Source organism: Homo sapiens, chromosome X (assembly GCF_000001405.40).
Source record: "Homo sapiens chromosome X, GRCh38.p14 Primary Assembly".
NCBI classification, from domain to species: Eukaryota; Metazoa; Chordata; class Mammalia; order Primates; family Hominidae; genus Homo; species Homo sapiens.
The window spans coordinates 103,872,691-104,016,869 of record NC_000023.11 but is presented as its reverse complement, the minus strand read 5'-3'; the positions used below and the strand labels follow the sequence as shown (position 1 = coordinate 104,016,869).

Genomic DNA, 144,179 nt, shown 5'->3' with positions numbered 1-144,179 from the left:
TGGGAGAACATTTTTGCAAACGATGCATCTGACAAAGGTCTAATATCCAGCATCTGTAAGGAACTTAACCACATTTACAAGAAATAAACCAACAACCCCATTAAAAAATGGGCAAAGGACATGAACAGACATTTCTCAAAGGAAGACCTACATAGGGCCAACAAGCAAATAAAAAAAAACGTCAACATCACTGATGTTAGAGAAATGCAAATCAAAACCACAATGAGATACTGTCTCATATCAGTCAGAATGGCTACTATGATGAAGTCCAAAAATAACACATGCTGGCAAGTTTGCAGAGAGAAAGGGACGCTTATGCACGGTCTTTGGGGGAGCGTAAATTATTTCAACCATTGTGGAAGACAGTGTGGCAATACCTGAAAGACCTGAGGTCTGAAATACAATTCGACCCAGCAATGCCATTACTGGGCATATACGCAAAGAAATAGAAATCGTTCTATTATACAGACGTGTGCATGCGTATGTTCATTGCAGCACTGTTCACGATAGCAAGGACATGAAATCAACCCAAATGCCCATCAATGATAGGCTGGATAAGGAAACTGTGGTACATATACACCGTGGAATACTATGCCTCTATAAAATAGAACGACACCATGTCCTTTGCAGGGACTTGGATGGAGCTGGAGGCCATTATCCTTAGCAAACTACTGTAAGAACAGTGATATGGTTTGGCTCTGTGTCCCCCACCCAAATCTCACCTTGAATTGTAATTTCCATACTCTCCCTGTGTCAAGGGTGGGACCACATGGAGGTGACTGAACTGTGGGGGTGCTTTCCCCCATGCTGTTCTCATGATAGTGAGTGAGTTCTCACAGGATCTGATGGTTTTAGAAGGGGCTTACCCCTTCGCTCTGCACTTCTTCTCCTTCCTGCCACCACGTGAAAAAGGACGTGCTTGCATTTCCTTCCACCATAATTGTAAGTTTTGTGAGGCCTCGCCAGCCCTGTGGAACTGTGAGTCAATTAAATCTCCCTCCTTTATAAATAACCCAGTCTCGGCTATTTCTTCATAGCAGCGTGAGAACAGACTAATACAAGCAGCAAACCAAATAGTGCATGTTCTCACTTGTAAGTAGGAGCTAAATGATGAGAACACATGGACACATAGAGAGGAACAACACACACTGGGGCCTATCGGAGGGTGGAGAGTGGGAGGAGGGACAGGATCAGGAAAAATAACTAATGGTTACTAGGCTTAATGCCTGGGTGATGAAATAATCGGCACAGAAAAGCCCCATGACACACGTTTACCTCTCTAAAATACCTGTACATTCTGTACATGTACCCCCGAACTTAAAATAAAATGGAAAACACCCTGATGCAATAAAGATTATGACTATATTAAAAATTAAGGAAACAGGCAGGGCGCAGTGGCTGATGCCTGTAATCCCAGCACTTTGGGAGGCTGAGGTGGATGGATCACTTTAGGCCAGGAGTTCAAGGCCAGCGTGGCCAACATGATAAAACCCCGTCTCCACTAAAAGTACAAAAATTAGCCGGGTGTGGTGGCGCATCCCTGTAGTCTTAGCTACTGGGGAGCCTGAGGCAGGAGAACCTCTTGAACCCAGCAGGTGGAGGTGGCAGTGAGCTGAGATCGCACCAATGCACTCCAGCCTGGGTGACAGATTGTTGTCTCAAAAAAAAGAAAAAAAAAGAATTAGAGAAACAAAATAAGGACTATATATTACAATTTTGCATCACGTAGATGATGGGAACATCCTGTGAGAGCAGCTCATGCCATAGTCACCACTGGCTCAGGCAATAAAGGCTTTCCAGCCCTTGAGGCACCACAAGCCATGGCTGAAAGTGTGGGGAGGTGACCCGGAAATGAACCAGTGAGAGCCTCCCTGGGAGGTTTAACCTTGCAGATTGTGAAGAAAAACGATGTGGCTCTTTCCCTGTTTTTTGTTTGCTTTTTTTTTTTTAAGAAAAATATCATGCTGACTTACTGATATGAATACAGAGATTGTTGTGGACAGGTCTCTTGTGCCTTGTACCAAACTACGAGAAGGATTGTCTTGCTAAACGTTTAAGTAGATTTATAAGATCATCATTTGTAAAGGGGACTGTTCAGAAATGGTGTACTAGAGTTCAGTCACAGAGCTTACCATATACGATCTTATCTAACAACAAAAATGAGCCTTTTTGTCCTTCTTAATCGTGAACCAATTTATTAGGAGTAGAATAAGTTGTTTGCTAAAGACATGACAGGAAATACACTTGAAAGCCTGACCTTTGAAATGACAGTTCATCGATGACCTTTATTTCTTCAGCATTTCTTAAGAATCTTTCTTGTTCAATTCCTGCAACTTAATGTTACTTAAATGCATTTAAGGAATGCCTTTGCGTATATTATCAGAGACTCTTGAAAGCTCTCTTTCTAACTTGAACATAATTTCCATTTCTGGAATCCCTTTCTCTCCCTCAGGGGCTTCCTAGGAGATTTAAGGCGATATTTTTTAACCCAATATCTCTTAAACTTATTAGCCATTTCCAGCTTTTGAGTTGTGATTTGTGGTTGTTGTTTTGCTTTCCTTTTTTTTTTTTTAATTATTTTTTTAAACCTGGTCGATGTCGAGTGTTGTCATATGTTTTTAATAAAAGTGCCTTTCTGTTTCTATTGTCTGCTTGGAGGCTGGGGTATGGCCATTTCTCATTCTCCTGATTCACGGAAGATGTTGATCAGTACTGAAGCCCGGAGCCAGACCGCTAGGTCCTTTGATGCCCAGGCGGCCATGTCAGGGAGTTCCTGCTCAAGCCAGGGTGGCTTAGCCCAGGATAACAGTAGCTTCTGAGATGGGTGACAATTGTTCCACACGTGGCCACAGTCATTCTTCCGGCATAATGGACTTGGGCTCAGGAGGTCTGTCTCTCCTCAGGGATCATGAGCTGAAATTGCTAAACTTTGGGAGTTTTCAGTGACACCCTTCAAAGTGCTCACAGTGTGGCATGGATCAGCTGAGAAGGGCGGATGCGCTTTTGCCCCGTGAGGCATCTATCTGTGTAACTTTCTCCGAGCTGGGCCACAAGGGGCGCTTAGGCCCGCAGACGCCCACTGTGATTGGTTGACGAGATGCCACGCAACGGGACCATCCAGTCACCTTCAACGCAGGTAGGTTTGCTGAGAGGCTCCCTGCGTGACACTTCATCCAATCAGACGTGAAGCTGGCCCGAGACGTGGAGCCATGCTGCGTACCGAAGTGCCCCGGCTTCCCCGGTCCACAACCGCCATTGTCTGGTCGTGCCATCTAATGGCCACTGCCTCCGCCATGGCTGGACCTTCCTCTGAGACGACCTCTGAGGAACAGCTGATCACCCAGGAGCCCAAAGAGGCCAACTCCACTACGTCCCAGAAGCAGAGCAAGCAGAGGAAGCGAGGGCGCCATGGGCCCCGCAGGTGCCACTCCAACTGCCGCGGGGACAGCTTCGCCACCTATTTCCGCCGGGTGCTGAAGCAGGTTCACCAGGGCCTCAGCCTTTCCCGGGAGGCCGTGAGTGTCATGGATTCTTTGGTTCATGACATATTGGACCGCATCGCCACCGAGGCTGGTCACCTGGCCCGCTCCACCAAGCGCCAGACCATCACTGCCTGGGAGACCCGGATGGCTGTGCGCCTGCTGCTGCCGGGGCAGATGGGCAAGCTCGCCGAGTCCGAAGGCACGAAGGCTGTCCTCAGGTACACCAGGAGCAAGTGCGCTCCCTCAGGAGCACCCGAGCACCACGGGAACCCAAAGGGTCTTTTCAGAGCCACTGAATGTGGCCTGAAAGACCAGTGGCTCGCCAAGGGGGACACCACCGGAGGCTGGGGTGGGTGGTGCCCTTCCGACTTGGGGGGCATGTGGCGTGTGGCATCCTGCAATGTTTCAAGCATTTTCCCCTCAGTACTAAACATTGTCAGCTCCAATATATCTGTAGTGCAGTTTGCTCCAAGGAAAAATAGTGGGTGTTTCCGTGATCGTGTTTCATTTCCTCAGTTTCGTAAACGGTCATTTTTGTTAGTTATGTTTCTAGGCTATCTATATGGTGATATTATTACTGCACTGATCTTTACCTTTTTCTGTCTCATTCTCCTGTGACTGGATGGTGGAATTTTCCAGAACTTCACTGTATGCCATACAGCAACAGAGAAAGTGAATACGCTGATACAAGAAGCAAGGTAACCCTCCTAAATGTTTTCAACACCGCTCCCATCACGAATCCATGTAAATAAGCAAATGAGGCCAAGTTACAGTGTACATACAGCTAAATAAAATTTTCAAGAATCCGTTCATTTTCCAGCTTCCTCGACTCTGAGATCACTATTGCAGTTCATTCTTTTTTTGCCATGACGATAATCTTTTCGTTTCTTTTTAAACAGAAACCTTCGTTACTTCCAGGTTTGTGTCAGTAGGCTTAGGGAGTGTCCACAGAAATGGCTCATGCCCTAGTGTTCAGTGGTGTAGCCAATGAGTGACTTGCAGTCTATGAGCAACAGTCATTGTCCCAGTGTGGGGGCAGTGAACCAGGCTGAACCCACAACAGCCTTGCACTGATATGCAGTCTGGTGTTTGGGGGGACAGGGTTGTGATTCTTTACCTGATGTTTTTGTTTTCAGTGTTTGTAATCATGGTCATTTAAGGATATGAATCCAGTGCTAGGAGTAGTATATGTTCCTTGCCCCTAGCATCAAGTTATGCAGAGGATGGTCAGCCTTTAGGAGAAGTCAGATAACGCTTATTTCCTCAAGAGATTTGCATATTAATATTCATGTTAATGTTAATATAGGTTAGCTTTCATTGTGCTTTCTTCTGGGTCCCAAGTCTTTGTATTTTTAGCACTTTTTCCTATGAGTGTATTGTTGAATTTCAGAGCAGCTGCTGACTTTCCCATTGCTTTTCTTTTCAGAGGATCTCCAGCCGCCCGAGTATGTGGACCAGAGAACATACTCTGGGATTGCGACCCATAGGAATTTATTGTATTGTGCCTTGAAGCTCAATATGTGGCCATTTTTGTCAAATGTTTCCCGTGAATTTTGAAACATCTCATAAACAACCTTTCTCCTTCATATGTAGAAACCAGTAAAGGGTGACACTCTCAGTCAAACCATGAAACAAAAGCTGGGAAAATGACAAAAATCAAAATTTTCTTGAGCCCATCAGAAGTGGGAAAGAACCACACCAGATGGCCCAACACATAGCCACATAGATTATTCCACCTTTGGCAGAGGACCGTTTGGTCAAGAGGGAAATGGGGGCATGGCAGGATAGTAGCCAGAGCTTCCCTGAGTAGTGCATTTGGGCAGCGTGGGCAGTTCACCTCCAGAGCTCCACTTGGGCTCCGTAGAGAAAGGATGTAGGGCCAAGAAGTCCCCTCATTGGGATTTGCTACTTTCTGTTTTTGCAGAATATTAGAAAAATGTCATGAAAATAGTTGAAGAGAAATGCTCACTGCACAAGGAGACCAAGAAAAACCCCCCACGAAATCAGCCACAACTAAATCGCTCTGGACGGTGCCGCCAGGTGACCCTACATGTCCGGAGCAACACTTTGAAAACCAAAGACGCTTGGCAGAACCCTGTTCCTTTCCAGAGACAGAGCTGTGTACCTTGTCTAAAACACCGCATCTCACTCAGTGACTTATTTCTCATTATGCTAATTGTTTTCGCTTTAAAGCGCCAGTCTTTCTGTCAAATGGGACATACAAATAAATTTCTAAAATTATCCTTGCATGTCTACTGGGTAATTTGACATGTCTTTTTCAGAAACCGTATCCATTGGGATATTTTACCCTGGAGTGTGTGTTTTCCATTTGTAAATTCAGAAATGAATGAGGAGCATTAGTAAAACAGCGTTAACAATGAACTCTGATTGGGCTGTGGGGAGTGAAGAGTGAGAGTTCAAGGGGACTGATGCCGGTGAGTTATAGGAAGAAAGAGAAAAAGGCTGCTTTGATGTGAAGATGGGCAGAGGAGCTCACACATCTGCTATAGCATTTCAGTGGGTGATTGAGGAGAAGGGGAACCTAGTGAGCAATCGTGATGTCAAGCTGTGGCTTACTGAAAACACAAAGTAAGGGAAATAGCTTTACGGCTTAAACAACAAATAAGAAGTATCAATGTATGGAAAGTAGGATGAATAGGACAAACATAGTCCAATCAATCTTTTCATCAGCATTCCCTGTACCATGGAGTTCATTCGTAAACATGAGCAAGGACCCAAAGACAGTACAGAGAAAATGATATAAAAAATTTTAAGGAACAATACCTATTCTAGGCTCCCTAGAAATGGAATCCCACTTGCTTAGATTTGTCTGATTCTGCTCTTCTTCAGACTAGAATCTTTTGTTTTTGGAGACCTTTATGCCTGGCCTCTGTTCATCATGGGGATGATGGAATGCTGTCCGATGGAGCAGCACAAGCTCCACTCAGATCCTTGTCAGCCAGTGAGGCACCTGCAGCCGAGGAGCCACAGCCCAATGTGTGATGAGGTTTCCCGGTCTGAACTAGGAAGAGTTACTTGTCCAGGGATGTTCAATGGGAGTTGAAGGGGAAACCTGTGATTACATGGGTGTGCTTCTTTGGTTCTTCGATGGGTTGTATGCTTTTAATGCTGCTGTTGGAGGTGTATTTTATTATATTAGTTTTCTAGGGCCGCTGCAAAAATATTCCAGAGACTGGCTGACTTAAACACTATGTATTTTTCATCCCACAGTTCTGGATACCTATTGTCACCTTTTTGTAAGGAGACCAATCCTGTTGGGTAGGGTCAACCCTCATAACTTCACTTTAACCACATGACCTGACTAGAGACTCTCTCCAAATAAGGTCACATTCTAAAACACTGGGGGCCAGGACTTCTACCTCTGAATTGTAGGGAGACACAACTCCATCCATACTAGTACACCTTCTGCATCCACTCCGCGGCACAAATTAATGTCCTCACATAGGAAATACATTCATTTCATCACAACATCCCCAAAGACTTAACGCCCTCCAACGTCAATTCTCTAATATCTCACCTGATAATCTATATCTGGAATGGGTGAGCCTCCAGGTATGACTCATGCTGAGGCGGGAATTCTCTCCACCACTGCACCTGTGAAGCTAGACACGTTGTCTGCTTCTGAAAGACAGTTGTGGGACTGGTGCCGGATAGGGCTTATCCTACCAAAAGCAGGAAATCTGAAAAACTACTGGAGTACGTGGGCTCTAAGCACTTTTGAAACCTAATGGGGGCAAATTCCGTTACATTCCAAGGATGGAAAAGATTCTGCCTGGGCTCAGTGCTCTGTCCTTCAGGCCCAATGGGGTAACAGCTTCACACCCTAAGCCCTGGGCAGCGGGGTGGGGGCTCTCCCCCCAGCCTGGGCTGCTGCAGCCCATCCCTCTGAAACCGAGGAGGTGGGACAAATGCCTGGAACTCAGGAGGTGACCTCCGTTTCTGGGACCAAGAGAGAGATGGCCCAGTCCCCTAGTACCGTGCCCCTGGTTCTTGGGGGCAGTGACGGCCATGCCAACCTCTGACCCAACTTTGGAGTCCTTCTTCCCTGTCTCGAAAATGAAGAAATGGTCACAGCTGGGTACCTCAGTCAGTCCCTTTCTTGCCGGTACAGTCCAGGAACTCTAACAGCCTCCTTTCATTTCGTCCCATCTTTGTCCCGTTCAGTCCAGTCTGGCAACATTTTTCTCGTATAAAATTCTCAAAAATTTGTTGGCTTCCCACGGAATTCACATGAGTCCAGGCCATCAGACAAGAAGTTGTCTACAGATCTTCCTTGAATACCCATATCTCCCATATCTCAATTCCTAACTTCTGCAGAGATGGTTGATTGGATCCGTGAGGCACATGCCTCTCCTCTTAGGCCAATGGTTTTCCAGGCACACCCTTGCACCTGTTTCCAGAGCAAGGTATCTGCATACTTTGAGTACCTTCTGAATCATCCAGTGCTGGCTTCCTTCTCCTCAGTGCTTCCTTGGCTAATTTCTCTCACTTCTCTCCCATTTACTGTAGGCATCTAGGAGTAACCAGATTAAATCTAAATACTTTTCTCAGTTTGTCAGTGTAGTGGCCAAGGTTCCCCCTGGTCTTCTTAAGTTTTGCTGAAAGCTCAAGTCACAAAACGCAGAGCCATAGGACATAAGGCATACCAACTTATTCGAAGTGTATCCCCAGAGGCTTTAGTGTTAATAGCCAAAGATACATGGGAAATTATCCATTTTTATGCCTGGGCTCAAAGGAGTATAAACAGCTGTGTAGAAATACGATGGGACAAAAAGGCTATGATCTAATGCTAACAGGTGGAGTGGGGGAACCCAGCAAGGCCTGTCTGTCTAGACTCTGCTTGGCCTATCTGAGCACACAGTCCTTCCTCCCGGATATGGGGCAGGACCCTCTCTGGAATGGGGGTCTGGTGACTCCAAACAACATAGGTTCGATCATTTCTTCATGGACAGTTTTTACATGAAAATGTGGAAAACATTACAATACCGTTTCTAGGTTTTGTGACTATCTTTAGAAAAAAGAGCTTCTGGTTTCTAGGACCCACCTTCCGGAAGAGGGATTCTGGTCTCTAAGTTTAGCCCCCGGGGCTGAATGGGACTGAGAGACCAGAGGACCAAGAATGTCAGAGAAAATCGTTTTCATCTGAGACTACTTCTGAAGCCCTCATTTTGGGATAGTGTGCCCTGAGCTCCAACACTAGAAATCAGCTACATGTGCAAGTTCATCACTTACAAATTCTACTTTCCTCAAAGACACTATGAAGACAATACAGCCCAAACCTTTGCCACTGTAAAACTAGGATGGCCTTTCCTCGTGCTTCCAATAACCTCTTCCTAGTCTCCGTCTGAAAACACACCACAGGCACCTTTAACACACATAGTTCTAGCAACATTTTGGTGATCATGATATATGTATTCTCTAAGTCAGAGATCCTTTCTCTACAGCAAAGAATTCTTTCTTAACCCTCGTTTCAATGTCATTTGGTGTTCATATCCCCCCCGCCGTTTCCTGAAGGCACTCTAGGCTTCTTGTGTCATGCCTGTCACAACGCTTCCAGCCTGTATGCATTACCTAGTTCCAAGGCCTCTTCCAATCTTCCGGATGTTCCTTATCACATCATCCCACTGCTTGGCAACAGAATCTCCAGTAGTTTGATAGGGCTATTCTGACAAAGTACCACAAACATGGCGGCATAAACAGCAGAAATTTATTGGTTACATTTAGGCAGGCTGGAAGTCCAAATCAAAGCGCCAGCTGGGTTGGTTCCTTCTGAGTAGTAAGAGGGAAGGATCTCTTCCAGGGATCTTTCCTTGACTTGTAAATGGTCCACTCTTGCGCATGCCACTTCACATTTTCTTCCCTGGATGCATGTCTCTGTGTCTGAATTTCCCCTTTTGGTATGCCGCAGAGCAAGTGCTCAACCCTTCCGACTCTCAACTAGGGCGAGCTCTGCGTTCCACGCATTCTTCCACTCCTGTTCTGCGACCTCTCCAGTTCCAAACAAGCTGCGTTGTACTAGGAATCCTCTCTAAATCATATTCGTCATCTGGTTATTCCTTATTTCTTCCTTCAGGAGCCCACTCTCTCTTGGGAGAGCTGCGGATCCTCGCTCAGCGTTGTGTGTCAGGGTTGCCAAAGACCTGATGTGTGAGGCTTCTTTGCCTTTTTCATAGGCAAGTGAGCACATAAGTTCTTGTCTAATAAATGTGGGGGCAGCTTTCAGAGTGAATGGGGCACTACGAATCATTGGGTGGGACAATAGGCAAAACCTGTACGTGTGGCCACCCCTCTGTGGAAAGATCTGGGGATAGAATAAGAACATCCATTGGGGTTTCGAACACAAAGTTTGGTGGGCAATGAGAGCGATTTACTTTTAATAGCATGTTTTTCATGATTTCTTCTCTTTGACATTCCTGTGCTTTTGTTTCCTGGAGACAACTGGTGTGGCTAGGCTGCATTAACATGGGAAAGAGACACAACACCATTAGAGCGTCTGTTTGGGTCTTAGGACTCATGTGAGCTAGTGGGACTGGACTCGACAGCAAGAGTCATTGAGAGCATGGGATTGGGGGTGAGAGGAGACCTGGGCTCAGACCCCAGCTGTGCCTCTTAGAGGCTGTACCGTGTTGGGCAAGTGGCTTGACCTCTCTGAGCCTCAGTTTCCTCCTCTGTGGAATAGGGCTCTAGAAGGTGGTTGTGAAGATCCAGGGTGATGATGCAGACGGGGTGCCAGATACATAGTCAGCAACCAATGAATGTCGGCTGTACCTGGTCCCAATTTCGAGATTCCTGCCCTCCGGAAATCACAGGTGGTGGGGGTGGGATCCAGTGCCAGACAGCTGTATGAGCACACCCTCCTGGCTACCTGGGACACATCTGTTTGCTTCGGGCTGACAGTGAGATAAGGGAGGATGATTTTTCCCCCCTGAGCCACATGTTAGTGAAGCAGTAGAGATAACGCTGCTCTGAGTCCTGACGGGAAGTTGCTGGGGAGCAACTTTAAAGTGCTCCTGGCTTCGGGCACTAACCACTCGGGGCTTTGTGGCAAGCTATTCCCCCTCACGGCCAAGGAACCTCGCTTCCCATACCACCTCCTTGCCCCTGCCCACCGTCTCACTATCTGAATCCTATTCACTTTTCAGGTCTTGGCTCAAATCCTGACTCCCCTATGAAGATGTCCTGACCCTCCCAGCCTAGAGAGACTGCTCCCTCCTTGAGTCACAGGATCTCCAACCGTGACATGGGCACACTGTTTGCAACATCCTCACAGACGGATTGTGATGAGGAAGGAAAGAGAGAGTCGATGTAGCGTGCTAGGTGCAGTGTCTGGTGCAGGCCTGTGGTGAGTTCCCTGACTCTTCTTCTTCCTCCCTTCTGAACCCACAGCATGCTGGCATGGCGGCCTTGATCACATGCTGCCTTCTCTTGATAGTCATTGGAGATCATGTCTGTGCTAGTTGTCCCCTCAGTTGCAATGTCACAGACCACGGGGGCCACATCTCATCCTTCCTCACCTTCCAGCATCCAGCACTACAATAAACGCCATCGTAACCATTTTTCATTGGGCACCTTAGGGTACAATGTGGCAGGCACTCGGCTATGTAGGTAATGCACATAAGTGTAGTCCTCACTCATTCCCCTCCTAGCTCTCTTCCAGGATGTGCAGGCACTGATTCTCCTTTGAGTTATACCAGACAGATTTGGTCAACCGCTACCAAGGTCGCATCATGAGTAAGTGGCCCTGACAGGCATCTAGTCCTATGCTAGATTAAGTTCTAGTGAATGCCTGTGAATGGGTGGTGGGCAGGAGGGAAAGATGTAGAGCCCAATATAGCAGTGCCTGCCTTGTACTTTTACCAGGCAGAGGCAGGCCTGCTTGAGAGAAAGCTGTAGGCAATAAAGACATAGGACTCAGTGGGTCCTCGAGCTCAGGTAAGGGGATATAGTCCCTCCAGGACAGGGGGAGAAATGGAGAGGGGATGGTTCAAGCTAAACCTCAAGGCAGCTGTCCCAGGGAATTCCACAGTGGCTCCAGGATCCCCCAAAATAGTAGCAGATGACCCACCCACTGGCCATCCTCAAGGTGAACTGTAGAACAAGCCCGGGTCAAGAAAGCCTCCTTGGAAAAGGTCTGTTAGCCTAGAAGATGTTGAATCCCTTGGGAGTCCACAATGGGCATTTCACTCCCACAGATCCTTGGGAGAGAACCAGGCCACAAGATCACCCGTGTGACCTATGATGCAATGAGGAGACAGGCTCCACTGTGCTTAAGTGTCCCTTACAAGTAGAAGCCAGAGGAGCTGCACTCAGTGCTATTTATTCACCCGATGCCTAAGGTCATTGGGGAAGGTCCCAGACAGCTTGTACCAGCACGCCTGATGCCTTGGAGGGGCTGGCTGGAGGCCTGAGCTCAACCGGGCCTCTGCACCTCTCCAAGGCCCCTCAGAGCATATCACTGTGGTGTCTCCAGCAGGAGAGGTGGACTTCTTAGGGGGCAGCTCAGAGCTCTCAGACAGCCAGACAGAGGCCACTCTAGTCCTCTGAAAGGTTACCTCTGGGACAGGCTAAAGTCCGCCATTCTCCATGTGTCAAAGCCATCAACGGGCCTGTCGGGAGCCCAGAGGGAGGGGCAAGCAGACGCAACCAATGTGCCAATACGAAGAGCATTCAGGAATGGGCAGCCTTTCTGAGATGCAGCCTATTCAGCACACGCTTCTTGAGATGCTGCTGGGTGGCACACACAGAGCATGTGCATAAGAAGTGGTCCTTTAACTCTCTGGGTCGAAGGGGTAGGCTCTCAAATGGTTTTACACTGGACCTATCACTAGCAGGGTGACATCTCCCATTTAGTGGATCCTCCTTCTCCATGCCATAGTGATTGATTGCCCTTAAGTGACATGAAGTTTCTAACCATTATAGACACTCTTTCTCCCTTCTGTGGCCCTGGCCATACATAAAAAGACACACAGAATAACAGTAAGAAGAATATGGGGAGTCAGTACTTCTTAATAGGAGGTTGACTAGAACCTGGTCTCAATATCTGATCCTCCAGATTTGGGGCCCCCAAGTGTTCCCAATTCCCTCATCAACCTCTTCTTTCATGGCTCTCCAGAATCTGACACTCCAATGACAATCCGTCCCTCTCTATGGAGCCTACAACAGCACACATCTCAGCACGCATCTCAGAGGACAGGTTTCAGGCCACCGGAGGAATTTAGGAGTGAGAACTGCAGGAGCGATCTTATCCCTCGCTGTTTGAACAAGCACTGTGGGCCAATGGCCATGGCCCAGGAGCCGCAGGGCCTTCATGGACTGAGCCAGTGGAGAGTGGGGCTTGGACCCCTCTGACTGGATGTTTCCATCATCCGAACGATGCGTTAGTTCCAAGTCATGAAGGTGGGTATTTCCAGAAATAAAACAATATAACCTGGAAAAGAACAGACAGAATCAGATACATTAGAAGTAGTTGGAGTAATAACTTCAGTTTCCAAGGAGCTTGGAGAGGTATTGATTCTTGAACTTTATGATGTACTTATGTCATCAAAAACAAATACATTTTGTGGATGGGTGATACTAAGATATTTATTTATTCTTTTTATATAGTTTATATATATATATATATGTTACATATATGTATTTTACATTATATATCTTTTTTAGTTTTTTCTTATGACTGGGTCTCACTTTGTCACCCGGGCTGCAGAGCAATGACGCCATCTCGGCTCAGTGTAGACTGGACAATCTGGGTTCAAGCGATTCTCCCACCTCAGCCCCATAAGAAGCTGAGACTGCAGGCATGTGTCACTGCGCCTGGCTAATTTGTGTGTGTGTGTGTGTGTGTGTGTGTGTGTGTGTGTGTGTGTGTGTGTGTATTTTTGTATTTTTGGTAGAGACGGGTTTCCCCATGTTGCCCTGGCTGATCTCGAATTCCTGAACTCAATTGATTCACCCTCCTTGGACTCCTGAAGCGGTAGGATTACAGGCACTGTGCCGGGCCCTAGATATTTAAATGATGTCCATAATATGGGTCCTGTTGTAAGAAACAACCTGGTTGGTTACGTCTGTCGTATTAATACATCTGTTTTCTAGGTTGACGGTTATACTTTGTCACAGAAGCAGTAAAACCATTTCCTTTTAGATTGTCCTTTCCGTAAACCTCACCATCAGATCACGAAGCCTCCCTAGGCGTCCTTTTTCCTCCTGCATCCGCTGAAGTCAACAATCAGATGTCCTCAACTCCCCTTGGATCTTCCACATCAAACCCCATTTCCCTCAACTCCTTCCTAAATTTCATTAGTGTCAGTCAGCTTTGAGCTTCCGGGCTTCAAGTCTACAGCCCGCTTCTGATGCATTTTTGAATGCTGTATGGACAAACACGGGCATTTTGAAGCAGTAGCAATGATTATGACAGAAATTAAGTGATTTGTAGAGAAATTATGGTTTTTTTTTCCCTCTGATGTGCAGAGTTCTGTTTTGGAAAGTGTGCACATGCCCGCAGAGATCCTTTGGTTTCCAATAGTTTAAGACAAATTCAAGGCACCACCCAGAGGGATTGACTTGCAGTTGAATTGTGGTAGTTTCTCCTGGTCTGTTTAGGAAAAAAAAAAGTTTTTCCAAGTCGTTTCATGATACTTGCTTAATTTCCCAGAATAAAAATAAGTAATGATTCTTCTGAGGTGGCTCTGTATCCTAAATCTTCACCCTCATGATATATGCAAATATATAATATATATAATAAAATTACTCAACATTCATGTAGACTTGTAAAAACATGGGGAGGGATCACCTTGTTTCCCTTCATCAGTCACCAGTGTTCTCTTAACATACTGGAAAAGGCAGGAGATATTCACACCTACAACTCATGATTCCTATGTCCTATGCGTTCTGTGTGTCCCCTTTTGCCCCTGCCCCACCAAATACATGAATTGGTCTCCTAACCTCTCATCTCTCTTCCACTTAAAGATTGTTTCTTTACCGGGGTACTCAAGTGAAATTACATTCATTAAGATGGTCTCTAACCCAAAAAGGCTATCCTGCATTGTGCCTATCTAAAGGGGAAATTCAGAAATGGAGACATACCTACAGGGAAGAAAATGTGAAGTGCCATAGGGAGAAGTGGGCCATCTACAAGCTAAGAAGAGATACCTGGAAGAGATCTTTCCCTCTTTCTACTCAAAAGGAACCAACCCAGCTGACACTTTCATTTGGACTTCCGTCTTCCATAACTGTGAACAATAAATTCCTGCTGTTTAAGCCACCAGGTGTTCGGTATATTTACAGGATAACAGACAAAACTAATAGGGATTCCATTGCCATGCAGTGGGGCGATTCAATAACCAACACCTGAAAGAGTGGAAGCGGCTTTGGAACTAGGTTAAGGATTGAGGATGGAAACGTTTTGATATGCATGACACAATGAACCTAGAGCGCCTTAAGGAGACAGCCTGGGGAAATACGGAGGCCAAATGCATTTCAAATGAGGGTTTAGAAAGAATTATTTGCTGTAGAGAAAGGATCTCTGACTTAGAGAATATATATGTTATGATCATTGATATGTTGCTAGAACTATGAGTGTTAAAGGTGCTTGTGGTGAGTTATCAGACAGAAACGCAGAAGATGTTATTGGAAGCTTGAGGAAAAGTGATCCTGGATTTACAGTGGCCAAGAATTGGCCTGTATTGTGTTCTCAATGTTTTTGAGGAAGGTAGAAACTGTAAGTGATGAACTTGCACATGCAGCTGACTTCTAGTGTTGGAGCTCAGAGCACCATACCCCAAAATGACGGCCTCAGAAGTAGTGTCAGATGTAACAGATTTTCTATGACTTTCTCAGTCCTCCTGTCTCTCAGTCCCATTCTGTCCCCAGAGCATACAGGCCAGAATCCCTCTTCACCAAGAAGCCCTTTTTTTCTAAAGATAGTCGCAAAACCTAAAAGTGGTATTCAATTTTTTTTCCAACTTTTCTTGTGTAAAACTGGCCATATGGAGATAATCTGACCTACCTTGTTTGACTGCAGGTCACAAGACGGCCATTACAGAGAGGATCCTGCCCCATACCCAGGAGAAAGACACGTGTGCTCAGAGAGGCCAAGCACAGTCTAGACAGACAGGCCCTGCCAGGTTTCCCCACTCAGCCTATTGGCATTAGATCATAGTCTTTTCGTCCCCTCATATTTCCACAGGGCTGCCTATACTTTGTTGAACCTGAGCATACAAACAGGCAATTTCCTCTGTATCTTTCTGACCTTATTCCAAAGGCTGCCATGTATATATGTTAAATTTGTATTCCTTTTCTCCTGTGAATCTGCCTTTCGCCAGTGGATTTCTCAGCAAACCTTCAGACAGTTTGGCATAGAGAGCAGGGTCACCAAAGCCAGTCTGCTCTTCTGGAACCTGCAGTTAAGGGAATGCAGGAAACTGGCAAACTGGCAAAGGGTGAGAATTTCTTACCAGTCAGGCTCCCAGGTTCTCTCTTGGTGCAACCCAGTTGGGCAGATGGTAGAAAACAAATCTCTCTGTTTGCCTTCTCTACAAGGTTTCATGCCTGGGAGGCAAAAATCTGTGTGTGACAAGTCTGGATATACTGACTCTTGTATACTTTACACCACTTTGTGGTATGAACATTCATATTGTTTGATCTCTTTCCTGCCAGAAATGGTGCATTCCTTTGTCTTTGTCTTTCTGTGTTGTTCATAGAGAGGGTTACAGGGAGAAAGTTCACTCTCATCTTGATCTGTGTTCTTGAGAGCTTGATTTGTGAGCAAGAGGAAACACTCTCTCTTGCTCTCCACCATGCAGGGGAAGTGATTTTTGAGTCACAGCAGGCGTCTGGTGTAGGAAATCTCTTCGCTGGGAAGTGGAGAGATTTTGTTTTGTTCCGAGTGTGCCAAGCTCTCAGCAGGGTTTGTCACAAGAAGTCCCGTCCAGAAGGGGCTTTGTCATCTCTAACTTTATTGCCTAGGGCAGGGATCACCAACCCATAATCCAGGGAATGGTATAGGGCCTTGGTCTGTTAGGAACCAGACCATACAGCAGGAGGTGAGCACCAGCAAGCAAGGGAAGCTTCATCTGTGTTTACAACCACTACCCACTGCTGGAATTACCGCCTGAGCTCTACCTCCTGTCAGATCAGCAGCAGTAGTGTCTCATAAAAGCATGAAGACTCTGGTGAACTGCACATAAGAGGGATCTTAGGTTGGGTGGCACACTCCTTATGGGAATCTAATGCCTGATGATATGTCACCCTTCCCCATCACCCCCAGGTGAGAACATCTAGTTGCAGTAAAACAAGCTCAGGCCTCCCACTGATTCTACATTATGATGAGTTGTATAATTACTTCATTATATATTACAATGTAATAATAATAGTAATAAAGTGCACAATAAATTTAATGGCCTTGAATCATCCCAAAACCATCCCCCAAATGCCCCAATGTCCATGGAAAAATTGTCTTCCATGAAACCGGTCCCTGGTGCCAGGAAGGCTGGGGACCACTGGTCTAGCTAGCAAGTGCTGGCAAACTGCCGTCTCAGGAGTCATTTGCTGTCATAGGCTATCTCTGAAAATGGGGAATCTTCGGGATTACTTCTTCTCTGAAGAGGCTACTGCATCCAGTCAGTATTGAAATTCAGTGCACTATTGAGAATCCTATTTGTCAATGGCCAAAAGATCGATCCTTTAAATTAGCCTCCTCAATTTTATTAAATTTTAGAGATTTCTTATTCTAACCAATTGATAGAAAGGTAAAGTCTATAAAAGGACACATAATGGTATGACCGCTATCCTTAAAACTTTCCTTGACAAAAAGAGAGCAAAAAGTCCAACCTAAAGAAAGTTAAACTCCTGTGTCTGCTCAAACTGCCCCTGTGAGCATAACAACAAAGGCGTCTCCACCTTGTGGTCTTTTAATTCAAATTCTGTGCTTTCACCTCGATGCCATGGTTTGCATTCCTGGACAGGAAACCAGCCCCTCTCGGTTTAATATTTGTGTGACTTTGGGGAAGTACCTATTTCATATTGATCTTTTTCCCTTCGTTGGATTGCTTTTGATTTCCTGTCTTTTTCCATCTGTGACAAGGGCACATGAGTCCCTTTGGTTATTGTGTGTAGATAGCTGAGAATCTAAGACCCTAGAAAATTTGATGAGACAAACATGTGGGCTGTATCCTGTTAATGCCTAGCAAAACTTCCTTTTCTCTTTGAGCTGTCTCTGGGGTTTGGGTCAGTTCTGGATCTTGTGAAACTAATTTCCCCTCTTTGGAGACACCTTCTGCATCATTGCTTAAGTCACAATCTTGGATAAACTTAACTGAAAAGATAACTTTATTTTACAGATAACAAAGCAAACAACAAAGGTCAAAAGCCAGAAATATCAGCTGTTTGCCCTGGTTAAAATCTAATGAGAAGAAATTTCAAAGGATTTTTAAAGAGCTCGATAGTGAAAAATCAACTCAATATATGTTAATACTTATGATACACACACATGTTGATTTGCTGGCGTGATGACTGAATAGGAACAGCTGCAGTCTGCAGCTCCCAGGAAGATCGACATAGAAGGCGGCAATTTCTGCATTTCCAACTGAGGTACCCTGTTCATATCATTGGGACTGGTTGGAAAGTGGGTGCAGCCCACAGAGGGCAAGCCGAAGCAGGGTGGGGCACCACCTCACCCGGGAAGTGCAAGGGGTTTGGGAATTTTCTCCCCTACCCAGGGGAAGCTGTGAGGGACTGAGCCTGAAGAACCATGGACTCTGGCCCAGATACCGTGCTTTTCCCACGGTTTTTGCAACCCACACACCAGGAATTTCCCCCGGTGCCTACCCCACCAGGGCCCTGGGTTTCAAACACAAAACTGGGCGGTCATTTGGGCAGACACCGAACTAGCTGCAGGAGTTTTTTGTTTGTCTGTTTGTTTGTTGTTTGTTGGTTTGTTTGTTTGCCATACCCCAGTGGCGCCTGGAACGTCAATGAGACAGAACAATTCACTCCTCTGGAAAGGGGTGCTGAAGCCAGGGAGCCAAGTGGTGTGGCTAAGCAGGTTCTACCCCTACGAAGCCCAGCAAACTAAGATCCACTGGCTTGAAATTCTCACTGCCAGCACAGCCACACCCTGAGATCGACCTGGGATGCTCAAGCTTGGTGGGTGGAGGGGTGTCCACTATTGCTGAGGCTTGAGTAGGCAGCTTCATCCTCACAGTGTAAACAAAGCCGCCAGGAAGTTTGAACTGGGCATAGCCCACTGCAGCTTAGCAAGCCACTGTGGCCAGACTGTCAGATTTCTACTCTCTGGGCAGGGCATATCTGCAAAAGTATTCCACAGACTGGCTGACTTCAACACTGCTTATTTTTTATCTCATAGTTCTGGATGCTAATTGTCACCTTTTTATGAGGAGACCAATCCTATTGGGTAGGGTCAACCCTCATAACTTCACTTTAACCAGATGACCTGTGTAGAGACTCTCTCCAAATAAGGTCACATTCTAAAACACTGGGGGCCAGGACTTCTACGTGTGCATTGTATGGAGACACAACTCCATTCATAATAGTATACCTTCGGCATCCACTCCCCTGCCCAAATTAATGTCCTCACATAAAAAATGCATTCATTTCATCACAACATTCCCAGAGTCTTAACCCACTCTGAAATCAACTCTCCAACATCTCATCTGAAAGTCTTCTATATCTGGAATGGGTGAGTCTCCAGGTATGACTCATGCTGAGGCAGAAATTCTCTCCACCACTGCACCTGTGAAGCTAGACAAGTTATCTGCTTCCGAAAGACAGTTGTGGGTCTGGTATGGGATACGGTTTATCATACCAAAAGCAGGAAATCCGAAAAACTACTGGAGTTCGTGGGTCCTAAGCACCTTTGAAACCTAGTGGGGCAAATTCTGTTAAATTCTATGGGTGGAAAAGATTCTACTTGGGCTCAATGCTTTGTCTTTCAGGCCCAAGGCAGTAACAGCTTCATACCCTAAGCCCCGGGCAGAGGGATGGGGGCTCTCCCCCAAGCCTGGGCTGCTGCAGCCCATCCCTCTGAAACCGAGGAGGTGGGACAAATGCCTGGAACTCAGAGATGACCTCCATTTCTGGGACCAAGAGAGAGATGGCCCAGTCCCCTAGTACCGTGCCCCCGGTTCTTGGGGGCAGTGACAGCCATGCCAACCTCAGAGCCAACTTTGGAGTCCTTCCCTTTCTTAAAAATGAAGAAATGGTCACAGCTGGGTACCTCAGTCAGTCCCACTCTTGTCTGTACAGTTCAGGAACTCTAACAAAAGCCTCCTTTCATTTCTTCCCATCTTTGCCCTGTTCAGTCCAGTCAGGCAACATTTTTTCTAGTATAAAATTCTCAAATACTTCTTGGCTTGCCCTGGAATTCACATGGGTCCGAGCCGTCAGACAAGAAGTTGTTTACAGATTGTTCTTGAATACCCATATCTCCCATATGTCAATTCCTAACTTCTGCAGAGATGGTTGATTGGATCCATGAGCCCCATGCCTCACATCTTTAGCTAATGGTTTTCTAGGCACACCCTTGCACCTGTTCCCAGAGCAAGGTATCTGCATCCTTTGAGTACCTTCTGAATCATCCAATCCTGGCTTTCTTTTCCTCAGTGCTTCCTTGGCTAATTTGTCTCTTTTCTCTCCCCTTTACTATAAGGATCTAGGAAAAACCAGATTAAATCCTAAGTACTTTTCTCAATTTGCCAGTGTAGCGGCCAAGGGTCACCCTGGCCTTCATAATTTCATTGAAAACTGAGCTCGCAAAAGGCAGATGATTAGGACATAAGGCATACCTAATTATTTAACGTGTATCCCCAGGAGCCTTTAGTGTTAATAGCGGAAGACACATGGGAAATTATCTATTTTTATGCCTAGGCTCAAAAGAGCATGGACAGCTGTGTATAGACATGATAGGGGAAAAAGGCTATGATCAAATGCTAATAGACTGAGTGAGGGAAAACTGGCAAGGACTGTCTGTTTAGACTCGGCTTGGCCTCTCTGAGTACAGTCCTTCCTCCTGGGTATGGGGCAGGACCCTCTCTGGAATGGGGGTCTCATGACCAACAGTCAAATGAGCTAGGTCAGATAATTTCTTTACCACCAGGGTTTTACATAGAAAGACTTGGGAGGTGGAGAATCAGATTAATGTTTTCAGTTTTTATGAACTGGCTGTGTGGGAAAGGGGCTCTGGTTTTGAAGACTTTCCTTGGGGATGAGGGATTCTGCTTTCTATGGCCAGCCTCAGGGGAGAATGGGAATGAGAGAAAGGAGGGCAGAAGAAGGTCAGAGAGAAACTTGTGCTTCTGAGGCTACTTCTGAGGCCTTCATTTTGGGCTACTGTTTTCTGAGCTGCAACAGAATTCCTCAGTATGAATCTTCCCCAAGGAGTAGTTTCACAGTGCAGAAACTGGGTTGTTGGATTGTCTTATACAAGGCTTGAACCAGTCTCTCAGGACTGAGAATAGGCCGGTCGAGTCAGACAGCTAACTGTTGTTTCTCATTTTAGGCAGTAAATTTTTAGAGGGGCTTCTACCAGAGTTAGTCCTATGTATGATTCAAGCAATCAGATATTTATCAGGAGACATTTCTATGGGAACAACAACAAACACAAGTTAATGGTTAGAACAGAGTATAAACTCAGCTTTCAAGTTTAGAGGGCAGTCAGTTGAGATTATTAGATGTTCTGCTTGAAGCATCTTTGGCTAAAGTGAGAGCAGATAGTGACGATTGGACAGATTGTTCTTGGTGTGGAGTTTGCATCAGGTGTTCCAGTGAACCTTTTCACGAGTCTGTACCTCAACAAGCCTGAAAGCTGTTCATATCAAACTTGCTATAGTCATTTCTCTCAAAGTGTATGTCAGATTTTCTAGTTTCAGCTTGCAGGGCCTTGGAGAAAAGCACTTTTAGTTTTAGGGATGCTTAAGTCAGTAAAAATGGGGGAAAAGTTTGAATCATTAGTGTGGAGACTTGTAGCCAGAAAAGAATTCAGGATTCATTCCAAATGGTAGGGAAAGAATCTGAACTGAAAAACAGTGCACATAGCCAGAATCTTGTAATAGGTATTTTATAGATTTTTTTTGAAACATAAATTTCTTCTCTCCAGTTTCCCATTTTTATTAAAGATGAATCACTGTAGGGCCAAATTGTTTGCAAAACAAATTTCACTCTTATTATACCTTGCCTGATTATTTGCGTAAACTGTAGCAAGAATAGTGATTGGTTGTATAGGCTCTTTTCAGTGGGCTTTGTGGAAATAATTTTTATAAGAAATTTTAGATTGGCCTTTTAGAAGCATCTCAAGTTTATAAGGGCAATCTGAGGATTTATCTGTATATGCAGATATCTGTATGAATTGTGAGAATTCCTCTCTTCTCAAAGTCCCCAAATTACCTGAGGTTCCTGGGCCTGTCAGAGAGTGACATTCTTGACTTACCACAGGAAAGGAATATTGTAAAGGAACTGCTAGCCAAAGTACCAGTCCAGTCTTTTTAAAGTACTTCTTATCAGCTCTATAAAGTCAACCTAAATTTTGCAAAGCAGTCTGGTCATATCGGAAAATATGCCTTTCTAGCAAAGCCTTGGTAAAATCAGAAGTGTTTCAAATTATGTCCTATTACTAAAGAGAACAAATTCTTACCCAACTTATGCAAATAACTGTATTGCCATGAGTTAAGAATACCCACAAATAGTTTCTCAATTTTGGAGGAATGAGGCAGAGAGAAATAGAAATTCTTCAGATTTGGCTAACAGAAGTATACTTTATCCAATGTTTTGTTAGCTATATATAGCTCAAAACAAAACAAAGAAATGTTTCTTGACTCTGGAATGGAAAACATAAAAGGAATCAGTAGTGTTTCAAAACAAAACAAAAAGGTCTTGAAAAAATCTTTAGTTTGGTGTCAGTTCAGTCCCACATAATTAACTGTTTGTTGTTCTGCTTGATGTTGGGTTAGCAACCCTCATGCCCACATTTGCTTTTCAATTGGAGCCCTGAAATGGTTTTTCCTACTCTAATAGTATGATCGCAAAAATTATGAAAAACCTTTATTTAAGAGTACTTGTGGCTGGGCATGCTGGCTCATGCTTGTAAACCCAGCACTTCGAGGGGCCAAGGCAGGCATATCACGAGGTCAGGAGTTTGAGACCAGTCGGACCATCATGGTGAAACCCTGTCTCCACTAAAAATACAAAAATTAGCTGGGCATGATGGTGTCCGCCTGCAATCCCAGCTACTCAGGAGGCTGAGGCAGGAGAATTGCTTGAACCTGGGAGGCGGAGGTTGCAGTGAGCCAAGATCACGCCACTGCACTGCAGCCTGGGCAACAGAGTGAGACTCTGTCTCAAAAAACAAACAACAAAGAAACAAAAAAAAACAAAAAAAAGTGCCTGCCAGCGTCCTTACCATGAATTTTTTAAAGAAGAAAATTTTGGACCATCACTGCTTATAAACTACTTTTTGAGAAAAATCAAAGTAAAACAAGAATTGTCAGTTCATGACAAACGTGTTTGAATAGCCATGGTGAAAGGCACAATTGACAAGGAGATTTGGTTATTTCTGTGGCATACAACAATTTAACATAATAATCATAATTATTATGAATAACATATCTCAAGACAGGCTAGAATTTTAGGAATCTCATACAATTTTGGGACCTGTATTCATAACACTGTTATACAGATATAACCCAAAGAAGTTTAAGCACAATTTCATATTTTTCAATGTTACCTGTGTGATGTTAATAGACCAAATAAGCCTAATATGTCTCTCTCAGACTTCCAGGGCCCATAATATCCAAAAAGCTGCTATGAGGTCAAAAGAGTGAATTCCAAATTTGAATGGATTTGGGGAAGTTTTTTTAATTTCAAAGGTTTCAAACTCTTGCTTACAACAGGAGCCCAGGTCACGGTAAAATAACGGTCATTTGTTTACGTAAAGTGATGAATTAAAGATTTTAAAAAGCAAAAACCTTTACTCTTTGATGGAGACGAGGCTTGGTTTCCCAAACAATCATCCAAACTGATAAGGATGGCACAAGGTCAACTGAATCTGTCTCTCTCTCTCCCTCCCTCTTCTGTTTTCTTGTGTTTATGCAAAAGGTAAACAAAAATCTTTTACTACCTATTCCCAAATTTTACCTTCACATTAGTGTATTCTTAACACCAAAGCTAATTTTCCTAGAATCTTTTAAATAAATACATTCAATTTTAGCTCGTTTGACAAGGAAAGATTTTTAATAAAGCTTTGTAAGTTTTTATTCTCTTTTTCACTTTTTCTTAGTTATTTCATTATATTTTTAAATTTAAAACAGTTCTTAATAGCTTTTAAACTAGGCAACAGTACATTTCTTCACAAAACCTACATTCGCATTTATTTTTATGACCTTTTGTAAATTCCAAAAACTCATGTTGCTTTTTAAATATGCCTTGTACATATCGTTTCTCTTATACCCAGAAGTTTTAATTGTGCATGTTTACTACAGTGTTAACTCTCAGTAGCCCTGATTATTATTGAATAACCCAGGAGGTAAGTAATTTTACATATGTATCAGATGTAGAGCCCAGGACAAAGGGCAATGCCTGGATTCAGGCCTCCCCATGGACCTCTAAAGGTTTAAATTTAAAGACATAAGTTCCCAGACAAGCAGGTATCAAAAGTATTACAGAAGTAACTGTTTAATGACCTTAAAACATCTGATAGAGACAGTATCTGACCAGCAGACTCAAACTGTCTAATTTAAGTTTCACAGACATTTTTCATTTAATTTAACAATACTTTTACAAGTATTTGAATTTACCATAGTTTATTGAGGTCTCGTGAACTTGAAAAGTATTTGGTCTAGTTATTTAATTTATGAGTACTCATTAATGTTTAAGTTCGTTTGGTACCAAGGGTAGCCAATATATAGACATATGCATAGACATATACATATATGTAGGCATAATATATAAAATTTACATGCACACGTGTGTGTATCTGAAAGCCGAAGAGGTCAAGGGGTATCATCTAAAAGAGAGCAGAGCTTTAGACTTCAGAGGAATCTGTCCACTTGCTGCTTTTGGGGTTCTGTGAGGAAACACCAAAGTTGTATCCCCCAAAAGGAGTGTCTGGAGCCTTATCTGTTTTCCTTAAGGGATCTCAGGCTGTTGCAAAGGAAAAAAAAAAAAAAAGGTTTTTGGTCCTCTCACGTGGCATCGGGATTGGCAAGAGAAAGGAGGGACAGACAGGAGTAAATGGAGAAATCGACAAAGGGAGCACATATGCTTAGCAGGGGTGCAAGAAGAGAGGAATTTAATTGGCTGAGAATTTTTTACAGAGAACAGAGGCTTTAAAACTCTGTCTCTCTGTCTCTGTCTCTGTCTCTGTCTCTCTCTCTCTCTCTCTCTCTCTCTCTCTCTCTGTGTGTGTGTGTTTGTGTGTATCTTTTTTTTTTTACACTTCAAGTTCTGGGGTACTTGTGCAGAACTTGCAGTTTTGTTACACAGGGATACACGTGCCATGGTGGTTTGCTGGACCCATCAGCCTGTCACCTACATTAGGTATTTCTCCTAATGCTATCCCTCCCCTAGCCCCCCAACCCCCAACAGGCCCTGGTGTGTGACGTTCCCCTCTCTGTGTCCATGTGTTCTCATTGTTCAGCTCCCACTTATGAGTGAGAACTTGCAGCGTTTCATTTTCTCGTCCTGTGTTAGTTTGTGGAGAATGATGGTTTCCAGCTTCTTCCATGTCCCTACAAAGGACATGAACACATCCTTTTTTATGGCTGCATAGTATTCCATGGAGTATATGTGCCACATTTTCTTTATCCAGTCTATCACTGATGGACGTTTGGGTTGGTTCCAAGTCTTTGCTATTGTGAATAGTGCCGCTATACACATATGTGTACATGTGTCTTTACAGTAGAATGATTTATAATCTTTTGGGTATATATCCAGTAATGGGATTGTTGGGTCAAATGGTATTTCTAGTTCTACATCGTTGAAGAATTGCCACAGTGTCTTCCACAATGGTTGTACTAATTTACACTCCCACCAACAGTGTAAAAGCGTTCCTATTTCTCAACATCCTCTCCAGCATCTGTGGTTTCCTGACTTTTTACTGATCGCCATTCTAACTAGCATGAGATGGTATCTCACTGTGGATTTGATACGCATTTCTGTAATGACAAGTGATGATGAGCATTTTTGCATGTTTGTTGGCTGCATAAATGTCTTCTTTTGAGAAGTGTCTGTTCATATCCTGTGCCCACTTTTTGATGGGGTTGTTTGTTTTTTTCTTGTAAATTCGTTTAAGTTCTTTGTAGATTCTGGATATTAGCCATTTGTCAGATGGATAGATTGCAAACATTTTCCCCCATTCTGTAGGTTTCCTGTTCACTCTGATGGTAGTTTCTTTTGCTGTGCAGAAACTCTTTTTGTATAAGATGTAAGTCAGGGACCCAGTTTAAGTGTTCTGCATATGGCTAGCCAGTTTTCCCAACACTATTTATTAAATAGGGAATCTTTTCCCCATCGTTTGTTTGTGTCAGGTTTGTCAAAGATCAGATGGTTGTAGATGTATGGTGTTATTTCTGAGGCCTCTGTTCTGTTTCATTGGTCTATGTATCTGTTTTGGTACCAGTACCATGCTGTTTGGTTACCATAGCCTTGTAGTATAGGCATGATGCCTCCAGCTTTGTTCTTTTTGCTTAGAATTGTCTTGGCTATATGGGCTCTTTTTTGGTTCCATATGAACATTAAAGTAGTTTTTTCCAATTCTGTGAAGAAAGTCAATGGTAGCTTGATGTGGACAGCATTGAATCTATAAATTACTTTGGGCAGTATGGCAATTTTCACGATATTGATTCTTCCTATCCATGAGCATGGAGTGTTTTTCCATTTGTTTGTGTCCTCTCTTATTTCCTTCAGCAGTGGTTTGTAGTTCTCCTTGAAGAGGTCCTCCACATCCCTTGTAAGTTGGATTCCTAGATATTTTATTCTCTTTGAAGCAATTGTGAATGGGAGTTCACTCATGATTTGGCTCTCTGTTTGTCTGTTATTGGTGTATAGGAATGCTTGTGATTTTTGCACATTGATTTTGTATCCTGAGACTTTGCTGAAGTTGCTTATTAGCTTAAGGAGATTTGGGGCTGAGACGATGGGGTTTTCTAAATATATAATCATGTCATCTGTAAACAGAAACAATTTGACTTCCTCTCTTCCTAATTGAATGCCCTTTATTTCCTTCTCTTGCCTGATTTCCCTGACCAGAACTTCCATTACTATGTTGAATAGGAGTGGTGAGAGAGAGCATCCTTGTCTTGTGCCGGTTTTCAGAGGGAAGGCTTCCAGTTTTTATCCATTCAGTATGATATTGGCTGTGGGTTTGACATAACTAGCTCTTATTATTTTCAGATACATTCCATCAATACCTACTTTATTGAGAGTTTTTAGCCTGATGGGGGGTTGAATTTTGTTGAAGGCCTTTTATGCATCTACTGAGATAATCATGTGTTTTTTATCATTGGTTCTGTTTATGTGATGGATTACGTTTATTGATTTGTGTATGTTACACCAGCCTTGCATCCCAGGTATGAAGCTGACTTGATTGTGATAAATAAGCTTTTTGATGTGCTGCTGGATTCGGTTTGTCAGTATTTTATTGAGGATTTTCGCATCGATGTTCATCAGGGATATTGGTCTGAAATTTTCCATTTTTTTTTGTTGTGTCTCTGCCAGGTTTTGGTATCAGGATGATGCTGGCCTCATAAAAATGAGTTAGGGAGGAGTCCCTCTTTTTCTATTGTTGGGATAGTTTCAGAAGGAATGGTACAAGCTCCTCTTTGTACCTCTGGTAGAATTCGGCTGTGAATCCATCTGGTCCTGGACTTCTTTAGGTTGGTAGGCTATTAATTACTGCCTCAATTTCAGAACTTATTATTGGTTTATTCAAGGATTTGAGTTCTTCCTGGTTTAGACTTGGGAGGGTATAAGTGTCCAGGAATTTATCCATTTCTTCTAGATTTTCTAATTTACCTGCATAGAAGTGTTTATAGTATTCTCTGATGGTAGTTTGTATTTCTGTGAAATCAGTGGTGATATCCCCTAATGAATGTAATTTAACTTGAGTATCCCAGTAAAGAAACCATCTTTAAGTAGAATAGAGATGAGAGGTTAGGAGTCGGATTCACGTATTTGGTGTGGCAGAGGCAGCGGGGGGCACAACTGAACAAATAGAACAAAGGAATCCTGAGTTGTAGATGTGGATATCTCCAGCCTCCTCCAGTATGTTAAGAGAACAATGGTGACTGATGAAGGGAAATAAGGTGATCCCTACGCATGTTTTTAAAAGTCCACTTGAATTTTGAGTAATTTTATTGTATATATTATATATATGCATATACAATATATATATATGCATATACAATATATATATATATATATTTGTCCTTCTCCAGCTCAAAAGGGAGAGAAGATACTCTGTGATTTCAATCCTCAGAAATGTATGACTATTTGCTTTAAAGTCCTAGATTTGGGTAATTTTGTTAAGTGTTTCATTTGCACTTTTATAATAACTTGTAAACCCCACCATTCAGTAGCATGTACAAACTTTTAAGGGACTTCACTGTCAGAGAAACCATGCGACTAACGTTGGATAGTCCTCAAAAATGAACGCCTTTCTGTAGTCCATCAGAAGGAGCTTAGCACCCTCCAGGAGAGACAAAACACAAAGGTGCTTTAACTTTGGTAGACTCCTGTGATGTCAGGTAAATGAATGGGGGTAAGGGAGGATACTAGGGGAAGCATCCCTGAGTAGCCCAGGCATGAAGGGCGCAATGTTTGATCAAGGAGTGGGAATACATGTCTATATTTTTAAGACCTAAATCACAAGAATTCTGGTGGGACAGGATACCTTCAGGACTCTCCTTGGGATCATGAGGGTGAAGATTTAGGATACAGAGCCACCTCAGAAGAATCATTACTTATTTTTATTCTGGGAAATTAAGCAAGTATCATGAAACGACTTGGAAAAACTTTTTTTTTTCCTAAGCAGACCAGGAGAAACTACCACAATTCAACTGCAAGTCAATCCCTCTGGGTGGTGCCTTGAATTTGTCTTAAACTATTGGAAACCAAAGGATCTCTGCGGGCATGTGCACACTTTCCAAAACAGAACTCTGCACATCAGAGGGAAAAAAAAACCATAATTTCTCTACAAATCACTTAATTTCTGTCATACTCATTGCTACTGCTTCAAAATGCCAGTATTTGTCCATACAGCATTCAAAAATGCATCAGAAGCGGGCTGTAGACTTGAAGCCCGGAAGCTCAAAGCTGACTGACACTAATGAAATTTAGGAAGGAGTTGAGGGAAATGGGGTTTGATGTGGAAGATCCAAGGGGAGTTGAGGACATCTGATTGTTGACTTCAGCGGATGCAGGAGGAAAAAGGACGCCTAGGGAGGCTTCGTGATCTGATGGTGAGGTTTACGGAAAGGACAATCTAAAAGGAAATGGTTTTACTGCTTCTGTGACAAAGTATAACTGTCAACCTAGAAAACAGATGTATTAATACGACAGACGTAACCAACCAGGTTGTTTCTTACAACAGGACCCATATTATGGACATCATTTAAATATCTAGGGCCCGGCACAGTGCCTGTAATCCTACCACTTCAGGAGTCCAAGGCGGGTGAATCAATTGAGTTCAGGAATTCGAGATCAGCCAGGGCAACATGGGGAAACCCATCTCTACCAAAAATACAAAAATACACACACACACACACACACACACACACAAATTAGCCAGGCGCAGTGACACATGCCTGCAGTCTCAGCTTCTTATGGGGCTGAGGTAGGAGAATCGCTTGAACCCAGATTGTCCAGTCTACACTGAGCCGAGATGGCGTCATTGCTCTGCAGCCCGGGTGACAAAGTGAGACCCAGTCATAAGAAAAAACTAAAAAAGATATATAATGTAAAATACATATATGTAACATATATATATATATATATAAACTATATAAAAAGAATAAATAAATATCTTAGTATCACCCATCCACAAAATGTATGTGTTTTTGATGACACAAGTACATCATAAAGTTCAAGAATCAATACCTCTCCAAGCTCCCTAGAAACTGAAGTTATTACTCCAACTACTTCTAATGTATCTGATTCTGTCTGTTCTTTTCCAGGTTATATTGTTTTATTTCTGGAAATACCCACCTTCATGACTTGGAACTAACGCATCGTTGGGATGATGGAAACGTCCAATCAGAGGGGTCCAAGCCCCACTTTCCACTGGCTCAGTCCATGGCCATTGGCCCACAGTGCTTGTTCAAACAGTGTGGGATAAGGTCGCTCCTGTAGTCACTCCCTAAATTCCTCCGGTGGCCTGAAACCTGTCCTCTCTAGAACGCTGAGGTGTGTGCTGTCGTAGGCTCCATAGAGAGGGATGGATTGTCATTGGAGTGCCACATTTTAGGGGAGCCCTGAAAGAGGAGGTTGATGAGGGAATTTGGAACACTCGGGGGCCCCTAATCTGGAGGCTCAGATATTGAGACCAGGTTCTAGTCAAGCTACTATTAACAAGTACTGATTTCCCATATTCTCCTTAATGTTGTTCTGTGTGTCTGTTTATGTATGGCCAGGGCCCCAGAAGGGAGAAAGAGCATCTATAATGGTTAGAAACTCCATGCCACTTAAGGGCAATCACTGCGGCATGGAGAAGGAGGATCCACTAAATGGGAGAGGTCACCCTATAGTGATAGGTCCAACCTAAAACCATTAGAGAGCCTACCGCTTTGACCCAGAGAGTAAAGCACCTCTTCTTTTATGCACATGCTCCATGTGTACCACCCAGCAGCATCTCAAGAATTGTATGCTGAATAGGCCGCATCTCAGAAAGACTGCTCATTCCTGAATGCTCTTCCCGTTGGCCCATTGGTCGCATCTGTTTGCCCCTCCCTCTGGGCTCCCGACAAGCCTGTGATGGCTTTGACACATGGAGAATGGTGGACGTTAGCCTGTCCCAGAGGTAACCTTTCAGAGGACTAGAATGGCCTCTGCCTGGCTGTCTGAGAGCTCTGAGCTGCCACGAAAGAAGCCCACCTCTCCTGCTGGAGACACCACAGTGATATGCTCTGAGGGGCCTTGGAGAGGTGCAGAGGCCCAGCTGAGCTCAGCCCTCCAGCCAGCCCCTCCAAGGCATCAAGTATGCCAGTACAAGGTGTCTGGGACCTTCCCCAATGACCTTAGGCATAGGGTGAATAAATAGCACTGAGTGCGGCTCCTCTGGCTTCTATTTGCAAGGGACACTTAAGCACAGTGGAGCCTGTCTCCTCATTGCATCATAGGTCACATGGGTGATCTTGTGGCCTGGTTCTCACTCACGGATCTGTAGGAGTGAAATGCCCATCGTGGGCTCCCAAGGGATTCAACATCTTCTAGGCTAACAAATGTCTTCCAAGGAGGCTCGCTTGACCCGGGCTTGTTCTACAGTTCATCTCGAGGATGGCCTGTGGGTAGGTCATCAGCTACTATTTTGGGGGATACTGGAGCCACTGTGGAATTCCCTGGGACAGTTGCCTTGAGGTTTAGCGTGACTCATCCCCTCTCCATTTCTCCCCCTGTCCTGGAGCGACTATATCCCCTTTCCTAAGCTCGAGGACCCGCTGAATCCTATGTCTTTATTGCGTACAGCTTTCTCTCAAGCAGGCCTGCCTCTGCCGGGTAAAAGCACGGGGCAGGCAGTCGTACTCTGGGCTCTACATCTGTCCCTCCTGCCAACCACCCTTTCGCAGGCATTCATTAGAAACTTAATCTAGCATAGTACTTGATGCCTGTCAGGGCTACTTACTCATGATGCGACCTTGGTAGCGGTTGACACAATCTGTCTGATATAACTCAAAGGAGAATCAATGCCTGCACATCCTGGAAGAGAGCTAGGAGGGGAATGAGTGAGGACTACACTTGTGTGCATTACCTACACAGCCGAGTGCCTGCCACATGGTACCCTAAGATGCCCAATGAAAAATGGTTACGATGGTGTTTATTGTAGTGCTGGATGCTGGAAGGTGAGGAAGGATGAGATGTGGCCCCATGGTCTGTGACATTGCAACTGAGGGGACAACTAGCACAGGAATGATCCCCAAGGATTATCTAGAGAAGGCAGCAGGTGATCAAGGCCGCCATGCCTGCATGCTGGGGGTCAGAGGGGAGGAAGAGGAAGAGGCAGGGAACTCACCACAGGCCTGCACCAGACACCGCATCTAGCATGCTACATGGACTCTCTCTTTCCTTCCTCATCACAATCCGTCTGTGGGGATGTGGCAAATAGTATGGCCATGTCACAGTTGGAGATCCTGAGATTCAAGGAGGGAGTAGTGGCTCTAGGCTGGGAGGGTCAGGACATCTTCACAGGGGAGTCAGGATTTGAGCCAAGACCTGAAAAGTGAATAGGATTCAGATAGGGAGACGGTGGGTGGAGGAAAGGAGGTGGTATGGGAAGCCAGGTTCCTTGGCCGTGAGGGGGAATAGCTTGCCACAAAGCCCCGAGTGGGTAGTGCCCCAAGCCAGGAGCACTGTAAAGTTGCTCCCCAGCAACTTCCCGTCAGGACTCAGAGCAGAATTATCTCCACCGCTTCACTAACATGTGGCTCAGGAGGGAAAAGTCATTGTCCCTTATCTCACTGTCAGCCCGAAGCAAACAGATGGGGCCCAGGTAGCCAGGAGAGCGTGTTCATACAGCTGTCTGGCACTGGATCCCACCCCCACCACCTGTGATTGCCCGAGGACACGAATCTCGGTATTGGAACCACGTACAGCCGACATTCATTGGTTGCAGACTATGTATCTGGCACCCCATCTGCATCATCACCCTGGATCTTGACAACCACCTTCTAGATCTGTATTCCACAGAGGAGGAAACTGAGATTCAGAGAAGTCAAGCCACTTGCGCAAGGCAATACAGCCAGTAAGAGGCACAGCTGAGGTCTGAACCCAGATCTCCTCTGACTCCCAAACCCGTGCCCTCAATCACTCTTGCAGTCGAGTCTGGTCCCACTAGCTCACATGAGTCCTAAGACCCAAACAGACGTTCTCACGATGTTGTGTCATTTTCCCATGTTAATGCAGCCTAGCCACACTAGTTGCCTCCAGGAAATAAAGTCACCAGAACTTCAAAGAGAAGACAAAAAAAAAGCTATTAAAAGTAAATTGGTCTCATTACCCAAGAACTTTAGTGTTTCAAACCCCAAAGGATGCCCTTATTCTATCCCCAGATCTTTCCCCTAGAAGGGTGGCCACGCGTCCTGATTTTGCCTGTTGTCCCAGCCCGATGATTCATAGTGCTGCATTTACTCTGAAAGCTGCCCCCATATGTATTCAACAAGAAATTATGTGCTCACCTTACCTATGAAAAGGCAAAGAAGCCTCACACATCAGGTCTTTGGGAACCCTGGTGCACCATGCTGAACGAGGATCTGCAGCTTTCTCAAGAGAAAGTGGGCTCCTGGAGGAAGAAATAAGGAATAAACAGATGAGGAGTATGATTTAGAGAGGATTCGTAGTACCACCGAGCTTTTTTGGAACTGGAGTGGTCGCAGAACAGGAGTGGAAGAATGCGTGGAATGCAGAGCTCGCCCTAGTTGAGAGTGGGCGGGGTTGAGCACCTGCTCCGTGGCAGGTGAGAGGCGGGGAGCATGTCGACAGACACCCACTGTGATTGCCAAGCAACAGGACCATCGAGTTGCCTCTGAGGCCGGGAGGATTGCTGGTAGGCTCCCTGCTTGGCACTTCATTCAGTCAGATGTGGAGTTGGTGGCCTGTGACGTAACCATGTGGTGACTATAAAAGGCCCTCCCGCCTGTGGTCAACCATCATTGTCTGTTCCTCACATCCACTGGCAGTTGCCTCTGAGATGGTTAAGCCTTCCTCTGAGACGACCTCTGACAAAGGCCTGAGCACGAAGGAGCGGAAAGCGGCCGATGCCACTATGGCCCACAAGCAGCAGCAGAAGACAAGCAGCTGATATTTCTGGGTTTTGACCTTTTCTTGTTTGTTTTGTTTTCTGTAAAGTAAAGGTATCGTTCCAGTAAGTTTCACCAAGATTATGACACAACCAAGGATGCCTGAGGTGTCTTCAAAGGGGCGGAAAGTAGATTTCACAAGGTCCAGAATTGCCCCAAACCCCAGACGGCTCAAAGAGAAAAGAAAGTTTTGCTAGCCTTTCACAGGATACAACCCACATATTTGTCCTACCAAATTTTCTAGGATCTTAGATTCTCAGCTATCTCCACAAGAAGGCCAAAGGGCCTCATGTGCCCGCATCGCAGGTGAAGGAAGACAGGAAATCAAAAGCAATCCAAGGAAGGGAAAAGGGTCAATAAGAAATAGATACTCCCCAAAAGTCACACCAATATCCAACCAAGAAGGGCGGGTTTCCTGACTAGCAATGCAACCCACGGCGTTGAGGCGAAAGTGCAGAATTTGGACTCGAAGGTCACAAGGTGGAGTGGCCTTTGTTGTTATTCCCACATGGGGCAGTTTGAGCAGACACAGGAGGTTATCTTTGTTTTGGTCTGATTTTTGCTCTTCACTTTTGTCAAGCCAAGTTTTAAGGCTAGCTGCCACACCATGATGTATCTTTTTATATATTTAACATTTTTATCAATCGGTTAGAATGACAAATCTCTAAAATCCTTTTAACATAATTTAGTGGGTTAATTTAGAGGATCAATCTATTGGCCATTGACAATTAGACTTCTCAATAGTGTACTGAAGTTCAATAGCGACTGGATGCCATACCCTCTTCAGAGAAGAAGTAATTCCAAAGATTGCCCCTATTCCCAGACATAGGCTAAGATAAGAAATGATTCGTGGGATTGCAGTTTGCCAACATGAGATAGCTAGACCAGCGGTCCCCAACCTTTCTGGCACCAATAACCGGTTTCAGGGAAGACAATTTTTCCACAGAACGTCATTGAGGGGATGGTTTTGGGATGACTCAAGTGCATTACACTTATTGTGCACTTTATCTCTATTATTATTATTATATTGTAATGTGTAATGAAATAATATTACGACTCACCATAATGTAGAATCAGTGGGAGCCCTGAACTTGTTTTCCTGCAACTAGATGTTCCCATATGGGGGTGATGGGGACAGTGACAGATCGTCGTTCATTAGGTTCCCATAAGGAGTGTGCAAGCTAAGATCCCTCTATCTCCAATGTAACTATTAGACTCCTGACCCCTCATCTCTCTCCTACTTGCAGGTAGGACCTTTACTGGGGTACTCAAGTTAAATTACATTCATTAGGGTGCGCTCTATCCAAAATGACTAGTATGCATTTTGCATACCAAAAGGGGAAATTCAGACACAGAGACATGTGTTCAGGGAAGAAAATGTGAAGTGGCATGGCGAGAACTGGGCCACCTACAAGCCAAGGAAAGATCCCTGGAAGAGATCCTTCCCTCTTACTACTCAGAAGTAACCAACCCAGCTGACGCTTTGATTTGGACTTCCAGCCTGCCGAACCACGACAATAAATTTCTGCTGTTTATCCCACCAGGTTTGTGGTACTTTGTCAGAATGACCCTAGCAAACTACTAGAGGTTCTGTTGCCAAGCAGTGGGATGATGTGATAAGGAACATCCGAAAGACTGGAAGAGGCCTTGGAAGTAAGTAATGCATACAGGCCAGAAGTGTTTTGATATGCACGACACAAGAAGCCTAGAGTGCCTTTAGGAAATGGCGGGGGAAAATATGAACACCAAATGACATTGAAACGAGGGTTAAGAAAGAGTTCTTTGCTGTAGAGAAAGGATCTCTGACTTAGAGAATACATATATCATGACCACCGAAATGTTGCTAGAACTATGTGTATTAAAGGTGCTTCTGGTGTGTTTTCAGATGGAGACTAGGAAGAGGTTATTGGAAGCATGAGGAAAGGCCATCCTAGTTTTACAGTGGCAAAGGCTTGGGCTGTATTGTGTTCCTAGTGTCTTTGAGGAAAGTAGAAATTGTAAGTGATGAACATGCACATGTAGCTGATTTCTATTGTTGGAGCTCAGGGCACAATACCCCAAAATGAGGGCTTCAGAAGTAGTCTCAGATGAAAAAGATTTTCTCTGACATTCTTGGTCCTCCTGTCTGTCAGTCCCATTCTACCCCAGGGGCTAAACATAAAGACCAGAATCCCTCTTCCCGAAGGTGGGTCCAAGAAATCAGAAGCTCTTTTTTCTAAAGGTAGTCACAAAACCTAGAAATGTATTGTAACATTTTCCACATTTTCATGTAAAAACTGTCTGTGAAAAAATCATCTAACCTATCTCGTTTGAAAGGAAGTCACAAGATCGCCATTCCAGAGAGGGTCCTGCCCCGTATCCGGGAGGAAGTACTGTGTGCTCAGACAGGCCAAGCGGAGTCTAGACACACAGGCCTTGTCGGGTTTCCCCCACTCTGTCTATTGGCATTAGATCATAGCCTTTTTGTCCCATCATATTTCTACACGGCTGTCTGTATTCCTTTGAGCCAAGGCATAAAAACAGATAATTTCCCATGTGTCTTTGGCTATTAACACTAAAGGCTCCCGGGGATACACGTTGTATAAGTTGGTATGCCTTATGTCCTATGGATCTGCCTTTTGTGACTTCAGTTTTCAGCGAAACTTAAGAGGAGCAGGGGGAACCTTGGTCACTACACTGGCAAACTGAGAAAAGTTTTTAGGATTTAATCTGGTTTCTCCTAGATCTGTATATTAAATGGGAGAGAAGAGAGAGAAATTAGCCAAGGAAGCACTAAGGAAAAGGAAGCCAGCATTGGATGGTTCAGAAGGTACTCAAAGTATGCAGACACCTTGCTCTGGAAATAGGTGCAAGGGTGTGCCCGGAAAACCATTAGCCTAAGAGGAGAGACATGTGGCTCAGATCCAATCAACCATCTCTGCAGAAGTTAGGAATTGAGATAAGGGAGATATGGGTATTCAAGAAAGATCTTTAGACAACTTCTTGCCTGATGGCCTGGACTCATGTGAATTCCATGGGAAGCCAAAAAATTTTTGAGAATTTTATACCAAAAAAATGTTGCCGGAATGGACTGAACCAGAAAAAGATGGGATGAAATGCAAGGAGGCTGTTAGAGTTCCTGGACTGTACCGGCAAGAAAGGGACTGACTGAGGTACCCAGCTGTGACCGTTTCTTCATTTTTGAGACAGTGAAGAAGGACTAGAAAGTTGGGTCAGAGGTTGGCATGGCCGTCACTGCCTCCAAGAACCAGGGGCACATTACTAGGGGACTGGGCCATCTCTCTCTTCGTCCCAGAAACAGAGGTCACCTCCCAAGTTCCAGGCATTTGTCCCACTTCCTCGGTTTCAGAGGGATGGGCTGCAGCAGCCCAGGCTGGGGGGAGATCCCCCACCCCGCTGCCCAGGGCTTAGGGTGTAAAGCTGTTACCCCACTGGGCCTGAAGGACAGAGCATTGAGGCCAAGTAGAATCTTTTCCATCCTTAGAATCTAATGGAATTTGCCCCCACTAGGTTTCAAAGGTGCTTAAGGTCCACGAACTCCAGTAGTTTTTCAGATTTCCTACTTTTGGTATGATAAGCCCTATCTGGTACCAGTCCCACACTGTCTTTCAGAAACAGATAACTCGTCTAGCTTCGCAGGTGCAGTGGTGGAGAGAATTCCCACCTCAGCATGAGTCACACCTGGAGACTCACCCATTCCAGACATAGAAGATTATCAGGTGAGATACTGGAGAACTGATTTTGGAGTGAGTTAAGACTTTGGGGATGTTGTGATGAAATGAATATATTTTCTATGTGTGGACGTTAATTTGTGCCGCGGAATGGATGCAGAATATGTACTAGTATGTATGGAGTTCTGTCTCCCTAAAAGTCACAGGTAGAAGTCCTGGCCCCTAGTGTTTTAGAATGTGACCTTATTCGGAGAGAGTCTCTACACAGGCCATCTGGTTAAGGTGAAGTTGTGAGGTTTGACCCTACCCAACAGGATTGGTCTCCTTACCAAAAGGTGAAAATTGGTATCCAGAACTGTGAGATTAAAAATAAATAGTGTTTAAGTTAGCCAGTCCCTGGAATGTTTTTGAAGCGGCCCTCGAAAACTAATAGAATACACCTCCATCAACAGCATTAAAATCATACAACCCATCGAGGAATCAAAGAAGTACACCCCTCTAATCACAGGTTTCCCCTTCAACTCCCATTGAACATCCCTGGACAACTAACTCTTCCTAGTTCAGACCGGGAGACCTGATCACACTTTGGGCTGTGGCCCCTCGGCTGCAGTTGCCTCACTGGCTGACATGGATCCGAGTGGAGCTTGTGCTGCGCCATCGGACAGCATTCCATGATCCCCATGACACGTAGAGGCCAGTCATGAAGATTTTCAAAAACAAAAGATTCTATCCTGAAGAAGAGCAGAATCAGATAAATCTAAACAAGTGAGATTTCATTACGAGGGAGCCTAGAATAGGTATTGTTCCTTAAACTTTTTGATGTAGTTTTCTCTGTGCTGCGTTCGGGTCCTTGCTTATGTTTTCAAATGGACTCCAGCTTACAGGGAAAGCTGATAAAATGTTTGACTGGACTATGTTTATCCCACTCATGCTATTTTCCCTACATTGATACTTCTTATTTGTTGTTTAGGTAGCAAAGCTCTTTCCCTTAGTTTGTGTTTCCTATAAGTCGCAACATGACATCATGATTGCTCGCTACGTTTCCCTTCTGCTCAATCACTCACTGAAATGCTATATCAAATGTGCGAGCTTCCTCTTCCGATCTTCGCATCAATCCACCCCCTTCCTCTTTCTTCCTATAATTCACCAACATCAGTCCCCTTGCCACCTCATTCTTCACTCCCCACAAACAAATCAGATTTCATTGTTAACCCTGTTTTACTAATCCTCCTCTTTGATTTCTGAATTTACAAAGGGAAAACACATATTCCAGGGTAAAATATCCCAATGGATCTGGTTTCTCAAAAGGACTTGTCTAATTACACACATATGCAAGGGTAACTTCAGAAATTTATTCGTATGTCTTAATTCACAGAAACATTGGCACTTTACAGCAAAACAATTAGCATAATGAGAAATAAGTCACTGAGTGAGATGTGGTGTTTTGGAACAGGTATACAGCTCTGTCTCTAGAAAGGAACAGGGTTCTGCCAAGTGTCTTTGGTTTGGCAAGGGTTGTTCTGGACTTGTAGGAACATGTGGCGGCACCATCCAGAGGGATTTACTTGCAGCTGATTTTGTGGGAGTTTTTCTTGGTCTCCTTGTGCAGTAAGTACAGCTTCAACTATTTTCATAACATTTCTCTTCAACTATTTTCATAATATTTTTCTAATATTCTGGAAAAACAGAAAGTAACAAATCCCAGTGAGTGGACTTCTTGGTTCTATATCATTTCTCTATGGATCCCAAGTGGAGCTCTGGAGGTGACCTTCCCCTCTTCCCATCTGCACTACTCAGGGAAGCTCTGGCTACTATCCTGCCCCGAACCCTTTTCCCTCTTGACCAAGGGGTCCTCTTTAAATGGTGAAATAATCTATGTGGCTATGTGTTGGGTCCCTCTGGGGTGGTTCTTTCCCACTTCTGACGGGCTCAAGAAAATTTTGATTTTTGTCATTTATCCAGCTTTTGCTTCGTGGTTTGACTGAGAGTGCCATCCTTTACTGGTTTCTACATATGAAGGAGAAGGGTTGTTTATGAGATGTTTCAAAATTTACGGGAAACATTTAACAAAAATGGCCACATATTGAGCTTCAAGGCACAACATAATAAATTCCTGTGGGTTGCAATCCCAGAGTATGTCCTCTTGTCCACATACTCGGGCGACTGGAAATCAATGGAAAAGGAAAGCAATGGGTAAGTCAGCACCTGCTCTGAAATTCAGCAATACACTTATAGAAAAAAAAAATTCTAAAAATACCAAGACTTGGGACCCAGAAGAGAGCACAATGAAAGGTAGCCTGTATTAATATTAACGTGAATATTAATATGCCAATCTTTTGAGGAAATAAGCGTTATCTGACTTCTTCTAATGGCTGACAATGCTCTGTATAACTTGATGTTAGGGTCAAGGAACGTATATTAATCTTAGCTTTGGATTCATATCCCTAAAAGACCATGATTACAAACACTGCAAACAAAAACATCAGGTAAAGAATCACATCGCCATGCCTTTAACCACCACGTGGAATATCACAGGAAGGCTGTTGTGGGTTCAGCTTCGGTCACTCGTCCCACATTGGGACAATGAGTGTTGCTCATAGACTTCAGGTCACTCATTGGCTGCACCACTGTACACTAGGGCATGAGCTGTTTCCGTGGACACTCTGTAATTCTACTGACACACATCTGGAAGGAAGGAAGGTTTCTGTTCAAAAAGAAACGAAATGATTATTGTCAGTGCAAAAAGAGAATGAATTGCAATAGTGATCTCAGAGTCAGGGAAGCTGGAAAACGAATGGATTCTTGAAAATTTATTTAGCTATATGTACACTGTAACTGTGCCTCGTTTGCTTATTTACATGGATTCATGGGGAGAAAGATGCTGAACACTTTTAGCAGGGTTACCTTGCTTCTTATATCAGCGTATTCACTTTCTCTCTTGCCATATCGCACATAATGAAGTTCTGGAAAATTCCACCATCCAGTTGTAGGAGAATGAGAGTGAAAAGGGTAAACATCAGTACATTGATAATATCACCACAAAGATAACCTAGAAAGATAACTGATAAAAACGGCCATTTAGGAAACTGAGGACATGAAACACGATTACGGAAACACCCCCTACTTTTCCTTGGAGCATATTGCACTACAGATGTATTGGAGTTGACAGTGTTTTGCACTGTGGGAAAAATGCTTGAAAAACCGCAGAAGGCCACACGCCACATGCTCCCCAAGCCAGAACGGTGCCACCCACCCCAATCTCCAGTGGGGTCCCCTCCTTGGCAGGCCACTGGTCTTTAGGGCCACGTGTGGTGGTTCTGAACAGAGCATTTGGCTTTCCCGGGTGCTCGGGCGCTCCTGAGATAGCTCACTTGCTTTTGGTGTACCTGAGGGTGGCATTCGTGCCCTGAGACTCAGCGAGCTTGCCCATCTTCCCCGGCAGCAGCAGGCACACGGCCATCCGAATGTCCCGGGAGGTGATGGTCACGCACTTGGAGTAGTGGGCCAGGTGACCAGCCTCGGTGGCGATGCGGTCCAGTATGTCACGAACCATAGAATCCATGACACTCACGGCCTCCTGGGAAAGGCTGAGGGCCTGGTGAACCTGCTTCAGCACCCGGGGGAAATAGGCGGCAAAGCTGTCCCCGAAGATATCTCCACCGCTGTTGGCATGGCGCCTACGGGAGCCTCGAAGCCCTCACTTCTTCTGCTTCTGGGCCGTCATGGAGTTGGCCTCTTTGGGCTCCTGGATGCTCTGGTCTTCCTCAGAGGTTGTCTTAGAGAAAGCCTCAGCCATGGTGGAGGCAGTGGCCACTGGATGGCAAGAACAGACAATGACGGTTGTGGACAGGGGAAGGGTGGGGGGGAATTTAGTGTGGCCACATGGCTCTATGTCACAGTCCAACTCGACATCTGATTGCATGAAGTGTCACCCAGGGAGCCTGTCAGCCATCCTCCCTGCATTGAAGGTGACTGGATGATCCTGTTGCTTGGTATCATGTCAACCAATCACAGTGGGCACCTGCCGGCCTAAGTGGCCCCAGTTGCCTCCCTCAGACAAAAGTACACAGATAGATACCCCACAGGGCAAAACCACATCAACCCTCCCCAGCTGATCCATGCCACACCGTGAGCACTTTGAAGGGTGTCACGGAAAACTCCCAAAGTTTAGCAATTTCAGCTCATGCTCCTTGAAGAGGGCTTGACCTCCTGAGCCCAAGTCCATTATGCCAGAGGAATGACAGTGGCCACGTGTGGACCACTTCTCACCCATCTCAGAATCTTCTGTTATCAAGGGCTAAGCCACCCCGGCTTGAGCAGGAACACCCTGACATGGCTGCCGAAGGGTCCTGGGCATTAAAGGGACCTGGCTGTTCGGCTCCTGTCCTCAGTTATGATCGACACCTTCAGTGAATGTGGATAAGGAACGATGGCCAAACCACAGTCTCCAAGCACACAACACAAACAGAAATTGAGATGCTTGTAAAAATATTACAAATCCTTAAACATGTGCGAAATTTAAAATTGTTTTCTTAACAGTATTTTGATCCCCAAAATACTCTGAATGTTAGTGTTGGTGAATAAGTGATGTTGGGTGAAAAAATGTTACCCCAATTCTCTAAGAAACCTCCTTATGGAGAAAAATTGAATCCATGAAATTGGAAATATTTTGAAGTTAAAAAATACCCTTCAAGAATCTATGATAATACATTCAGAAACATTTATTAAATATATGAATGTAAAACATAAATCCCAGAAACTGAACCAAACAAGGATTTAGCGATTAAGAAGAATTAAAGAAATAGCAATCACCAAGAAGGTACCATCCCAAATTCCAATGCTGTTTCCTGTCAGACTTTTAAGATCAGGTCATTTATTGCTAGTAAGATGGTTCCAGGTTTAAAGAGAGAAAACTTTTTCTTTTTTTGAGACAGAGTCTCGCTCTGTCGCCCAGGCTGGAGTGCAGTGGTGCGATCTCAGCTCACTGCAACCTCTGCCTCCTGGGTTCAAGTGATTTCCCTGCCTCAGCTTCCCGAGTAGCTGGGACTAGAAGCGCGCACCACCACGCCCGGCTAGTTTTCATATTTTTTTTTTTGTAGAGATGTGGTTTCATCATGTTTCCCCAGACTGGTGTAGAACTCCTGGACTCAAGCGATCCTCCTGCCTCGGCCTCCCAAGGAGCTGGGATTACAGGCATGAGCTACTGCGCCCAGCCGACAAAACTTATTTCAAGAAAATATAATATGATGTTGATACCCATTGAAGGAAGCATACTAAATATATATATATATATATATACATATATATATATGTATATGTATATATATGAGCAGCTCATTTATAAATGTGGTTACAAAACTCATACCTGAAATACTAGTAATTAAATTACATTACACACACCCACCCACACACACACACACACACGCACACACAGGGAAACAGTTTACTGCTATAAATAAAAATTCAGAAGGATCGAACTGGGACAAACATTACTAATGGAACAAGCAGACCTCATACAATCTTTTTTCAACATTACCTCTGTTATAGAATTCATTTAAACACATAACAAAAACCCACAGTGCAGAAATAGCTGAGTCAAATAAATCAATGAACCCTTTTTAAGCTTCCTAGAAACTGAAATAACTGCTCTAAGTCATTCACATTTGTCTAATTATATTATTTCCCAGTCTACAATCTTTTTTAATGCAAAGCTTAACCCCTATGAGTATGCATCACTTATGATAGAAGTATCCAATGAGAGCATCCAAACCCCACTCTCCACTGGCTAAACTAATGAAGTATCTCCAGTCCTGGGCCTCAGCCATTGGCTCAAAATGTGAGCAGGTGAACTGTCCTGAATCAATAAGTCTCCTCCTAGCTGTTCAGCCTTGTAAATTGAAGAGAAAATTAGTTTGAGGTTTTTGTCTACTTTTTATTTCTTTGTTTGATTTTTCGTTTTATTGTAATCGTGGTGATTTCAGGATATGAATCCACAGCTGTAAGCATGTCTTCTACCTCTCGCATCATATTGTGAAGAAAAATTCTTTGTAAAGGAATTTGGAGGAAAGAGGCTATTCCTGTGTACAGTTTGCAAACCAGGGAGGTGCAGACTTCAGTGTAAAACAAAAGTGCAGTTCCAGAGAACAAAGAGAGGATATGGCTTTTATAGAGAAAGTTCCTATCGAGGTTCCCAGTACAGTCAATTTATGCAAATAAACAATTCAAACTTAGTTCTGATTGGTTGACTCAGTTGAGCTCTGGTTGGTCAATACAGCTGAGCCCTTATTGGCAGCGACAGGTGAGCTCTGGTTGGTTGCTTCAGGTGAGCTCTGAAAGTTCCAAAGTTAGATAGAGGTGTGGGTTTTCGGGGAATTTGTAGTACACGTGTTAGCTCTAGTCAACACGTGGCAGCTTGGCTCTATTTTAAATTTAAGCTCAGTTAGCCACTGGGATCCATCTTGAAAGATTGGCTCTTTTAGGTTCTCATTTGTTCACAAGTTTAAGAAAATGACAGTGACCAATTAAGAAAACTAGGTGCCGGGCGTGGTGGCTCACGCCTGTAATCCCAGCACTTTGGGAGGCCGAGGTGGGCGGATCAGGAGGTCAAGAGATCGAGACCATCCTGGCCAACATGGCGAAACCCCATCTTTACTAAAAATACCAAATTTAGCCTGGCTTGGTGATGTGCCTGAGGTCCCAGCTACTCGGGAGGCTGAGGCAGGAGAACTGCTTGAACTCGGGAAGCGAAGTTTGCAGTGAGCCGAAATCGTGTCGCTGCACTCCAGCCTGGCGACAGAGCGAGACTCCTTCTAAAAAAAAAAAAAAGAAAGAAAAAGTAGGATGACTCTTCCTTTTTTTTTTTTTTCAATTTGATTGTTGTGGGGCTTTTTCACTTTCAACCACATGTGTCTGACAAAATTAACCCACTATGGTAATATGAGACAATAAAAACATTTACTTCAGTACAATGCCTTCTCCAAAATGTGATTGGTCCTAATTCTTGACGGAATATAATACTCTTCTTATTTCATCATAGACTGACACTCTGGAATAGGGGGGAATGAGTGTGGACATGAGTGGGGGCACAGAAAAAGCTTTAAAGGGTGACTATTTACTTTTTTTCCTTATCCCAGACATTTTCCCTAGCATAGTGACCATATGTCCTGATTTCGCCTGTTGTCCCTTAGTAATTCTTAATAGCATCCCTTTCACTCTGAAATATGTCCAAATTTACGACTCTGTACTTCCCAGGGTAACTAGATCATGCAGGAAGTTGTGAGTGTAGTAGCTCTCAGATCTTTGTTAAATGAACAGATAAATGAATGAACCTACATTAGATAAGAGACTGGCCCCTGACAACGTATGAGACCATTGCTGAATTCTGTGGCTAGTCCACACGACCCTTCTGGACCTCTTGGACACAGACCCCTTTCCTGTACTGCACTTTAAAAAAAATTCTTTCTCTACAAAGCTGTCTGAGTCCCAGTGTTAAACCCATGTGAATGTCAGATTGTGTTTCCTCCATGGTTTGCTTATCAGCTTTACTCCTCCTAATAGCCCTTTGTGGTGTACATATTTTAGCCTCAATTTTTTGCAGACAAAACACAGAGTAACTAAGTAATGTGTCCAATGATCACACAGCTGATAAATGGAAGAGCAGGGATTCAAATCCACGTCAGTCTGAGTCCAGAACCCAAGCACTTGAACGTTGTCCTCTGCCATCCTATCTCATATTGTAGTGATGGCACCTTCAAGGCATGGATACCTTAGGTAGACAGGATGAGGTGAGCCTCACCTTTAGAGCAAGTCTTTTCATAGCTTGATTTTTCCTTGAGGGCAATGTGATCAGTTCAGAGGTATAAAAGCAAAAGCATCAAGTTAGGTTTCATGCAAAGGTATACAAGGAACCTGATTTTCTCCTGAAACCACGGGAGTTTTTTCAAGCAGCAGTTAGGAAATTTAACCATTCCCGTGCTCAATTCTGTGTTTCAATACATGTCTAAACCACATGCGTAGCCATTCCACGTTGCATAATTGTGTCCAATACAGACGGACTCCAACTTAGGATGGTTCGACTTAAAATTATTTGACTTTACGATAGGTTTAACCGGACTGAACTCCATTGTAAGTTGAGGAGCATATGTTTATTCTGCTGCAAATTGGTGAGAGAAAGGGTGGGAATCAGGGAGTGAGAAATGTTTTCAGGTTAGGATTATACAGTCATTACTTGATAACCCACATTTAGCCCTGTGATGGCCAATTTTATGCCTTGTCTTGTCTTTCCAACCAGGGGGAGATTTTTTTCCCAAATAAACAAGGATAGAGATTTAGGTAACCCGACTTGGTTGGGTTACAGTATCTAGATATGTGGTCAAATTTTATTCTGAATGTTTCTGTGAAGGTGTGTTTGGGATTAACATTTAAATCAATGGACCTGAGTACAACAGACTGCCCTCCATAATGGCCTGAATAGAACAAAAAGACTGACTTCCCCCAAGCAAGAGTAAATTCTGCAGCAAACAGCCTTCACACTTGAACTGCAATATCGGCTCTCCCGTGGGTCTTCAGCCTCATGGTCTTTAGACTTAAACTGTAATCTCAGCTTTTACCTGGGACTCCAGGCTGCCAGCCCATCCTGCAGATTTTGGACTTGCCAGCCTCCATAATCACATGAATCAATTTCTTAAAATAAATCTATCTGTCTATCTATCTAGATAGATAGATAGATGATAGATAGATAGATAGATAGATAGATAGATAGATAGATAGATAGATATCCTATTGGTTTTATAACTCTGGAAATCCCTAATACAAGCTTTCTGCACCAAAACTTTGCTGCAGAGATCTCAGTGTTGTTTCCACACATAAAGTATCCAGTTATATATCAGACATTTTCATTATTCCATTAATCAATATCTTTGCCTTTAATTAGTGACCACACAGTTATGTCAGTAGTTTTTCCTGGCTCTTTAGAGATGTTTCTTCACCATTTGATATGACTGGGGACAACAACATATTCAGTTCAATGGTAAAGTTGAGGACTTAATTGCAATTATTATTACTGAAAATAACAATCCCTAGAACATAGGTAGATTCCACATGGCACCTATTAACCAGAAGATTGAATTAACTTACCCTACTTCTGACCTTGCCAGTTAATTGCACTCCCTTTCATTACCACCCATATAACCGACACTCATTTTGGTTGGTGTCAATTAAACTAGGCATTGCTATAGTAATAAAAAGAGTCACCACGGACTGAGTGGCGACTATTCCAGGCATTGTTCTAAGTGCTTTACAGGGAACACTTTAATTGCCTTTCACAAGATCTCTGTGAAGTAGTGTTATTTCCTCCGTTTTGTGGATGAAGAAACTGAACCACAAAAGATTGTCACTTGCCCAAGATCAAACAGGTAGAAGATTACCAAGGCAAGAATCAAACATATTTCTACACATTTAAGCTTCTGCCCAGAAAAGAAAATATCATCAGAGTGAACAGGCAACCTACAGAATGGGAGAAAATTTTTGCAATCTTTCCATCTGACAAAGGGCTAATATCCAGAATCTACAAGAAACTTAAACAAATTTACAAGAAAAAAATACAAAATCAAAAAGTGGGCAAAGGATATGAACAGACACTTCTCAAAAGAAGACATTTATGTGGCCAACAAACATATGAAAATAAAAGCTCATCATGACTGCTCATTAGAGAAATGCAAATCAAAACCACAATGTGATACCATCTCACGCCTGTTAGAATGGTGATCACTAAAAGTCTGGAAACAACAGATGCTGGAGAGGATGCAGAGAAATAGGAACACATTTACACTGTTGGTTGGAGTGTAAATTAATTCGACCATTGTGGAAGACAGTGTGGCCATTCCTCAACGATATAGAACCAGAAATACCATTTGACCCAGCAATCCCATTACTGGATATATACCTAAAGGATTATAAATCATTCTACTGTAAAGACACATGCATACGTATGTTTATTGCAGCATTATTTACAATAGCAAAGACTTGGATCCAATGCAAATGCCCATCAATGATAGACTGGATAAAGATAATGTGCCACATATACACCATGGAATACTATGCAGCCATATAAAAAGAATGAGTTCATGTCCTTTGCAGGGACATGGATGAAGCTGAAAACCATTATCTTCAGCAAACTAACACAGGAACAAAAAACCGAATGCCACATGTTCTCATTCATAAGTGGGAACTGAACAATGAGAACACGTGGACACAGGGAGGGGAACATCACCCACCTGGGCCTGTCAGGGGTTAGGGGCAAAGGGGAGGGAGAGCATTACAATAAATACTGAATGCATGCAGAGCTTAAAACCTAGATGATGGGTTGATATGTGCAGCAAACCACCATAGCACATGAATACCTGTATAACACACCTGCATGTTCAGCACATGTATCCCAGAACTTAATGTAAATTTAAAAAAAAAATTTAAAAAGACTCCAAAGGCAAGGCATTCTCATTAGGTATGAACATGCATTGGTTAAATTCTAGGAGTGTTTATAAAACTCACTGGCCTGCAGAGTTTCATGGGAATTGTAAGTCGTAATACTAAATGAGACTTTTTTTATTCTTTGCAGAGATGAATTAGGCATGAAATTTTATTTGGCTGATTTTTCTCTTTTAACTTTCAGTATATTTTTTCTTTCTGATATTTCATTTTCTGTTCTTAGTAATTAAAGTCATCTCTGCCTATGTACACTGACAGAATAAAAGTGTAAAGCCACTGACCAGTGATTTTCAAGGGATGTTAATGCATAAAAGAAGACAATCATTTAACTCCAGCCTTTTCCTTTCCCTATAAATACAACTGCTATAACAAAGCCCTGGTACTGCCAGTTTTGCAGATAATAGATGGATTCAGGGACATAAATCTCAATCCTTGCTTATTTGGAAAAAAAAAATATATACCCCTGATTCAAAAAACAAGTAAAGCTAGTGACTAAAAGAGTAGCCCAACATTAAATACTTGAGAAACGTGGGGCAAAACTACTGCAGATGAGCAACTGCAGTTTTTCCCATCTCATTCCTGTATGAGTATTCACTTAGTAATTACATGTCTTTCACCTCCCGCCATGCACTTCTAATCTGCTCCCACTCAGTTTAACACTTACACTACCCAGGGTACAAATCAAGACTTTAATGAAAAGGATGGCTACCAGATGCAACTAACTAGGAGTTATTGTTCAATCCTAGGTCACCTGACAACATTCATGCTTTCCTTTGAGCTGCATTAATGTACAAATGAAGAGGTTGCTGAATCTATCATAGATGAATAGCATCTTTATCAAATTTGCAAATGACAACACAGAAAGGGGAGCAACTGTGTTGGATGATTGAACCAGGATTCACAGACCCGGTAATGAGCAAATCTGAGCATATCTGCAACCAGGATGGTTTCCCATCTGTGTAACTTGGGTCTGAAGGATCTGAGAAGTGTCAGTTGCAGAAGACTTGGAGGTAGAGGGACAGGACACAACAGCTGACTTCAAATTCTGGAGGATGGATTAACTACTGTCTCTAGGCCTCCAGCACATAATCCCAGGACTATTGAATAGAAGCTACAGGGAGGCACGTTTGGGCACAATGTAAGAAGCATATCACTGCAAGGAGCTGAGTGACTTTACTGGACAATTGCCTCAGGCAGGAGATAAGGTACTGGTGACTAACATGGTTACTTCCAAGGCTCAAATCCTCTGGCTACACACTAAGCCCCGTGACTGTGTCACCTCATTGGCACTTGATTGAAGTTGACCTACCTACTGTTTTGCTTTTGAAACTTTAAGCTGCAGCAGAGAAAACAGCTTTCACTTCATGTAATCCCACTGATTATTTAAGAATGTGAGCCCTTAGAAAGGGTGAGGTAAGGCAGGGCATGGTGGCTCACGCCTATAATCCCAGCACTTCGGGAGGCTGAGGAGGGCAGATCACGAGCTCAGGAGTTCGAGACCAGCCCGGCCAGCATAGTGAAACTCCATCTCTACTAAAAATACAAAAATTAGCCAGGCATGGTGGCACACACCTGTAGTCCCAGCTACTCGGGAGGCTGAGGCAAGAGAATAGCTTGAACCCGGGAAGCAGAGGTTATGGTAAGCCGAGATTGCAGCACTGCACTCCAGCCTGGGCAACAGAATGAGACTCCATCTCAAGAAAGAAAAGAAAGAAAAGAAAGAAAGAAAGAGAAAGAAAGAAAGAAAGAAAGAAAGAAAGAAAGAAAGAAAGAAAGAAAGAGAAAGGAGGAGGTAAGTTAATACTTGAGGTTGAAAATAGGTATGAATGGTATAATCCGTCTTTGTAGGAAGATATGTACATTAATAGATCACAAGTCTGGATGGCTAATACTTCTAATTGGTGGGATTATAGGTTATTTGTTTTTATACACATGATTAAAGTAGGCTTAGCATGGTAGCTCATGCCTGTAATCCCAGCACTTTGGGAGGCTGAGGCAGACAGATTGCTTGAGCCCAAGAGTTCAAGACCAGCCTGGACAACATAGCGAGACCTGATCTCTACTAATAATCAAAAATATTAGCTGGCTGTGGTGGCACGTGCCTGTAGTCCCAGGTGCTAGGGAGGCTGAGGTGGGAGGATTGCTTGAGCACAGGAGGTCAAGGCTGCAGTGAGCCATGATTGTACCACTGCACTCCAGCGTGGGCAACAGAGCAAGACCCTGTCTCATAAAAATAAAATAATAATTTTTAAAAAGAGATAAAAGTATTGTTTAAAGGCAGGAATTAAAATGCATGCAATTATACATATTCCTTACTGTATTAGCTCAGGCTGCTGTAACAAAATACTGTAGACTGAATGACTTAAACAACATAAATTTACTTGCTCACAGTTCTAGATTCAAGAAATCTCAAGTCGACGTCCAGCAGGGTCAGATTCTGGTGGGGGCTCTCTTCCTGGCTTGTAGACAGGCACCTTCTTGCTGTGTCCTCGCATGTTAGAGACTGGTCTCTCTCTCCTTATAAGGCCACAGTCCTATTAGATTAGGCCCTGACTGTTATCACTTCATAACGTAAATTACTTCTGAAACAACCTATCTCCAGATACAATCATGCTAGGGATTAGGGCTTCAGCATATTAATCAGGAGGTCACAGGTGACAAAATTCAGACCATAACATTTATGCTCACCATGAACACCAGAAATGTTTAGTTCATAAAACAGCAAATTCTGTTCAGTAGAAAAACCGTACCAGAAGTTCAGTGCTACAGGTCATTAGAAGATGTGATGTGCTTAATATGGTGTTTGGTAGCAAGTGCCTCCTGCCCCTTTCTCCATCCAACTTCAGTCTTGGATGTTAACTCCCACTAAGCTGAAAAAGACTTTCAGAAGGCAAGAGAACCCAGCTTGAATTCCAACCCTTATTCAAATTGAGCAGATTACTTCAGACCCTGTGTTTTCATTTCCTCATTCTGAGATAAGGAGGTTAGTCCACATGACCTTCTCTCCCAAGGTTCTCTAACTCTGTGATTCCAACTATAAAGAAAAAGCACCTACCATCCCCAAGTCAGGAACCACTGGACTTGGACAGAATTTAGTATTTTCCCCCAGGACTAATCTGCTAAAAGTTTTCCTTCAACCATTTTGTTTGAGTGTAAAAGGTACCTTTGTGTACTTTTCATTCCTTAGAATACCACCAGAATGAACCACAGAGTCAGACAACAACGATTATATTTATTATTTTATTGCTACATTGGAAGTGAAAATAAACTGTAAGAAGCTGCCAAAGGATGCAACTTCATGAAGATTATGAAACTATTGAGGCACCCATTGTAGAAAGTTAAAATTGGCTTATCCTGCATGAGGTGCAAGGACTACCTACACAAAGGTCATCCATGGCAAGGTTATTGACAGCATCTGCCATTTGGAATTTACATACCAATGGGAAGTTTAAAAAGGAACTTAAGGAAACATTCACTACCCCTGACCTCTTAACCAGGGAATATAGGTGAGAAGAAATCAGAAGATGTCTGAAATCTCTACAAACACACAGGTTTACAAAAAAACAAGCCTAAAACCAAGACTGTCAGGCAATGCTGAAATCTGCTCTTTGGAGGAGATCCCCATTTTATGATGTTTGAACACACTCTTTCTCCTGCTGGATAGCTGGGGAAAAAGAAACCAAAAATTACAAAAGTATTTTCCTAAGACTAAGTTCAGCTTCTTCCAAAAGAGCTCTTTGTAAGTCATTGAAGGCTGCCATACATGCTTTAAATTTAGAATGCCAAGGCATTAAACACAAAACTCAGAGTGGGGTGTGTGCCTGCATGTGTGCACACATTAAGTACCTGAACTACCAATTAGAAACTACATCAACTGTAGGGTTTGTTTTTCCAAATGCTGTTGTCATTTTTTCAGATTATTCAAGACTGAGGAGTAAGTGAAGTACTTTCTTCAGATTTGTCTATCACTATACAGTTAGAAAATTATACACTTTCAGATAATTTTAACTAATATTGCAACTCTCAAATAAAACTGACATAACAAAAGGTGCCCCTTGGCTTTTGTGAATATGCTTAGAGTTTCTCCAGCAGGCTATAACTCCAGAGGGCAGAACCAATCAATCCCTTGAATCTGAGAGCTTTAAGCATACTAAGATCTAAATTTGTTCTCACTTTATCTTTTCATCAGATATAGAAGGTCAAAACTGCAGAGTCTACAGGGTTCGTTAGGGATAATATTATGGACTCAAATTTTTAAATGTAGAAAAATGCCAAATACCCAAAAGTAGACAAAAACTAAGTGTTTTTTAGTGCTACATCCAATATTCCAAGATTGGTTTTAATGTGGTTTTTAATAATTTTCCAACAAAAAACTAGTTTTTTATTCCCCCATCACTACTGGGCCCATCATGTGAGAACCAGAAGAAAACTATTTGATAGTTTTAACTGTTGCATTAAATACCATGGTACTCTAATTATTGCTTACTTTGTGTAAAAAAAATTACTAGAAGATAGGTTTATTTACTGAACCTATTAACTTCCTCTATTGTTTGTTTCCAGTAGAACCCCACATGACTTACTTTCCTTTGAGGGAAGAGTATTTTTTTCTTCAGTATTAGTTTTCTTCAGTTTTGACCTGTCAAACTTCTCCACTTCCGACAAGTCTGGTTTATCACTCATCTTGACTAGAAGAAAGCCTGAAAAGAAAAAACTTTTTTCTTTTTTTGAAACAGCGTCTTGCTCTGTCGCCCAGGCTGGAGTGCAGTGGCGCAATCCCGGCTCACTGCAACCTCCGCCTCCTGGGTTCAAGCAATTCCTCTGCCTCAGCATCTCAAGAAACTGGGATTACAGGCACACGCCACTATGCCCGGCTAATTTTTGTATTTTCAGTAGAGACGGGGGTCTTACCATGTTGGCCAGGCTGGTCTGGAACTCCTGGCCTCAAGTGATCTGCCCGCCTCGGCCTCCCAAAGTGCTGGGATTGCAGGCGTGAGCCACCGCGCCAGGACAGAAAAAAACATTTTTAAGAAAACTTACCTGGCAGAACTATCTTCGGACTAAGGGATCACAAGCAAAAATTTTCACATTTCCTATCAATGTATATTCTACCTGCTCATTTTCAACAGAAAAACAGCAACAGATATTAGAAAAGTTATATTTTTGTTAGAATAATTTCAACTCCACATCATTTGCCGTTTCTGATAGGCAGTAAATGTCATTGGATCATAACGCACCAGAAACCAAGATGCTCTAGAAACACAGAGCCATTTGTCTGACTCTTAAAATCACAGCAAGGATAAAATGGAGGTGATAGAAGCACAAGACCAGACAGGGATAGAAGAAAAAATAAAGACTGGTTTTAACCAGGTAATTATTTTGAAACAGAACATAGCACCATTTGAGCATCTTCACTTTCTATTTACTTTTGGTTTTGCCATTTTTCTTGGGAGATGGGGAGCAGCACACAAAAAAAGAATGAGATAAGTTGTATTAATTTCTATCTATTTTAAATCCCCAAAGACGACAGTACATTAAGGCACTACAATACACGTCTCATAATAGCTCCTTGTGGCACTGGTTTGTAAACGCTGTAAGAAGGGACAGCTAACTAGGATCAGACCCAGGACTTCAGCAGAACGGAATAAACCAAATAGAAGTGGGTCTTCTTTCACGTTTTCACTGCAGAGAGGGAGGAGATGAGGCTCAGACGTGCGTAGCTGTGGACCTGACGAAATGCCTGGTGCCCTGTGAAAGTCTCGAGTTTGTTCAGAAGAGACAATAGGATATACCAGGTAGAGCTTTCATGAGCAAGCCCGGCCCCACCCTGGTGGAGTAAGACACTTCGTCTAGTCCCTGGCGTAGAATGCAGAGGCCCCCAAGCAGTCAGAAGTGTCGAACATGCCTCCATTCTGTCGAGGTTACCCTAAGACCCTCCTCTGCCAAGCGATCAGACGCCAAGCTCGGAGCTGGGAAATTGGAACTAACCAATAAATAATAGCAGGGCCGGGCGCATAGGCCAGTCTGTCAGGAGCAGTTTGCATACTTTTTCAAATAACTATTAGCGTTGTTAGACGCCCAGTCTAACGGCCACGGGAGGGAAAGGAACCAGGGCCCAGCCCCACAAGGCCCATTCCGGGCGGCCCCCAAACTCTTCATCCTCGAAGCCTCTGACCTGCAGCTACCGCGGACTGGCCGCTTTAAGGGTCCCCTACCCCTCCAACCACCGCCTCCCACCCCGACTCCCCGGGGCCTTCTTTCCAGGGACCGGCCCCCGGGAGGGCTCGGCATCGCTCGCAGAAGGCGGCGCCCCAGAAAGACAAAGGCTCGGACTCGCCGGGCCTGGCGGCGGCGCAGACACCAAGCACCAGCCCCAACCCCAGCCCCTCTGGCTCCCGAAGGCGCGGCATCCCCCGCCTCGCGACCCCCACGCCTTCCCGTCCCCATGGTCCTCTGGCTCCTGCGAGGCCGCAGGTACTCACCTGAAGGCTTGAAGACTCGTGAAAGGCCGTACGCGGGGCTGAGACCCAGGCTGGCTCCGCACCAGGTTAGCCTTCCCGCCCAGAGCCCTGCAGTGCTAAGCCTTCTAGCAGGCGCCGCCCCAGCCCTCTCTGATTGGCCGAGGGTTTCCGGACTCGCCTCCTTCCCCTCCTCCGCTTGAGCCTCCAGAGCCTGCGCCCACCATCTCTTCTAAGATCAGGAGCTTGGTGACTTCAGAGCAGACCTCGCCCTCCCCAGGCCCCACCTCCCAGGCCTCTCCCACTGCTTTAGTCCTGAGGGTCCACATTCCCTTCATCCGAAGTACACTCACTCTTGCTCTTTCCGGGCTACCTTGTAGCAATTTGAGGCTCCGTCATCAGTTTCTGCTACGTTTCAAAGATCCAGGAGAAGCTTAGTGTTGTGTCAAGACGCCGATGGACCCATCACAGAAGTTTAATCCAACCTACATCCCAGAGTCTCCACAAATGCTCACCGAAGAAAATTCCCGGGACGATTCAGGGGCCTCTCAAATCTGCTCCGAGACGTTGATAAAGAACCTTAGTAACTTGACTATCAACACTAGTAGCGAATCTGTTTCCCCTCTATCGGAAGCTTTACTCCGTCGAGAGTCTGTAGGAGCAGAAGTCCTCAGGGAAATCGAAGATGAGTGGCTTTACAGCAGGAGAGGAGTAAGAACATTGCTGTCTGTGCAGAGAGAAAAGATGGCAAGATCGAGATACATGTTACTCGGCAGAGTTCGTATGCATGAAAGAAGACCAACAAACGAGGAGCCTAAGGGAGTTAAGAAGGAATCAAGACCATTCAAATGTCCCTGCAGTTTCTGCGTGTCTAACGGATGGGATCCTTCTGAGAATGCTAGAATAGAGAATCAAGACACCAAGCCACTTCAGCCATAAATCTTATTCTTGCACCTTTTTTTCTTGCTGGTAATTTTATATAGCAGGTTGAGAAAGCTAATCTATGCTAGAACAGACTATACACCAATAATTTTGATAATGAGTTCTAGGATGTATTTTTCTTCTTGTATCTTTTTCTTCCTACTATGATACTAGTAATTCATAAGGGATCTGTGTAATCTGAATGTATTTGAATAACTTTAGCTCTACTGTTTGATTTGACCCAAAGAATCCAAGACGATATAAGTATTCCCATGTGTCTTAGAAGCCCAAAGTCAGTGAGATGAAACCCAACATCAAGAAATTGAAGCAAAGTTACTTGTGGATAAAGAAAGCATTAGGTAGTTTGGCTATAGCATAATTAGATTTTCTGGCTTTCAAAAATTTGAACTGCAATCACAGCAAACTTTGTTATTTTTACAGTTTTCAGTACAAAAAGGTGTTTATATAGAAACAATAAAGTTGACATTTGAGTACCTTTAAAAAAAAAAAACAAAGTACACTCACTCTTTCACAATAACAGAAGCCTCTGCAATAAGCAGACACATTTTGCCCAGTGAGCTTAGAACATCTGTAACACAGAGGTCCAAGCTGAATGACCGGTATATAGGCTCTCTAGGCTTTTTATAGCCATTGGGGCCTAAGGACAACCTAACAGTAGGTTGGAAGTGGGGCTCGGTGTTGTCTGCTCTAATCCTTGGCCACGTCGTGGAGTACGAGTGCTCATGGTGAGGGTGGGTAGTTCAGGGCCATTCACCCCTACAACTGGACATTTCTGTGACAGTAGTGCTCTCCTGTGAAATGTAAAAGTCACATTTGCAGCTTTCTCGGCCACAGAACACGATAGCAGTCAGTTTATAATCACAGAACAACTGAGGCTATTGCTATTCACCTTTATATCCCCAATCCCTAGCACTTTGGCCCACAAGACACATTGGTTGTGGAGATGTATGTGGATTGAAGTAATAAATCCGTGATAGGGAGGAATTTTTGGACACTAGCACCACCCAGTGTCTGTTGGAAGAGAAAATTGAGGATCCGGTAGTTACTTAAAAGGACTAAACGTTCAAGATCATTTTCTGGATACTCACCCAGAACCTTAGCGCTTTAAGGTAAGATGGAGGTAGAACTATGTCTTTTACTTGCACCCCATGTATGGTGGTATAGATCTATATAGATCAGAAATCATTCTTTCCACAAGGATTTCTCAAGCCTTCCCCACCTCACTTCATTCCCTTTTCTTTGCTCTTGTAGCACTTTCTGTTAATTTGAGAATTGTGTATGTTTGTTGGAGAAACTTTCAAAACAGAAAAGCATACTCATTCAACAAATAATATTAATTGAGTACCTACAATGTCCCTGGCATTAAATATAATAAACACCAGTGTTTCCACTACTCAGATTTCAATGTTGTTAACATTAGGTATATTTACTTTGTCTTTCTTTTAAGGAATGAAAACTTTACCGAAAAAATAATTGAGGTTTCCTTGACCTTCCCTCCACTTCCATTCACCTTCCCACTTCCCTAGGGGTAGTCCTATCCTGAATGTGATGTGTAGCTTCCAGCGTATTTTTTTTTAAGTTCGGGGGTACATGTGCAGGTTTGTTACATAGGTAAACTGTGTCATGGGTATTTTCTACAGATTATTTCATCACCCAGATATTGAGCCTAACACCCATTAGATATTTTTCCTGATCCTCTCCATCCACCCACCCTCCACCCCCTGAGAGGTCCCAATGTGTGTTGTTCCTCTCTGTATCCATGTGTTCTCATCATTTAGCCCCCACTTACAAGTGAGAACATGCAGTATTTGGTTTTCTGTCCCTGCATTAGTTTGCTAAGGATAATGGCCTCCAGCTCCATCCATGTCCCTGCAAAGGACATGACCTTTTTCTTTTTTATGGCTGCATATTATTCCATGCTGCATATATATACCATATTTTCTTTTATCCAGTCTATAATTGATGGGCATTTAGGTTGATTCCATGTCTTTACTATTGTGAATAGTGTTGCAATGAACATACCTGTGCATGTGTCTTTATAATTGAACAATTTCTATTCCTTCGGGTATATACCCAGTAATGGGATTGCTGAGTCAAATGGTATTTCTGTCTTTAGGGCTTTGAGGAATCGCCACACTGTCTTCCACAATGGCTGAACTAATTTATACTTCCACCAACAGTGTACAAGCATACTTTTTCTCCACACCCTTGACAGCATCTGTTATTTTTTGACATTTTAATAATAGCCATTCTGTCTGACGTGAGATGGTATCTCCTTATCATTTTGATTTGCATTTCTCTAATGATCAGTGATGTTGAGCTTTTTTTATATGATTATTGGCTACATGTATGTCTTCTATTGAAAAGTGTCTGTTAACATCCTTTGTCCACTTTTTAATGGGGTTTGTTTTTCTTTTATACATTTATTTAAGTTCCTTATAGATGCTGGATACTAGACTTTTCTCAGATGCATGGTTTGCAAAACTTTTCTCCTATTCCGTAGGTTGTCTGTCTACTCTACCAAGTTTCTTTTGTTGTGCAGAAGCTTTTGTTGCAATTGCTTTTGGCATCTTTTTCATGAAATATTTGCTCGTACCTGAATGGTATTGCCTAGGTTGTCTTCCAAGGTTTTATAGTTTTGGGTTTTACATTTAAGTCTTCAATCTATCTTGAGTTAATTTTTCTATATGATGTAAGGAAAGAGTCAAGATTTAACCTTCTGCATATGGCTAGCCAGTTATGCCAGCATAATTTGTTGAACAGGGATCCTTTCCTCCATTGCTTGTTTTTGTCACGTTTGTCAAAGATCATATAATTGTAGATATATGTTCTTATTTCTGGCTTCTCTAGTCTGCTCTATTGGTCTATGTCCCTGTTTTTGTATCAGTACCATGAGGTTTTGGTTACTGTAGCCCTGTAGCATGGTTTGCCTCCAACTTTGTTCATTCTGCTTAGGATTGCCTTGGCTATTTTTTGGTTCCATGTGAATTCTAAAATATTTTTTCTAGTTCTGTGAGGAATGTCAGTGTTAGTTTAATAGGCATAGCATTGAATCTATTAATATAATTTGCTTTGGGCAGTATGATCATTTTAATGATATTGATGCTTCCTAGCCATGAGCGTGGAACGGTTGTGTTATCTCTGATTTATTTGAGCAGTTCTCCTTTTTTATTTGTAGTTCTTTTTTTTTTCTTTCACTTCCCTAGTTAGCTGTATTCCTAGATACTTTATTCTTTGTGTGCAATTGTGAATGGGAGTTCATTCCTGATTTGGCTCTTGGCTTGACTGTTGTTGGTGTATAGGAATGCTAGTGATTTTTGCACATTGATTTTGTATCCCGAGACTTTGCAAAAGTTGCTTATCAGCTTAAGAAGCTTTTGGGCTGAGACGATGGCCTTTTCTAGATATGGGAGCATGTTATCTGCAAATAGGAATAGGTTGACTTCCTCTCTTCCTATTTGGATGCCCTTTATTTCTTTCTCTTGCCTGATTGCCCTGGCTAGAACTTACAATACTATACTGAATAGGAGTAGTGAGAGAGGTCATCCTTGTCTTGTTGCCTGTTTTCAAGGGGAGTGCTTCCAGCTTTTGCCCATTCAGTATGATCCTGGCTGTGGGTTTGTCATATATGGGTCTTATTATTTTGAGGTATGTTCCTTCAACACCTAGTTTATTGAGAATTTTTAACATGAATGGATGTCGAATTTTATTGAAAGCCTTTTCTGCATCTATTGAGATAATCATGTGGTTTTGTCTTGAGTTCTGTTTATGTGATTAATCAAATTTATTGATCTGCATATGTTGAACCAACCTTGCATCCCAGGTATAAAGCCTACTTTATTGTCTTGCATAAGCCTTTTGATGTGCTGTTGGACTCAGTTTGCCAGTATTTTGTTGAGGATTTTTGCATCGATGTTCATCAAGGATATTGGCCTGAAGATTTTGTTGTTGTTGTTGTTGTTGTTGTATCTCTGCCAGATTTTGGTGTCAGGATGATGCTGGCCTCATAGAATGAGTTAGGGCAGAGTACCTCCTCCTCAATTTTTGGAATAGTTTCAGTAAGAATGGTACCAACTCTTCTTTGTACATCTGATAGAATTCAGCTGTGAATCCCCTGGTCCTGGGCTTTTTTCGGTTGCTAGGCTATTACTGCCTGCATTTCAGAGCTCACTATTGGTCCGTTCAGGAATTCAATTTCTTCCTGGTTCAGTCCTAGGAGTGTGTATGTGTCAGGAATGTATCCATTTCTTCTAGGGTTTCTAGTTTATGTGCATACAGTTGTTCATAATATTCTCTGATAGTTTTTTGTATTTCCGTGGGGGGTCAGTGGTAATATCCCCCTTGCCGTTTCTGGTTGTATTTATTTGAATCTTCTCTCTTTTCTTCTTCATTAGTCTGGCTGGTGGTCTATTGATTTTATTAATTTTTTTCAAAAAATCAGCTCCTGGATTCAGTGATCTTTTGAATGGTTTTTCGTGTCTCTATCTCCTTCAGTTCAGCTCTGATTTTGGTTATTTCTTGTCTTCTTCTAGCTTTGGGATTTGTTTGCTCTTGATTCTCTAGTTCTTTTGGTTGTGATGTTAGGTTGTTAACTCAAGATCTTTCTAATTTTTTGATGTGGGCATTTAGTGCTATAAATTTCTCCCTTAACGCTACTTTAGCTGTGTCTCAGAAATTCTGGTATGTTATATCTTTGTTTTAATTAGTTTCAAAGAACTTCTTGATTTCTGCCTCAATTTCATTATTTAACCTAAAATCTTTCAGGAGAGTCTTTCATGGAACTGTAATACAATTACCATTTCCATGTAATTGTATCGTTTTGAGTGAATTTCTTAGTCTTGATTTCTAAGTTGATTGCACTGTGGTCCAAGAGACTGTTTATTATTTCAGTTGTTCTGCATTTGCTGAGGAGTGTTTTACTTCCAATTGTGTGATCAATTTTAGAGTATGTGCCATGTGATGATGAGAAGAATGTATATTCTTTTGTTTGCAGTAGAGAGTTCTGTAGATGTCTATCAGGTCCATTTGATCCAATGCAGAGTTCAGGTCCTAAATATCTTTGTTAATTTTCTGCTTCGATGATCTGTCTAATACTGTCAGTAAGTCTCCTACTATTATTGTGTGGAAGTCTACGTGTCTTTGAAGGCCTCTAAGAGCTTGCTTTGTGAATCTGGGTGCTCCTGTGTTGGGTGCATATACGTTTAGGATAGTTAGATCTTCTTGTTGAATTGAACCCTTTACCATTAAGTAATGTCCTTCTTTGTCTTTTATTATCTCTGTTGGTTTAAAGTCTGTTTTGTCAGAAACTAGGATTGCATCACCTGCTTTTTTCTGTCTTCCATTTGCTTGGTAGATTTTTCTCCATCCCCTTATGTTGAGTCTATGTCTGTCATTGCATGTGTGATGGGTGTCTTGAAGATAGCATACCAATGGGTCTTGGTTCTTTATCTGGCTTGCCACTCTGTGTCTTTTAATTGGGGCACTTAGCCCATTTACATTTAAGGTTAGTATTGATTTGTGTGGATTTGATCCTGTCATCATGATGTTAGCTGGTTATTTTGTAGGCTTGGTTATGTGATTGCTTTATAGTGTCACTGGTCTGTGTACTTTAATGTGCTGTTGTAGTGGCTAGTAACAGTCTTTCATTTCCATATTTAGGGCTTCCTTCAGGAGCTCTTGTAAGGCAGATCTGGTGGTAACAAATTCCCTCAGCATTTGCTTGTCTGAAAGGGATCTTATTTTTCCTTTGCTTATGAAGCTTAGTTTGGCTGGATGTGAAATTCTGTGTTGGAATTTCTTTTCTTTAAGAATGTTGAATATTGGCCCCTAATCTCTTCTGGCTTCTAGGGTTTCTGCTGAGACCTTTGCTGTTAGTCTGATGGGCTTCACTTTGCAGGTGACCTGGCCTTTCTCTCCAGCTGCCTTTAACATTTTTTCTTTCATTTTGACTATAGAGAAGCTGAAGATTATGTGTGTTAGGGATGAACTTCTCGTGGAGTATCTTACTGGGGTGGTCTGCACTTGCTGAATTTGAATGTTGGCCTCTGTAGTTAGGTTGGGGAATTTCTCATGGAGTACATCCTGAAATATGTTTTCCAATTTGATTCCATTCTTCCCATCTCTTTCAGGTACACCAAGCAGTCGTAGATTCAGTCTCTTTACATAATCCCATATTTCTTGGAGGTTTTTGTTCATTCGTTTTCATTCTTTTTTTCTATATTCTTATCTGCTCGTCTTACTTCAGAAAGGCAGTCCTCAAGCTCTGAGATTCTTTCTTCTGCTTGGTCTATTCTGCAATTAATACTTGTGATTGCATTATGAAATTCTTGTAGTGTGTTTTGCAGCTCTATCAGGTCAGTTACATTCTTCTCTATACTGGCTATTTTGTCTGTCAGCTCCTATGATATTTTATCATGATTTCTAACTTCCTTGCATTGGGTTACAATGTACCCCTGTAGCTCAGTGAACTTCTTTCCTATACATCTGTCATTTCAGCCATCTTAGCCTCAGCCTGGTTCCAAACCCTTGCTGGACAGGTGATGCAGTCATTTGGAAGAAAGAAGGTACTCTGGTTTTTTGAGTTTTCAGCATTCTTGCACTGATTCTTTCTCATCTTTGTGGGCTTACCTACCTTCAACTTTTGAGGTTGCTGACCTTTGGATGTTTTTTTTCTTTTATCCTATTTGATGACCTTGGGGGTTTGATTGTGGTATAAGGTGGATTCATCCATCTGGCTTCGTTTCTGGAAGATACTAGGGGGCCAATGTTCAGCTCCCAACCCCTGGACTGCATGCTGTATCTCTGGGGGACTTGTATTGGGCCCCAACTTTGTTCTCTGGCTCCTTGATGTTTGGAGTCTACTGTACTGGGGGGATCAAGGTGCAGCAGCTACAGCCAAGTGCTAGTGGATGCAGAGGTGCCTGCCTCCCTGTGGGCATTCACCACTGCAGCAGAGGCAAAGCAGCTGTGGGGAGCAGGGAGCAGGGGGCCACTGCTGGAGACTGTGTAGGCTGTTACTTCGGAGGTAATGTTGGCTTGGGGCAGAGTTCTGGCTGGCTCAGATCTGGGTGCCTTCTCTGTGCCCCACAAGCAGGAGTGATCACTCACGGTATGGGCAGATCCCCTGTTCACTGTTCGCTGGTGAGGCAAGACTTGCTGGCTCTGTGGCCACCAAGGCTCCATCTCCAACAGTAATCGGCAGGGGTTGGGGGCCTATTGCACTCCCACATGCTGGCAGGGCAAGTAAAGCAAAACCCACCCATGTAGACAGGTGCCCGCAGAGTGATGTGGGGAGTTGCTGTGGGCTTGAGGGAAGCTATATTATGGGGAGTTAACATGCAGGCTGGTGCACGGCCATAGGATCCGCCTCACTGGAGCTCTCCACAAGTCAGTCATGATCCACCAGCACAGAAGCTATGGTGTGGGCCCCAGAGCACGCAAGACTGCCCTGTAAGCAGGTGTGGCCAGGCTGGGGCCCTGGGAGAGGACAGCAGACCAAGGAGTGCTCAGGTCTGACCAGCCCCGTCTGATGTGCAAGACTGCCCTGCAGTGATCAGGTCTGATAGTTCCCATAGTGCTAAAGTCTCTTATGGGGCATGTTGAGCTTAAAGGGGTGGCCATGCCTGGCCATGCTCTACTACAGATACTCCTGCAACAAAACCTCTAGGCTCCACATCAGCTATCTTGCCAATTCACCACTTTGCTTGTCTCCTGGGGGCTCCACACCAGAGAAATGTGAGTCAGCAATAGCTCAGTACAGTTAGCCCAGGATAGAGTTTTTGTGCTGTAAGCCCAATCCAGGGGTTTCCTGTGTGGTGACAAGCAATGGAGGGTGTGTCGGACCCCTCAGAGACAAACTGGCATCTTCTCCTTGGGTTGGCTGTAGTTTGTTGGAGGTGTGGAGAAGGCACTTAGGGTCTCTGCTTCTTTGTTAGCCCGAAGTTAGCAAGGACGGCTCCACTGCAGAAGCAAAGATGGTGGCCTGCCCTTTCTCTGGGACATCTGTCCCAGGGAATTTTCAAATCTCTGTCAGCCAGAGATCACCAACAGGGGTGGCTGGAGGCCCCGGTTGGGAGGTCCCTCCCAGTAAGGAAGAATAGGATCAGGACCCACTTAGAGAAGCAGTCTGGCCATGTTTTGGTAGAGCAGCTGTGCTGTGCTGGGGGATCCCTTCTGCCCCGAGTTGGTTTGGACTTTCCAAATCCCAAAGGCTGGAAGGGCTAAGTCACCCAAACAGTAAACATGGCGGCCCGCCCCTCCCCCTTGGAGCTCTGTCCCAAGTAGGTGCAGCACTGCTACTGGTGGCTAGCTGTAATTCCAGGCCAGTAGGTCTTATCCTGTGAGGTGTTGTGGAAGTGGGGCCCACAGACCATGGCTGCTTGGCCCACTGGATTCAGTCTCTTTCCTGGGGTAGGTACAGGGGTCTAACATCCTGCTTTGCTGGAGTTGCAGCTACTTTTGCTAGGATGCCCGGATAGCCAGAGTTTCTAAAGTTCCTGGTTCTCCATGCATGTCCGCTCTCCTGCCGGCACTCCACATAGCTCTGTGTGTGAGACTGAAGGCCCTGATGGAGTGGGCTCATGACGGGATCTCCTGACCTGTGGGTTGCAAAAATCCATGGAAGAAGCATGGGTTCCCAGGACCACACATTCACTCACCACTTCTTTCGGTGGGGAGCTTCCGTTGGCTTTGTGTTGCACCTGGGTGTGCCGTCGTCCTGCCTTGCTTTTCTCCATTCTCCATGGGTCAAGTTATTTCCTTGATTAATCTCAATGCGAGAACCTGGATGCTTCCATTGAAAGTGCTATATTTACTCTCCCCTTCCATTCCACTCCATGACAGCCGTGCACACTAGCTGCTTCTAGTTGGCCATCTTGGCCCTCTGGCCTGTTTTTCTGTCATTACAGATTAATGTGACTTCTGAGCACAGCGAAGGAGCAAAATGAAGCCTTGTTTGAACCAGTGATCCAAGTCTAAGACCACACCCCCCACATCCCTTGGGGTTGACAAGAAGCTCCAGATACCCACCTCTCCATAGACCAAACCTCAAAATTCTCCCACACTGATCTCCTTTGAATCTATTAGAACTCGACTAATGATAACATTTATCTCCATTTGTGCCAGTCACCACAAGTATCCTAAGATACCTCTCAACTGCTACATTCTAACCTCCATAAGGTTGTGTCCACGTCCCCTCTTTAGGTCAGTATCTCACCCCTCCGCTACTAATAAAACACAATGCACCCTTGCTAATCCTCCATAGTCTAAGCTTCTTCTCTGAATGCCCCCTTCCCTTAGGACTCTGGATCCCCTGAAGCCCACTCACAAGGAGCAGATGATTTTTCTCTCCTACCACCACTGTACCACAGATCCTAAAAGTTGTGTAAGTGACTTTACTGCTCCTCATTGCTGCCTTTAGATAGCAATCCCTCTCCCACCTCCCTAAAAACTTCCAGCTTTTGACAGCTAGTGTCACCAACCAGCTCTTATTGCTGTTGTCAGAAATATTCTCCCCTCATTTCTCAGGCATTTTGTCTCTGAGAACATGGTCATTCTCAATGGTAGTTGTCCTGTCTTAATTGTTAGTGAGTTCAATATCGATCATTCTAAAGCTAGGCATGGTGGCACTCACCATAGTCCTACCTACTCAGAAGACTAAGTTGGGAAGGTTACCCAGGAGTTTGAGTCAGCCTGGGCAACCTAGCAAAACCCCCATCTCAAAACAAAATCATTCTGATAATCTGACAAACTAGCCCCTTCTGTTCCTTGAACATTTCTCCTCCATGACATTGTCCTCAACTCCACTTCAGTTACTCACTCATGTACTCACTCATGTAGCCATACCTTAGCTCTTGTCACTGTAATTTTGGGGACCCCTCTGTGATCTCAATTTCAAACATCCCTCTTTCTGACCATACGCTCCTCTCTTTTCAGCCCACTCACTTTGGACCCTATTTTCTTTCAACCTCACCAGAATCTCCAATCCATTGATCTTACCAGATTTTTACTATCTCTTCTTCCCTTTATTGTCCTCTCTCTTCTCCTTTCTTAGCTCAGATGTCATGCTCAGTCTTTACAACCACTCGTCTACATATACCCTCCACTATCCTGCCCCTCTCGCACTTTGTGTTGCTTGGCAAAAGCACGACCCCTGGCTAAATCCAGCTACATCCCCATGAGCCTGCACCCATACAGCTAAAGCTGGCTAGGGGAAAATTCACAACCACATGACTAATCTTAATTTAACTTCATGACCATGAACTCCAACCAGACTTTAATGCTGCTGGGCAATCATGCTACAGGTCTCCTGTCCCTTAACTTTCTGACTTTTCCAAGTTATTATTTTGCAACTTCTTTCTCCTCAAACTCCTAATACTGCCTCCATATCCTAACTAATTCTTCCACTGCTTCCTGTTTCACTAGAAAATTGAAGCCATCAGAAGAGAACTTCTACAGACTCCTACCACCACATCATTTCACCTATCTGCACCCGCATCCATACACATGGTCTTCCTGTTGATATCATATATGATTATTGTGGGCTGAATTGTGTCCCTCCAAAATTCATATGTTGGAGTCCTAACACCCAGTACCTCATAATGTGACATAATTACCTCTTAAGTCAAAGCGAGGTCATTAAGATGGGTCCTAACCCAATACTACTGGTGCCTTTATAAGAAGAGATAAGGACACAGATAATACAGACTGAGGGCTGGCCATGTGAAGACACAGGGAGAAGATGGCCATCTGCAAGCTAAGGAGAGAAGCCTCGGAAGAAACCAGCCCTGTGAGACAATAAATGTCTGTTGTTTAAGCCACTCAGTGTGTGGTATTTTGTTATAGCAATCTTAGCAAATTAATATAATGATATTTCCAGACTGCACTCTAAAGCCAGCCACTCTCCTTTCCCACTAGATATCTTCTTCTCCCATCAACTGAATGATATCACTACCTTCTTTCTCTCCCCCAACTCCAGCATTATCAATGTTGTGCTCTCTATTGGGTCATTTCAATCAGGATTCGATTATACTGTTATTTCTCATCTTTATTATATAACACACACAAATATTCATCATATGTACACTGTATACATATATATAAAAACAGGCCAATTTTTTGTGGAATTTGAAGCATTGATTACAAAATTGGAAAAAGCATATATAGTAAATTGTTTTATATATATATATATATATTTTTCTCTTGGCTCCACTTTCCCACCTGCCATGACCCAATTTCTTTGCTCCCCTTTGATGCAAATCTCTTTTACAGATACATATGAAATATGTTTCTATACACAATATAAGGCTTCGTTGGAACCAGTGTTCCTGTCTAAGACTACATTCCCTTAGGCCTTCTACCTACATTAGTTTGGGGCCAAGAGGGAGCCCCAGATGATCATCCTTTCCTATCTCCCACTAGCTCTGCCTGTTCTGTTCCTCACTCACTCTGCCCCAGCTGTAGCCTCCCTGCTGTTCCTCAAACAAGCCATACTCACTATTGTCTTAGAGCCTTTGGAATGTCTGTTTCATCTATCAGGAAAGTTCTTCCTCCAGATACCTATTTTGACTACTCTCTCATCCCTTTGTAATAGTGGTCTCTATTCAATGTCCTCAATTTTCCTCCTCCCATTCTCTCTTGGACACATTCTAATCAGGGTCCACCTGATTTGTGGGTCCACCTCCACAAATCAGTTGAAATTGCTCCTGTCATGGTTATGGTCATGAGTGACTTCACATTGTTCAATACAATGATCAATTCTAAGTTCTCACCTTACTTAACCTATCAGCAGCATTGGGCACGGCTAATGAGTCACTCCTCTTTGGTTCACTTTCTTCCCTTGGCTCCCAGGACACCACACTCTCTCATCTCACTGACTGCTTCTTCTCAGTTTCCTTTACTGGCCCCTCTTCTTCCAAACCTCTTAAAATGAGAATGCCCCAGGGCTCCATCCCTGTCCTTTGCATTTCTATGTATACTCCCTTGGTGATCTCTTCCAGTCCAATAGCTAATACAAAATATTTCTAGGTTAACTTCCAACTTCATGTCTGCAGGCCAGATCTTCATCCTAAACTCCTGTCTGATATATACAACTGCCTACTCAGCACTTCCACTCAGATGTCTATTGGGCATTTCAAACTCAAAATGTCATAGGCAGAACTCCTGATCTGTTCTTTAAAACCTATTGCTCCTACTGCCTTCCTCACTTCAATTGATGGCAACTCCAGCTGTACATTGGCTTGAGTCAAAAACCTTAACATCACCTTCAATTTCTTTCTTTCTCTCCAATCCATCAGGAAATCGTTTTGGCTCTACTTCAAAATGCATCCAAAATCCAACCACTTCTCACCATCTCCATTGGTACACGTAAGGTTGAATCCACCATCATCTCTCATCTGGATAACTACAACAGCTTTCTAACATGCCTCTCTGCTTCCACTCTCATTCGCCTACAGTGGTACATTCTCAACACAAAAATTAAAGAGATCATTTTAAAATATAAATCAAATCATGACATTTCTCTGCTCAAAATCCTGCAAAGACACCGTATTCCACTTGGAGTCAGAGTCAAAGTCCCTGCAGAAGCCTGACATTTTCTGGTTCTCCATTGTATCTCTGATCTCTGATCTGCTCTCCTCATTCTGCCACAGCTGTGGCCTTCTTGCTATTCTACAAACAGCCCGGGCTCACTCTTGCCATAGGACCATAGCAATGTCTGTTCCTCCAGGAAGGAGGGCTCTTTTCCAATAGAGCTACTCGTTTAAATTCTCTCACATTTTCAAGGCTCAAATCTCACTGTATCAATGAGTCCTACCTGAACCATCCTACTTAATGCTGCAAACTGCCCACCCTGTTTTCTCTATCCCCTTAACATCCTCTGCTTTTGCTTCATCGCCATCTAACACACTATATAATTTATTTACTTATGCTAATTATCTTATTTCAGTCTTCCCACATGGAAATGTAATGTCTACAAGGGAAGGGATCTCTGCTTTGTTCACTGATCCCAAGTACCTAGAATTGTGCCTACAATAAAGATTTGTTAAATGAATCATTTTCTGGTGATTTTTTGCATTATGACAAGTTAGATCACATCTGTGTGTAATCTTCTACAACTTCTTCTTTTACACAACATTGTGAATTTTCACCCAACATTATGAATTTCTAAACATTTTACCTATGCTTATACTGTAACTGATAGAGGTGCATTTAAATGATGTATAATATTCTGTTATATGAATATTCCATAGCTCACTAATGCATTTCCATCCTCATAGACATTTAAGTTGCTTCCATTTTTTCTATTACAAGCAATGCGGCAGTTCATGTTCTTGCAATAGCCTCCTCTTAGTCTATAAACATGTCTCCTGGAATTGAAATTACTAGATGACATAGTACATGCATCTTCAACCTGACTACACACTGCCAAATAAGTTTCCACAGTAATTGCATCAATTTACATTCATACCAGCAGTGTATGAGTCCCATTTTCCCACATTCTTGCCAATATTTAGTATTTTCAGACGTGTTTAGCCAATCTAATGGGTGAAAGTGAGTATCTCCCTAGTGTTTGAATCTGTATGTCCCAGATTATTTCATGAGGATGAACATCTTTTTTTAAATTGACTTTAAGTTCTGGGATACATGTGCAGAACATGCAGGTTTGTTACATAGGTATACATGTGCCATGGTGGTTTGCTTCACCCATCAACCCGTCATCTACATTAGGTATTTCTCCTAATGCTATCCCTCCCCTTGCCCCCCGCTCCCCGACAGGCTCCAGTGTGTGATGTTCCCCTCCCTGTCCCCAAATGTTCTCATTGTTCAACTCTCACTTATGGGTGAGAACATGCGGTGTTTGGTTTTCTGTTCCTGTATTAGTTTGCTGAGAATGATGGCTTCCAGCTTCATCCATGTCCCTGCAAAGGACATGAACGAGGATAAGCATTTTTTTATAGGTTTCCTGGTTATACACATTTCCTTTTCTGTGAAGTACCTTTTCAGGTCATTTACCTATTCATCCTTTAAGTTGTTTGTTTTTCAAATATTGCTTCTTAGGGGTTCTTTGCATATGTTGTATCTAATTATTGGTCAGCAATATATTTTGCAAAAAGTTTCTCTAAATCTGTTGCTGGTCTTCTTTTTTGCATACATATTATGTTCATTTACAGCAAATGTAACTGAATTAAACCTGTTTGAGGAAACACATGACTTTTAGTATGCGTGCAACTCTACTGGTGAGAGCCATATATAAGAAGGTATCCTGTTAGGCAGATTTTCAAAATGTTTTATTTTAGTACAATATACATACATACATATCTTAGGTGTATATCTTGATAAATGTTCACAAAGTAAAGACACCCATATAACCAGCTCTCAGATCAAGACACAGTACATTATCAACCTCTCCCCTCCCTGCCATAAGCTTCTTTTGTGCTCCTTTCCAGTCACTATGCCCAAGGATGATAACCACTCTCCTGATTATTAGTTTTGCCTCTTTTCTGCTTTAAATAAGTGGGATCTTTCAGTATATACTCCTCTGTGTCTGGATTCTTTTGCTCAACATTAGGTTTGTGAGATTCATCCATGTTGTCGTGAATTTGTAGTTAATTCTCCTTTATGTGCTACATTTTAATGTATGAATATACTACAATTTATTTATTCATTCTACTGCTTGTGGGCTCTTGGTTTTTTTTTTCAGTGTGGGGCTATTACAAATAATGCTTTTCATAATGTCCTTAGTGAATATACATATGCACTTTTCTTGGGTATATACCAAGAAGTGGAGTTGCTGGTCATAGGGAATGCATAGGTTCAGCTTCAGTAGATAGAGCCAACTAGTTTTCCAAAAAGCCTGTACCAATCTTTGCTCGTCTTTTCTCACTAAGGTTACTTCTCACGTCTTTTATTATACAATGTTTGTCGAATCAAATATATCAATCTTTTCCTTTAAAACTTGTGTTTTTGGATTTTGTTTAGGAAATTATCTACTCTGAGGACATGATTTTTTATTAGTTTTAAGATTTTGGTTGTGTACTTTGGTCTTTTATATATCTGGATTTTATTTTGTATAAGGCATGGATCTAGATTTTTCTCCGAGAAGGGAAACAACTGTCCAATCACATTTATTAAATTATTCATCCATTTTTCACTCCTATGTAATGTCACTTCTTTCATATAACAATTTACTGTATGTACTATATGTGCCTTTTCCAGTTTTGTAATCAGTGTTTCAAATTCCACAAAAAATTGGCCTGTTAATATTTTGATTGGAATAATATTGGATTTATGGACTAATTTGAGAAGAATTACCAATTTGCTGACTTAAAGTTTCCACACATACAAATGGAATATTGTTGGGAAAGACAACCCATCATGGTCCCTAAGCATTTATGCGTACTCTTGCTGAGTATGCCAAAAAGGTAAGGCACTGATGACTCTTCACCTTGGCCATTCTCAGGACCATGTTTTCAGTGAGAAACCCTGAAGGATGGGAAAACATCACAAACAGCAGGTTTATTTCCATGTTCTATAAAAGCAGTGGATCCTCCAAATGTATTGTTTCTTTCCTGTAATGCAACCCACTGTGCAGCCATCCATCATTGGTCCTTTGCATTGCCCTTGTGGGATTTGGGGGGCATTGGGAACGAACACAAGCCAACAGGAAGTTCTAGCTACTGCTTTTTCTGAGTAATAAAGTCCTTTGCCTCTCACCCAAGATTCTCATGTCTTCTGACAGAATACATGAAACTGTGTGTGTCAGGCTAATTTGTAAGTTTGTAAATAGGGTCAAATTCTAGACCTTTTGTAGTTCTTGACAAGAATATTCCTCCACTTTCTGATTTTTATAAAATTTCCTTTAGTACAATCTCATACTTTTCTGTATAATGGTTTATACATCTGTTAGCTATCTTCCTAGCTGCCTTATAGATTTTGGGAAAATCATGAATGGGTTATTTTTCCTATTGCATTTTCTAATTGATCGCTGAATTCCTCGTGCTTTATACATGTCACTAGTATAGCTTCTCATATGGAATAATGTACTGTTTCCCTTGATAGAATGTTGGCTTCTCTTGAGAGCAGAAACCATGCCTTATTTATGTCTATATTCTCCCAAGGAAACATTTAATTCAACTAATATTTATTGAGCATTGTTATGATTTGAATATGGTTTGTGCCCACCAAAACTCATATTGAGACTTGGTCCCCAGTGTAACAGTGTTGAGAGGGGGTGGAATATTTAACAGGCTTCTGGGTCATTAAGGATTCACTCTCATGAAGGGATTAAAGCAGTCTGGTGGGAGTGAGTCAGTTCTTACTCTTTGTGGGACTGAATTGGTTATGCAAGTGCAAGTTGTTGTAAAGTGAGGTTGCATCTCGTGTTTGGTGTTTTACTCTCTTTGCAGGGACCTGGTTCCCCTTCCATTTCTCTGCCATGTTTTGCCACAGTACAAGGCCCTCATCAGAAGCTACCAGATGCAGCTGCCCAATCTTAAACTTCCCAGCCTGCAGAACCATGAGCTAAATAAACCTCTTTTCTTTGTAAATTGCCCAGTTTCAGGTATTCACTTATAGCAACACAAAATGGACGAAGACAAGCATCTACTATGCATCAGTTGTGAAATAAAAAGAGGTATACAATTGTAAATAAAGTGCCTGCTCTCAAGGAATTTACAAAATGTGAAGAAAACAGATACAGCCACAAAATATTTCTGTTAAGAAAGTCATATTGGCCGGGCTCAGTGGCTCACGCCTGTAATCCCATCACTCTGGGAGGCCGAGGCTGGTGGATCTCCTGAGGCCAGGAGTTCGAGACCAGCCTGGGCAACATGGTGAAACCTCGTTTTTACTAAAAATACAAAAGCCAGCGGGGCATGGTGGTGCATGCCTGTAGTCCCAGCTACTCAGAAGCTGAGGCAGGAGAATCGCTTGAACCCAGGGGAGGTGAGATCACACCACTGCGCTCCAGCCTGGGTAACAGAGAGAGGCTCCGTCTCAAAAAAACATAAAAGAAAGAAAGTAATATTATGTATTATAACAAAGGTATGAACAAAGTGCTGTGGGAGAAGGGGAAATTCATTGTGACTTGGAAGATTCTGGAAGTCTTCAAACAATAAGTACTGTTTGAGTTGCGCCTCATACGGTGATCTAGACTGGTGCAGATGGAGAGCTAGGGAAGGGAGGTAACTTCTCATACCATGCTTGGCATTCAGAGCCTTCTACAATATTGTCCCAAACTATCTTCCCAAACCCAGCTACTATGTCCTCCAGGAAATAAAAGTTAGTCTTTCATGCCAAATTCATCCATCAGTCGTATTCTAAACCCAAAATGTTTGAGTTCCCACCTTGTTGTTTTGCACTATAGCACAATGACTAAGAACAAAGAATCTGGAGCCACAGGAATTTTATTTTTGTCCAGATTCTACAACTTACTGGCTATGAAGTCTTGGGCAAATAAAGCTACAAATGGTGCTTATCTCATAGGATTGTTTGATCAATCAGGTAATTCTTGTAAAACTTTGGCATAGTACCTGGTACAGAGTACAATACTATGAATGGTACCTCTATTTTATCCATCCCTCTGATCTTAAGTCAATTGAAACATACTTATTGTATATCCACTATGTGCAATAGATTTTATTAAGTATCATGAATAAGAACACAAAGATGAATAACACCCTATTTCTGCCCAGTGATGTCAGGTAGAGGATAAAAAATACATACATACATAATCACAAGTCAAGGCAAATTAAAAGACCTGGATTCTTCTAGCTCTTGCCCTCGATAACATGAAGAAGTCGGATCACATGATCAACAAGACCACTTCTAAATCTAATATTATAATTCTGAGACATCTATGATTTTAAATGTTACATCAAGGTTGATAAGTACCAGGGGAAAGTGGAAAAGAGGGAAGCCTAATTCTATCTGAGAGAGTCCAAGAAGCCTGCATAGAGGAAATGACATTTGAATTGGGCCTTTAAAAATGGATAGCATTTGTTGAAGGAAGAAATGGGGGCAATGGAATTCCAGGAAGAGGAGAAAAGAAGAACAAAGAGAAATGTAGGGCACATTTGGGAAACATCCAGTAGTCTTGTGTAGTTGGGACATCGAGATTCATAATATTTAAGTAGAGGAAAAAGAGGTGAAAAAGGTAGGCTGGTGTCAGATTATGGAGGACCTTGAATGTCACGCCAAGTGGTTTGGATTTTATCTTGTAAGCTATTAACATTGGAAGGTGACAAGAAGAGCCAATAAAAAGAGTTGTGGCAGTTCTTCAGGTATAAAATCAGGAAAGACTGAACTAAGGCTGTGGGTCTAATAATTGAAAAGAAAGGACAGAAGTCTGTCATTTTTTCATATACTACTTTGTGTATATTCTTGAATGATTTTTAATCGAACATGTTTGGAGGGCAGGGCCAATTCATCCATTCATTCTACAAATATCTATTGAGCACTTACTATGTGCATGACAATCTGGGCACTGGAAATAGAGTAATGAGTGAGAGAGTCACGTTCCCTATATGATAGTATCCTTTGTGTTGAAAGTACCAGAAAATGATGATACCATTGGAAGTGGAAAGACTAGGGACAGATTGGTAAGGAGAATAAATAGTTTAATCTTTGACATATTAAGTTTGGAATGCCTATATGTCAGTGAAAACATCAAGTAGGCAGTTGGATACAGGTGTCTTGAGCTTTCATGTACTCTATCTCAGAGTTGTCCCATTTGTACTCCATCTCCATTATCATAATAAATTTTTTAAGGTTTGCTGTTTACTTTCTGAAAACCTAATGAATTAGTAGCATCTTTATAGATAATAACATAGTATATTATATTAATCAACATATGTTATACTGAATATGTCAACATGAGGCATCAACACATATAAACTGATTTCTTAAGAGATATATGTTTTTCTTTTAAAATAGGACATTATATGTAAGAAACTCATTATAATCCCATTTATGATAATCTGCTTTACTATTAGTAATTGTTTAAAAATTAAGCAACAAATAAAAATCCCAAAAAAAGATATGTTGAACACTATGAAGAATATTATGAAACTTGGAGAAATGTTAAAATTAGAATTTCAACCATTATTTTTGTTTACACTAAAACTCAACAGTTAAGTTTTGCTGAAATTAAAATCTCAACAGTAATTTTGTGAAAAGAAAATTTCAGCATCTATTTCTGTGCATATTGATAAGAATAGTTAAGAAACTCTTGAGGAATAAGAATGAGGTGGGAAGACTTCCCCTATCAGATATCAAGACATTTATTAGTATTACTGTTACAGGTAATAAGGCAATGCTGTATTGGCACATGATTAGATAAATAAACTGGTAGAATAGAACAGACAGGTCAGAAATCTTCCCAAAAATATATGAACACTTGATATTTGACAGAGTTGGCATTGTAACTGAATGGGAGAAGAAAAGGCTTTTCAGCAAATGATATTGGGGCAATTGGATATTCATAAAGAAAACATTGGACCTCTATTCTCATATTCTACATGAAAATCAATTCCAAGTATATTAAAAACATAGATGTGAAAGTCAAAACCATAAAAATTTTAAATGTTATTATAGTATAAAGGAATATCTTCATGATATTGGGGTATAGAACGATTTCATTGAAAAGACACAAAAAGCACTTACCATAAAAAAGGATTGATAACTTCGGTATCTATCTTATAATTAGAATTTATGTTTATCAAAAGAAATCATTAAAATGGAAAAATAAGTGACAAAGTGGGGAGAGATATATGGAACACATATAAAGGAGAAAGAACTAAAATTAAAACAGCTTCTACAAATTAATTTGAAAAAGTTACACAACTCAACAGGAAAAAATGGCAAATGTCTTGAATAAATGCTTCACAAAAGAGGAAATACTAACGTTCAATAGGCATGTGAAAAGATGCTCAACATTATTAGTAATCAGGAAAATCAAATTATAAGATGCCATTTACACCCATTAGATAGGCAAAAATTAAGAAGTCTGATAATACCAAGTGTTGGCCAGCAGGTGGAGAAATGGGAACTGTTAAACCTGGCTAGTAAGGGTGTGAACTGGTACATGCCATTAGGAAAAGTTAGGCATCATCCAATTAAATTGAAGGTGCTCATATTCCATAAACCAGAAATTCTACATAAATCCCCTAGAGATATCTGTGTTTATGTACATTACCAAGAAAAATCATGGTAGCACTGTTTTGTAACAGTCAAAAATTGGATTTCATCTCACCCCAGTTAAAATGACCATTATCAAAAAGACAAAAAAATGACAGATGATGGCAAGGATGTGGAGAAAGGGGAACACTCATACACTGTTAGTGAGAATGTAAGTTGGTACAGACATTATGGAAAACGGTATGGGTGTTCTTCAAAAAACTAAAAATAGCACTGTCATTATGATTCAGCAATCTTGCTGCTGTGTATGTTTCCAAAAAAAAAATGTTTTAAACCGTATATTGAAGAGATGTCTGCACTCCTATGTTTATTGCAGCACTATTCACAAGATCCAAGTTATGGAATCAACCTAAGTGTCCATCAATCAATAAATGGATAAAGAAAATGTTGTATATGTACACATTTTAATAGCATTGAGCTATAACAAAGGAATGCGAGACTCCTGGGCAAGATGGCTGAATAGGAACAGCTCCAGTGTGCAGCTCTCAGCAAGACCAATGCAGAAGGTGGGTGATTTCTGCATTTCCAACTGAGGTGCCAGGTTCATCTCATTGGGACTGGTTAGACAGTGGGTGCAGCCCACGGAGGGCGAGCAGAAGCAGGGTGGGGTGTCGCCTCACCCAGGAAGCTCAAGGGGTGGGGGAACTACCTCCCCTAGCCAAGGGAAGCCGTGAAGGACTGTGCCATGAGGGACTGTGCTATCTGGCCCAGATACTAAGCTTTTCCCAAGGTCTTTGCAACCCAAAGACCAGGAAATTCCTTCAGGTGCCTACACCACACGGGCCCTGGGTTTCAAGCACAAATCTGGGCGGCTGTTTGGGCAGACACCAAGCTAGCCGTAGGAGTTTTGGGTTTTTGTTGCTGTTGTTGTTGTTGTTGCTGTTGTTGTTGTTGTTGTTGTTTTTCATACCCCAGTGAAGCCTGGAACACCAGTGAGACAGAACCATTCATTCTTCTGGAAAGGGGACTGAAGCCAGGGGGCCAAGTGGTCTTGCTCAGCGGATCCCAGCCTCATGGAGCCCAGCAAGCTAACATCCACTGGCTTGAAGTTCTTGCTGCCAGCACGAAAGTCTGAAGTTGACCTGAGATGCTCGATCTTGGTGGGGGGAGAGGGGATCTGCCATTACTGAGGCTTGAGTAGACGGGTTTTCCCCTCACAGTGTAAACAAAGCCTCTGGGAAGTTCTAACTGGGCGGAGCCCACTGCAGTGCCACAAAGCCACTGTAGCCAGATTGCCTCTCTAGATTCCTCCTCTCTGGGCAGGGCATCTCTGAAAGAAAGGCAGCAGCCCCAGTCAGGGACTTATAGATAAAACCCCCATCTCCTTGGGACAGAGCACCTGGGAGAAGGGGCGGCTGTGGGCGCAGTTTCAGCAGACTTTAACATTCCTGCCTGCTGGATCTGAAGAGAGCAGTGGATCTCCCAGCACAGTGCTCTAGCTCTGCTAAGGGACAGATTGCCTCCTCATGTGGGTCCCTGACACTCGTGCCTCCTGACATGGAGACACCTCCCAGCAGGGGTCGACAGACACCTCATACAGGACAGCTCCAGCTGGCATCTGGCTGGTGCCCCTCTGGGACAAAGCTTCCAGAGGAAGGAGCAGGAAGCAATCTTTGTGGTTCTACAGCCTCCACTAGTGATACCCAGATGAACGGGGTCTGGAGTGGACCCCCAGCAAACTGCAGCAGACCTGTAGAAGAGTGGCCTGATAGAAGGAAAACCAACAAACAGAAAGCAATACCATCAACAGCAACAAAAAGGACGAACACGCAAAAACTCAATTCGAAGGTCACCAACAGCAAAGACGAAAGGTAGATAAACCCACGAAGATGAGGAAAAAACAACGCAAAAAGGCTAAAAAGTCCAAAAACCAGAATGCCTCTTCTCCTCCAAAGGATTACAACTTCTCCCCAGCAAGGGAACAAAACTGGATGGAGAATGAGTTTGACGAATTGACAGAAGTAGGCTTCAGAAGGTCGGTAATAACAGATTCCTCCAAGCTAAAGGAGCATGTTCTAACCCAATCCAAGGAAGCTAAGAACCTTGATAAAAGGTTGAGGAATTGCCAACTAGAATAAACCACTTTAGAGAAGAGCATAAATGACCTGATGGAGCTTAAAAACACAGCATGAGAACTTCATGAATTATATACAAGTATCAATAGTCAAATCGATCAAGCGGAAGAAAGGATATCAGAGATTGAAGATCAGCTTAATGAAATGAAGCATGAAGATGAGATTAGAGAAAAAAGAATGAAAGGAACAAAAAAAAGCCTCCAAGAAATATGGGACTATGTGAAAAGAACAAACCTATGTTTGATCGGTGGACCTGAAAGTGATGGGGAGAGTGGAACCAAGTTGGAAAACACACTTCACGATAATATCCAGGAGAACTTCCCCAACATAGCAAGATAGGCCAACATTCAAATTCAGGAAATAGAAAGAACACCACAAAGATACTCCTCGAGAAGAACAATCCCAAGACACATAATTGTCAGATTCACCAAGGTTGAAATGAAGGAAAAAATGTTAAGGGAAGCCAGAGAGAAAGGTCAAGTTACCCACAAAGGGAAGCCCATTAGACTAACAACAAATCTCTCAGCATAAACCCTTCAAGCCAGAAGAGAGTGAGGGCCAATATTCAACATTCTTAAAGAAAATAATTTTCAAACCAGAATTTCATATCCAGCCAAATTAAGCTTCATAAGCAAAGGAGAAATAAAATCCTTTATAGACAAGCAAATGCTAAGGAATTTTGTCACCATCAGGCCTGCCTTACAACACCTCCTGAAGGAAGAACTAAATACAGAAAGAAAAAACTGGTACCAGCCACTGCAAAAACAAACCAAAATGTAAAGACCATCGACACTATGAGAAACTGCATTAAGTAATGGGCAGAATAACCAGCTAGCATCCTAATGACAGGATCAAATTCACACATAACAATATTAACCTTAAATGTAAATGGGCTAAATGCCCCAATTAAAAGGCATAGACTGGCAAATTGGATAAAGAGCCAAGACCCATCAGTGCGCTGTATTCAGGAGACCCATCTCACATGCAAAGACACACATAGGCTCAAAATAAAGGGATGGATGAAGATCAAGCAAATGGAAAGCAAAAATAAGCAGGGGTTGCAATCCTAGTCTCTGATAAAACAGACTTTAAACCAACAAAGATCAAAAAAGACAAAGAAGGGAATTACATAATGGTAAAGGGATCAATGCAACAAGAAGGGCTAACTATCTTAAATATATATGCAACGAATACAGGAGCACCCGGTAAAACAAGTTCTTAGAGACCTACAAAGACACTTAGACTCCCACACAATAATAGTGGGAGACTTTAACAACCCACTTTCAATATTAGACAGATCAACGAGACAGAAAATTAACAAGAATGTTCAAAACTTGAACTCAGTTCTGGACCTAGTGGACCTAATAGACATCTACAGAATTCCACCCAAATCAACAGAATACACATTCTTCTCAGCACCACATAGCACTTATTCTAAAATTGACCACATAATTGGAAGTAAAACACTCCTCAGCAAATGCAAAAGAACAGAAATCATAAACCGTCTCTCAGACCACAGTGCAATCAAATTAGAACTCAAGAATAAGAAACTCACTCAAAACCGCACAACTACATGGAAACTGAACAACCTGCTCCTGAATGACTACTGGGTAAATAATGAAATTAAGGCAGACATAAATAAGTTCTTTGAAACCAATGAGAACAAAGACAAAACGTACCAGAATCTCTAGGACACAGCTAAAGCAATGCGTAGAGGGAACTTTATAGCACTAAATGCCCACAGGAGACAGCAGGAAAGATCTAAAATCGACACCCTAACATCATAATTAAAAGAACTAGAGAAGCAAGAGCAAACAAATTCAAAAGCTAGCAGAAGACAAGAAATAACTAAGATCAGAGCAGAACTGAAGGAGATAGAGACACAAAAAAACCCTTCAAAAAATCAATGAATCCAGGAGCTGATTTTTTGAAAAGATTAATAAAATAGATAGACCTCTAGCCAGACTAATAAAGAAGAGAAGAGAGAAGAATCAAATAGACACAATAAAAAATGGCAAAGGGGAGATCACCACTGATCCCACAGAAATACAAACTACCATCAGAGAATACTATAAATACCTCTATGCAAATAAACTAGAAAATCTATAAGAAATGGATAAATTCCTGGACACATACACCCTCCCAAGTCTAAACCAGGAAGAACTCGAATCCCTGAATAGACCAATAACAAGTTCTGAAATTGAGGCAGTAATTAATAGCCTACCAACCTAAAAGCCCAGGACCAGATGGATTCACAGCCGAATTCTACCAGAGGTACAAAGAGGAGCTTATACCATTCCTTCTGAAACTATTCCAAACAATAGAAACAGATGGACTCCTCCCTAACTCATTTTATGAGGCCAGCATCATCCTGATACAAAAACCTGTCAGAGACACAACAAAAAAAGAAAATTTCAGGCCAATATCCCTAGTGAACATCAATGTGAAAATCCTCAATAAAATACTGGCAAACCGAATCCAGCAACACATCAAAAAGCTTATCCACTACAATCAAGTCAGCTTCATCCCTGGGATGCAAGGCTGGTTCAACACACGCAAATCAATAAACGTAAACAGAACCATCACATAAACAGAACCATCACATAAACAGAACCAATGACAAAAACCATATGATTATGTCAATAGATGCAGAAAAGGCCTTTGATAAAATTCAACACCCATTAATGCTAAAAACACTCAATAAACAAGGAATTGATGGAACATATCTCAAGATAATAAGAGCTATTTATGACAAACCCACAGTCAATATCATACTGAATGGGCAAAAGCTGGAAGTGTTCCCTTTGAAAACCGGCTCAAGACAAGGATGCCCTCTCTCACCACTCCTATTCAACACAGTATTGGAAGTTCTGGCCAGGACAATCAGGCAAGAGAAACCAATAAAGCGTATTCAAATAGGAAGAGAGGAAGTCAAATTCTCTCTGTTTGCAGATGACATGATGGTATATTTAGAAACCCCATGGTCTCAGCCCATAAACTCCTTAAGCTGATAAGCAACTTCAGCAAAGTCTCAGGATACAAAATCAATGTGCAAAAATCATAAGCATTCCTACACACAAATAATAGACAGAGAGCCAAATCATGAGCAAACTCCCATTCACAATTGCTACAAAGATAATAAAATACCTAGGAATACAACTTACAAGGGATGTGAAGGACCTCTTCAAGGAGAACTACAAACCACTGCTCAAGGAAATAAGAGAGGACACAAACAAATGGAAAAACATTCCATGCTCATGGATAGGAAGAGTCAATATCATGAAAATGGCCATACTGCCCAAAGTAGTTTATAGGTTCAATGCTATTCCCTTCAAGCTACCATTGACTTTCTTCACAGAATTAGAAAACAACTACTTTAAATTTCATATGGAAGCTGGGCGCGGTGACTCATGCCTGTAATCCCAGCACTTTGGGAGGCCGAGGCAGGTGGATTACCTGAGGTGGGGAGTTCGAGACCAGCCTGACCAATATGGAGAAACCCCATCTCTACTAAAAATACAAAATTAGCTGGGCAAGGTGGTGCATGCCTGTAATCCCAGCTTCTTGGGACGCTGAGGCAGGAGAATAACTTGAACCTGGGAGGCAGAGGTCGTGGTGAGCTGAGATCACGCCATTGCAGTCCAGCCTGGGCAACAAGAGTGAAACTCCATCTCAAAAAAAAAAAAAAAAAAAACAACTCCTATGTAACCAAAAAAGAGCCCGCATTGCCAAGACAATCCTAAGCAAAAAGAACAAAGCTGAAGGCATGCTATCTGACTTCAAAATATACTACGAGGCCACAGTAACCAAAACAGCATGGTACTGGTACCAAAACAGATATATAGACCAATGGAACAGAGCAGAGGCCTCAGAAATAACACCACACACCTACAACCATCTGATCTTTGACAAATCTGACAAAAGCAATGGGGAAAGGATTCCCTATTTAATAAATGGTGTTGGGAAAACAAGCTAGCCATATGCAGAAAACTGAAACTGGACCCTTTCCTTACACCTTATACAAAAATTAACTCGAATTGGATTAAAGATTTAAACGTAAGACCTAAAACCATAAAAACCCTAGAAGAAAACCTAGGCAATACCACTCAGGACATAGGCATGGGCAATGACTTCATGACTAAAATGCAAAAAGCAATTAAAACAAAAGCCAAAATTGACAAATGGGATCTAACTAACTAAAGAGCTTCCGCACAGCAAAAGAAACTCTCATCCAAGAGAACAGGCAACCTACAGAATGGGGGGAAATTTTTGACATCTATCCATTTGACAAAGGGCTAATATCCAGAATCTACAAGGAACTTAAACAAATGTATAAGAAAAAAACAAAAACCCCATCAAAAAGTGGGCACAGGATATGAACAGACACTTTTCAAAAGAAGACATTTATGCGGCCAACAAACACACACACAAAAAAGCTCATCATCGTTGGTCATTAGAGAAATGCAAATCAAAACCACAATGAGACACCATCTCACGCCAGTTAGAGTGGCGAACATTAAAAAGTCAAGAAACAACAGATGCTGGACAGGATGTGGAGAAATAGGAATGCTTTTACACTGTTGGTGGGTGTATAAATTAGTTCAACCATTGTGGAAGAAAGTATGGTGATTCCTCAAGGATCTAGAACTAGAAATACCATTTGACTCAGCAATCTCATTACTGGGTATATACCCAAAGGATTATACATCATTCTACTTCAAAGACACATGCACACGTATGTTTACTGCAGCACTATTCACAATAGCAAAGACTCGGAACCAACCCAAATACCCATCAATGACAGACTGGATAAAGAAAATGTGGCATATATACACCATGGAATAATATGCAGCCATAAAAAAGAATGAGTTAATGTCTTTTGCAGGGACATGGATGAAGCTGGAAACCATCATTCTCAGCAAACTAATACAGGAACAGAAAACCAAACACTGCACGCTCTCACTCATAAGTGGGAGTTGAACAATGAGAACATATGGGCACAGGGAGGGGAACATCACACACTGGGGCCTGTCTGGGAGCGGGGGGCAAGGGGAGGGATAGCATTAGGAGAAATACCTAATGTAGATGACGGATTGATGTGTGCAGCAAACCACTATGGCACATGTACACCTACGTTACAAACCTGCAGGTTCTGCACATGTATCCCAGAACTTAAAGTACAATAATAAAAAAAAAAAACTAATGCAATCCTGTCATTTCTGGCAACATAGATGTGCTCAGAGGACATTATGTGAAGTGAAATGTGAAGTGAAATAATCCAGGCACAGAAAGGCAAATATCACATGTCCTCACTCATATGGGAGAGCTAAAAAAGTTGATCTCAAGGTGGTGGAGAGTAGAACTGTGGTTAACAGAGGCTGGGAAGGGTCCTGCAGAGGGGCGAATGAAGAGAGATTGGTTAATGGGTGCAAAAATAGAGTTAGAGAGAAGGAATAAGTTCTGCGTTCAATAGCACAACAGAGTGACCATAGTATTCAATTTATTGTGTATTTCAAAATAGCTAGAAGAGATTTGGAATGTTTCCCACACAAAGAAATGATAAATTTGAGCTGACGGATATCCCAATTACCTTGATTTGACCATTACATATTGTACGCATGTATCAAAATATCAAATGTACCCCAGAAACATATACAATTATTATGCATCAATAAAACGAATGAATTGTAAAAAAAAAAAAAAGAGAGAAAAAGAAAGAAAAGAAAACCCTGCAAACAACCAGAATGACCCTCAAACTTATCATGAATAAATTATGGTACAATGGTAAACTGTACAACAATAAAAATGGATCAACTACAGCTATCTGCAATATCGATGAGTATCACAAGCAATGTGGAGTGAAACAAGATAGTCACAATTCCAAGTTTATAAAGTATATAATGTTCAAACATCTGTAAAACAAAACTGTTGGTTAGGGATGCTTATAAGGAAGAAAACCTATAAACAAAAGCAAAGAAATGATTATCACAAAAGTCAGCATGGGGGCTAACCCTAAGATGGAAGAAGGGATATCATCATTGGCGGGGGGAGAGGAGTAGGTTATTAAAGGGCTCTATTTCTTGCCCGGGCTAGTTATTACATGGGTGATAGCTTTAAAAATGTTCTTTAAACTGGCAATTCTCGTCTGAGCGTATCTCTTTTCTTAAAGAAATAGAAAGCAAGGTCACTAGTTGGAAATGATGAGGGAGGGTATATTAAAAGATTTGAGGGAAGAAAGATGATATGAAAGAACCAGAGACATTGGAGAGTGAACAGACTAGAGAAATACAGTATTTTTATCCTATTATTTTATGAAAGCTTTTTATAGTTTCTGATTTATTATGCTTTTTCTCTCATATGCAACATTATTTTATATATAACTTTAATGTACTACACTATATGTCATTATCCCAGTAAAATTATAATGCTATTTAATGTTTAAAAATAAGTTGTAAAAGCAAAATTGTCTAAATAAACCATATAATGATTTGTCATAAAACATTAGTTATTTATTATTTCAACTTGAGCTCTAGAAAAGCTGATGTAGCTTATATTTAGACAAAAATATATATCATGCATATATTGTGTTTTGTGATGGCTTTTTATTCTTTTTCTTTTGACTTTTTATACCAAGTAGCTTTAGTGTTAAATTGTATATTTTATGTCTTTAAACAGATGTAGGTATTTATTACCTCCTTATTTTATTGATCTCAACTCCTAAAAGTCATTTTTTATATCAGAAAATATGCCCACATAAACATCACAAAACTAAATATTAATATTGACATTTGAAATTACTTGAAAACTACTACACCCTTAAATTTTGCTCAGAAGATTTAAGTGGAAAAAGTTGACAAGTCTGTATAATTTTACAGTATTGCCTAGGATTTTATATGAACCAATTTGTAAAACTCAATTATTTAAATTATAACATGCTTCAGTTGTAAATCCACGTTTATATTATAATTGAATAGCTTCAAGCTTTAAACATACATAAAGTTTTTATAAAGGCAAATATAGTAAATTTAAGCAATTATTAGCAACTTAGCTTTAAAATATGCTCTGAGGGGAAAACACACAAACTTTTTCCTTTGCTTTCACATCACGGCAATCAACAAAGAATATTTCCATGTTCAAATGTGTGGGGTTTTCCCACACACTAAGTGAGCAATCAGTTCTGCAGCAAACACCAGCTGGGTGTACTCCAATTCAATTCTGACACAAATCTACCTGGAGATAGCGTCATATCCCACAAGCTGAGGACTAGGTCTCACAAGACTGTTCCCAGGCCCTTCAGACACCAGTCGCAAATCCAGTCCTCCAGAACTTCTGACAGATGGGCTTCAAGTTTCGGTTCACATGACCCCCTCTTTGGGTTTGATTAATTTGTCAGAAAGGCTCACAGAACTCAGGGAAATACCTAACGTTGACCAGTTTATTATAAAGGATATTGCAAAGGATAGAGATGAAGAGATGCATAGGGTGAGGTACTGGGGAAGGGGCTCAGAGCTTCCATGCCCTCCTTGGGTCACCACCCTCCAGGAACCTCCATATATTCAGCTATCTGGAAGCTAACCAAACCCAGTTCCTTGGGGATTTTATGGAAGCTCCATTACATAGGTATGATTGATTAAATCATTGGCCACTGGTGATCGACTTAACCTTCCACCCCTCTCCCCTCCCTGGAGGTCGGGAATGAGGCTGTTAAGTCCCAACCCTCTAATGGCGCCTTGGTCTCTCTGGTGACTAGTTCCCATCCTGAAGCAACCAGAGGCTGCCAGCCATCAGTCAATTATTAGCATACAAAAAGATATCACTTTGGAAATTCTAAGGATTTTAAGAGTTGCATGCCAGGAAACAGGATCGAAGAGCAAATATATATTTCACAGTATCACATATACCATGTGACTTTTCATTTTATAATATTCTGCAATAACGGTTCCATTGTCATAGAGATAAAACACAGTCTTTTTTAAAAGAATTTGGATTTGCAAACATTGAATCGAGGAATACTGAAAATTGATGTATGCAATTCACAGTTCAGGGAAAAAATATCCTGTGTGTGTATAGACAGAGTGCACACTTAAATAATAAAGCAAATGGGGAGAAACATTAATAATAGGGGAATTAGGGTAAAGGGGACATGGGTGTTCTTTAAGCTTTATTTATGCTTGCAACATTTTTAAATGTTTGAAATTATTTTTAAATAAGAAGTTAAAATGAAGAAAGGGACATGGATGTACAGAGTGACATAAGTGGAAATCACCAGTGTAATTAGGAGATAAATGCATCTTTTTCCTTTCCTTATGCAGACTCTGTGTTCATACTTCCTTGAATCCACAAGTTGAGTACTGTTCCAACACATCCCGATTTGCAGATGTGGAAGCTCATTTTCAACTCTCCTGGACTAGCCATTTTCTGCCAACCTTGGTGACAAATGCTGTCTGACATCATACCTCCAACAACTGTGTCTTTAATTTCTGTGGCATTCAGTGAGAAGTTCTCACTGCTAGAACTACAACCTGGTAAGACAAATACAGGACAAATTTGGTTCAGTAAGGAGATGCAAGTGGAGGGCATTACTGAGATATCTGTAGGGGGAAACTATAACACATGTCATCTTGGAAATCCTCAAAATCCCAGAGTTGAAACAAATGGGACTGTTATATATTGTGAATCTGTTTGTGAAATTTCAGTTCCTGAACTGGTGCTAATAGCAAATATGCCATCAGTAACACAAACCCATCAAATGTTCCAGTTGAAAGTAATTTATTATTATTATTATTATTATTATTATTATTATTATTATTATCAACAGCATCATTATCATTAGCACAAAACTAAATCCACTATTAAAAGAAAATAAAAACACAGCTCCAAGGCATGTGTCTTACTGACAGTGAGTCAATAACTTTATCTTCATGTGCAAGGGACAGCAACCGGAGGCTATACCACATCAGAGCTTGATAATCAATTCAGTAATTCGACCAATGTTATTGAGCACCTAGGCACAATGGAAGATTTTAAAATGCATACAAGAATCCCTGCTTTCAATAAGTTTTACGGTCTAGTGGGAGGTATTGAAGAATACAAGAACACAGGGTCACATGAGATTAGTGACATAACAGAATCAGTACCATCTATGAAGTGCTGTTAGAAAGGGGCATCACAGAGACTAATGTCACATTCACTTGGGGGAAATCAAGAGGCTCCAAAGAGAAGGTGACCTCTGAGCTGGGCTTCGAGGAGCTGGAAGGATTTTGGTAGACTGGCATGTGAAGAAGGAGCACTGCAGGTGGAAAGAATAGTGTGGGCCAAAGTATGGCCATGGGAAAGTTCATGGAATGTTTGGGGAGAGAACAAGGTTCATTATGGCTAGTGTTTGGGGTTTATGTAAGTGGAGTGAAAATATGTTGAAAGTTATATAAGGAGCATATTTTGAATGGCTCTGAATGACAGGCTAAGATTTCTGATCTTTATGTCATACTAACTACATTTACCACATCAACAAAATATGCAATTATTAGGGATAGCATTAGGAGATATACCTAATGCTAAATGACGAGTTAATTGGTGCAGCACACCAGCATGGCACATGTATACATATGTAACTAACCTGCACATTGTGCACATGTACCCTAAAACTTAAAGTATAATAATAATAAAATAAAATAAAATAAAATAATTTTTAAAAATATGCAATTATCTGTGAAGAGATATGGTCACTTCACTTCCAGGTTTCTTGGGGAAACTCAAATCGTTTCTGGGCAATGTTATCACCTTGCTCTCAGAAATGTCCTAACAGATAACACCAAGCAGACTATAGCAAATGTTTCTATTTTGCATGTAATTAAATCTCTTCTTTCAAAGTTTTATCATTTCCATCCATGGGTCACACTTCTTCCCATTCCCATCTCCAGCCCCACTAGTTCTTGTGGCACCTGACGAGTTCATGCAAGCCTAATTTAGGATTTCCAGCCACAGCTGCTACCCTGAAAGTAGGACCCACAGCCTTGAGAAGTGAGAGGTGGTGGTAGAGGCAGTGAACAATATCATGAAAATGTAGCCATCTGAGAAGTTTTATGGAATTCCCATCCTAAGAGTCAAGCACAGTTCTTTGAAATTGGAGTTCCACTCAGTTTGGTCTGGAGGACACCTAGAGGGGTCCCAGAGCTCAGAGTGCCTAAGTAAGGTTATCTTTTTAAGTTTCTGTTTATTGCCAAGGAATTCCTTAAAGGAATGACACTTAATCTGGGTTACACGTTATTTAAAGGCCTCCTGGCTCTGAGGCTACTGAAGCTGTGGAGAGACTGGGGCGAACGTTTCTTTTTGACTAAGGAATACTTTTGGGCTTTGTCCTTGCTCAACAGGTTGGTAGTTGGGAACTTCTCCCATGCAATGAGTTTACAGATGCTAAAAGATGGCTGTATTAGGCAACCGAGCCAAAGAAGTAAGCTATATAGAACCAACCAGGGAAGATTCAGAATAACAAAGGTGGCATGGCCACACTTTCTGCAGCTAGTCAGTCTTCAGCTCTTTCCTGGAGTGTGACTTCCTCTGCAGGAAGTCATGGATTGCCGTAGTGAGGCCCCATGTCACACTGGACCTTAGGATGACCAGGGAGCCTCCACGGTAGATCAGGAGAAGCTTTTGGCCCCAAGTGTTCCACACATCCTGGGCAGAGGCCCACAGGCTTGGCATGTTCTGCCATCCAATATGGGACTGCATATTAGCAGCCAGCACAATCGGAGGATACAGAACTAGGCAGGTGATTGTTTCATTGACACTACCAGACACCAAGGCAGGAACCCAATGGGCCAGGCCTTGCTCTGCCAGGCCATCCTGCATGGGGTCCTGGAAAGAAAAATATAGAGTGCTCCCCAGGCTGTTCCTGGCCAGGACAGGCCAGAAACCATGGTAGTAGCCCCGTGACAGCCGCCCCCAAAGCCCATAAGAATTGAATTCCTCAAGAATGCTGAAGGTGCTGGGTAAGCGAGCTTGCTTGCAACCATCCTGGAGCACATTTTGCACCCTTTCAAAGGGGCTGAGTGCCACAGCCTCCACCAGGCCAGACATGATCCCTGCAGCCCAGTGGCGTCCCAGGGTGTGTGGCCCAACAGGAGAGAGAAAGCACAGCAGGCTATCATAAGTCCCAAACAGAAGAGTCCCTTGCAACATCTTGGAGAGAAGAGGAGGGTAGATTCCCCGGTAGAAGTATTGAGGACCTTCGTGCCAAAGTGTCTCACAGCCTCTGACACTGCCATGGCATGGATCTGTTGCCGAAACACAACCTTATAGATAGGAAAGGTCAGAAAAGTAGACATAGAGTTGGAAACAGCCCCAAGGGCATAGGCCTGGGAGTGCCAGCTTTTCTTTCCTGGAGCCTCTGCTTGTGTTCTGTGCTGAAGCTCCTTCCTGGGAGAGTGGTTCTGCTCCCCCATGCTGAAGACAACTGGGTGCAGGTGGAAGAAACTGGCAAGGGTGGAAAAAAAGAGATTAGAGCGACCAATTAATTCCGTTGGCAAGCATTCTCATTGCTTAATTGGAAATGAACCCTAAGAAACTCAGGTCGACAGAAACAAGCAACTCTTTGAGCCAGTTTCTGATATATAAGCACACCCTTAAGAAATTCAGAATTCATTAACCTTAAATTAAAAGAAAGGCAATCGGTTTTTCTGGACAGAGCCACCACTACAGTATTTTGCTGACACAGCAAATATTCCAATATTCAAAGAAGGATTACTTGAAGAACATGAAATAGAGGAGGGGAAGACTCCAAAACTTAATGCATCAACTTTCACGACATAAAACTGTGCATTCTATAAACTACTAGAATAATAAGTTGCTATTCTGTTTCAAAAAAAAAAAAAAAAAACCTGGCACTATCTTGCAGAGGCAGAAAGGCATTTAACAGTTGAAGTGCAACGCTTTCTCTAAAAGTTGGTATTAAATTTGGGTAAGGGGAATCTCCCCTCACTTTTCTCTCCATAGATTCCTGCCCAAGTTGTAGCTGTTTCATGGCTATGCCCAGTCCCCCTCCAGCAAGTGGGGAAGGGAAAGAGCAGCTACTCCTGGAAGTTCAGTGCCTAAAGGATGAGCACCTGGCAATTTCCAAACCTAACCCTGTAGACCTGTAGCTATATAATAGAGCAGGGTTTCTTAAATTCAGTGCTATTGACATTTTGGGCAGGATAATTTTTTATTCTTGGTCCCTGTCCTGTGCATTGGAGGATATTCAGAGGCTTCCTGGCTTCGGCTGAGTGCGTGCTGGTAGCACCTGTGGTGACATACCCAGTATGATGACCCAAAAATATCTTGAGACCTTGCCAAACGTCCCCAGGGAGGCAAAACTGTTCCCAGCTCAGCACCACTGTACTAGATAGAATAGGCAGTGCAAGGACTCCAAACTATTGCTCCTTACCCCAGAAAGGCCAGGAAGCAGATGGCTAGTATGAGAAGCAACTTGGAAGCCAGGACATATGAAGGAACTTTGGGATCGAAAAAAAATGAATGCTCAGAGCAGATCTGAGGGAGTTTGCCGGGGAGGAAAGAGGGGGTCCCTGGAATGACGAGACAGGGGGTGCAGCAGCCAGAGCTGGAACCTCAGGGAAAGAGCACAGAGCTGTGTGGGTGTGGGGCAGGAAGACAGGGGAGAGGGGGAGGGACATGATGGCCAGGCTGGAGGGCTTCCATCTACACTGACAGGGACAGGAAGCCTGGCAGGAACAGCAGACCCACAGGTTTCCCACCGAACCCTGGGCTATGTGATGGGGGGCATGAAGGTTGGGACTCTAATTAAGCTAGCAGGCCAATGGGGGACCACAGAGTCCAGGATCAGGTCCCCATGGAGGAGTAGAAGCCACACACTGCAAGAAGCCTAATGCAGCCTTCCCGGGGCTGCCAGGCCCAGAATCAGCCTTGGCGTGCTACTCCTTCCAGAATCACTCCCATTAGCTCTGCTCTTCCCTAGCCCCTTCTCCCTGCTCCATCCATATCCCCACAATCCCATCCTATCCCCCCTGCTCCATCCATATCCCCTCAATCTCATTCTATCCCCCCCACTACATCCATATCCCTACAGTCTCATTCATACCCCCCACTCTATCCATATCCCCTCAGTCTCATTCTATCCCCCCTGCTCCATCCATATCCTCACAATCTCATTCATACCCCACCCCACTCCATCCATATCCCCACAGTCTCATTCATACCACCCTGCTCCATCCATTTTCCCACAGTCTCACTGTACCACCACTCCCCTCCCCTGGAGCCACACTCACCTCTTGGTGGAGAGACATGGAGGCTCAGCCTCCTGTACTCAGCCCATCACCACCTCCCCCTCCTCCGCATTCCATGATGGCCTTAAGCCTCAGCTTCCTTAACGCTCATGGCCAGTACACTGGGAGGGTCCCTCTGCCTCTTACCCTTTAGCTGAGAACTGAGCAGGAGTAAAAGCTCAAGAGGCCCACTATTTGCATCCCTCTGGGGCACCTCTAGCCCCTGGCAGCCCCACTTCCATTTCTCCAGAGCCAAAGGGGACTCCTCCCAGATACCCAGGCCACTAAATCCACAGGAGCCCCCAACAGTCCTCAGCTCTCCTACCAAAGGTCTTCTTTCCCAAATCTTACCTGCACCTAAATAAGTACAGGTAGTGAGGTAAATGTTTGTTCCCTCTTCTACCTCAGAGCGCAATAATGTTCCACTTCCTCCCTGCCATTTATAAACATGTGTTCACTGATGCCATAAGGCAGGATGATTTAGCAGAAAGAAAACTGGGCTAGGATTTGGCAGTGCAAGGACTCCCAACTATTGTACCAACCCCAGAAAGGCCAGGAAGCAAGTGGGGTAGTATGAGATACCAGCATTCTAAGTGAGTTTTGTTATTAACTTGATGTGTGACCTTTAGAAATTCAATGACATCTTGGAGCCTTACCCACCTGAGCTGTAAAAGGAGCAGAAAGGGCAAAATAATTTGTAGTCATCTCCATACTATATCTGTCAGAGGGGGTTGACATGGGGGCATTCAGGCCAGTAGTTGATAGAGAAATTGTACTTTTCAATCCCCAACTCCTTCTGCCATTTTTGTAAATCATTTTGGGGGACCAAAAGTGAACAATAATTGAGAAACATCTCACCTTAAATATGTAATCCATTGTATAAATCCAATCCTTTCCATTTTATGGGAGTGAAGATCAAGTTTCTCCAAAGTATTTTCTATTAAGATGCCAGGCTTTGGAAAGGGCAGACAGACCCGAGACTGAATACTGCCTCTGCCACTTACTTAATTGTGTGACCTTGGGCAAGACATTTCATTCAGTCTCAGGTTCTTCAGATACAAAACCAGGACATTAAGACCCACCTCAAAACATTGTGGCAGAGATTAGTAACATAAAATGAGATAAAGTGGTTGAGAATCCATAATATAGTGGCCTCGATAAAAGATATCCAAAAAAAAGATGCTTCTGGACCTCACTATGTCTCCACAGAGCACATGCTCCTTCCAGACACTCTCAGGACAGCCAGAAGCAGATAAAGAGGCATGTAGGAACACATTTTGTGTTCCTAAGGGAGGCAGGGAAGCCCTTTCTTCCACGAATGGGAAGGTGCAACATAAATAATCTAGGAGAGCCTGGCCCCTTGACATGAATTCAAAGTACAGACCACCGAATGGACCTAGAGTTGGCCTTGAGAAGATATCACCTGTACCCTGACCTGCCTCCTATGTTTACAGCCTAGTAAAATGAGCCCAGGGGATTCCAGACTGTCCGAGCCAGTCTAGTCCACATGGGTAGCCTGTGTGACTGCCCCAGGATCCAGCCACAAATGAATGCATTTGTCTGTTCATTGGGGACATCTCTCACCCAGTCCTTTGGTCTGCTCACAAACATGTATTGATCATCCACTAAATCATTGGGGGTAAACCACCATGGAGCTAGAGTGAATAGAATTTGGTGCCTGCCCTCAAGTGCCTGGGAACCTAGTAGGGAAGACGGGTAAACAATGAGCTAAACTCTACAGAAAGACAAAATAAAGGGTACACTAATGAAGGTGGAAGCAAAAAGACAAGAGCAATTTATTCCACCTGGGACGGGGAGCAACCAAGAAATTTCTCTGAGAAGGGGCATATGACACAGTCCTTAACTGAGTAGAGTAGAATAGGATCTTGTTAAGTAGAGGAGTGAGGGCAAGCATTCTAGGCTGAGAAAGTAGCCTAAGGCACATAGGCTTAAAAGTGTGAGTTGTGCATGGGGATGGCCTACCCCATGTGGTGAGAAGGAAATAGAGCTGTGGTTGACAGAGAGGAGCCCATTTAGAATGAGGACCACATTTGTCTTCCCCACTGCATTGTGTTGTAGGGCACAGACATGGGCTCTGGATTCAGCCAGCCCTCGGTTTGAATTTCACTCTGTCACTTCCTAGCTTTATAACCTTGGCCAAGTTTCTGCATCTCTCTGATCCTCAGTATCTATATATGTAAAATGATTGTCATGAAGGATGCATGAGACAAAGTATGGAAAGTGCTTAGCACAGCAACTGGTATATAAGTTGTTCCATAAGTTATATTAGTAATTTCATTTTTAAAAATCAGATAATACTAGGAATCCAACATACAAGGGATGTGAAGGACCTCTTCAAGGAGAATTACAAAGCACTGCTCAACGAAATAAAAGAGGATACAAAGAAATGGAAGAACCTTCCATGCTCATGGATAGGAAGAATCAATATCTTGAAAATGGCCATACTGCCCAAGGTAATTTATAGATTCAATGCCATCCCCATCAAGCTACCAATGACCTTCTTCACAGAATTGGAAAAAACTACTTTAAAATTCATATGGAACCAAAAAAGAGCCCGCATTGCCAAGACAATCCTAAGCCAAAAGAACAAAGCTGGAGGCATCACGCTACCTGACTTCAAACTATACTACAAGGCTACAGTAACCAAAACAGCATGGTACTGGTACCAAAACAGAGATATAGACCAATGGAACAGAACACAGCCCTCACAAATAATACCACACATCTACAAACATCTGATCTTTGACAAACCTGACAAAAACAAGAAATGGGGAAAGGATTCCCTATTTAATAAATGGTGCTCGGAAAACTGGCTAGCCATATGAGGAAAGCTGAAACTGGATCCCTTCCTTACACCTTATACAAAAATTAATTCAAGATGGATTAAAGACTTAAATTTTAGACCTAAAACCATAAAAACCCTAGAAGAAAACCTAGGCAATGCCATTCAGGACATAGGCATGGGCAAGGACTTCATGTCTAAAACACCAAAGGCAATGGCAACAAATGATCCATTGACAAATGGGATCTAATTAAACTAAAGAGCTTCTGCACAGCAAAAGAAACTACCATCAGAGTGAATAGGCAACCTACAGAATGGGAGAAAATTTTTGCAATCTACCCATCTGACAAAGGGCTAATATCCAGAATCTACAAAGAACCTAAACAAATGTACAAGAAAAAATCAAACAACCCCATCAAAAAGTGGGTGAAGGATATGGACACTTCTCAAAAGAAGACATTTATGCAGCCAACAGACACATGAAAAAATGCTCATCATCACTGGCCATCAGAAAAATGCAAATCAAAACCACAATGAGATAGCATCTCACACCAGTTAGAATGGTGATCATTAACAAGTCAGGAAACAACAGGTGCTGGAGAGGATGTGGAGAAACAGGAACACTTTTACACTGTTGGTGGGACTGTGAACTAGTTCAACCATTGTGGAAGACAGTGTGGCGATTCCTCAGGGATCTAGAACTAGAAATACCATTTGACCCAGCCATCCCATTACTGGGTATATACCCAAAGGATTATAAATCATGCTGCTATAAAGACACATGCACATGCATGTTTATTGCAGCACTATTCACGATAGCAAAGACTTGGAACCAACCCAAATGTCCGTCAATAATAGACTGGATTAAGAAAATGTGGCACATATACACCATGGAATAGTATGAAGCCATAAAAAAGGACGAGTTCATGTCCTTTGTAGGGACATGGATGAAGCTGGAAACCATCATTCTGAGCAAACTGTCGCAAGGACAGAAAACAAAACACTGCATGTTCTCACTCATAGGTGGGAATTGAACAATGAGAACACTTGGACACAGGATGGGGAACATCACACACTGGGGCCTGTCGTGGGGTGGGGGAGGGGGGAGGGTTAGCATTAGGAGATATACCTAATGTAAATGACGAGTTAATGGGTGCAGCACACCAACATGGTACATGTATACATATGTAACAAACCTGCACGTTGTGCATATGTACCCTAGAACTTAAAGTATAGCACTAATAAAAAATAAATAAATAAATAAATTAAATAAAAATGAGATAATAGGGCAGAGCTTGCAGTGAGCTGAGATCGCACCACTGCACCCCAGCCTGGGTGACAGTGGGAGACTCCGTCTCAAAAAAAAAAAAAAGAGAGAGAGAGAGAGATAATAGGAATAAAGGCAAGATAACAACTAAATTGTTCTAAAAGCTGCAATCGGTCTAATGAACTGGGTTATCTGCAGAATGCCTTTTAGACTGCTTGTTTGGAAGGCAGCAAAGAAGAGTTTTCATGGGCTTTGGAGTTTGACATCCCTGGCCTGCAATCCCAGTGCCTGCACTTAAAAGTTGTGAAGCCTTACACAAGTTACTTAACATCCCTGAAATTCAGTTTCCCTCTCTGCAAAATGGGATACAATGGCTGTCTCAACAGTGTTGCTGGGAAGCTTAAATGAGATAACAGATAGAAAGTTCCTGGTACAAAGGAGGAAGGCAGCCAAAGGCAGCTATTATTGTTTCAGCTGAAAGCTTTATCTCTAAACCTTCAAGCTTCTAAGGTTTATGTGTTAAAATTACAAAATGTGGTCTCATTAGAGCCATCAGTTGGAACAGACTCACACACATGAGGCCAGAGATAGGATGTCCTGTATCCAATTGGAGCCAGGTTGCAAATACTCCCCCCATCCCTGCACAAAATGTCTCTCGCTTTGTTCCAGTAGTCCAACTCTGGCACCTTTACACAATCCATTTCCTGTCATTATTTTTGTCCGAGCTCTGACACCTATTCTTGGTCTTATGTGATTCCATCCCTACCAAGTCCAGCTGCAAATACCTAATTTGGTGATAAAGCCAATTTAAACACTGAACAAGAGTCTTCTGGGAGGCAAGAGTCAGATGTCACGGGACAGGGGAGCAGAAGCAAAAGTCTGAAGGAAACCTAAGAGCTACTGCCACCATCACCCCTAAGTGTGCGAGGTGAGCAACCTGCCTTCTCCATACATCCACACTTTCCACCTTCCACCACCACTACCCCACTGTTCCATCCACAGGCCACAATCCTGAGATGGAAAGTGCTTCATCTCCAAATCTGTATTGTTTACTCCAAGGAACTCTACATCTTGGGGTTGTAAATAAGAGGGTGGAAATGAGTGAGTGAAGTGCCTTGGCAGGCTGAAGATGAAGCCAACGGCAGTGGAAGGGCTTCAGACTGTTCACTTGCTTCCAAGCATCAGGAGTCAAGAACAGGCCCCACAGGAGCCTCCTAGCCACACTATACATAAAGGAAGTAATACCTGCTCTCTAAGTCAGGGAAAAATGGAGCAGGTTTTCCAGCCACTGCCTTCATGGCCATTCACTTTGGACAGCCCTGCATGCTGTTTCCATGGAGTTGCTCCTTCTCTGGGGCCAGTGATGCCAAATCCAGCAAAGGAGAAGTCCCCTGAAGAGCTCACAGAAGGGCAACCTAGCAACCTGTCCTTGAGCCAGGAAATGAAAGAGCCATATCAGCAACAGAGAGCTGTGGTTTGGGGGTTAGGTTAAATGGGGTTTGATTTCTCACACTTCTTCATCAAGCATGGCTTGAAGAAGGAAGACATTATGACAGACCCATTTGAAAATCTGCAAAGCTGTGGACTCAGAAGAATGTACGGAGTCCAGATTCTTTGCATACAGTTCCAGGAAGGACCGCGGGTAGGAACCTGTGCTCTGGAGTTACATTTCATAACAGATATGCCATGGACAAATACACTGATGACAGGCCCATTTACTTATAACCTTCAGCATCACGTGGTGGTGTTTAGAACAGTGGTTCACGAATCTCTCTACACCTCAGAATCAACTATGGGGCTGTTTAAAACTACAAATCACACTCTTTACCTGTAGTCCTAGTACATCAAAATCCCCCAGGGGTAAGGCCCAGGAATCTGCATTTATAACAAGCTCTCCAAAATGATTCTGAGGCAGCCCACTTTTTACTCACTTTAGTTAATAGTATGAGTTCTGGATTCAGAGATTCGGTCCAAATTTTGGCTTCACCTTGTAATTTCAGACAAATCATTTTACCTCTCTGAGCCTTGCCTCCCTTGGCGTCACAAAGGGCTGTCGAAATTATGTTGCTTTTATAAAAAGGGCAGCTTTTTGTAGTATAAAAAAAAGTATTTTTAAAAAAACGAAGGAAAGAAGAGTGCCAAGAAGAGTTTCCTCTTCTGTACAATGGGCACCATAAAGGTTGCCTTCATCTTCCCTCAGCCCTCTCCCTACTACCTCCTCACCCCCTCCCTCAGCACTATCATCACATTGAGACTGCTGTTGAGATGGTTTGAGACTACCTGTGCAAAAGTGCTCTTCAGACAATGCTGCAGGGCAAACAATTAGCATCTAGAGAGCAACATACAGGTGCTAAGTTGGATGCTGTAACTTCTTTGCTGCGGGATACAGTGCAAGACGCTTAACCTCTCTGTCTTTGGCTCAGTTTCTTCATCTGTGAAATGGAGATAACAGTTCTTGCTCACTAATTCTATGCAGTCCCAAGTTGGTCCTCCCATCCTGGCTTTGGTTTTTCTCCGCTATCCCTTAATCTAACAGAATAGAGGAGTGTTGGCAAGGGGTAGCCTTTGAAGTCAGATATGTTGACTTGGGAGTGAGCTCTTAGCTCTGCACTTCCTAACTGTACCGCCTGGGTGTTTCAGTCCTTTCCTGTTAAGTGGGCACACTGCTACCTCCTTCACAGGGCTGCTGAGAAGAAAGGAGACAGGCGCATCCGCACACAGAAAGCACTCAGTAAATGCTGTTTCCCCCCTTCCCCCTATACAAAGGTAAGGAACTCTCATTGTTCACTTGGTTTCTGTCCCACCTCGTGTTTCAGGCATCCGGTCTCAAAGCCCGGAGCAGAGCCGAGGCGGAAGGGGATGGGGAGAAGGGAAGCGACGGGGTAGCAGCAAACTCACAGATGAAAGGGAAATGGGCCTGGTCCGTGCGTCCGAGCTCCACTTGACGCCGCGCCGGCTCCCGTGCCTGTCGGCCTCAGCCCCCGCCAGCCAGCTCCCGAGTCTTGCTAGCAGTAGCTTCAGGGCCAGAGGCTGCTTGGGTAGGCCGCCTCCTCGCCCCGCTGATTGGCCGCGTCGCGCGGCTTGTCACGCTCTTTTGTCTCAATGGGCAGAGACTGAAAGCAACCGCGGCTGCCCGGAGGTCCGAACTGGAGGGTGGCCGCAGCCGTGACTTCCTTGGGAACCGCGCTGCCTCGACTCGGCTACCTCTCTGCGAAGCACTCGCTAAGCCGGGCAGCCCCGGGGTCGCTTAGCGGCCCAGGAGGCGCCAGCGATCCTGTTCCCCTGCAGAGCTATGGGGACCGGAAGGCGAAACAGAGCTGTCGACGCGGGAGCATACGCTGCCCACCAGTGGAGCGCAGGTAAAGAAAGAGCGCGCGATTTCCCGGCGCGGAGAGGGGTGGGGGAAGCCCCACCAGGACTGGGCGGCGCCCGGCTTGGAGAATCAGTAACTGCGAGGCAGGGGATGGAGCACTCCCATGGCCTGGTTGCGCTGAGAAAGGAGTTGTGGCTCATCTGGATGCTGCCGACTGGGTAGGATTTATGATTTGCCTGGATTGAAGTGGGCGGGGGTGTTGTCGGGCGTCGGGGGCGGGTGTTCGGGGAGGTGGCAAGGGGCGGGAGAAGACGATCGCAAGCTGTCTTGAACCCCTTTTGCATCTCCTCATCTCTTCCTGGGAAGGAATATGGGGGTGGGAGGTCATCCAACTTCTAGTCCCTTTCTCTCCGGCAGGTCATCAAAGCCGAATCCGAATTTGAATTCTGTGCGGCTGATTGCAGAGCTGGTAGGCCGACGGTTTCCCGCAGGAAATGTACGGGGGGCGGGAGTGCAGGAGGCACTTTGGCTTGTGTTCAGAAGATGGGAGAGGGAATTTTCCGCCTGGCGACAGAGGAGGCGGTGGAGGGGAGGTATCAGGTTTTCAGAAGAGGCTGCTCCCAACCCTTCCTTTCCTTCCTTCGCGGCACAGTCTTGAGGCCCTGAGGACTGGGATCTGCGACCCCCAGTGGACAAAAGTCGACTCTACCCCAGAGGCTAATTTTCTCAAGGCAGGCACCTGTTGAGAGGCTGCAAGTAAAATACAGGGGAACGCTAGTTTCCGAGCTCATGTAAGAATCTGAGAAATAACGGGGGTAAACTTTGACAAAGGGGTGTGTGATTGAGACCTGAGGTCATGAGATTAATGGGTTCTTATTACCTCTTGCGGGGGGAGGTAGTAAAGGGGAGGGGCAGGTGGCCTGTGGCGTCCTGAAGATTTTTCATGCATTCTTTTTCCGAGAACTAAACATTGTCAACTCTAATATATCTATAGCGCAACTTGCTTCAAGGACAGTAATAATTTTCATTTAATAATTTTCCATTTAATCCCTTTACTACATGGTCATTTCTGTCTCTTATATTCCTAGGTTTCCCTTTATAAGGATTAGTCAGATCAACATTATATCTCTAACAATGTTCCTTAGCTTTTTCACTCTCATTATACCTAGAGAATTTAATGGAATAAACCAGATTTTATATATATATATATATATATATATATATATATATATAAATGTGTGTGTGTGTGCGTGTGTGTGTGTATAAAATTACTCAACATTCAAGTAGTCTTGAAAAAAGATGGGTAGGAGTCACCTTCTTTCCCTTCATCAGTTACCAGTGTTCTCTTAACATAATGGAAGAGGCAGGAGGTATTCCCACCTACAACTCAGGATTCCTATGTCCTATGGGTTCAGTTGTGTCCCCCCCCCCAAAAAAAAACACCAAATACATCTATTGGACTCCTGACCCCTCGTCTCTCTCCTACTTGAAGATGGGTTTTTTAGTGGGATACTGAAGTTAAATTACATTCATTAGGGTGGGCTCTAACTCGAAATGGCTAGCGTGCATTGTGCCTATCAAAAGGGGAAATTCAGACAAAGAGACATGTGTACAGGGAAGAAAATGTGAAGTAGCATACAGAGAAGTGGGCCATCTACAAGCTGAGGAAAAATCCCTGGAAGAGATCCTTCCCTCTTATTACTCAGAAGGAAACAACCCAGCTGACGCTTTGATTTGGACTTCCAACCTCCAGAACTGTGAACAATTAATGTCTGCTGTTTAGGCCACCCAGGTCTGTGGTACATTGTCAGGCTAACAGAGCAAACCAATAGGGATTCTGTTGCCAGACAGATCTGATAGCTAACACCTGAAAGAGTGGAAGCAGCTTTGGAACTAGATAATGGATAGAGACTGGAAGCATTTTGACATGCATGGCACAAGAAGCCTAGAGGGCCTTTAGGAGATGGCTGGGGGAAATATGGACACCAAATGCAATTCAAGTGAGGGTTAAGAAAAGAATTATTTGCTGCAGACAAAGGATCTCTGACTTAGAGAATACATATATCATGATCACCGATATGTTGCTAGAGCTATGAGTGTTAAAGGTGCTTGTGGTGAGTTATGAGACCGAAACTAGGAAGATGTTACTGGAAGCTTGAGGAAAGGCAATCCTAGTTTTACAGTGGCAAAGGTTTGGTCTGTATTGTTTTCTTAGTGTTTTTGAGGAAAGTAAAAATTGTAAGTGATGAACTTGCACATGCAGCTGACTTCTATTGTTGGGGCTCAGAGCATGATACCCCAAAATAAAGGCCCCAGAAGTAGTCTCGGATGTAAAAGATGTTCTCTGAGGTCCTGGGTCCTCCTGTCTGTCAGCCCCATTCTTCCCAGGGAGCTAACTGTACAGACCAGAATCCCTCTTCCCCAAGGTGGGTCCTAGAAACCAGAAGCCTTTTTTTCTAAAGATAGTCACAAAGCCTAAAAATACTTTTCTAATTTTTCCTCCACCTTTTTTGTGTAAAACTGGTCATAAAGAAATGATCTGACCTTGTTTGACTGCAGGTCACAAGACCCCATTACAGAGAGGGTCCTGCCCCATACCCAGGAGGAAGAAATCTGTGTTCACAGAAGCCAAGCACAGTCTAGACAAACAAGCCCTGCTGGATTAGCATTAGGTCTTAGCCTTTTTGTCCCATCATATTTCTACAGGGCTGTCCATACTTTGTTGAACCTGAGCATATAAATAGACAATTTACCCTGTACCTTTCTGCCTTTGCTCCGAAGGCTGCAGTGTATATATGTTAAATAAATTTGTATGCTTTTTTTTTTTTTGAGACGGAGTCTCGCTCTGTCACCCAGGCTGGAGTGGTGCAATCTCTGCTCACTGCAACCTCCCCCTCCCAGGTTCACACCATTCTCCTGCCTCAGCCTCCCAAGTAGCTGGGACTACAGGCGCCCGCCACCACGCCGGGCTAATTTTTTGTATTTTTAGTGGAGACGGGGTTTCACCGTGTTAGCCAGGATGGTCTCGATCTCCTAACCTCGTGATCCGCCTGCCTCAGCCTCCCATAGTGCTGGGATTACAGGTGTGAGCCACTGCGCCCGGCCTTGTATGCTTTTTCTCTTGTTAATCTGCCTTTTGTGAGTTGATTTCTTAGCAAACCTTCACACAATTTGGTATAGCAAGAAGGGTCACCAAAGCCACTCCACTCTTCTGGAACCTGAAGTTAAGGGAATGCAGTCATCTGACAAGGTGGCAAAAGGGCAAGAATTTCTTACCAGTCAGGCCCCCAGCTTCTCTCTCTGTACAACCCAGTTGGGCAGATGGTACAAAACAAATCCCTCTGTTTGTCTCCTCTACAAGGTTTCATGCCTAGGAGAAAAAGATTGTTGTGTGACTGGTCTAGGTGTAGCAACTCTGGTACACCTTACACTACTTTGTGGTATGAATATTCACATTTTTTATCCCTTTCATGCCAGAAACAGTGTATTCCTTTGACTTTGTCTTTCTGTGTTGTTCATAGAGAGGGTTACAGGATAAAGTTCCCTCTTGTCTTGATCTGTGTTCTTGAGAGCTTGATTTGTGAGCAAGAGGAAGCACTCTCTCTTGCTTGCCACCATCCAGGGGAAGTGATTTTTGGGTCAAAGCAGGTGTCTGGTCTAACAAATCTCTTCGCTGGGAAGCGGAGAGATTTTATTTTGTTCTGAATGTGCCTAGCTCTCGGCAGGATTTGTCATAAGAAGTCTCATCCATAAGGGGCTTTTGTCATCTCAAACTTTATTGTCTCGAGCAAGGATCACCAACCCATAATCCAGGTATTGATACAGGTCCGTGGCCTGTTAGGAACCGGGCCGTTTCAGCAGCAGGTGAGCATCAGCGAGCAGCAGAAGTTTCATCTATATTTACATCCACTCACCACTACTGGCATTACCGCCTGAGCTCTGCCTCCTGTCAGGTCAGCAGCATTAGAGTTTCATAGGAACGAGAACCCTTTGGTGAACTGTACATGTGAGGGATCTTCAGTTGCACACTCCTTATGGGAATCTATTGCCTGATAATATGTCATCCTCTCCTATCACTCTTAGATGGGACCGTCTAGTTGGAAGAAAACAAGCTCAGGGCTCCCACTGATTCCACATTATGGTTAGTTGTATAAGTATTTCAATATATATTACAATGTAATAATAATAGAAATAAAGTGTGCAATTAATGTAATGCCCTTGAATCATCCCAATACCATCCCCTCAATGCCAGTCCATGGAAAAATTGTCTTCCAAGAAAATGCCAGAAAGGTTGGGGACCGCTGGTCTAGCTAGCGAGTGCTGGTAAACAGCAATCCCAGGAGTCATTTGTTACTTTTAGCCTATGTCTGGGAACAGGGGGAATCTTTGGGATTACTTGTTCTCTGAAAAGCCTATTGCATCCAGTCACTATTGAAATTCAGTACACTATTAAGAATTATAATTGTCAATGGCCAAAAGATCGATCCCTTAAATTAGCCTCCTCAATTTTATTAAAAGGATTTTAGAGAGTTCTTATACTAACTGATTGATAGAAAGGTTAAATGTATAAAAAGACACATAATGGTGTGACAGCTAGCCTTAAAACTCTTCTTGATAAAAGTAAAGAGCAAAAAATCTGACCTAAAGAAAGTTAAACTCTTGTGTCTGCTCAAACTGCCCCTGTGGGAATAAAAACAAAGGCCACTTCACCTTGCAGCCTTTGAGTTCAAATTCTGCGCTTTCACCTCGACATCATGGGTTGCATTCCTGATCAGGAAACCATCCCTTCATGGTTTAATGTTTGTGTGACTTTTGGAGAGTACCAATTTCTTATTGACCCTTTTCCCTTCCTTGGATATCTTTTGATTTCCTGTCTTCCATCTGCGACGGGAGCACGAGCACATGAGGCTCTTTGGCCATTGTGTGTAGATAGCTGAGAATCTAAAACCTTAGAAAAGTTAGCGGGACAAACATGTGGTTTTATCTTCTAGGTGTAGAAGAATTCCTGGAATGCATAGCTTGCCATAGCTGAGGGTGGGCAGGGTTGAGTACAGCCTGCTCTCTCAGCACAACTGTGCCTGAAATGTGAGCGGTGTGGAGAGCTGGAGACTCAGACAAAAACAGGTGAAGGAAAGGCTCTTCAAGGGGTCCAACGCACTTCCCTAGCCCCTGTTTTGTCCCACACCACAGCCCAGGTTCTTGCTGCAGAGGGAGCCCAGCTGAGCCTAGGATCCAGGCTGCTTCTGCGAACCTGAAGTCCCCCAGGACACAGCGGGGCCTTGGGGCTTTTGAAGGAAGCAAGTGGCCAAGGGTGTGAAAGTCATGAGAAACCCGAGCTTAACCACTGGGTGATTGTGCACGGTCAAGAATTTCATCATGATGAGGCATAGGAAGGAACCTAATTAATATCCAGGGAAGCCACCCACAGGAAGGAATTTCTTTCCCAGAAAGCTAGTATGATTTAATATTAGAAAATCTATAAACATGATTTATATGAATAAACCAAGAAATTTTTTTAAAAAATGTAAATCTCAAAGGTTGCTAAAATGGCATGTGTGAATATTTGGTATCTCTTACTTTACCTAAAATGCCTAGAAAAGAAAAGATGCTACTGACCTCAAACAAAAGCCCAACACCATGTTTGAGGATGAAATGCTACTGACATTCATATGGGAGTCAGGAAGGTGACAAAAAAGCTTTCTATCAGCGGTATGATTTCAAAGTCTTGATGAATATTGGGCATTGGACTTTTAAAAAGGCTTAACCACTAAAACGGGGGCTCAGTGTTTTCAATTGATCTGATTCTCTTGCAAATGATTAAATAGCTAGAACAGTTTTTCTCAAGACAACTTTACACTTCTAAAAACTAGTAGGAACCCCAAAATCTTTTCTGTAAGTTATATCTGCCGATATTTACTTCAAAATTATTATAACAGAAATTTTGATGAATTTATTTTAAAATCCACTTTAAAGTAATACTTAAAAATCTATCACCGCCGGGCGCGGTGGCTCACGCCTGTAATCCCAGCACTTTGGGAGGCCGAAGCAGGTGGATCACGAGGTGAGGAGATCGAGACCATCCTGGCTAACACAGTGAAACCCCGTCTCTACTAAAAACACGAAAAACTTGCCGGGCGTTGTGGTGGGCGCCTGTAGTTCCAGCTACTCGGGAGGCTGGGGCAGGAGAATGGCGTGAACCCGGGAGGTGGAGGTTGCAGTGAGCCGAGATCGCGCCACAGCACTCCAGCCTGGGCAACAGGGCGAGACTCCGTCTCAAAACAAACAAACAAACAAACAAACAAAAAACAACAACAAAAAAAAACCTATCACATCGTGTTAACATAAATTACAAACGCATATGAAAAATATTTTTTCTAAAGCCGTAGAGTGGTGATCAACTTTCTTTTAGATAATTGAAAATCCCCCAGACTTCTCACCTAGGAAAAGTCAGCTGGATTCTTGTAACTGCTTCTGGACGTGATCTGTTGCCACATCACACACAATGAAAGTCGGGAAAATCCCACCATACACGCGAGAGAGCATGAGAGTGAAAAAGGAAAATATGAGTAAAATGAAAACATGCCCATGAACGAGAACCTAGAAAAATAACTAATAAAAATGACCATTTAGGAAACTGAAGAAATGCTCCACGACTGTGGAAAATCCACCACATTCTCTTGGAGCAAACTGCGCTATAGATATATGAGAGCAGACAATATTTGGTTCACGGAAAAGAATGCACGAAAAATGTGCAGGACACCACACGCCCCCTTCCCCCACCCCCGGCTCCAAACTGGAAGTCACTTTTGGCCAGTGACTGTGGCTCAGAGACTGTAATTCGGTCATTGGCTGAGCCAGAGGAGACAGGAGTGTGAACAAAAGTTCTCTGAAAAGGAATTTGGAGGACAGAGCTCTTTTTTTTTTTTTTTTTTTTTTTTGAGACGGAGTCTCGCTCTGTCGCCCAGGCCGGACTGCGGACTGCAGTGGCGCAATCTCGGCTCACTGCAAGCTCCGCTTCCCGGGTTCACGCCATTCTCCTGCCTCAGCCTCCCGAGTAGCTGGGACTACAGGCGCCCGCCACCGCGCCCGGCTAATTTTTTGTATTTTTAGTAGAGACGGGGTTTCACCTTGTTAGCCAGGATGGTCTCGATCTCCTGACCTCATGATCCACCCGCCTCGGCCTCCCAAAGTGCTGGGATTACAGGCGTGAGCCACCGCGCCCAGCCGAGGACAGAGCTCTTGTTGTGCCAGTGAACACTTGGCAATCCCTGGAGAGGCTGCTTTGGCTATGAAACCAATGACACTGAAGGGAGTGGTAGGGTTTAATGTGAACAGTCCCTCCGAACTTCCTAATAAAGTCCATTTATGCAAACGAAGGATTGAAATTGCTGAGCTCTGATTGGCCTGCACAACTGAGCTCTGATTGGCCAATGCCACTGAGCCCTGATTGGTTGATAGAGCCTAGCTCTGACTGTCTGGTTCTGGTGTACTCTGGCAAAGCCTCAATGTTGAAAAATATTTGTCCAGGTATATTACATGGGCTCAGGGAGAAAAAGGCATATTTAAGCCTCTGTATTCAAACACTAATCTGTAAGCTTTGGGAAAAGTATAAGAACAAGCCAGACATGAATTATGAAGCCAGGGGATGTGCTTTGAGATCCTACTACCATAGGGAAATTCTTGCAAAGGCTGAAGGACAGAGGCTTGTATATCAGTGCAAGGATATGCCCTCAAACAGATTGGTCATAGATAATGACAAACGCCAGACTTGTAATGAAGGTTTAGCAGCAGCTTCTGATGCAAGTCATTAAAACCAGTGTCACCGTCTGCAGAGAGTGTCCTAAAAGCAGCAACTTCTGTCCGTGGTGGAAATAACTCATATCCTATAAACTTCTCCAGAGCAGAGAAGGGTGTATCTGGAGTTGTGAATATCATTTCCCCTGGTCACCATGTTTCCTCCAGGTCTCCTACTACTACCAAATCTGTATCAGCAACAGCAGCAGCTCCAAGGACAGTATGTGTGGCAATGCAAGTACCTGCTGTCATGACATCAGAAAATTTCAACTATGGCGGTTGAGTCAGTTAATGTAGGTGCACCATTAATAACTACCACTAGTCCGACAGCAGCAGCCTCACCAAAGGTTCATTCAGGCAAACCCTACTGGGATGCCAGCTTCTACTGAAAACGGAGACAAAATCACCATTCAGCCTGCCAAACTCATTACCATCCCTGCTACACATCCAAGTCTGCACAGTGTAAGTAGCAGACGAAGTCAAGTCTGACTAAATCATTAACATCGTTGGAAACCCCCGGCTGTGAGAGCACTTACCACTGTTTCAATAGTGCATGGTACACCTTTAATGGGACTATCACTGCCTACTCAACAGGCATCTGGCCAGACTCTTCTTGAAGTTGTCAGTGCAGTCATAAAAGGTTGAATCAGAATCCATGGAAAACCAGTAGAAAGATGATGTGGAGACTGCAACTGGTAGAAGAGAAACCAGCAGATGAAATAAGACAGTGACCCAAGTAGCGGTTGTCAGTGAGACTTCTGCTATTGCCTTTCGAGTAACTAACTATAAGAACAGAAATACTATTGACATGTGAGAAATAAAATGACAGGCCCACCATAGATTTCAGACTGTGAGTGGTAGTACTGACATAAACACTTGCAAGGGAAGTCATCAAGAAAAGTCAAAGAAGACTTTAAAACATTTTAATGCATATAAGAAAACAATGAAACTTACCGGAAATAAGTTATCTATCCCATGTGTCAATGAGAAATGAACTACATGCATTGAGATGCTGACAGAAACCTCCCTCTTACAGTAGGAAAACAACTGAACCCTTCAATAAGAAAAAGGATTGAAAGGGACCAGGCAGCACACTACTATCTCAAGTTATGCTAAGATTTGAAACACTGACATTCTGCAAGAGGTTATACAGTTTTCAGTGGGGAGGGGTTGGGATAGGTGATCTCATTGTTACACATAGCAACTTTTAATGCATTTTATATGCATATTAGCAAGTATTACTGTGTTCTCACACTACTCACTTAACTTGTGCTATGTGAAGGCTCTGCTAATACAGGTGTTTTTTAAAAAACTCTACAAAGACTTTATTTTTTAATGATGAAATTCTAATGATCTTATCACTAGATTCAAAATTAAAATGGGCTTATGGATATTGTTTTCTTAATTCGGTGGTGATTGGGACTTTCAAAGATGCTTTATCTAGGTTTCCTGTTAGGAAATCTAGAAAGAGTCATGATTTTAATCCCCCTATTAATTTTCTCAGTAATTAGTTGTCAAAAATGAAAATATTCATGAATGATGAGTACACAGAATACAGAAAACCTAGTGAAAAGCCTGAAAGAGAAAATAAATGAACAGCAGAGTCCTGTGGGAGTTCTATGCCGGTGCTACATTATCTGATTTTCCTCATAATTCACCAAGAAGAACCAGCGGAACTTCACCACCAAGGGGCTGCAGTTGGTGATGGTAACCTAGCGAATGACCTCAGTATTGTTCAGGATGCAGCCAAAATCCAGCTCCATCATCTCAAAGCTGAGGTTGGGGTAATGCACTCATCCATGCAGGTCCAGGCTGTCTACTGAGGGTGTTCCACATACTTAATTGCTAGAATTTCTTCTGCCACCCAGTTGTTCAGATCGTTTCTGTAGGAGGGTTCAAACTTGATCAGCAGGGTTTTTTTTTTCTTCATCAATTTCTAGTTTTATAGGCCACAAAGATAATGGGGGAAATTACCAACTTTTGTACTATGCATTTTCACCCAGTACAAGTATTTTAGAATGTGAATTGAAGAATGGATCCAAAAGCTTCAGAAAGTGGAAAGCACAAAAGAGAAAGAAAGAAAGAAAGAAGGAGAAAAGATCCACTGCAAATAAAAAAAATATGTATCATATGGCTTAAGTTGATTTAAAACAAAGGCCTTAAACTAATTTTTAGGGTTTTTTTTTCTTGAAATGAGCTAATGGCTTGTTTGTGTAAAGCTTTTCCATTAAAACAAAAAAATTTTTAAAATCTTGTACATAACACAGTATTGTTGTAGAATTCATATGAAACATTTTATATGGTAAAGTCAACTAGCTCCCTAATTGTGGACAAATTAACAGTTGGTTCCTGTTCTTTTGCTATAACATACTTGTGCCACCCATGTAGCCCTGGCATCTGTGCAGACACATCAGTTTCAGTTCCACTGTCACTTGGAAGATCAGGTTCAGCATCAGTTTTTGTCAGGTAGCTCTAATACCTGGAGTTTTCTTTCTTTTCTTTTTTACTTAGTTGAAGTTTAAGAGGAAAAGTACCAGTTTTCAGATTTGAACTATCATAGTTTGTATATTCAACAAACTATTTGAAGTATATTGTGTTTTGGTTTGCTCTTGTTTCAAAGTGTATCCAAGTAGGATTCCTGAAATATAGAAAAGAAACTTGTAAATAAATGAATGGCTGGTAAGTATCCAAAATTAGGGAGATAAATGATTCACTAAACTTAGGAAGCACACCTGGACACATCATAGTAAAGCTACAGCATAATGATAAACAAATATCATAATAGCATAAAATAGATACATTGCCTATAAACGAGTACAAAATAGACAGCAGGTATCTATACATCAACAAATGGAGGCCAAAAAGGAAAAAATAGCTGTCATGCTAGAGTTGCATTCCTAGCCAAACATCATTTAAGAAGTAAGCTGTGACAGACATGCAGGTAGATCGCCCCAAACCCCCTTCAAGGACAGATTTTCTGCTTCAGCTGCTGGGACAGCAGTTGGATGCCAGTCATCAGCCATCAGTTCCTTCAGGTATGACCCGAGCTGCAGGAGCTGCCTTGCCCAAGGTCACGCACTTGCAGAGACTGACCACATCCAAGGACTGATCCAAGAGGAGGCACAAACATCTGGCTTGCTCTGCCCAAGGTGGAATGATTCTGATGGGCCATTTTTACCTTCAGAGCTCCCCTTGGGATCCGAAGAGGCTTTGGTTGGGCCTGCAGTATGGATGCACTTCTCTCTGTGCCCACTCCTGCTTCCCTCCCTTCCATTCCTCAGGGGTTAATTCTAAGTAAATGTCATGCACACTAAAATCCATCTCAGAGTCTGTTTCCTGTGGATCCCAATCTGAAAAGACATTTCTAACTAGTAAAGTAGCAGTATTTACACCAGTGAACTTCACCTTCAAAGAACGCAGGAAGAACATACTTTAGGCGGATGGAAAGTGATCACAAAAAGATAATCTGAGATGCAAGAAGGAATGGTAATGGGCTACATTAGCAAACAGGAGTAACAAAAAAATCAGAGAATGTGCAGAACCGTTCTCATACTGACAAAACTTATTTTGGTGACTAAAGAAACTAGATAAGACTAAATAAAGCTACTATGCATCACTCAGATGATGGGAGAATCCAATGACAGCAGCTCACGCCCCTGGAAACATATTTGAATGTCAAAGAGCCAATCCTTTAAGATGGATCACAAGTGGCTAACTGGACCTAAATTCAAATGGAGCCAAGCGGCCATTTGCTGACTAGAGGTCACACATGTACTCTGAGTTCCCAGAAAACTCACACCTCTGTTCAACTTTGGGGCTTCCAGAGCACACCAGAACCAGCCAATCAGAGCTAGGCTCTATCAACAAATCAGGGATCAGCATCATTGACCAATCAGAGCTCAGCTGTGCAGGCCTATCAGAACTCAGTGATTTCAATCCTTCATTTGCATAAATGGGCTTTATTAGGGAGTTCAGAGGGAATGAACTTTAAACCCTACCACTCACTATTAAATCCTACCACTCCCTTCAATGCAATTGTTTTCACACCCAAGACAGCCTCTCCCAGGGTTGCCAAGTATTCACTGGCACAAGTGTTCTGTCCTCCAAATTCCTTTTCAGAGAACTTTTGTTCACACTCCTGTCTCCACTGGCTCAGCCAATGACGGAATTACAGTCTCTGAGCCACAGTCACTGGCCAAAAGTGTACAGAGGTGACCCAGGATGCCTCGGTTTGGATATGATTTGTTTGTCCCCACCCAAAAACATGTTGAAGTGTGATCCCCAATGCAGCTGATGTGGGCAGATCATGAGGGGCAGATCTCTCATGACTGGCTTGGTGCCATTCTTCCAGTAATGACTTAGCTCTCACTCTGGAGAAACTGGATTCATTCTCTTGGGAATGCGTTAGTTTCCTCCCCTCTAGAGAGGGTGTTACAAAGCCAGGACATCTCTTGGGTTCTCTTTACACCTGTCCTCTTCCTGTTTTACCTTATCTGCTATATTATGAGGCAGCACGGAAGCCCTCACAGGAGCCAGGGCCATTTCCCTGTGCTTCCCAGCCTACAGAACCATCCACTAAATAAACTGCTTTCCCTTATAAGTTACATAGCCTCGGACATTCTGTTATAGTGACACAAAATGGTTCAAGACACAGGATGAACCAAGAAGACCCTATCTGGGCTGTTCCTGCTGGGGCATAGAGGAGGAAATTGGTGTGTTTGTGTGCTATTTATTTGTTTGCTTGCGTGTTTTAATGATGGCGATTTGAGAATATTAATTCAGGGAATATATGGACATGACCCTTGCCTCCTCCATCCAATGAAGAGCAGGATTTGATTGCTACAATTTCAAGTAGGATTTGTGTACCCCAATTTGTAGAAAGGACTGTTTAGAAGTTTATGTGTGTGTGCTTACCTCACTGGTTTTCTTGCCATGTTATACCTTTTTAGGTAAAAAAGACTTTTTTCCCCCATTGTAATCTGGGACCATTTTACTAACTTCATTGTATTACCAGGAGGATTTGCTTTACCTGAACGGTCTGACAGGGAGCAACCTTGCCAAGACTGGCCATTTTGAATGACACGTCATTGGCATGCTCAATTACTTCCATTACACTTAATACTCAAGTTCGTAAGTCCTGTCTTTGGTTCAATTGCTACAACTTATTCTGAGGTAGACATATTTGAGAAATGTTTTGCATGTAATATCATAAATCCTTTGAATGTTGAAATGTTTCCATTTTATCGATACATTTTTCCTCCCTAAGAAGGTTGCCTTGAGAATCAATTTTTTAAAGAATTTAGGAATTTTAAAAATACTGTAGCTGTTATGTCTATTTGTGGATTCTAACATTTAGAGCACTTTTTAAAAAAGCATCTAAGTATTGTTAAGAATGCAGTTTTAAATGAGAACACATGGACACAGGAAGAGGAACATCACACACCGGGGCCTCTTTTGGGGTGGGGAGAGGGGGGAGGGATAGCATTAGGACATATACCTAATGTTAAATGACAAGTTAATGGATGCAGCACACCAACATGGCACATGTATACATATGTAACAAACCTGCACGTTGTGCACAAGTACCCTAAAACTTAAAGTATAATAAAATAAATAAATAAATCAATAAATGCATACTTACCTGAAAAAAAAAGAATGCAGTTTTGGTCTTGGTAAATGTTGAGTATTTCTAATTTTTTTTAATCAAAGCTCTTTTCTTTTTGTGTTGTCTGCTTGGAGACTGTGGCTTTGTCATTGTTCCTTATCCCCATTCACTGAAGGGGTTGATCAGAACTGAGGACAGGAGCCAAACAGCCAGGTTCTTTTATGCCCAGGAGCCCTTGGCTGCCGTGTCAGGGAGATCCTGCTCAAGCCAGGGTGGCTTAGCCCAGGATAAGAGTAGATTCTGAGATGGGTGAGAAATGGTTCACATGGGGCCATAGTCATTCCTCTGGCATAATGGACTTGGGCTCTGGAGGTCAGGCTCTCTTCAAGGAGCACGAGATGAAATTGCCTCTTTGGGAGTTTTCAGTGACACCCTTCAAAGTGCTCATGTGTGACATGGATCAGCTGAGGTGGGGGGCGGATGAGCTTTCTGCCCTGTGGGGCATCTATCTGTGTAACTTTTTCTGAGGGAGGCAAAGAGACAAGGTGTTTAGGTCGGCCAACGCCCACCGTGACTGGTTGATAAGATGCCAAGCAACAGGACCATCCAAATCACCTTGAACGCTGCGCTGTGTGTCACTTCATCCAATCAGACCTCAAGTTGGCCCACAATGTCAGCCATGTGGTGACTACAAAAGGCCCTCCCACTGGTGATCAGCAGCTTATCTGTTCCTCCTATCCACTGGCAGCTGCCTCCAAGATGGCTGAGCCTTCCTCTGAGATGACCTCCAACAAAGGCCTGAGCACCAAGGAGCCCAAAGCGGCCAATGCCACGATGGCCCACAAGCAGAAGAGGCATGGGCACTCTCACCCCAGCCGCTGCAGGGACAGCTTCACCACCTATTTTCCCCGGGTGCTGAAGCAGGTTCACGCGGGCCTCAGCCTTTCCCCCGAGGCAGTGGATGTCATAGATTCCTTCGTTCACGACATCTTGGAGCACATCGCCACCAAGGCCGGCCACTTGGCCCACTATACCAAGTGCACCACCATCACCTCCTGCGAGATGCAGACCACCATTCGCCTGATGTTCCCGGGGCAGATGGGCAAGCACGCCATATCCAGGGGCTCCAAGACTCTGCTCCACTACACCAGGAGCAAGTGAGCTGCCTCAGGAGCGCCTGAGCACCAAAACCCAAAAGCTCTTTTCAGAGCCACCGCACTTGGCTTGAAAAACCTGTAGCCCACCAAGGGAGGGACCTGCTGGAGGGTGGGGGTGGGTGGCACCCTTTTGATTTGGGGACTGTCGAGGAGGCAGGTGGCCTGTGGCATCCTGACGATTTTTCATGCATTCTTTCCCCGAGAACTAAACATTATCAACTCTGCTTCAGTCTATATATGTGGTGCAGTTTTTCCTTGGAAAATAATTCATTCCATTTAGTGATTTTTCATTTAATCTCTTTACTACATGCATGGTCATTTCTGTAAGTTATATTTCTAAATCACCCTTTATTAGGATCAGTCAGGTCACAATTGTTTTCATAATAAAGTCATTCACCTTAGTCTCTGTCAGTCCTCCACACTTACACAGTATCATTATCCAGAGGGATTTTTTTTGCATTGTATGCAAAATATAAAGTATAAAAGCACATATGAGAATCATGAAATTAGCAATCAAACTTGTCGACTTATCTTAGGGTAATAGTTTATATTTATCAGGAAGATGGAAACAGAAATAGGTAAATCGAGTTTTCAAGAAACAATTTCTGTTTCAAGCAACCATTTCTTTTTCATGCTTTTAGAGTCTCAAATTACTATTCCATTTCATTCACGTTTATCCAGTTCTTCTCGTTTCAAGCCTGTAATCTTTCAAGGTTTAGAATAAAAATTTAAGGTGTGCAATCATGCATGGATGGTGGGACTGCCCAATGATAACAGCCCAAGTCCCAGTCTCCGCTAGCACAGCCAATGAGAGACCTGCAGCCTCTAAACCATAGCCATTGGCCCAAAATGTGGGACGGTTGCTGGAACTAAAGCATTAAGATCTTACTTGTGCAATTCAGCCTTGAGGTTGATTAGAAACAGATTCAATTCTTTGGCTATGGCTGTCAGATTGCTTGTTTTTAATCACGGTGATTTAAGGACATGAATCCAGAGCTGGGAGCAGAACATGCATTTAGCCTCTTGCATCATTTCAAAACAGGAGAAAGGGGAAAGGGTGGCCCCAAGATGGCCGAATAGGAACAGCTCCAGTGTACAGCTCCCAGCATGAGCGAAACAGGAGATGAATGATTTCTGCATTTCCAACTGAGGTACCGGGTGCATCTCACTGGAGATTGTTGGACAGTGGGTGCAGGACAGTGGGTACAGTGCACCGAGCCTGAGCCAAAGCAGGGCAAGGCATCACCTCACCCAGGAAGCACAAGCAGTCAGGGAATTCCCTTTCCTAGCCAAGGAAAGGGATGATGGACAGCACCTGGAAAATCGGGTCACTCCCACCCTAATACTGCGCTTTTCCCATGGTTTTAGCAAATGGCACACCAGGAGATTATATCCTGTGCTTGGCTCTGAGGGTCCTACGCCCACAGAGCCTTGCTCATTGCTAGCACAGCAGTCTAAGATCCAACTGCAAGGCAGCAGCAAGGCTGGGGGAGGGGCGCCCGCCATTGCCGAGGCTTGAGTAGGTAAACAAAGCGGCCGGGATGCTCAAACTGGGTGGAGCCCACTGCAGCTCAAGGAGGCCAGCCTGCCTCTGTAGACTCCACCTCTGGGGGGGGGGCAGGGCATAGCCAAATGAAAAGCAGCAGAAACCTCTGCAGACTTAAATGTCCCTGTCTGACAGCTTTGAAGAGAGCAGTGGTTCTCCCAGCATGCAGCTGGAGATCTGAGAATGGACAGACTGCCTCCTCAAGTAAGTCTCTGACCCCCGAGAAGCCTAACTGGGAGGCAGCCTCCAGTAGAGGCAGACTGACACCTCACATGGCCGGGTACTCCTCTGAGACAAAACTTCCAGAGGAACGATCAGACAGCAACATTTGCTGTTCACCAATATCCACTGTTCTGGAGCCTCTGCTGCTAATACCGAGGCAAACAGGGTCTGAAGTGGACCTCCAGCAGACTCCAACAGACCTGCAGCTGAGGGTCCCAAATGTTGGAAGGAAAACTAACAAACAGAAAGGACATCCACACCAAAACCCCATCTGTATGTCACCATCATCAAAGACCAAAGGTAGATAAAACCACAAAGATGGGGAAAAAACAGCAGAAAAACTGAAAATTCTAAAAATCTAAGCACCTCTCCTCCTCCAAAGGAATGCAGCTCCTCACCAGCAACAGAACAAAGCTGGACAGAGAATGACTTTGACGAGTTGACAGAAGAAGGCTTCAGATGATCAAACTACTCCGAGCTAAAGGAGGAAGTTTGAACCCATGGCAAAGAAGTTAAAAACCTTGAAAAGAGATTAGATGAATGGCTAACTAGAATAACCAATGCAGAGAAGTCCTTAAAGGACCTGATGGAGCTGAAAACCACGGCACAAGAAATACGTGATGAATGCACAAGTCTCAGTAGCCGATTCGATCAACTGGAAGAAAGGGTATCAGTGATGGAAGATCAAATGAATGAAATGAAGCAAGAAGAGAAATTTAGAGAAAAGAGAATGAAAAGAAACGAACAAAGCCTCCAAGAAATATGGGACTATGTGAAAAGACCAAATCTACCTCTGATTGGTGTACCTGAAAGTGACGGGAGAATGGAACCAAGTTGGAAAACACTCTGCAGGATATTATCCAGGAGAACTTCCCCAATCTAGCAAGGCAGGCCAACATTCAAATTCAGGAAATACAGAGAACGCCATAAAGATACTCCTGGAGAAGAGCAACTCCAAGACACATAATTGTCAGATTCACCAAAGTTGAAATGAAGGAAAAAATGTTAAGGGCAGCCAGAGAGAAAGGTTGGGTTACCCACAAAGGGAAGCCCATCAGACTAACAGCTGATCTCTCGGCCAAAACCCTACAAGCCAGAAGAGAGTGGGGGCCAATATTCAACATTCTTAAAGAAAAGAATTTTCAACCCAGAATTTCATATCCAGCCAAACTAAGCTTCATAAGTGAAGGAGAAATAAAATACTTTACAGACAAGCAAATGCTGAGAGATTTTGTCAGCACCAGGATTGCCCTAAAAGAGCTCCTGAAGGAAGCACTAAACATGGAAAGGAGCAACTGGTACCAGCCACTGCAAAAACATGCCAAATTCTAAAGACTATCGAGGCTAGGAAGAAACTGCATCAATAAACAAGCAAAATAACCAGCTAACATCATAATGACAGGATGAAATTCACACATAACAATATTAACCTTAAATGTAAATGGGCTAAATGCTCCAATTAAAAGACACAGATTGGAAATTGGATAAAGAGTCAAGACCCATCTGTGTGCTGTATTCAGGAAACCCATCTCACGTGCAGAGACACTCATAGGCTCAAAATAAAAAGATGGAGGAAGATCTACCAAGCAAATGGAAAACAAAAAAAGGCAGGGGTTGCAATCCTAGTCTCTGATAAAACAGACTTTAAACCAACAAAGATCAAAAGAGACAAAGAAGGCCATTACATAATGGTAAAGGGATCAATTCAACAAGAAGAGCTAACTATCCTAAATATATATGCGCCCAATACAGGAGCACCTAGATTCATAAAGCAAGTCCTGAGTGACCTACAAAGAGAGTTAGACTCCCACAAAATAATCATGGGAGACTTTAACGCCCCACTGTCAACGTTAGACAGATCAACGAGACAGAAAGTTAACAAAGATATCCAGGAATTGAACTCAGCTCTGCACCAAGCAGACCTAATAGACATCTACAGAACTCTCCACCCCAAATCAACAGAATATACATTTTTTTCAGCACCACACCACACCTATTCCAAAATTGACCACATAGTTGGAAGTAAAGCACTCCTCAGCAAATGGAAAAGAACAGAAATTATAACAAACTGTCTCTCAGACCACAGTGCAATCAAACTAGAACTCAGGATTAAGAAACTCACTCAAAACCACTCAACTACATGGAAACTGAACAACCTGCTCCTGAATGACTACTGGGTACATAACAAAATGAAGGCAGAAATAAAGAAGTTCTTTGAAACCAACGAGAACAAAGACACAACATACCAGAATCTCTGGGACACATTCAAAGCAGTGTGTAGAGGGAAATTTATAGCACTAAATGCCCACAAGAGAAAGCAGGAAAGGTCTAAAATTGACACCCTAACATCATAATTAAAAGAACTAGAGAAGCAAGAGCAAACACATTCAAAAGCTAGCAGAAGGCAAGAAATAACTAAAATCAGAGCAGAACTGAAAGAAATAGAGACACAAAAACCCTTCAAAAAATCAGTGAATCCAGGAACTGGTTTTTTGAAAAGATCAACAAAATTGACAGACCACTAGCAAGACGAATAAAGAAGAAAAGAAAGAAGAATCAAATAGATGCAATGAAAAATGATAAAGGGGATATCACCACCAATCCCACAAAAATACAAACTACCATCAGAGAATACTTTAACCACCTCTATGCAAATAAACTAGAAAATATGGAAGAAATGGATAAATTCCTCGACACATACACTCTCCCAAGACTAAACCAGGAAGAAGTTGAATCTCTGAATAGACCAATAACAGGCTCTGAAATTGAGGCAATAATTAATAGCTTACCAACCAAAAAAAGTCCAGGACCACATGGATTCATAGCAAAATTCTACCAGAGGTACAAGGAGGAGCTGGTATCATTCCTTCTGAAACTATTCCAATCAATAGAAAAAGAGAGAATCCTCCCTAACTCATTTTATGAGGCCAGCATCATCCTGATACCAAAGCCGGGCAGAGACACAACAGAAAAAAAGAGAATTTTAGACCAATATCCCTAATGAACATTGATGCAAAAATCCTCAATAAAATACTGGCAAACCGAATCCAGCAGCACATCAAAAAGCTTATCTACCATGATCAAGTGGGCTTCATCCCTGGGATGCAAGGCTGGTTCACCATATGCAAATCAATAAATGTAATCCATCAAATAAACAGAGCCAAAGACAAAAACCACATGATTATCTCAATAGATGCAGAAAAGGCCCTTGACAAAATTCAACAACGCTTCATGCTAAAAACTCTCTATAAATTAGGTATTGATGGGACGTATCTCAAAATAATAAGAGCTATCTATGACAAACCCACAGCCAATATCATACTGAATGGACAAAAACTGGAAGCATTCCCTTTGAAAACTGGCACAAGACAGGGATGCCCTCTCTCACCACTCCTATTCAACATAGTGTTGGAAGTTCTGGCCAGGGCAATCAGGCACGAGAAAGAAATAAAGGGCATTCAATTAGGAAAAGAGGTAGTCAAATTGTCCCTGTTTGCAGATGACATGATTGTATATCTAGAAAACCCCATCGTCTCAGCCCAAAATCTCCTTAAGCTGATAAGCAACTTTAGCAAAGTCTCAGGATACAAAATCAATGTGCAAAAATCACAAGCATTCCTATACACCAATAACAGACAAACAGAGAGCCAAATCATGAGTGAACTCCCATTCACAATTGCTTCAAAGAGAATAAAATACCTAGGAATCCAACTTACAAGGGATGTGAAGGACCTCTTCAAGGAGAACTACAAACCACTGCTCAAGGAAATAAAAGAGGATACAAAGAAATGGAAGAACATTCCATGCTCATGGGTAGGAAGAATCAATATCGTGAAAATGGCCATACTGCCCAAGGTAATTTATAGATTCAATGCCATCCCCATCAAGCTACCAATGACCTTCTTCACAGAATTGGAAAAAACTACTTTAAAGTTCATATGGAACCAAAAAACAGCCTGCTTTGCCAAGTCAATCCTAAGCCAAAAGAACAAAGCTGGAGGCATCAAGCTACCTGACTTCAAACTATACTACAAGGCTACAGTAACCAAAACAGCATGGTACTGGTACCAAAACAGAGATATAGACCAATGGAACAGAACACAGCCCTCAGAAATAATGCCACATATCTAGAACCATCTGATCTTTGACAAACCTGACAAAAAAAAGAAATGGGGAAAAGATTCCCTATTTAATAAATGGTGCTGGGAAAACTGGCTAGCCATATGTAGAAAGCTGAAACTGGATCCCTTCCTTACACCTTATACTAAAATTAATTCACGATGGATTAAAGATTTAAATGTTAGACCTAAAACCATAAAAACCCTAGAAGAAAACCTACACAATACCATTCAGGACATAGGTATGGGCAAGGACTTCATGTCTAAAACACCAAAGGCAATGGCAACAAAAGTCAAAATTGACAAATGGGATCTAATTAAACTAAAGAGCTTCTGCACAGGAAAAGAAACTATCATCGGAGTGAACAGGCAACCTACAGAATGGGAGAAAATTTTTGCAATCTACTCATCTGACAAAGGGCTAATATCCAGAATCTACAATGAACTCAAACAAATTTACAAGAAAAAAACAAATAACCCCATCAAAAAGTGGGCAAAGGACATGAACAGCCACATCTCAAAAGAAGACATTTATGCAGCCAAAACCACAATGAGATACCATCTCACACCAGTTAGAATGGTGATCATTAAAAAGTCAGGAAATAACAGGTGCTGGAGAGGATGTGGAGAAATAGGAACACTTTTACCCTGTTGGTGGGACTGTAAACTAGTTCTACCATTGTGGAAGTCAGTGTGGCAATTCCTCAGGGATCTAGAACTAGAGATACCATTTGACCCAGCCATCCCATTACTGGGTATATCCCAAAGGATTATAAATCATGCTGCTATAAAGACACATGCACACGTATGTTTATTGTGGCACTATTCACAATAGCAAAGACTTGGAACCAACCCACATGTCCAACAATGATAGACTGGATTAAGAAAATGTGGCACGGAGAGAGGAGCCAAGATGGCCGAATAGGAACAGCTCCGGTCTACAGCTCCCAGCGTGAGCGACGCGGAAGACGGGTGATTTCTGCATTTCCATCTGAGGTACCGGGTTCATCTCACTGGGGAGTGCCAGACAGTGGGCGCAGGCCAGTAGGTGCGCGCACTGTGCGCGAGCCGAAGCAGGGCGAGGCATTGCCTCACCTGGGAAGTGCAAGGGGTCAGGGAGTTCCCTTTCCGAGTCAAAGAAAGGGGTGACGGACGCACCTGGAAAATTGGGTCACTCCCACCCGAATATTGCGCTTTTCAGACCGGCTTAAAAAACGGCACACCACGAGACTATATCCCACACCTGGCTCGGAGGGTCCTACGCCCACGGAGTCTCGCTGATTGCTAGCACAGCAGTCTGAGATCAAACTGCAAGGCGGCAGCGAGGCTGGGGGAGGGGCGCCCGCCATTGCCCAGGCTTGCTTAGGTAAACAAAGCAGCCGGCAAGCTCGAACTGGGTGGAGCCCACCACAGCTCAAGGAGGCCTGCCTGCCTCTGTAGGCTCCACCTCTGGGGGCAGGGCACAGACAAACAAAAAGACAGCAGTAACCTCTGCAGACTTAAATGTCCCTGTCTAACAGCTTTGAAGAGAGCAGTGGTTCTCCCAGCACGCAGCTGGAGATCTGAGACCGGGCAGACTGCCTCCTCAAGTGGGTCCCTGACCCCTGACCCCCGAGCAGCCTAACTGGGAGGCACCCCCCAGCAGGAGCACACTGACACCTCACACGGCAGGGTATTCCAACAGACCTGCAGCTGAGGGTCCTGTCTGTTAGAAGGAAAACTAACAAACAGAAAGGACATCCACACCGAAAACCCATCTGTACATCAACATCATCAAAGACCAAAAGTAGATAAAACCACAAAGATGGGGAAAAAACAGAACAGAAAAACTGGAAACTCTAAAACGCAGAGCGCCTCTCCTCCTCCAAAGGAACGCAGTTCCTCACCAGCAACGGAACAAAGCTGGATGGAGAATGATTTTGACGAGCTGAGAGAAGAAGACTTCAGACGATCAAATTACTCTGAGCTACGGGAGGACATTCAAACCAAAGGCAAAGAAGTTGAAAACTTGGAAAAAATTTAGAAGAATGTATAACTAGAATAAGCAATACAGAGAAGTGCTTAAAGGAGTTGATGGAGCTGAAAACCAAGGCTCGAGAACTACGTGAAGAATGCAGAAGCCTCAGGAGCCGATGCGATCAACTGGAAGAAAGGGTATCAGCAATGGAAGATGAAATGAATGAAATGAAGCGAGAAGGGAAGGTTAGAGAAAAAAGAATAAAAAGAAATGAGCAAAGCCTCCAAGAAATATGGGACTATGTGAAAAGACCAAATCTATGTCTGATTGGTGTACCTGAAAGTGATGCGGAGAATGGAACCAAGTTGGAAAACACTCTGCAGGATATTATACAGGAGAACTTCCCCAATCTAGCAAGGCAGGCCAACGTTCAGATTCAGGAAATACAGAGAACACCACAAAGATACTCCTCGAGAAGAGCAACTCCAAGACACATAATTGTCAGATTCACCAAAGTTGAAATGAAGGAAAAAATGTTAAGGGCAGCCAGAGAGAAAGGTCGGGTTACCCACAAAGGGAAGCCCATCAGACTAACAGCGGATCTCTCGGCAGAAACCCTACAAGCCAGAAGAGAGTGGGGGCCAATATTCAACATTCTTAAAGAAAAGAATTTTCAACCCAGAATTTCATATCCAGCCAAACTAAGCTTCATAAGTGAAGGAGAAATAAAATACTTTACAGACAAGCAAATGCTGAGAGATTTTGTCACCACCAGGCCTGCCCTAAAAGAGGTCCTGAAGGAAGCACTAAACATGGAAAGGAACAACCGGTACCAGCCGCTGCAAAATCATGCCAAAATGTAAAGACCATCGAGACTAGGAAGAAACTGCATCAACTAACAAGCAAAATAACCAGCTAACATCATAATGACAGGATCAAATTCACACATAACAATATTAACTTTAAATGTAAATGGACTAAATTCTCCAATTAAAAGACACAGACTGGCAAGTTGGATAAAGAGTCAAGACCCATCAGTGTGCTGTATTCAGGAAACCCATCTCACGTGCAGAGACACACATAGGCTCAAAATAAAAGGATGGAGGAAGATCTACCAAGCAAGTGGAAAACAAAAAAAGGCAGGGGTTGCAATCCTAGTCTCTGATAAAACAGACTTTAAACCAACAAGGATCAAAAGAGACAAAGAAGGCCATTACATAATGGTAAAGGGATCAATTCAACAAGAGGAGCTAACTATCCTAAATATATATGCACCCAATACAGGAGCACCCAGATTCATAAAGCAAGTCCTGAGTGACCTACAAAGAGACTTAGACTCCCACACATTAATAATGGGAGACTTTAACACCCCACTGTCAACATTAGACAGATCAACGAGACAGAAAGTCAACAAAGATACCCAGGAATTGAACTCAGCTCTGCACCAAGCAGACCTAATAGACATCTACAGAACTCTCCACCCCAAATCAACAGAATATACATTTTTTTCAGCACCACACCACACCTATTCCAAAATTGACCACATAGTTGGAAGTAAAGCACTCCTCAGCAAATGGAAAAGAACAGAAATTATAACAAACTATCTCTCAGACCACCGTGCAATCAAACTAGAACTCAGGATAAAGAATCTCACTCAAAGCCGCTCAACTACATGGAAACTGAACAACCTGCTCCTGAATGACTACTGGGTACATAACGAAATGAAGGCAGAAATAAAGAAGTTCTTTGAAACCAACGAGAACAAAGACACAACATACCAGAATCTCTGGGACGCATTCAAAGCAGTGTGTAGAGGGAAATTTATAGCACTAAATGCCCACAAGAGAAAGCAGGAAAGATCCAAAATTGACACCCTAACATCACAATTAAAAGAACTAGAGAAGCAAGAGCAAACACATTCAAAAGCTAGCAGAAGGCAAGAAATAACTAAAATCAGAGCAGAACTGAAGGAAATAGAGACACAAAAAACCCTTCAAAAAATCAATGAATCCAGGAGCTGGTTTTTTGAAAGGATCAACAAAATTGATAGACCGCTAGTAAGACTAATAAAGAAAAAAAGAGAGAAGAATCAAATAGACACAATAAAAAATGATAAAGGGGATATCACCACCGATCCCACAGAAATACAAACTACCATCAGAGAATACTACAAACACCTCTACGCAAATAAACTAGAAAATCTAGAAGAAATGGATACATTCCTCGACACATACACTCTCCCAAGACTAAACCAGGAAGAAGTTGAATCTCTGAATAGACCAATAACAGGAGCTGAAATTGTGGCAATAATCAATAGCTTACCAACCAAAAAGAGTCCAGGACCAGATGGATTCACAGCCGAATTCTACCAGAGGTACAAGGAGGAACTGGTACCATTCCTTCTGAAACTATTCCAATCAATAGAAAAAGAGGGAATCCTCCCTAACTCATTTTATGAGGCCAGCATCATCCTGATACCAAAGCTGGGCAGAGACACAACCAAAAAAGAGAATTTTAGACCAAAATCCTTGATGAACATTGATGCAAAAATCCTCAATAAAATACTGGCAAACCGAATCCAGCAGCACATCAAAAAGCTTATCCACCATGATCAAGTGGGCTTCATCCCTGGGATGCAAGGCTGGTTCAATATACGCAAATCAATAAATGTAATCGAGCATATAAACAGAGCCAAAGACAAAAACCACATGATTATCTCAATAGATGCAGAAAAAGCCTTTGACAAAATTCAACAACCCTTCATGCTAAAAACTCTCAATAAATTAGGTATTGATGGGATGTATTTCAAAATAATAAGAGCTATCTATGACAAACCCACAGCCAATATCATACTGAATGGGCAAAAACTGGAAGCATTCCCTTTGAAAACTGGCACAAGACAGGGATGCCCTCTCTCACCGCTCCTATTCAACATAGTGTTGGAAGTTCTGGCCAGGGCAATCAGGCAGGAGAAGGAAATAAAGGGTATTCAATTAGGAAAAGAGGAAGTCAAATTGTCCATGTTTGCAGACGACATGATTGTTTATCTAGAAAACCCCATCATCTCAGCCCAAAATCTCCTTAAGCTGATAAGCAACTTCAGCAAAGTCTCAGGATACAAAATCAATGTACAAAAATCACAAGCATTCCTATACACCAACAACAGACAAACAGAGAGCCAAATCATGAGTGAACTCCCATTCACAATTGCTTCAAAGAGAATAAAATACCTAGGAATCCAACTTACAAGGGATGTGAAGGACCTCTTCAAGGAGAACTACAAACCACTGCTCAAGGAAATAAAAGAGGATACAAAGAAATGGAAGAACATTCCATGCTCATGGGTAGGAAGAATCAATATCGTGAAAATGGCCATACTGCCCAAGGTAATTTATAGATTCAATGCCATCCCCATCAAGCTACCAATGACCTTCTTCACAGAATTGGAAAAAACTACTTTAAAGTTCATATGGAACCAAAAAAGAGCCCGCATTGCCAAGTCAATCCTAAGCCAAAAGAACAAAGCTGGAGGCATCACACTACCTGACTTCAAACTATACTACAAGGCTACAGTAACCAAAACAGCATGGTACTGGTACCAAAACAGAGATATAGATCAATGGAACAGAACACAGCCCTCAGAAATAACGCCACATATCTACAACTATCTGATCTTTGACAAACCTGAGAAAAACAAGCAATGGGGAAAGGATTCCCTATTTAATAAATGGTGCTGGGAAAACTGGCTAGCCATATGTAGAAAGCTGAAACTGGATCCCTTCCTTACACCTTATATAAAAATCAATTCAAGATGGATTAAAGATTTAAAAGTTAGACCTAAAACCATAAAAACCCTAGAAGAAAACCTAGGCATTACCATTCAGGACATAGGCGTGGGCAAGGACTTCATGTCCAAAACACCAAAAGCAATGGCAACAAAAGCCAAAATTGACAAATGGGATCTAATTAAACTAAAGAGCTTCTGCACAGCAAAAGAAACTACCATCAGAGTGAACAGGCAACCTACAACATGGAAGAAAATTTTCGCAACCTACTCATCTGACAAAGGGCTAATATCCAGAATCTACAATGAACTCAAACAAATTTACAAGAAAAAAACAAACAACCCCATCAAAAATTGGGCGAAGGACATGAACAGACACTTCTCAAAAGAAGACATTTATGCAGCCAAAAAACACATGAAAAAATGCTCATCATCACTGGCCATCAGAGAAATGCAAATCAAAACCACTATGAGATATCATCTCACACCAGTTAGAATGTCAATCATTAACAAGTCAGGAAACAACAGGTGCTGGAGAGGATGTGGAGAAATAGGAACACTTTTACACTGTTGGTGGGACTGTAAACTAGTTCAACCATTGTGGAAGTCAGTGTGGCGATTCCTCAGGGATCTAGAACTAGAAATACCATTTGACCCAGCCATCCCATTACTGGGTATATACCCAAATGACTATAAATCATGCTGCTATAAAGACACATGCACACGTATGTTTATTGCGGCATTATTCACAATAGCAAAGACTTGGAACCAACCCAAATGTCCAACAATGATAGACTGGATTAAGAAAATGTGGCTCATATACACCATGGAATACTATGCAGCCATAAAAAATGATGAGTTCATGTCCTTTGTAGGGAGATGGATGAAATTGGAAACCATCATTCTCAGTAAACTATCGCAAGAACAAAAAACCAAACACCGCATATTCTCACTCATAGGTGGGAATTGAACAATGAGATCACATGGACACAGGAAGGGGAATATCACACTCTGGGGACTGTGGTGGGGAGGGGGGAGGGGGGAGGGATAGCATTGGGAGATATACCTAATGCTAGACGACGAGTTAGTGGGTGCAGCGCACCAGCATGGCACATGTATAGATATGTAACTAACCTGCACAATGTGCACATGTACCCTAAAACTTAAAGTATAATTAAAAAAAAAAAAAGAAAAGAAAATGTGGCACATATACACCATGGAATACTATGCAGCCATAAAAAATGATGAGTTCATGTCCTTTGTAGGGACATGGATGAAGCTGGAAACCATCATTCTCAGCAAACTATCACAAGGACAAAAAACCAAACACCACATGTTCTCACTCATAGGTGGGAATTGAACAGTGAGAACACTTGGACACAGGAAGGGGAACATCACACACCAGGGCCTGTTGTGTGGTGGGGGAGGGTGGAGGGGTAGCATTGGGAGATATACCTAATGTTAAATGACAAGTTAATGGGTGCAGCACACCAACATGGCACATGTATATATATGTAACAAACCTGCACGTTGTGCACATGTACCCTAAAACTTAAAGTGTAATAAAAATAAATAAATAAATAAAGACAAAAACAAAAGCTGATTGACGTATCTATCACCTGTTGTTCACTTACCTATTGTTTATGCTGATGAGACATTCAAAATATATAATATGTTATTAGTTAGTTTGAAATCTATGATACATTATTATTGACTACAGCCACCCTAGTGTGCAATAAATATCAAAACTAAAAAAAAAGAAAAAAGAAAAAGAAACAGGAGAAAGGTAGGCAATTAAAAAAAATTAGGATGACTGCTTTTTGCTCAAGCAACTTGAATGTTAATATTTATTTTAATGTTTTCTAATTTCCACTGTGTTTTCTTCATGGCCCTAGTACTTTTTGTTGATTTATTATTATATACATGTATTGCTTTATCTCAAAGCAGTTGGAGATTTTCCATTTTTAAATAATTGATTTGTAGTTTTTTACCTCTGTGGAAAGGAAATAAACTTTGTGAATCTATTCTTGAAATTTGTTGATTTGCTTCAATGCCCAATATTTCATCAGTTTTCTTAAATATTCCACTCACTGTTTAAAAATAAAATTAAATAACCCTTTTATAATAATGTAGGAACCTGTAAATGACATTTTGAAAAAAAAAAGTTATCTGTAAAGCAATTTGTAAGAGAGCAACTAGGTTCCATTTTATAGTTGGCAAACCACAGAGACACAGCCTTTGATGTAAAATAAAGATGTGTTCCAAAGAAGAAAGGAAGAATTCAAGTTTTATAGCAAAATTTCCTTCCCAGGTTCCCTTTCAGGTAGGTTTGTGCAAAATGAAGGATTCTGACTCATTTAGTTTTGATGGATGATAGAACTGAGCCCTGATTAGTCGAGACAGTTGAGCCTTGGTTGGTTGAGGCCCGTGAGCTCTGATTGGTTGGTTCAAGTGAGCTCTGGAAGTTTCACAGTTTGTTCTGTTATTAGTCTCTTACCTTTGTGTGTGTGAGTTCTGATTGGTTGGTTCGAGTAAGCTCTGGAAGTCTCACAGTTTAGTCTGTTATTAGTTTATTACCTTTGTGTTTGTCCGTGTGTGTGTGTGTGTGATGAGAGCACATAAAATCTATTCTCTTAGCAAATTTTTAACATACAATACAATATTATTAACTACAGCTCTACTCTTGTAGAAATCTCTAAATTTATTTATCCTGCAAAACTACAAATTTGCATTCTTTAATTTACATCTCCCCATTTCCTGCCACCCCCCCTCCACACCTGCTAACCACCCTTCTACTCTATTTCTGTGTGTTTGACTTTTTTTCTTAGATCTTACGTATAAGTGAGATACAGCATTTTTCTTTCTGTTATTGGCTTATTTCACTTAATAAACCTGGAGGTTTATCCTCCAGGTTCATCCATATTGTCATAATGGCATTATACCCTTCTTTTCTAAGGTCAAATAATATCTTAATGTGTGTGTATATGTCTATGTCTATATACAGATATAGATGTCACAACTTTTTATCAATTCATACATCTATGAGCACTGAGTTTGCCATTGTGAATAAAGCCACAATGAACGTGGCAGTACAGATATGTCCTGAAAAGATCTACAAAGCCAAGCAGATAATTTGAATAAGTAGAGTGGACCAAGCCTGTTTTGCTCCCTTCTAGGACGGCAGCATGTTGCAGTACAAGTGAAACATTTGTAAATATTTGAATAATGTTTTTATTGGCTCTGTTTGTATGATGAATGATTCTCCTGCACTGCTCCCCCACCTCCAACCGCAAAATATTACCAGCATCCATTGGAATGCACGTATTATCCTAATCACTGGGTTTTGACCAGTCTAGGTACTCCACTAAAGATATTTTCTTTCCTTGACTCCAGAAGAGAAACTAATAGCCCATGTGATTTTTGGGAAAAGGGGTTTGAACAGAACTTTGGAGATGAAGAGTGGGCTATGGGTTAAAAGTGTAATATGATGCAATACCCAAAATGTGGTGTACATGCCTCTTCAGGTACATGAGATAGTTTTAAGTGGTACACAGACTTGTAAGGAATTTTTTATTTGTATAAATATAAGAGGTACAGGTGCAGTTTTGTTACATGGATATATTGCACAGTGGTGAAGTCCAGGCCTTCAGTGTAACCATCACCCAAATAGTGTACATTGTACCCATTAAGCAATTTCTGATCCTTCACCCTCCTCCCACCTTTCCAAGTCTCCAATGTTTATTATTCCACGCTCTATGTCCACGGAGGTACACAGATTTTTAAAAACAGTTTATGCCGTTTAATTAAAAATATGTCAATAACATGTTATCTGTGAAACCATAGATATTATTGCTTACAAAATACAAAAAAGTTATTTAAAATCAGTTAATTAAAATAGCTTTCTTAAATAAATAATTGTATGGGTGATATGCACATATGGCAAAAAAGGATCAAACTGTTAGTGGAATGACTAGTTAACATGTTGTCAAAATGCCTAGGAATCAGACAAACCTGGTTCAAACCTCACCCACCACTTACTAGCCATGTGACTTTAGGCAAGTAACCTAATTTCTCTGAGTCTCAGGGTAAAATAAGAATAATAACAGTACCTGCTTCACTGGGTTGTTGTTAAGCTTAAGTGAGGTGCATTATAGTGTAGTGATGGGGTGCACAAAATCTAAAGCTAGATGCCCTGGTTTCAAATCCAAGCTCTACCACTTACCAGCTAAGTGATGTTGAGCAACTTACTTAACCTTTATGTGCCTTAATTTTCCCACCTGTAAGTGGGATTATTATGAGGGTTGTATGAGTTAATACCTTTGGAGTGCTTAGAAACATTCTAGTATATATTAAGTGTTCCTTGGAAACAATCCTAGTGTAAGCATTATGTGTTTGTTAGATTAAAAATAAACGTGTAGTCTGAACACGGTGGCTGACCCCTATAATCCCAGCACTTTGGGAGGTCAAGGTGAGAGGATCGCTTGAGCCCAGGAGTTCAAGATCATCCTGGGCAACATAGCAAGGCACTGTCTCTACAAAAAAATTGAAAAAGTAGCCAGATGTGGTAGTGCACACTTGTAGTCACAGCTACTCAGGAAACTAGACAGGAGGATTGCTGGAGCCCAGGAGTTTGAGGCTGCAGTAAGCCATGATTGTGCCACTGCATTCCAGCCTGGCAGACAGAATGAGACCCTGTCTCAAGAAAAGAATAAAAATAAAAAATAAATGTCTACACATCTCACAAAATTTAGCAAGTTCTCATGAAATGTAACCCATTGATGTTGCTTTGGATTTCCAACACCAAAATGAAATAAATATGCAATCAGCATTTGATTAAGAGGCAGCATTTAATTGCTCAGCATACACAGAGAACTAGCAAACTCCAGCACCTCTCTGCAGTAGGAATTAAAAACAAGTCTCATGGAAGCTGGGTCTTCTTCAAGGACTATCAGGAGTGAGGTTAGAAAGAAGCCCCAAGTTATCTTTCTGTATCCTGCTAAGGTTAAGTGTGGGCCATTTCAATTTACAGATGAGGAAATTAGGTCTCAGAGAAATTAAGCAAGCTGCCCAATGTTATGAAGCATATAAATGATAAAGCTAGATGGTATGCTACCTTTATGGAAGACCCTACATCCCAAGCAGAGGAATTTAGAGTTTATCCAGTGAAGTGGGGAGATAAAATGTGTATTTTATGGAAATTAGTATGGTAGAGGTATAGTGATGATGAGAGTAATATAACAACAATATCATTAGTTGAGATTCTACCACTATTATTGGATACCTCTGAAACATTCTTAGATATCCAGTCTTAAAAAACTCTCCTGTGATACCACACCTCACTTTTGCTACTCACTGACCAGTATCCATTTTCTGTTTTTAATTCAAACTTCTTTGAAAGAGTACTCTGTTTATATGTCCATTTCTCATCACCCACTCACTCCTCAAATGATTGAAGTTTGGCTTTTATTCCCCAACCCATCCCTATCCCCCAACACATACTCCAACAAATCTAGCCTCATCAACCTTCAAATACACACATACCTTGAACATATTGTGGGTTCAGTTCCAGACGACTGCAATGAAGTAAATTATCACAATAAAGTCAGTAACACAAATTTTTTGGTTTCCTAGTATATATAAAAGTTATATTTACACTATACTGTAGTCTCTTAAGTATACAATAGCATTATTCTAAAAAACATATGTAACTTAATTTAAAAATACTTTGCTGCTAAAAAATGCTAATGATCATCTGAGCCTTTAATGAGTTGTAATCTTACTGGTGGAGGAGGGTCTTCCTTTGATGTTGATGGTTGCTGACTGATAAGGATGGCAGTTGCTGATGGTTGGGGTGGCTGTGGCAATTTCTTAAAATAAAACAGCAATGAAGTTGGCCACATCAATTGACTCTTCCTTTCATGAAAGATTTCTCTGTGGCATGTGATGCTGTTTAATAGCATTTACCTACAGTAGAACTTCTTTCAAAATTGGAGTCAGTGCTTTCAAACCCTGACACTGTTTTATCAACTAAATTTATGTAATATTCTAAATCCTTTGTTGTCATTTCAACACTATTCACAGCACCTTCACCAAGAGTAGATGCCATCTCAAGAAGCTACTTTGCTCATCCATAAGAAACCACTCCCCCATGCTCATGGATAGGAAGAACCAATATTGTGAAAATAGCCTTACTGCCCAAAGTAATTTATAGATTCAATGCTATCCCCATCAAGCTACCAGTGACTTTCTTCACAGAATTGGAAAAAACTACTTTAAAGTTCATATGGAACCAAAAAGGAGCCCGCATAGCCAAGACACTCCTAAGCAAAAAGAACAAAGCTGGAGGCATCACGCTACCTGACTTCAAACTATACTGCAAGGTTACAGTAACCAAAACAGCATGGTACTGGTACCAAAACAGATATATAAACCAAAGGAACCAAACAGAGCCCTCAGAAATAATGCCACATATCTACAACTATCTGATCTTTCACAAATGTGACAAAAACAAGAAATGGGGAAAAGATTCCCTATTTAATAAATGGTGCTCGGAAAACTGGCTAGCCATATGTAGAAAGCTGAAACTGGATCCCTTCATTACACTGTATACAAAATTTAACTCAAGACGGATTAAAGATTTAAATGTAAGACCTAACACCATAAAAACCCTAGAAGAAAACCTAGGCAATACCATTCAGGACATAGGCATGGGCAAAGACTTCATGACTAAAACACCAAAGGCAATGGCAACAAAAGCCAAAATTGACAAATGGGATCTAATTAAACTAAAGAGCTTCTGCACAGCAAAATAAACTATCATCGGAGTGAACAGGCAACCTACAGAATGGGAGAAAATTTTTGCAATCTACCCACCTGACAAAGGGCTAATATCCAGAATCTACAAAGACCTTAAACAAATTTACAAGAAAAAACAACCCCATCAAAAAGTGGGCAAAGGATATGAACAGACACTTCTCAAAAGAAGACATTTATGCAGCCAACAGACATATGAAAAAATGCTCATCATCACTGGTCATCAGAGAAATGCAAATCAAAAACAATGAGTTACCATCTCATGCCAGTTAGAATGGAGATCATTAAAAAGTCAGGAAGCAACAGATGCTGGAGAGGATGTGGAGAAATAGGAATGCTTTTACACTGTTGGTGGGAGTGAAAATTAGTTCAACCATTGTGGAAGACAGTGTGGCAAGGATCTAGAACTAGAAATACCATTTAACCCAGCAATCCCATTACTGGGCATATACCCAAAGGATTGTAAATCATTCTATGATAAAGACACATGCACACATATGTTTATTGTGGCACTATTCACAATAGCAAAGACTTGGAACCAACCCAAATGTCCATCAGTGATAGATTGGATTAAGAAAATGTGGCACATATACACCATTGAATACTATGCAGCCATAAAAATGGATGAGTTCATGTCCTTTGCAGGTTAATGGACGAAGTTGGAAACTCTCATTCTCAGCAAACTATCACAAGGACAGAAAACCAAACACCGCATGTTCTCACTCATAGGTGGGAGTTGCACAATGATAACACATGGACACAGGGAAGGGATCATCACACACTGGGGCCAGTCAGGTGATGGGGAGCTGGGGGAGGGATAGCATTAGGAGAAATACCTAATGTAAATGATGAGTTGATGGGTGCAGCAAACCAACATGGCACATGTATGCCTATGTAACAAACCTGCATGTTGTGCAGATGTACCCTAGAACTTAATGTATAATAATAATTTTTAAAAAAGAAACAACTCCTCATCCATTCAAGATTTATCAAGAGATTGCAGCAATTCTGCCACATCTTCAGGCTACACTTCTAATTCTAGTTCTCTTGCTATTTCCACCACATCTGCAGTGACTTTCTCCACTGAAGTCTTGAACCCCTCAAAGTTATCCATGAGAGTTCGAATCAACTTCTTCCAAACTCCTGTAAATGTTGATATTTTGACCTCCTCCCATAAACCATGAAAGTTCTTAATGGCATCTAGAATGGTGAATCCTTTCCAGAGGTTTTCAATTTTCTTTGCTCAGATCCATGAGAGGAATCAATATCTACAGCAGCTATAGCCTTATGAAATGTATTTCTTAAATAGTAAGACTTGAAAGTCAAAGTTACACCGTGATCTATGGGCTACAGAATGAATGCTGTGTTAGCAGGCATGAAAACAACATTAACCTCCTTGTATATCTTCATCAGGGCTCTTGGGTGACTAGGTACATTGTCAATGAGCCATAATATTTTGAAAGGAATCTTTTTTTCTGAGCAGTAGGTCTCAGTAGTGGGCTTAAAATATTCAGTAAATTATGCTGTAAACAAATGTGTTATCATCCAGGCTTTGTTGTTTCATTTCTAGAGCACAGGCAGCATAGATTTGGCATAATTCTTAAGGGCCCAAGGATTTTCGGAATGGTCAATAAGAATTGGCTTCGAATTAAAATCACCAGCTGCATTAGCCTCTAACAAGAAAGTCAGCCTGTCCTTTAAGTCATTGAAGCCAGGCATTGACTTCTCTCTATCTGTGAAAGTCCTAGATGGCGTCTTATTCCAATATAAGGCTGTTTTGTCTGCATTGAAAATTTGTTGTTTTGTGTAGCCACTTTCATCGATTATCTTAGCTAGATTTTCTAGATAACTTTTTGCAACTTTTACATCAGCACTTGCCACTTCACCTTGCACTTTTATGTTATGAAGATAGCTTCTTTCCTTGAACCTCATGAACCAGCCTCTGCTGGCTTCCAACTTTTCTTCTGCAGCTTCCTTATCTCTCTCAACCTCTGCAGAATTGAAGAGAATTAGGGCCCTGCTCTGGGTTAGGCTTTGGCTTAAGGGAATGTTGTAGCTTGTTTGAATTTCTATGGAGACAACTCAAACTTTTTCCATATGGGCAGTAAGTCTGTTTTGCTTTCTTATCATTCACGTGTTCACTGGAGTAACACTTTCAATTTCCTCCACAAACTTTTCCCTTGTGTTCACAACTTGGCTGACTGTCTGGTACAAGAGGCCTAGCTTTTAGCCTATGTTAGCTTTCAACTTTCCTTCCTCACTAAGCTTAATCATTTCTAGCTTTTGATTTAAAGTGAGAGACATGTGACTATTCCTTTCACTTGAACTCTTAGAGGCCACCGTAGGGTTATTAATTAGCCTAATTTCAATATTGTTGTGTCTCAGGGAATAGGGAGGCCTGAGTTAGCCTGCCATCTTATATGGGCACAGTTCATGGTACCCCAAAAGAATTACAACGGTAACATCAAAGATCACTGATCACTGCAACAGATATAATAATAGTGAAAAAGTTAGAAATACTGCAAGAATTATCAAAAGGTGACACAGAGACACAAAATGAGAACATGCTGTTGGAAAAATGTCGCTGATAGACTTGTCTGATGCAGAATTGCTCCAAGTCTTTAATTCATAAAAAACACAGTATCTGCCAAGTGCAATAGAGTGAAGTGCAATAAAATGAGATAGGCCTGTATTTATCACTATGTACAAGGTAGGCACCATTCTAAATTATACATCTACGTCCTCACTTAGTCCTCACAATACCCATGAGATAGGTAACATTATTTCCATTTTACAGATGAGGAAATAGACCCAGAAAAATTAAGTAACTTGCTCAAAATCACAGAGCTTTAAGGCAGAACTTTTGGCCAAAATGTATGTCTTACTGTCAATTTATGGCCACTGTGCTAACATATTGTCAGATTGCCTGGTGTCTTACATTCATAAGACTTGTTTCTGAAAGAATCTCGCAAACCAAAGATTGGTAAATTTGATTTCTATTATGGGAAAGTGGATGGAATCTGAAATAAAAACCAATATTAATTTGCTTTTATTTGTATACGGAAACTCTGGAAAGATAAACAATAAACTATTAGGCTGTGCTGTCCAATATGGTAGACACTAGTCATGTGTGGCTCTTGAGCACTTGACATGTGCCTAGTGCAACTGAGAAAGTGACTTTTTAATTTCAAAAAATTAAATTAAAATAGCCACCTGTGGCTGCTAGCTACTGTATTGGACAGTGCCAATATAGAACATTTCATTATCAGAAATTTCTATTGGACAGTGCTGCTATAGAGAGCAGGGGGAAATGGTGTATAGGAGCAAGGGTGATAGTGAAATTTTTATGTATGTATATATTTTTACCTTTAATTTGGATATATATTATTTTTTCAATATTCTGATTAAAGTATTATCATTAATGCTTAAGCAAACATTACGTATTGGAGAGAAACCAGCATGATATTTCAAGTGGAAACATATTTCTTTAAAAAAACAATGTTAACATTTATTTTAGATTCAGGGGATATACATGCAGGTTTGTTGCATGGGTATATTGCATGCTGCGGGTAGGATGTAATAACCCTCTCTTCTGACCTTTGCTAAGGCTAACCTGCCTGCCTATTTTGACCTGCATTTCCTTCTTCTCACTTTCCCTGACTCTGTACCTTGGCTACTGACACAGACCTCAGGCTCACTTTGTTTTGAAATATGACATGTTTGTGTGTGCTTTCTCCCACCTAACTCTTGACGCTTTCTTACACAGGAGTGCACACATGCTTCTGTCTTCACATATGCACAGCTGAAAGTGAGATGATTTCTCTACTCCACAGTTGGGAAGGGGGATTAGACAACAGAGAAGATGGAGAAGACAAAAGGGCTTGTGGAAAACTGCAAGTCAACATTTCTTTGGTAAGGCAGTTACCACACATGAGCACTGGCTGCCAAGCAAAGACTATGGTTCACTGAAGAGAACCTGACAGGAGTAGCCACCCCTCTGTTTCAGGCAGTAATTGCCATGTGAGACTGTGATGGTTGTCCAGATCTTCTGATTATTCAAGTAAAGCTGGAAATTTAGATTTGTATTTGATCCCTCACATCTTTAAATGCAGGCAACTAATTAAAATTAAAAGAAAACCTTCTGTCCAACATTTTGCAATCTCCAAATTATTGAAATTTTTGAAAAGCAGCTGATGTGTTTTTACGTCAAAGGTAATTCTTACCATTTTTACTTTTTCACAATGGAAATAGATTTTTTCTGATTATAAAAACACACGTTCATTTTTAAACTTACCTGTATTCACACTACCCCAAGAAACCATTTTTAAACTTTTGATGTTTTTCCTTGTTGTTTTTCTACTTACTGGGAGGATGCCATATGCACATCCCAATAGACAGAAAATTTCACATTTTTAATGTGAAAATTTTACAATAGTTGTTTACTCACATTAGTAGTTATGCATCTACATTATTATTTTTAATAGCTACATGGTATTCCATTGTGTGGTTGACACATTATTAATCCAATTCTCTATTGATGGATATTTAGGTGTTTATAATTTTTCATTATTACAAACAATACTGGAATACACATTCATAACCACTTTTAAAAACATGTTCACTATATAAGATGGAGGGAGAAATTTTATCATAGAAGTTTTGTTTTTCAGAGTAGGAAAACCTGGGATTCAGTACTAGGATCCATCTTAGTTCATACTTTTATAAAAGGCGTGGAAGACAGAGAACATACCAATTTTGCAGTAGATTTATTCAAGTAAACTATGACAAGTCAGCAGTGAAAAATTGCAGAAACAAGCAATGAGTGGTCAAGAAAGTGTAAGATGAACCTCAATGTGGAAAAGTATAGTAATACATTTAGAGAAACACATGCCAAACTATATAAAGAGTATTATCAGATTATTACATAGCACTGCTTGCTGCCACACCAGAGAAATGATTCTGTCTCGATGGGTCAATTCTTAGATCATTTAATTATCTGTCATCGAAAATGTAGCAAACTTGACAGCAGTAATATATACTATAAACGTGCAATAGCAAGAGCATTGAGCGCTGAACTAGAAATCACATCTGAATTTAGACTGAGCTCAGCTGCTTACTGTGATTTTGAGAAAATTGATTAGCCCCTCTGTGTCTCAGTTTTCATATCTGTTTAATACTTTATTGTCATGGTGATTATGAAGACCCAATAAACTATACATAAATTTGTTTGCTTAAAGAATATGATCATATTTGTTAAGGCCTCTCAGGAAAGGTGCAAAAAATAGATACACTCTACCTATACAGTGTTGAGCAGACAAGTAAGGCAAGGCCAGGTCTGACAAATTTTGCCAGTAAATATGAAACAAGCCCTTTTCAGATTTAGAAAGTTTACTACATACATACACAGTGAAAGGAAGAGTAGCCAAAGGAACAAGCTCCCCATGGTCCTGGTCCTACACACCAAGGTAGCCAAAACCAAAACAGAGGGGGCCATTGGAAGTTTGCATCTTGAGTTGTGGGACACCCTATTGCTGAGGAGCCAGTGCTATGCAGCAGTTAAGCAGTTTTATAACCTGCAGTTGTACCCCAAGGGGGCAAGACAGAAATCTTCATATCTTATCAAAACTCAGAAGGCAATGAGAAACTGTCTCATGACAGCCTCCTTGGTAAGTAGGAAGAAGAGTGGGAGATGGCCTCAAGCATCCCATGTTCTCATGTTTTAGGAGAATCACAAGGTGTTCTGCCAAGACTCAACTTAGCTGCAGTTCAAGTCTTTCCCCTGTGGCCTACTGGACGAATTTGCATTTGCCCTGCATGGTCACTAAGGCACCAAAATGGAGCCATTCTCTTACCCAGGACAAATATTTTTCTACTGCTTGACCGAGGCTGATGAGAGGAGTTAACTAACTTGCCTTAGGTAGACAACAAGGGATGGGTCCCTGGAGAGCCCCTGACCCACAGGTCAGTGCCTCATCCCCACATAACACAAAAAACAGCCTGAGAAAAAAATCAAACTGCGGGCACCAATAAGGCAACTAACACATGTGGTTGTTCCTGGAGACATGCCCATAGCTACACAGATAGGAGAACCTCCAGCCCATTCAGATAAAAACTTACAAAAACTTCCGACCCCCTCAGATAAAGAAAGAAGGCCTGACATAAAAATGCCTTTGTCCTTTATATAATCAACAGGCTCCCAGGAAAACTTTTCTTCTCCTTTTGTGGGCATGAACACGGTGGGTCCAGTGGACTCTTTCCTTTCCTTTTTGCACTGTGAGCCTGGCCTCTACGAATCATCACTTCAACTGCTGATAGGTCCTGGGCCAAACTGAGTAGCCCCTGTGAATCATCACTTCAACTCTTGATTGGTCCCAGGTCAAGATTCCAGGCCAAACTGAATCACACTTTCTCCAAGACAGCCCACAGACTAAACATACTCCTTCCCCTTCCCAATACATAAAAACCCCAGACCCCAGCTTCATAGTGGACAACCCATTTGGCTCCCCCTCTCCACTATGGAGAACTTTTTTCTTTCACTTATTAAACTTTCACTCCAACCTCATGCTTGTGTCCACACTCCTTAATTCTCTTAGATGTGAGACACAAAACTTCAGATACTATCTCAAACAACAAAAGACTACTACATATTTTAATGCACTGACAGGACTACAACATATTTTGGTGCATTGGCTGGGAAAGAAAGGGATTCATCTAAAAGGTAAGAGTGGACATTTAATTCTTTACTTTCATTTTGGAGGTTAGTCCTCAGTTTTTTTTTTTTTCTTCTCAAGAAACAAACAAAACACTGGGCCCCTGTCAGCCAGTTAAAAAACTAATAGGGTGGCTTCCAGCCTTAAGACTCAGGGGACAGGATTGCTGGAGAGGAATTTGTCAATCCCCATCGCTGTAAGTTGTTAGGAATGTTGGCTCTGTTCCAATCCAGTTTCCTTTCACAGAGGGCCTAGCTGTCACATGGGGCTGGAAGGAGGTCCCGAGGCAACTGAAGGCTTCTGGCCAAGGCTACACCTTGGTGTTACCTGAAGGCCCCTGGGCTAATTCCAGTCCCTGATAGTCCATCGGGTGTCAGCATCACGACTTCCAGACTTTTCTATTGCATTTTCTTCCTTGCTTTTCTCGACTATCATGTTGCCTATCCCTTCTTTGCGTACAATGATGTGGGTGTTTTTACAACCTGGAGATATAGTCTTGTCGGGTAAAGTCAGTCAGTGCCTTAGTAATCAGAAACGCAATTCAGTGAATTATTGTCTCTGTGGTTTCCTTGAAATGAAGAAATTCCAAGACCTGGATCTGGAGACCTATTTATCTCCCAATGATAACACTCAATGGGGTTAGATGAGGGGTTATTTCTCCCAGGACAATTATCCCCCCTTCATTTAAACTCTTTCTTTTCCCATGTGAAAAGCCAACATTGTCCAACAGAACTAGACAGCCTTGCTATGAAACAAGTTAATTTTCTTCTACTAAGAGACATACTGTGGAGACAGCTTATCAAGCCCCAGACGTCTCTTTTTAACTTTTGCCTGAAAAGAATTTAGTCAGAATTTTTACCTAACATTTCAGACCTTACAGGACCACCTAGTGGGATGGGGTTTTTCTCCATGGGGAGCCCTGTCAACCCTTTGCCCCAAACCTTGTTTCCCAATTCTTTTCTCTTTTAAGTCCCTCTGTCAGTGATCAGTCCCCACACCCCATTTGCCAAGAAAATTCCACTTTCAATAGCCCGGAGGAAGCCATCCTGACAAGACAGATTTTAGCCTTTATACTATCTCCATCAAAGGAAGGACAGCTATTCAATCCTTATGTTCTCTTGAGCCACCTGTTCTACATCCAACTACATTGTGATTTAAACAAAAAAAGGATTTTATATTTAAAAGTCAATTGGTCCCACTCTCTGGGATTCCAGTGTTTCCCTGGGACCATAACAAGGGAAGCCAGAGATAGTGTTTAGACGCTCCCTCCATTAAAGACTGTTGCCCAAATCCAACTACAACATAATCTCTCCCAGATCCCTGGGGTACCTTGGGAGCCTTTTAGGCTGAGTGGGTCTAGGAAACCAGCAGAGTGGAAAACTAGGACCTTACACAGATGAGTAACACATGACTAATGCTGCCACCTACGTCCTCCAGATATATGGGTGAAGATCACACTTTCATCCACGGGTGGAACCTATGGTGGTTACCAAGACCCAGAGGTCAAGGAAGTGAAGAGGAGAAGGAAGATGCCCTTTCTCTCTTTCTCTCCACCCTAGGTCACTCAGAAGGGAAAGAGAAGACTAAGGGATGCCTTTGTCTCTCGTATCTTTCTAGATGGGTAACAAACCATCTACAGTCTACACTCCTCTCAAGTACATTCTGAAACACTGGAACTCCTTTGACCCTGAGACTTGGAAGAAAAAACAACTTATATTCTATTACACAAGGGTGTGGTCATCTTACCAACTACAAGACAGACAGGAGGCCTGGCCTTCTCAGAAAAGTGTTAATTCTAACACTATCCAACAACTAGATCTTTTCTACAGATGGGAGGACAAATGGTCCAAGGTTCCCTATATACAAACTTTCTTTGCCCTGCAAGACAACCCAAATCTTTATAAGCATTGTAAAATTAACCCTGCCCTCTTGACAGCCATATCAGACAAGACTACAAAAGATAATTCCCCAAAGTCAGAGACAAATACAACTTCTAGGTGCCTTTCCTGCCCCCCTTATCCAAGGCCCCCATAGCCATATCATCAGCTCCTCCAGTTTTGCTACCCAAGAAACCCCTAAATTCACTGTTACCTCTACAAGAAATGCCCAGCAGACATAGTACTACTAGGGTTCAAGTTCCCTTCTCATCACAGGACCTTAGACAAATAAAGGGGGACCTAGAAAAGTTCTCTGATAACCCTGATAGATATATAAAGGCTTTCCAAAATCTAATACAAGTGTTTAATCTTACATGGAGAAATAGTATACTACTCCTAAGCCAAACCCTAACTACTACCAAGAAACAGACAACCCTACAGACAACAGGAACATTCAGAGATGAACATGCCTCCTATAACCAGTCAAAAAAAGAACCCAGTCAAAATATTAAAGAGGTGAAAAAGAGACAGGATCCCAATTCCCAATAGGAAGAGAAACAGTGCCCCTTGAAAATCCTAATTAGAGCCCTAGTGATCCCATAGATGAATGAAAGAAAAAAAAAACACTTTCTATTATACATATTAAAAGACTTACAAAAAACAGAACCAAACATCTTAATTACTCTAAACTGTCTATGTTAAATAAAAATCCAGATAAAAATCCCTCAGCCTTTATGGAAGGGCTGAGAAAAGCTTTAATAAAACACACCTCCCTGCCTACCAATACAATAAAGAACAGATTTATTACTCAAACAGCCCCTAATATCATAAAGAAGTTACAGAAACAGACCCTGCCCAAAAATCCCTCTGATTTTTCTCACCCTCAAGTTAAAACTTTACAGTATATAAATAGCGCTCTCCTCTGTGCCCCAACCAAAGATGTCTCAAAAAAAACACTGAAACTCTTCTTAATTTCTTAACTGAAAGAGCATATAGGGTCTCAAAATCTAAAATTCAACTCTATCAAACTTCAGTAAAATGCCTAGGTCTAGTCTTATCAGAATGGACCAGAACACCAGGAGAGAAAAAAATTAAGCCCATTTCCTTTTTTCCCTTTCCCAAAACTTTTAAACAATTAAGGGGATTCTTAGACATTACTGGATTTTACAAATTATGGGTATGTGGGTATGGTGAAATAACTCACCCTTTATACCACCTCATAAAAAAAACCTCAAACATCTAAAACTCACTCCCTAACTTGGGAACCTAAAACTCAAAAAACCTTAACCAATTAAAAAAAAGCCTTACTTAAAACACCTGCCCTCAGTCTTCCAATAGGGAAGATATTTAATCATTACGTATCAGAAAGGAAGAGAATAACCTTGATAGTTTTAACTAAGACTCAAGATCCAACTCAACAACCAGTGGACTACCTAAACAACAAACTTGACTTGATGACTAAAAGATGGCCAACCTGCCTCCAGTTACAACGGTGACTCCACTGGTACCAGAGGCCACCAAGTTAAGAATAACTGTTTACACCCCACACAATATAACAGGACTACTGTTCTTTAAAAGAATTCTCTCTAACAATCACCTCCTCAAATATCAAACTTTATCACTAGAAGAATCTACAGTCCAATTGAAAACCTGCCCTTGCCTAAACCCAGTCACTTTCTCCCAGAAGAAACTAGAGAACCTGAACATAATTGTGAACAGGTAATGGTACAAACTGGTAAAAAGAAATGATAAGAATCACTGTTTATATTCTCTGTAAAGTTTTAATTAATAAAAAAGATTTTCTTTAAAAACATTCAACTTAATTAAAAGTAGATATCCAAACTATAGATATATTCAAAAGGCCTTTATGTTTTTTTCTTCATCAATCTTGTTTTCCTGGAAAAGGTTTTTTTCTCAGTTGACTGAATGACTTTTCTCCACTCTGTCTTGCCACTCTTGGTACATACATGAAAGGCCCTGAGATAACTTCTGATGGCCTAAGCCTCCTTGAGAAAACAGAAAAGGCACTACAGATCCCATTTTGGGAAAAATCTATATTTTCCTCATAGAAACCCTAGAATTAGAGACAGACAAATCCCTCTCAAAATCAGCTTTTGCCTTCCAGCTATGCCCCAGAAGCTACATACTTTCCTAGCCGTATTCTTAAAAGACTCCACCCTGAACTACTGAATCCTCTTCTGTTTGTGTAGTCATATATGTGACATGTGTGTGATGTCTATTTAAAAAAAAAGCTAATTAATTGACTTAAAAAATAAACACTTGAATCAAACATTTTTTAAAAAGAATATAAAAACTATGGTACCTTTCAATTCACATAACTTTAATTTTTAAAGAATAAAAACCGTCTTAAAAATTATTGATAAAATACAAATGTCTTCAAAATACAGATAGGTGGTCTAAATTATACAGGTCAGATACTAGATTTACTAAATATTTTAAGGTTGTAAACTACTTTGGCCTTTAAGAACTGTTCAACTTGCCTACTTTACAATGGGTGAAGCCTGGGAACATATGGAAATAGCCACTCCCCTAACTATACTAGAAAAAGTCAAACTTTATCTAAATCTAGTATATAATTAAAACAACTTATCAGATTTTCCATTAATGTTAAAAATTACTAAAAGTTACCATTAAAATATATCATTGAGACTACTGAAAATGGATTTACATACAGGGTACGTAAAAGCAGTAAAATGTGTTTTAGTAAATAATTATAAAAATACATAGAAATATACATTTTGCCTAAAAATAAAAGATTGTCTTAAATTAGATAAAATAAAACAAAAGGTTTAAACAAATTGTGGAAAAACTATAAAAATTAATCTTTTTTTAACCTAATGATATATCTTTTTTTTAATTTTATTATTATTATACTTTAAGTTTTAGGGTACATGTGCACAACGTGCAGGTTTGTTACATATGTATACATGTGCCATGTTGGTGTGCTGCACCAATTAACTCGTCATTTAGCATTAGGTATATCTCCTAATGCTATCCCTCCCCCCTCCCCCAACTCCACAACAGTCCCCGGTGTGTGATGTTCCCCTTCCTGTGTCCATGTGTTCTCATTGTTCAATTCCCACCTATGAGTGAGAACATGCGGTGTTTGGTTTTTTCTCCTTGCGATAGTTTGCTGAGATATTGACTAAATTCAAAAAGATGTTAAATGGATTTTTCTGTAAATTAAACGTTGAAATAAAAACACAACAAAATACTCTTAAAACACTAATCTACTCTTTAACTAAATTTGTAAAAAATTATAAAAGGTTTGTAAAAATCTCACCTTATAGTCAAACTGGTTAAGATTAAATAAAGTTATCCATAAAAGTTCATTAAAAATTGGGATTAACATTAATAATAGACTAGTACAAAGATAAAATTAAAATTAACTTTCTCTCTTAAACAGAATTTTCACGTAATAATTAAGACTAATAAAAGATATTTGCTTTTTCAAATATTTGAGTCATTTTAACAAAATAAGTAACTTATAATAATCTAAAAGTCTATTTTATAATATCAAATGTTTTAAAACTCTAACATATTCAACAAACGTCCCAAAATTAAACTTCAGTTTCAAGATTATCTTTCCTAACCCCTAACTTTTAGGGCACCTAGAACATCAAAAGAAAGATAAACAAGATATTTAATATATTTAAATAGGTGGGATTGCAAAAATGATATTTAATCTTCTTCAGATTATATTTCGATAAATAACATTAATATATGTTCCAAAATTGTATAAAATGTCTAAGATTCTAGTGTATACATATATGCTATCAATTATAATTAAGGTTATTATATTACAATATTATAAAATCAGAAATAACCAAATTTCTTTGTCCAAAATCGTGTGATATGTCTAGGATTCTAGTGTCTTTTTTTTTATTATACTTTAAGTTTTAGGGTACATGTGCACAATGTGCAGGTTAATTACATATGTATACATGTGCCCTGCTGGTGTGCTGCACCCATTAACTCATCATTTAGCATTAGGTATATCTCCTAATGCTATCCCTCCCCGCTCCCCCCACCCCACAACAGTCCCCAGAGTGTGATGTTCCCCTTCCTGTGTCCATGTGTTCTCATTGTTCAATTCCCACCTATGAGTGAGAATATGCGGTGTTTGGTTTTTTGTTCTTGCGATAGTTTACTGAGAATGATGATTTCCAATTTCATCCATCTCCCTACAAAGGACATGAACTCATCATTTTTTATGGCTGCATAGTATTCCATGGTGTATATGTGCCACATTTTCTTAATCCAGTCTATCATTGTTGGACATTTGGGTTGGTTCCAAGTCTTTGCTATTGTGAATAGTGCCGCAATAAACATACGTGTGAATGTGTCTTTATAGCAGCATGATTTATAATCCTTTGGGTATATACCCAGTAATGGGATGGCTGGGTCAAATGGTATTTCTAGTTCTAGATCCCTGAGGAATCGCCACACTGACTTCCACAATGGTTGAACTAGTTTACAGTCCCACCAACAGTGTAAAAGTGTTCCTATTTCTCCACATCCTCTCCAGCACCTGTTGTTTCCTGACTTTTTAATGATTGCCATTCTAACTGGTGTGAGATGGT

At 42.1% G+C, this 144,179-nt stretch overlaps 2 protein-coding genes, 2 long non-coding RNA genes and 5 pseudogenes across 10 annotated transcripts, besides 2 other annotated features; 5 read left to right on the top strand and 4 right to left on the bottom strand.

The window, feature by feature from the left end:
- Positions 3,162-5,723, top strand: H2BW1 (H2B.W histone 1). Its single transcript, NM_001002916.5, has 3 exons — positions 3,162-3,700; positions 4,122-4,180; positions 5,407-5,723. Exons 1-2 carry the CDS (start codon positions 3,294-3,296, stop codon positions 4,156-4,158), a joined length of 444 nt encoding a protein of 147 aa, NP_001002916.4. The 5' UTR covers positions 3,162-3,293; the 3' UTR covers positions 4,159-4,180; positions 5,407-5,723.
- LOC107987334 (uncharacterized) lies at positions 29,609-33,119 on the bottom strand. Of its 2 annotated transcripts, none has more exons than XR_001755990.3 (3): positions 32,891-33,119; positions 31,729-31,928; positions 29,609-29,974 (listed from the first exon to the last, which is right to left on the bottom strand). It is a non-coding gene; the product is annotated as an uncharacterized LOC107987334 (long non-coding RNA). The 2 variants fall into 2 exon arrangements; XR_001755989.3 differs by having other exon boundaries at positions 32,896-33,113.
- Positions 32,744-33,243: an enhancer, noted in NCBI's record as "H3K4me1 hESC enhancer chrX:103238205-103238704 (GRCh37/hg19 assembly coordinates)". NCBI's record gives its function as "activates a minimal SCP1, AML or CMV promoter by ChIP-STARR-seq in naive H9 embryonic stem cells {active_cell/tissue: H9 hESC(naive)}" and the evidence as "EXISTENCE:reporter gene assay evidence [ECO:0000049][PMID:30033119]".
- Positions 38,513-40,946, bottom strand: H2BW4P (H2B.W histone 4, pseudogene; annotated as a pseudogene). Its single transcript, NR_003238.2, has 4 exons — positions 40,569-40,946; positions 40,087-40,145; positions 39,691-39,886; positions 38,513-38,858 (listed from the first exon to the last, which is right to left on the bottom strand). The product of NR_003238.2 is annotated as a H2B.W histone 4, pseudogene (transcript).
- Positions 40,947-42,443: 1,497 nt separating this feature from the next.
- Positions 42,444-97,715, bottom strand: TMSB15B (thymosin beta 15B). 4 transcript variants are annotated; one of them, NM_001350213.2, is made up of 4 exons: positions 97,578-97,715; positions 54,147-54,849; positions 52,248-52,364; positions 42,444-43,991 (listed from the first exon to the last, which is right to left on the bottom strand). In NM_001350213.2, the coding sequence occupies exons 3-4, from the start codon at positions 52,345-52,347 to the stop codon at positions 43,849-43,851; spliced, it is 243 nt and encodes an 80-aa protein (NP_001337142.1). In that variant the 5' UTR covers positions 52,348-52,364; positions 54,147-54,849; positions 97,578-97,715; the 3' UTR covers positions 42,444-43,848. The 4 variants fall into 4 exon arrangements, with proteins under 4 accessions (NP_001337142.1, NP_001337140.1, NP_001337141.1 ...); NM_001350211.2 differs by lacking the exon at positions 42,444-43,991 and adding an exon at positions 50,894-51,331; NM_001350212.2 differs by lacking the exons at positions 42,444-43,991; positions 97,578-97,715 and adding exons at positions 50,894-51,331; positions 52,576-52,642 and having other exon boundaries at positions 54,147-54,243.
- Positions 54,481-55,542, top strand: DPPA3P1 (DPPA3 pseudogene 1; annotated as a pseudogene).
- On the bottom strand, positions 87,654-88,806 carry SLC25A53P1 (SLC25A53 pseudogene 1; annotated as a pseudogene).
- Positions 97,307-97,396: an enhancer, noted in NCBI's record as "active region_29824". NCBI's record gives its function as "activates an Ori minimal core promoter by ATAC-STARR-seq in GM12878 lymphoblastoid cells {active_cell/tissue: GM12878}" and the evidence as "EXISTENCE:reporter gene assay evidence [ECO:0000049][PMID:35858748]".
- Positions 97,322-135,123, top strand: TMSB15B-AS1 (TMSB15B antisense RNA 1). Of its 2 annotated transcripts, NR_146557.1 has the most exons (5): positions 97,322-97,445; positions 97,790-98,038; positions 98,410-98,461; positions 98,645-98,783; positions 134,755-135,123. It is a non-coding gene; the product is annotated as a TMSB15B antisense RNA 1 (long non-coding RNA). The 2 variants fall into 2 exon arrangements; NR_146556.1 differs by lacking the exon at positions 134,755-135,123 and having other exon boundaries at positions 98,645-99,459.
- On the top strand, positions 105,504-108,446 carry ELF2P1 (ELF2 pseudogene 1; annotated as a pseudogene).
- On the top strand, positions 112,116-112,548 carry H2BP9 (H2B histone pseudogene 9; annotated as a pseudogene).
- Positions 135,124-144,179: the final 9,056 nt, after the last annotated feature.

Bases quoted from the DNA above. Each gene is read 5' to 3' on its own strand.
- H2BW1 (NM_001002916.5), top strand. From the start codon at position 3,294: ATGGCTGGACCTTCCTCTGAGACGACCTCTGAGGAACAGCTGATCACC. The intron at 3,701-4,121 runs GTACACCAGGAG...GGAATTTTCCAG, and splicing joins GGCACGAAGGCTGTCCTCAG to AACTTCACTGTATGCCATAC.
- TMSB15B (NM_001350213.2), bottom strand. From the start codon at position 52,347: ATGAGTGATAAACCAGACTTGTCGGAAGTGGAGAAGTTTGACAGGTCA. The intron at 43,992-52,247 runs GTAAGTCATGTG...TTTTTTTTTTAG, and splicing joins TACTCTTCCCTCAAAGGAAA to AAGGAGTCTCGCTCTGTCGC.